We start from the raw sequence: 144,179 nt of genomic DNA on the forward strand, positions 1-144,179 counted from the left end.
CCCATTAGCTGAGAACAGCAAGGATTCACTTTATATGAATATTCTTTCTCTTTCCCACAAAATAATTACCTAAGATTTCAAGCTAGGAAAAAACCCTCCAAAACCAAAAAAAGCACGGTGTCATTTCCAACTGGGAAAAGGCATTGCTCATTAAGGTTGAAAAAGTGACTGGGGTTTGCTGAATCCTATGCAAATCAGTCCTGATGAGCCCTTAACTAATCTGTTTACAAACCAGACCTGCTAGACAGGCCTCAGTGATTTTCTATCAAAGCCAAGCATTTCTCTTTATGGGCACCTGGCTGTCCCTGAATGGGCAGTTTAAACATAGACTCTTTCCTTCAAAGTAAGATCAAAGGCTTTATTACTCCTAAATGAGTGCATTATTTCCACTTACTACCTTCTTGTTTGCAATTTGTGTTTATTAACAGCACTGTCTCAGGTTTACTTTGTGAATTACTAGTTCCTGAAAACAGTATGGCAGTTTTATGGTCCACAGTATACATTTGTGGAGATTATGTAGCATATAATACTAGAATGGCCCATCAGATAGGACATTAGGCAAAGAAAATTCTCTGCAAAGATGACAATACCTGACCATGCAGAATTCATTTATGATTTTTTTCTTTTTAAGAAGAGGAAGCCGTCTGGCTAACACAAGAAAAGATGCCCCAACTCTGAAGAGCCGGAGATTAGGTAATTCTTTGACTGCCTTGAGAAGAATTGTCTTTGAAGTTTTATTTCTTTTTTTTTAAATTTTTTTTAATGTTTTTATTTATTTTTGAGACAGAGAGAGACAGAGCATGAGCAAGGGAGGGGCAGAGAGAGAGGGAGACTCAGAATCAGAAGCAGGCTCCAGGCTCTGAGCTGTCAGCACAGAGCCCGATGTGGGGCTTGAATTCACGGACCGTGAGATCATGACCTGAGCTGAAGTCGGGCGCTTAACCGACTGAGCCACCCAGGCGCCCCTGAAGTTTTATTTCTTCTGAAGAGAATGACTATGTAAAGCTGTACGGTGGACAGCTGTTCCAGGAGAAGCACGATGAGGTGTTTTCAGAAAAGAATAAGCAGGTTGTTTTCAAAAACAAAAGTTCCAGCATGTGACTGGAACCCCTAACTGAATCCCCCTCTCAGAGCCCTGCAGCCTCCGGGGGGGGGGCCCGTGTGAGGGAGGACAGAGGTGCCCGCCCCTCCTGGTCTGAACCAAGATGAGAGCCCCGTCCTTCACTCCCACTCTCCTATTCAGCTGAGAAAATTGCATCTGTTAAGATTTGTGGTGACACAGGTGTATACAAGCTTGAGGGTGTCAACGACCTATAGAAGGAGCCAGACTGAACTGCTTTGAGTGCAGGGCAATGCAGGGTACACCCAACCTCGGAAGGGGCAGCTTTTAATGTCCTTAGTTGGGCCAGCCAGAAATTAAATGGGATGGCCAGGAAGGGCCATAATCAGGATTGAGCCACTGCTCAAAGTCATATCACTTTTTAATAGTTTTTTTTTTTTTTTTTTTTTTTTTTGGACACCGAGGCAAGCATAAATTCACAATGATAAAAACACATTTGTCAGAACCCCATGGTCAGATCCCTACCGACCCAAAATGAGTTGGGCTGAAAGTGGTAAGCTGGACGACAGGGAAACTAAACCTATCGTAAATCTCTTTTTAAAAGTCTCTTCCTGCTTATCACCCTCTGCGTGTCCTTGATGGCCCGGTTTTACCACTGCAACATTGGGGGAAAAAAAAAAAATCAGAGGATATGATGTATCAAACGCGAAGTCAGAAATGCATTTCTGCACAAACAGTCATCAGAAATGACGTTAGAGGGGCTGCAGAAATAAGACATGCAGACCGCAAAGACACAAGCACAAAAATTTGCAACTTGCAGACATCCTGAGTCCTAGAACTCCGGAGGCAAGGAGCGGTAAGCAGTAGCTCATAAAATATGTGCTCAGGGAACAGGTAGACTGTGTCTGTGATATGGCAGTTGAGGCACAGAATATAGAGTCTCTCTTGTTCTCTAAGTGTGCTTTCTCTTTCCCTCAAGGACAGTGTCTCGTCCCCTGATGGCGTTTGTTAACGTTCACCGCTCGAATCTCCTTTGTCTAAAAACACGGACCTGGGACCTCTGGGACAAAGGGTCAGTTCTAGGCAAAAGTAAGAGCCAAATAAATGAGTTAGGAGTTAACTAGAAAGAGCATACTTACATTAGCACAAATAAGCTATCAGGCCTCCCTGGCCATCTTGGCTCATTAAAGGGACAAAACTAAATCAAGCAAGGAGAATGAATCATGTTTGGCACTTACAGAGAGCAGACCTGGGGTCAGGGTTAAGGTCACTGAGAGGAGGAGAGAGACACGGATTAAAGCTACATTTGCTCTTTAGGGTCTCTGAGATTGGAACTCTAAGGTGACATTTCCGGGAAGGGCCTCACATAGTCTAAAATTACCGTAAGATATTTCAACTTTGATCCATAAATGGAATGAAAACGAAGTTCAACAGGCCCAAAACAAATGGAAAAGAAGAGTGAACTTGATATCATCTGAACTCTGCTTAGAGGGGCTGAAAAGCTCCATCTGGAAGTGGATTAACTCTTTCGGGGCACAAGGCTATCTCTTAATGGTGGCAGGAAGAATAATTCACTTCCAAAAGGCCCAGACCATTCATTTTTATCAGCAGTACTGGTAACAATTATGCCCAATTTCATATGATCTGAAAGGAAAATCACGAAGGGTTTTTTGTTGTTTTTTTTTTTTTTTTAATTTTCTGGCTTGACAACATCAGTGAGAAGTTTTCGACTCTGAAGACACTGACGCAATATTTGTTCTAACCTGCAACAATCCCAACTCTGAAGCATTTTAGGCATTTATCATTTTTAATGACTATGGCAAATGCCAAATTTTGTCCTTTGGAAGATAAAATGCTACACTCAAAAAGTCATGGGATTTGCATATACAGCCAGGGTTGGGAAATACACCCCAAACCTGCCCTTTGATTTTATGAGTCTGGCTGTGAGGAAGGTTTCCATCGTCTTTCCCTCTGCCAATGTCATTATTTCACAGAGAGGCCTGCCAAAATGCAGCTCGTAGCTAAGCTTGTGTGTCAGGTTTATTCAAGTGGCTCATTCTAGATGAGCTCTCTTGCTGTCTCTTTACCAGGCATGACGGACTATCATTAATAAAAATGTATTGATCTCTGAATCTATTCCGGCTATAAAAAAAAAAAAAAAACCCTAATAGATGAGATGGCTATATGACCCATAAATAATACCTAAACAGAGAGAATCCAAAAACTGTCAGAAGCACATGCCTCCCATTTTCTTAAACCCTTAACTAAGAGGCATCAGAATTTTAGACCTAAAACAAACTTTGGAGATCTGTGCGCTGCTCTCGTTTTCAAACAAAGGAAGCCACCCACGATATTGCGCAGGTTAGTGTTGACCTAGGGCGGGTCTCCTGTCTCCTAACCAGGACAGATCCGGTAACCAAGACACCCGGAAGCACTCCCTGCCGGCTGGTTGCAAAATGCGTCTGCTTTATCGTATTTTCCTTTTAATGTTCTCAAAGAGGCTGATTCCAGCCTGAACGAAGAAGCCTACATCCCTTTTAGGTGTTCCTGAATTATTACATGGTGACCACGATTAAATAGCAAAAGGTGACATCTTCCATCCCTTGGCCACCGACGAGAGACGATGCCACGCACGCGTTGGGTGCAATGGACACGCTGGTTTATGGGCCTGACACCTTGCAAGGAACATTACAAATCCCTACGATGTCCTTAAGCTTCCTCTTCAACTGAACTGAAGGACAGCTAAGAACCCCACTCGGGCAGACAACTCCCCACCAGCCGGCCGTTTAAGAATGCTCAAGGGTGCGGTTAACTGAGGCTGAGGCTGAGGCCCGCAGGAACGCGGGCTGTTTTCCCGAGCAGCAGCAGGCTTCTGACAGCAGCCTGGGTATAACTAATGTGCATGGATGACGCTGCCCCGCGCCCTGCTCAGGCGTGCCTCTCCCCCTCGCCGCCCGCTCCCCCTCCCCCAAGACGTGGACAGATTGCACGCATCCCTGACTGCCTGCAAGAAAAGTCAAGATCAAAATTCGTGCAATGGCCCACTTGGAGTTCACTTAAAGGTGGACTCAGCCGTGGCTGGGCATACGCTTCGTCGTCATGATATCGGGTCAACAGGATAGCAAAAGATTCTCCCAAATGTCTAACGGTTTGCGGAATCCCTTGAATAAGCCAAACCCGTGTGGTTATGAAATTCACTGCACGCCTCAGGGTCCAGATAGCATGTTATCAAAGATGATGTTTGAAACTGCTGTGCTTCCTGAAGGGGAAGGTGTGCATGCTTTATGTGCAAGCAAGTCGGGGTTTAAAGCACATAGACAAAGATGGGCCCCTGGGTGGCTCAGTCTTGGTGAAGCATCTGACTTCAGCTCAGGTCACGATCTCACGGTTCCTGAGTTCAAGTCCTGCATCGGGTAAGCTCAAGCTCCGCTTCAGGTGAGCCCCACTTCTCTCTCTCTGCCCCTCATGGGATTCTCTCTCTCTTCACCTCCCCCGACCCTCACTTACTTGTGCCCTCTCTCAAAAAAAAAAAGGTATATAAACCAAAAGACAAAATATTGCTACCAAAAGTGCGTATTTTTCCTCAGAAGTTTCTTCAAATGGTGTAAGCTAATCTTTTCTTTTCTTTTTAATATTTATTTGTTTTTGAGAGAGAGAGAGAGAGAGAGAGAGACAGAGCATAAGCAGAGGAGGAACAGAGAGAGAGAGAGAGGGAGACACAGAATCCGAAGCAGGCTCCGGGCTCCGAGCTGTCAGTACAGAGCCCGACGCGGGACTCGAACTCACAAACCGTGAGATCATGACCTGAGCCGAAGTTGGACACTTAACTGACCGAGCCACCCCAAGTGTCCTAGTGTAAGCTAATCTTTGGACTAAGAAAACTTTTTCAAAGTTTCACATTCTGCAAAGACATCTTGGGCAACCATGTGTAACAAACTGCATCACTGATAACACAAAGTAAAACAAACCTGACATGCGGAGGAAGAATCTTATAAAAAAAAAATTTTTTTTTAAGTTTATTTATTTAGAGAGGCGGAGGAGGCACAGAGAGAGAGAGAGGGAGAGAGAATCCCAAGCAGGCTCCATGCTGTCAGCGCAGAGCCTGATTCAGGGCTCCATCTCACAAACTATGAGATCTTGACCTGAGCCGAAATCAAGAATCAGATGCTGGGGCGCCTGGGTGGCTCAGTCGGTTAAGGGTCCGACTTCAGCTCAGGTCACGATCTCGCGGTCCGTGAGTTCGAGCCCCGCGTCGGGCTCTGGGCTGATGGCTCAGAGCCTGGAGCCTGCTTCCGATTCTGTGTCTCCCTCTCTCTCTGCCCCTCCCCCGTTCATGCTCTGTCTCTCTCTGTCTCAAAAATAAATAAACATTAAAAAAAAAAAAAAAAGAATCAGATGCTTAACCAACCGAGCCACCCAGGTGCTCCTGCTGAGGAAGAATCTTTAAGAAAAATGTCTACGCAGTTAGTTCACGAATGCAATGCCATAGCTTCCACGACTCAGTCTTTCACATAGCCACACATTTACTCTGGTTTTACTCGATGCAAGGTGTTGAACTCAACACGGGGACTCAAAGCTGAATATGACACATTCTGTGCCCTCAAAGAGCCCATGGACTGGTATGGAAGACAGACAGGCAAACCGGCAAAGACAGTGTAACAGGGCAAGTCCTATGATACAAGCGATATCATCAAATAGCTATGCAAACAGAGGGGAAGTGACTCAGCCTGAAGTGGATGAGGAAGATATGGAAGATATCTTTCAGAAGATATGACACAATTAGGGGTGGAGAAGGGCATTTCTGGTGAAGGCAGTGGCATGTGCAAAGGTACTGGGGTGTGAGAAACGTGTCATGCTTGAAAAATGGCGAGTGGTTCACAACCTTTGACACCCGGGATGCCATAAAGAAAGCCAAGGGCAATAATGCTGGTGAAGTAAAATGGGAGCCAGAGCATGAAGGGCCACGAACACCACGCTGAAGAGTTCAGACGGCAACCGAGGCTAAAGGATTTCATGCAGGGAGGGGGATGACTGGACTGGATTTCAGTCTTAGAAAGATCTCTCTTGCAGTGTCGTGAAGGACGAATTGAAGAACCAAACTGGTGGCCCAGGAACAGCTGGAATCTATCGAGACAGAAAGATTAGTGGTTGCCTTTGGCTGGAGGGTGCGGGGTGAGAACAGTCAATGACAGTAAATGGGCACAAGAAGAGTGGGCGGGGCGGTGATAGAAATGTTCTACAACTGGATTGTGGCAATGACTGTCCAACTCTGTAAGCTTACTGAAAGTCATCGAACTGTACATTTAAAACGAGCAAGTTCCATTGTATATAAATTATACCTCAGGAAAGCTGTTAAACAAACAAAAAAAGGAACAATTCCAAAGATACTCAAGTATCCTAGACAAGAACCAATGAGGGCCCGACGTAGGCGCCAGAGGTATAGATAGACCTCACCGTGGAGAGCGGGTGGAGGGGACAGGGGAGTCAGGGATGGTTTCTGGGAACCTGGATGGGACAGGGACCCGGAGGAGAAGCAGGTCTGCTGGGTGGGAGAATGGGGGAGCGTAGGTCCCAATACACCAAGTTTGAGGTGTCTGTGGAACACACACCTGAGCAGAGTTTCTCAAACCCTGCATTATGGACATTTGGGGCGTATGTTGTGGGGGCTGTCCCGTGCACTGTGGACTGTTTAGCAGTGTCCCCGACATACGCCCGCCCGCTCAATGCCAGGAGCACCCCGCAGCCCCCACATGACAACCACACATACGCCTAGACATTGCCATACGTCCCCTCAGAGCAACCTTGCCCCAGTCGAGAACCACTAGGGAAGAGAGGCTGTAACTCGTGACTTTTTCTCCTTAGTTTTTCTTTTGCCTAGAGATGCAATTCACACACCATAAACCTCACCATTTAGAAGCATACGATTCAGTGGTTTTTAACACATTCACAAAGTCATGCAACCATGGCTATCTAATTCCAGAACGTTTTCATCACCCTAAGAAAGCAACTCCACGCAGAACAGCAGTCACTCCCTATTTCCCCCTCCCCCGTTAGTCCCTGGAAACCACTCATCTACTTTGGGTCTGGGGATCTGCCTGGTCTGCCATTCCCCGCAGAATCACACAGCCTGTGGCCCCCGGGTCTTGCTTCTTTCACCTGCCACGATGCTTTCGAGGTTCACCCAAGTTGTGGCCTGGGTCAGTACTCCATGCCTTTTGATGGCCACTCTTCCACGGCATGGATGTGCCACTCTGTTCGCGCAGTCATCAGTCAGGGGACATTTGGACCGTTCCTACTTTTTGGCTCTTACGAATAATGCTGCTACGAATATTCGTGTACAAGTTTCCGTGCGGACGCATTAACTTTGTTCCTCTCGAGTGTGTATGTATCTATCCTCAAGTATAGAGTGGAACCGCTGGATCCTGCGGAAACTCTGTGTTTACTTTCTCGAGGAACTGCCACGCTCTTTTCCACCACTGTATGGTCCCGGCAGTCGCGTATGAGGGTTTTAACGTCTCCACGTGCTCGCCAACACTTGGGATTGTCCCTGACTCAGATTTTTTGCTTTCAAGTTTCCGAGTAAGCATTTACTATTCAGCTACGTTGTTTATGCCAATGTGATTTATTTTTACATTTCTTTGCGAAAGAGAGAGGCAGGGAGAGAGAATGAGAATCCCAAACAAACTCTGCGCTGTTGGCATAGAGCCCAACCCGGGGCTCCAACTGATGAACCATGAGATCATGACCTGAGTCAAAATCAAGGGTCGGTTGCTTAACTCAGCCACCCAGGGGCCCCTGTTTATGACAACTTTATAGGTGAGAAAACTTATGGTCAGAGGAGGGGGACTACAACGTGCTGAGAGGTGGGTAAGATCTTTTCCTGCACTAATGTTATTTTATGCTGAAAACTACAAAGGGGCGCCTGGGTGGCTCAGTCGGTTGAGTGTCTGACTTCGGCTCAAGTCATGGTCTCGCGGTTGGGGAGTTCGAGCCCCGCGTCGGGCTCTGTGCTGACAGCCCGGAGCCTGGAGCCTGCTTCGGATTCTGCATCTTCCTCTCTCTCTGCCCCTCCCCCACTCACTCACACTCTCTCTCAAAAATAAACATACATACATAAACGATAGCCCTTGGCAAGCATCCTTTCTTCCATGCACCCCTCCTTCTCCTTTACTGGACCATTCCACTTCCATCAGCATGATCCCATCGTATCTCCAATCTTAACGACACATCAATAAAATTTCCCTTGACCCCACATCCCTGCCAGTATCTATCCCATGTTTTTTCCTCCTAACAGCAAAACGTCTTGAGAGCTGTCTCTAGTCAACGCTTCCCATTCCCTCGTGTCCAATGTCATTTCCAACGTGCCCCAGAACACCCGTCAGAGGCACTTATTTTGCCAAGGCAAATCACTAATTCTCAGCTCTTACATTTGCTACTCAGCTTCTCAGTAGCTTTTGATACAAATAATCATTCTTCCTTCCGACACAATCTGCATTTGGCTCCCACCGTCTTCTCACCTTACTGTTACCCCTCATCTCATTTGCTGGCTCTTTTTCCCAACCACTGAAAGTGAGAGTAACACAGGGTGTGGTCTTGGACCTTTGCCTTTCCTCCCCCTGGGTGGCTTCCAGGCCACCTAGGAGTTTTTTTCTCCTAAACTTCCCACATCTCCCCCAGAGTAAATGGTAACGCCTGCCCTCCACTTTCCCCACCAACCTTGGATTCTTCCCTGACTCCTCCCTTTCTCTTTCACCCAATCCATTAGTTAGTGCATCTGTCTTTATGTTCCAATCTGACCATTTCTTGCCCGAGGAGACAGAAATTCTTCATTAACATCCTGGTCCCAGCCCTCACTGCTTCTCATCTGGATTATTACCATCCCCTCCTAACTGGTCTCCTTGCTTCCAGCCTCGCCCTACATTCTATTCTCCACACAGCAGCCACAGTGATCCCTTTTAAGGCTAGGTCAGACCACATCGACCCTCTTAACAAAATCCCTAATGGGCTGTCCGTGACAGGATATTTGCAAAATGGCCACCGTAATGCCTTGGTGTCCACCCTCTTATGTCATCCCCTCCTACACGGACTCTGGGCTGGGCTATGTGACTTGCTTCGGCCAAGGGGGCAGTACAGCCACGAAGCAAGCAGAACCCAGCCAAGTGTCTGCTCATTGGTCTTGTCCTGCGTTGCCGCTGAGAGCCCTTCCACCGCCACGTGAAGAAGCTCAGATTAGCCTCCTGGACCCTGTGGAGAGAAGCCCCAACCGTGCCAGCTGTCCCAGCTGAGTGAGGCCAAACTAGACCCTCCAGCTCCAGAGGAGCCGGCCCAGGGGAGAAGAATAATATAACTGACCTGGAGAATCTTGGAAAATAATAAACATTTGTTATTTTGAGCCGCTGAATGTTGAGGTGGCAATGTATCATCAGTTAGCTTCCACTCTGGCTAACTGATACACAACCAATCCCACTTAGAATAAGAGCCAATGTCCTAACATGGCCCTACAAGATCTGGCCCCCCTCATCTTGGGACTTTACTTACAGCCTCCTTGTTTTTCCTCATATCTAGCATTTGTACTTTCTGCTCCCTGTTCCTGGAATGTTCTTTTCTCAGGTATCTGCGTGGCGTGTTCCCTCACTTCCTTCTCTCTGCTCAAATGCCAACCTGACCACCATAACAAAATACCCTGGGCACCTTCCATCCATCCCCCTTGTCCTGCTTTTTTTCCTTATTATTATCTGACATATGCAGTAAACATGTATTTTTTTGTCTGTCACATCCCCTCACATACACACACACACACACACACACACACACACACACACACAAGACACCAGAATCTATAGTCTACAAGGGCAAGACTTTGTCTATTCTGTTCGTCACCATAGCCCCAGCACTTCTAACAGTGCCTGGGATGTTTTATCACCAGGAAACTGAGGGAAGTAGTTGTAGTTCTGCCAGATTTGGCACCTAGGTCTATCACCAAGAAGACTTCTAGGGGCTGTGGTGGGGAAAGTCTATACTGCGGCATATTCCATTTTGCGCAGGCTGGATTCCGATGGCACCCACAACCGAAAACTTTCGAATGAATGTCCGTTAAGGATTCAGATGAACAGCAGGAAGCTGGCTTGCCACTGGCCAATTCAGACTCGGTTCCTTTTGACCTCCCCTCCCTTCCTTTTCTTCCCACCCGTTCCCCCATCAGTCTGGAATACCAGTTTGTCAGATCATTTAATTGCTCGCCAAATGGCTGCAGAGACACGAAAACTCCAAGAAAGTATTATCAGCATAGAAATTTATTTGATTTCAAAATAATATGGTTATATTTAGAATAATGTAATAATTATCTAAAGCAAATATCATCATTGGCTCTGAAACAGTTCTAAAGATGTCATTCTTTTAAAGTCAAAAAATATGTAGTAAGAATGTAAAAGGAAGCAAAAATATAAAAAACAAGTTTGCTGAGTATTGGGAGTTGTAACAAGAAGGATACACAGTAAGATAATGTAACAGAGTCCAACTTACAAACATGCAGCAGGGAGTTCAGTTAGCTTTACCGACTCCCTGGAAAATAAATCAGTAACCTCAGCAACGCAAGAATACCACCACTTGGTTAACAGGACAAACTTCCCGAGGGACACAGGTAATAATTCACTATGCTTCCCCTTTTTCTAACTCCTTTCCCCACACCAATTTCTTTAAGATAGGTTTCATCCTGTTGACAATATTTGGTTTTATTTGTAAAGTGGGATAAATACTATCCTGATTGAAGTATGCAACGATTTAGTTGAAGATGCTCAGGAGTCAAACTTTTGAAAAAGGTCAATCAGCTAGTTAGCAGAGACCATCAGTGGCTTACAGGGAAAAAAAAAAAAAATGGAGAGAACACAGGTTTGCTAAATAGATAAAAAAAATAAGCAGTTAAAAATGGGTGAAAAATCCTAAGGTTTACTGGGACCTAGACAGTCAAAAGCAGACAGGTGACCTTTGATTAAGCCCATTCACTTGTGGAGTGAGCTATAAGGAGGCTCCAAGACGGAGGTCGGTTTCCAACAGTGTCCACGGCCAAAGGGCAAACTCAGAAGGTCTCCTCTTCTCGGAGAAACTGGAAGACGGACGAGAAGTCTTTCTTTGAGTAACCCTTTGCGCACATCATCCTGTAGATCTGATGGGCTAGGCTGCCCAGAAGGATCGGGCTCTTTGTGTTGGTGGCGGAGTCTTGTGCCAGCCCCAGATCCTAAATCAAACAGGGGCAGGAAGGAACACATTGAGACTGGTAGCGAGGGCTCACTTTGCAAATGTGGCTCCTAATGCTTTGCTTTCAAAGCAGGAGGAACGAAGTCTGAAAAAAATAAGATACTTACAAACACTGTGGCGGGTTATACATATTTTTGTAAGTACTTTCACATAGGGCAAAACTGCTCTGGACAGAAACCTTAATTTCTGAGTCTCCTCCCCACTCCTCCACCCAGACCTGTTTAGACTGCGGACAAGGGTTACTAGATAAATGAGATCACACAGGGAAATGCTTTCTCAAATCTGCAGAAGCCTGTAAGCCTAAGGCAAGCCCCCCATCATGGAATCACCAAATATCCATGCAATCTCTTTATTCAACAAGTATTTAGCACGTCCCAAGCGCTAGTGACACAGGCATGATGAAACCAAGGCACTGTTCTTGTGACGCTCGGGGAAGACAGACAACAAATACTACAGTTTCAGACAGGGACAAGGGCTATGAAGAAAAATAAAGCAGGGGAAGGGGCTGGGAAGTGGTGGACAGCAAGGGTGGAGTGGAAGGAAGAGAGTTCTGATAGAGGAAATGTTTAGGGAAGGCTTCTCTGAGGTGAAGACACTTGACCTATGATCTGAATGTCAGGGAGCAGTGGGTTCTTTGGAGAGCTGGGGGAACAGAGACGCAGGCAGACGGAACAGCAAGGTGCTGGGACACGGCTTGAATATTCGAGAAACAGCAAGCAGGCCAGTGAGGTTGAATGAGAGTAAGCAAGGGGGCTAGGGAGAGAAATGAGCCGGGCATGGGCACACGTAAAACACAGAAGCTTTAGTATGTTTAGGAAGGAGTTTGGGTTTTATTGTAAGTGCAATGGGACATCCACCCTCGTGACAACCCTTTAACATCTTGGCGAGCTAATGCTTCATCCTGAGAGCTTCAGAAAACTTTTAAATCTCCAGCCTCTTAAATATGTATGATGGTATAACTGCAAACATTATTTTGTGCTTATTTGTATAATTCTCACATGTAGACAATAGATCTGAAAAATCTGCTTAACCTTAAATTCTTCTATAGTTTCCTAAAAATAAAAAGCAAGCTGAATTGTGTCCTGCACAGTTAACAAACATACAGCTACACTATTGTTTATACCCAGACAAACCTCTCTGGTTGACATCATTTTGCAGCAAATCTGCAAGATACATTTATTTTCAAATGACAGAGAGAAAATCTACATAGACTGCATTTAACTTTTAACCTAGTTAACTGGAACACAAACTAGAACAGAAGAACTCAGTTAACATAACATACTAAAGAGAACACAGTACTATCGAGAAGAAAGGTCTAGAGTTTTTCAAAGGGGCAAGTACACACCCAAATAAAATCTGTCCAAACCAAAAATCAGAAGGTGAAATTGCTTTGGTGGCCACTACCTTAAAGGATGGACATTCTAAAAAATGAACGGTGCTTAGTCTCTGAAAACCTGAGAGGCTTCTGTATCTTGAAATGTTAGAAAAAGAAGGCATCCCTTGAAGCTGATAATGTGTAATTTAAAATAAATAGATTTTCCACATCATTCATCAAATAAAATATTTATGAATCCATGAGCTAAGTGGGTAATTCAGGAAAAAATAACACAACAATGGCAATAAGGTTCAACGAGTTAACGGAGGACCAAGCTGTCATGTTTTATGAGGAAATGGGTATACTGAGGGAGTACCAAGAATCATCGTGATTTTCCATATGCTGTTCTGTAGCGGCCATCACAAGTAGACATCTAGGTTGGAGAGTTCAGAAGAATGATCTAGTTTTCATATTGACTATGTTCTGATTATATACACACAACATATTAGAATTTTATGATGTTAAGACCTAGAAATAAATGCACAAGCCTCTACTTCAATGACATCCCCTAGCACAATAAAATTTAATGGCAATTGAACAAAACCTCTCTTAGCAGCTAAGCCTTGATCTGTCCAAGCAGAATCACAATGCTAAGACTGCTTTAATCAACGCAGCATCGATGGGGAGTTCTTTAATCTCCATCAGTTTCTCTACACAAACCTAATTAGCTATGGTGTGTTTTTGTTAACAGCAATCTGAGGTGATGAAAGATTTGTTTAAGTTCCTTTCTAAGTACTCTCATTCCAAGCAAAATTAAGAAGTCTTCCTCTTTGTAAGGGAGATCACAACTGCATTTCACTGAGGGAAGGACACCGGTAACACCCATATGTTTGACTCCTGCACTGTCTCACACTGTTAGTTGAAAACACTGTCATTCATGATCAAGAAAATCATCTGATCTATTTTTGAAGTTCACTTATTTAATTTTGAGAGAGAGTGAGAGAGAGAGAAAAAGCACGAGCGGGGGAGGGGCGGAGAGAGAGGTGAGAGAGAGAATCCCAATCCCACTGTCAGTGTAGAGCCTGACATGGGGCTTGAACTCACCAACCGTGAGATCATGTCCTGAGCTGAAGTTGGATGCTCAACCGACTGAGCCATCCAGGCGTCCCAAGAAAATCATGTCAAAGGAAGGACTCTGACAGTGGGCAGGGCCACTGCAGAAAATGGCTAAAGCACAGGTGTACCACAGAGTGAAGGACAGCTAGGGCGGAGTCCCCAGACAAAGCCAGCACTACAAAAAGACAAATTCATCTGATCCTTTTGATCAGAAGCCTCCTACTTCTTATTACACTCTACTTGTTAGCCACTTCCTCTGTTTGAGCCATTAGCCGTATTAGTGGAACCGAATAAGCTAACCGCTCACAACCCACTTCACACAGACACAGAATGGAAACTGAGCATAAATGCGATTCTTTCATGATTCCGTGTGCCCTAATAAATCACCTGCGGCTTCGATGAAAACAGTACACTTAAGGAGCTACTTCCTGTTTCTAGCAACAGCCACACAGCACAATTACAAAATCCTAAATTATATGCAAACCTAAATACTGGATACGGATTCGCATAAAAATAAATATTTTCTTAAACGAAACAGGAGGAGAAATCAAACTGCAAAATAAGAAATGTAGTTTCAAACACTGCTTTATCCAATAAATATTTAACGTGTGCTGGCAATACGCCAGGTACTGTGCCCGAAGCTGGGATGGAGGGGGGGCAAGGACAAACGATGCAGGCCAGAGGGAATAGCGTGCGTGGAGGTTTGCAAGTAAGAGACAACGAGGGGCGCCTGGGTGGCTCAGTCGGTTGAGCGTCTGACTTCAGCTCAGGTCATGATCTCACGCTCCGTGAGTTCGAGCCCCGCGTCGGGCTCTGTGCTGATAACTCAGAGCCTGGAGCCCTCTTCAGATTCTGTGTCTCTCCCTCTCTCTGCCCCTCCCCTGCTCATGCTCTGTCTCTCTCTGTCTCAAAAATAAATAAATAAAAATTAAAAAAAAAAAAAAAAAGAGACAACAACGGGCAGAAATGAGTTCACTATGGTGGAAGCAAAAGATGAGCTGGGAAGGCTGAAACGAGCTGGTGGGACGAGCAAAGGCCAAATCATGGAGGGCTTCGTGAGACAACTTGCAGAGATAGGCTTTAAACTACAAGTAACAGGAAACGGTGAAAGAGACTTAGTAGGGGAAATGGCACACTCCGGTTTCTACACGTGTCCAGAAGCCCGCTCCCTCCCCCGGGGGTAGAAAATGAACCGGAGAGGATTATGAAAGGATAGGACACCAGTTAAGGACTGATTTGGTATGATCCAAGGGAGGCTCAGCCAATGTACTGGTCGTGGCAGAGAAGGGAAATGCATGAATTCAAGGCACAGTCAAGAAGTAGAATGGACAGGGGCGCCTGGGTGGCTCAGTCGGTTAAGCGTCCGACTTCGGCTCAGGTCACGATCTCGCGGTCCGTGAGTTCGAGCCCCGCGTCGGGCTCTGGGCTGATGGCTCAGAGCCTGGAGCCTGCTTCCGATTCTGTGTCTCCCTCTCTCTCTGCCCCTCCCCCGTTCATGCTCTGTCTCTCTCTGTCTCAAAAATAAATAAACGTTAAAAAAAAAAAAAAATTAAAAAAAAAAAGAAGTAGAATGGACAGAACGCCATGGGGAATGAAGGAAAGTAAACTGAGTATGGTGTCCAGGTGTATGTTTTTATTACTTTTGTAATCAGGAAAAAAGTCAACTATGGGGGCAGAGTGGGATGGGAAATAGCTCAAAGTCTGTTCCTCTTCACAGTATTTTCTAAAGTTGAGATCACAAATAGGAGGAGGCCAACAATTTGCTTTTCAGATGACTTTGCGCGTAAGTACGTACATATTCTTAAAGCGGGAAGGCGTATTTAGAAACCTAGTATCGTGAGAAAGATATTCTCTTCTTCTGTGATAGGTGTACCCAATGTCAATGTATTATCCAGAAAATTCTTACTGCTTCCATTCTAAGGACTTGGTAAAATAACGAAAATTTCTATGAAGAACAAAATCTCGCCCATCTCACAGTACAAACAAACCCAAGCACAAAATAAAACTCCCAGCCTATTCTTCTCATCTGAAAGGGCAGGAATATAAACGAACAAAATAAGGATTTTTATCTAAGCTAAGTTTTAACTCACTTCCAATGAGTAAGTGAATCGCTATTTTAGTAACCTTGCCGTCTAGGGTAGACATATGCTTTGTTAAAGGGGAGTGGGGGATTAGGCCATTAAACATCTGTTCCCCTCTGTCTTGGGGAGGGAGTCTCTGCATTTACCATACCTTGGCCATGAGTGTTGCTCCAAATCCACCCTGATAGTTATTAGCCGACGGCACTCCATCCATCACCCCGGGTACAGGATTGTAAGTGTCACTTGACCAACACCGTCCTGAGCTCATGTTTAGGATTTTAGCCAATAGTTTTGGGTCAAGCCCTAACCTGTCAAAGGTCAAAGAAAAGCAGTGTTAAATGTCAAAATGTACAAGTCATGCGTGACTTATTTACGTATGAGGATGCTCTATCTTCCTTCTCCATTTATTGTATGTCTTCAAAAATCAAAGCAGATTGATGAGGGCAAAGAACCCAGTCTTAAATTATAGGGTATTAAAAGCTCGTGATGAAACACTTCTGAGCCAGGACATTCTGCACTGGGAGAAAATCCCCTGTGCTATATCCTACTTTTAAGAAATAACACGTAATTGTGTAGTTGTTGGTTTATCACACACATGGGTTTTCTAGTCTTTTGGATATCGTTGCATTTATGTGTCACATAAGAACCTTAAACCAATATGATAATCTAAATTCTACATTCTTTACTCACAAATGATATATTTCAGAAAGAAATATTGACAGATAAACCATGCATCATGGAAGTCCGTGTGGATGCATTTATATGTATGTTTATTCTTTTAGCTTTTATGAGAATGAATACAAGAGATGAGCCACGAGCAGTAAAACGAGCTTAAGAGAAGTTATCATTATAAAAGAAGACATTTCTTGCTGCAAACTTTTCCTTATTTATTAAATCTTCATTAGACGATCTTGCTTATGAAGCAAGTCTGCACAGAGCTGTGACATATGCTATCTATTCAGAGACATGCATTATAGTTCTGGGTCAACTGCTGATAAGGTTACTGATCCTGATAAAACAAAGCTTGCCCAAGCGGAAACATCATTTGTTCTATCACTGAGCTGAGGGCATCAACGGCTGTGCAGTGTGGACCCAGAAAAAAAATAGAATCAAAATGCTATATTATTTTGATTCTGAGAATCTGAATGCAGTTTGGGAAGCACAGCTTGGCTAAGCTTCACTGAATCAAGTTTCAAATAAAACTTTCTACCCAGCAACTGACTGGTTTCTTTCATACAAAGAGACATTATAAAATAATTGCCATAAAAGCTTTCTGCTTTTCCTTAGAACCAATCTCTTCCAGAAAAGAAAAAAAAAAAAAAAAAAAAAAAAAAAAAACTGAAAAGAGACACGTATCAGTGTGAAACAAATTGTGCATTTTGCCTTGCTTAAGCTCTTGTTTCCTCTGTGTCTGTTTATTTCCCAATGTGAGTATCATGACCCAGTACACATTTTTCCAGTACTGGAGTAGGGGGCTAAGGCTGACAGCCTGTGTATGTCTGGACATCGCACATAATACAACTGTTACGTAATCAGGTTTTCAAGAAGTAGGTGTGGTGCGAGGAATATATATGGCATGCCACATGTGTGAAATCAAGTGGTGGACCATGTTACAATGGGGAGTTTTCTTAAGGATTATAACAGACAGAGAAGATTCACTCTAATCGGCTGTCATACATTCCGTTCAATGGTAGACTGCCCGAAAGAAATCCAACAGTTTCATTCATTCCTTTACAAAATTCCAAGCTTGTTACAGGTGTAGTTTGTTACTGATGCTTTCTTTCCACTTTTAAATAAAAAGAGGCTATCAGTATGCTGTTAGAGCAGATGACTTGGGAAAGAGAAAGCCAATGTGCATACGATGAAAAGTAAAAATCACACATTAACAATTAATCTGCTATAACTGCAAATATATTCCCTAAGCACAAAGGTTCAAGAACGTCTATGTCTAATGTGCTCCATGGGTAGGGAATATTTTTAGGACCCCAAAATAACGCTCTTCCCTTCCATTTGAAATATAATTCAAGGGCTTCTGAATTTAGATTTTTCTTTTACAATGGTTCATCACATTTAAAGCAGCTGAGTTACTGTTCTCTTTATAACCTACCTGGTTATACTCAAGAGAACCTCACAACAGCCTTTACTGCTACAGCGGTTCATGCTCTATGTACAGTACTCACCAAAATGGCGGGCAAAGCTTATTATCCTTTGTAAAACCCTACATTTCATTTTTCTTGAGTGTTCAAGGAAAAATACTGGCACTGATTTATGGAACCCTGTTTGGTGAACATATTACTATTTAGAAGCATCCTGAGGGGCACGCAAAAAAGCGAGGTGGCAGTTGTTACGTGCTCACTTTTCAAATCTGATGCTTCCCCGCTGTGCTGACTCCCCTTTAGGAGATGGCTACTCCCTCACCACTTTTCCTCTCCCGACTCCCCACCCTACGGCAAAGTGTATCATTAAAAAGAGCAAGTTAGAAGTGTTTTGCATTTCATCTTTCTGAGGATTCTTTCACTGGCACATATATAACTGACAGTTAAAATTAGACATAATATTAAAATCAGTTACTGAAGTCCTCTGTCTTCCACTGTGCCTAAGGCTTGTAATGGTCTGAAACCAGCTAGAATACACAGTAATTGTCATTCAGAGAGTCTATCCTAGAACGTCATGCTTCACTGGAGAAGACTGAGTTTCCATTTGAAATCAACAAATTAATCCAAGACAGGTATCTGAAAGGGCAAGTTTAATAGGAAGCAGCTACTGGGCTCTCAACCATGATAAAATGTTATTGCTGTTTCCCTGTAAATTGGCTGGGAACATATGATACTTTCTGCATAAGAGCCCCATTGCTGTTCAGGAGATATACAGCTCAAGCCATCAAAAGGATGACAGTCTGTCAGTCCCCATAATAACTTGCCACTGGATGTGGTTCGAGAGTGTGCGCGTGCATGCATGTGGCTTTACAATTGCTGGAATGTTCTCTGATATAAACAGAGAATGAATTCATTGCTCTGACCGCATATATAATGCAACTCAAATAAACGTCACTGTGTCAAATCTACTCACCTTTAAAACACAAGAATTTTAAATGAACTTTTGAGAGAAGTAAAAATGATGCATACACCGTGAAAAAAATTAAACAGAATCCAAATGTTTGCCTTCACTGTAACCAAGGCTGTTAAGGGCCAAAAAAGTTTTTTCACTTTATATTCTATAGAAGTATCTATACTGTCTTTTGTACGTAAGAACAAAGCAGATTATGTCACTAAACTGAGATGTTTGTATCACAGGATGTGAAAATGAAATACCTAAGACTACGTCACTTTTTTTTAAGTTTATTTATTTTTGAGAGAGTGCGCACACGAGCAGGGGAGGAGCAGAAAGAGGGAGAAAAAGAATCCCAAGCAGGCCCCACACTGCCAGCGCAGAGCCCAATGCGGGGCTTGAACTCATGAACCTGTTTGTGAGCCGGGATCAAGAGCTGGATGCTTAACTGACTGAGCCACCCAGGTGCCCTAAGACTATGTCAGTTTTAACAGACCGTCCACTTATTCATCAATGTTTAACAGATTTGCCACGCGCAGGTGCTGTGCCTGGAGCCAAGGAGACATAGTAAAAATCTAAGAAAAGGCTGTGCCTGCCATCCAGGAATGAGCCACTTAAGACAGACAGACACACACACACACACACACACACACACACACACACACGTTAACTTTTACCTGAGGCAGGAGAACTGCCTCCCTCCCCCTTCTTGCCCCTTTATCCATTTGACAAGTCTTCACTGAGTGCCTACTATGTGCTAGGTATGTTCTTAAGACACAGCAACGAGCAGACAAAGCAAATCCCCTTCAGGGAGCTTGCATTCTAGTTGGGGAGACAGGCAATAGACAAACACATACATACACACGCCGCTGATGAGAAGTGTTATAAAGAAACCACTTTTAACGTTACAATTCAATTCAAGTACTAACCACCGCCACCATCAATAACTACCACGCTGAGCCTGTACAATGTGCCGGGAACTGTTTTAAAAGATTTACACAGATTAACTCATTTCGTTTTCACAAAAAACTCTGTGGACAGATACTATTATTTTTGTCATGTTATAGACGAGAAAAACTTAAGTCTATGGCAGAGCTACGACACCAAACTCCCACCACGCTGAGTCTCACTGGATCACGTGGGTGGGCAACTTAACAGTCAATAAGCCAATATGACAGTGCTTTACCAATCTAGTAAGAAATTTGGTCAGGGCGCCTGGGTAAGCATCCGGCTCTCGATTTTGGCTCAGGTCACGATCTCGTGGTTTGTGGGTTCGAACCCTGCACTGGGCTCTGGACTGACAGCACGGAGCCTGCGTGGAATTCTCTCTTTCCTCTCTGTCCTTCTCCCTGACACACATGTGTGTGCTTTCTCTCGAAATAAATAAATAAACTTAAAAAAAAAAAAAAAAAGAAATGTGGTCAAATTCTTATAAACCTTCTGCCACTTGTTATCTATTGCATATGTATTAGGGTTTACATCATCTATTCCATATGTATTAAGTTTACATCTATTGCATATGTATTAGGTTTACAGCTAAGGGGACTCAAGTCATCACCTAAATGAAAACGCACCACCGTCTAAGGGCAGTAGCCAAGAAACTAAAATGACACTTGTGGGAAAGTTCTCATCTTGAACAGCCTGCCAGAAAAGTTCAACTGTCCGGAGTTTCTTTTAAGGTGGAAGAAGACAAGATGGTCGTTGCTAGGGGCCTAGGTGCTGACTGGTGATGCAAATGACCTGTTATAACCACCAGTACTGAAGAAAAAGACAAGACAATTCCCAGTGGAGCAAAATTTTATGAAAACTAAACAACAAAGCTTCCACTATCAGCACCATTCCTTTGTGACACACGGGAGCAAAACATCTCTGATGGAAGCAGGACACCTTCGGTGCCAATAAAACTATGTTCTGAGTCCTAATTAGAACCCAATTAGAAGGTACAAAGGTCTAATAAAAAAAGAATTTCAAAAATATGTTGTATACCCATATTCTTTATGTTTTACTTTTTTTTTGTAGCATTTAAAATTTCCCTTATATCCATCTTTACTGTAAAAGAGCATAGGGTCAATAAGAGCTCTAAACTGTATGATTTTTATTCTTCTATTTTTTAAAAAAACGGGAAACACTGTTCTAGAAAAAACACTGACTTATGAGAATGAAATTAATCAGAAATGATCACTTCATAGGAACAGGTGACTCTATTTGTAAATGTTGACATTAATGCTTTAAAAAAAATTCACTTCAGAGTGAACAGAATATAAATGTGGCTGAGCCACTTTGATGCTGTACTACTTTGTGGGAATTTACTACTTGGGAATTTATGCTTGCTGATGCCAATTTTCTCTTTCACCTTGCAAAGCTCAATAAATCGTGGTCGCTCTCTATACTCTATTAGAGAACAATCCTGTCACTTTAAACCATGTCTGTAAACCATGGAGAAAAGACAATAGCAGAGGCAATCATTTTTAGGACTTTCAAGCCACTGAGAATCTTTGTCGAGATAAACTAATAAAATCCTAATGTTATGAAAATAAGCAATTCATTAGTATAATCTGAAGCACCAGAAAGTTATAAATGATTACAAGTTAAGTAAAATTAGGGAGTTCCTACTCTCGGTTCATTTTTCATATATGATATATGCAAATATTATATATGTGATAGCAATATACGTATGTAGAGTTTCAGAAAAATTAAACATTTAAAGTTTCATCTTTCTAAACATTATTTTTATCATAGTGGATCAAGACCAATAATAAGGGAAGTTATTGCTTTTCCTCTTAACATTTCTATTTGGAATTCTATCACTTTTCATCTTCTGTTTGATCACAAACTCTCGGTAGTAGTCAATGTACGTATTTCATTGTATATATTTTATTCCATTCACTTGATTCAAGTGACTTTCATACTATTCTTTATTAGCTGGTGTTTGGAGTTAGACTTCTATCAGCACTAACCACACAAAAAGTTCATTTTAGAATAGCAAATGATCATCTGGTAGGAGGTTTGCTAGGAAAATTAGCTGAGGAAGGCCAGAGGATACATCGCTAGGCCTAAGGAATATCTCAAACCAGTGACGCTCAGAGTAAGAAGCAGGATATAAAACAAACTAGCAAAGATGAAGAGGGAAATTTCAGTAGAACATAGCCTAGATTATCTAGGCTTTTGCTTTTCTGTTTTTATTATTATTCATTTATATCCAGAAGAATGAAGATAAAATTCTAAAGATGCATATGCACACTAATGCTCCCATCCTATTGTCAACACCAATTAATTTTGTATGCCGTTTTGGCTCCAGAAATTTACATCTTCCTCTTCCGTGAAATTCGTCTAGAGGATGGACATGAAAACAAGCCACTAGTAACAAGTTTTTCATTTATGATTAAGTGACCCATAGCCTAAAACTGGCTACAGTACAGACATACCACTCTGAACAGCTCCCTGTATACTACCAGTTTTATTAAGGCTTTGTACAGATATGCCTTAGCATCTTACAGACATTCAATTTTAAAATGTAAATGGCACAGGATATTGATAAACCAATTAGCACTGATGCAAAGCAAATTCCTCTTTTATCTCAATTACAACATGACAACTTAATAGGTCAAGATAGTTTAACATCTGAGACAAGGGCAATTCAATAAACAACAGCATCTTGATATGGTAATTAAGAGGAAATGTGAATCCATTACTGTGTTTTAAAAAATATCTCAAGTACTTTGGCTCTTTTATTGCTTTTATCAAAAGCTGTGAGATGAAACACTACTCTGATTTGTGATATCCCTGGTAAGCAGTTTGGGGAAATGTGAAGAAAACACCTGAATAAAGCATCTTGCTAATTGAGCATTTTCTAAAGTAAGAAATGTATATTTATTATATTCATGAAATACCGAACATTCAAACAATTAATTAGGTGATTAATCATATGTAACATTCCTAACCCAAAAGATTAAAGGCTAAACTTAAGACATTAACCTTAAGCATTCTAAAAGATGATCCTTATCATAGGAGAAACAAAACTCCTGCATCACTTTCAGCAGAGTATGGATGCATTTTATTTTAATGGAAAGACATATCCTTAATGTAAAGTAACAAAACCACAAGCCAGTTAAAATGAAAGAGTTATGTACGTGAGTTGCAGCTTTATGAATGCCATCCAGTTTATCCCAAGACTAAACAACCAAGAGCCCTTGTAGTGAACAGATACATAAAACCAGTCACGTGGTAGCAGAACACTTGAATTCGCCATACATTCAAATGGCGTTTTACAAAAATTTGTCCTACACTGCCAAAGTATGTTTAAATTTTACAGTAAAAGTGCTTCTTGCATTTCAACACAACAGAAGAAATGGAGCTCCCGTATAAAAAGGATAATGTAACTTCGAATATACAGCACAACACATTGTATGGCTATGGCAAAGAATATTCATGCTCTCCAGGGCCCAGTGGTCGTCAAATAAGCAAAGTCTATTAAAGTTCAATAATGAAGTACTTTCAAAATGTTCCCAGATCAACTCGTTCATCTCTCACGGACCCTTTTTTTTTTTTCAACATCAGAAAATCAAATAGAAAAGCTCATAAAAATTGTTAGTACATGAAAATATATATTCGACAAACCTGATTCCAAGATTCATAGCTTCAGCAGTCCCAATCATACTAATGGCTAACAGCATGTTGTTGCAGATCTTTGCAGCCTGAAAATAAATGGAGTACATATTAAATATCTTTATTTTCAAGCTGTAACTCACGGGAAGTTGTTCTTCACCCACCCCACAGGCTTCTTTCTAGAAGAGTGTGTAACTACTGATTCTCTCAAATGGGGAAAGGTACATGGTGCTGCATGCCTCCTCCTGAGTCTGCCAGGCTATCTGGGAGCAGACTGGGGAGTCTCTTCCACTGGGTAAGAAACCTACAGTGGTGCCTGAGCTCCTCCTGTGGGCACAGTCTACAGGGAATACTGACCTGTGTGGCCTGACTGCTTTTTCCCCCCAGTTTCACCGAGGTATATTTGACCTACAGCACTGTATGACTTTGGGCCGTACAGCACAATGATCTGACTTACCCATATCATGCAATAATTATTGTAAGTTTAGTTAAAATCCATCATTCCATATAGATACCAAAATATATACGTTTATTCCTTGTGATGAGAATTCTTAGGATTTGCTCTCTTAACAGCTTTCATATACATCATATGGCAGTGTTAGCTCCGGTCATCATGTTGTACATAACATCTCTAACATGCCTACTCTTCATAGAATGGTGCTTACATTCTAACTGGGGCAATGGAGTAACACACTGAAGATAAACGCAACAAATAAACAAAAACAATTAAGTGGAAAACTGTACGGCCCTAAGACAGAGACAGTGAGAATTCAGAGAAACAAGATCACTGAGGAGAGGAAGTAGAACCTGAAACCACCTCTTGGAAGGCCAGGCAGGAATTTAAATAGGCAAGAGGGAGAAAGGAGAGCATAGGAAAAGGTAAATACGTAAGAGGGATTAAATATATCAGAGCATGGGAGAACAGTAAGAAAACTGACTCATGCGCCTATGTTTTAAGGAATGGTAAGAAATGTGGTAGTTAAGACTGGGGTAGGAGCTATGAAAGCTAGGGTGGAGAGTTCAAATTTGACACGGCCGGAAACAGGCATCTCTTCCAAGTTTCAGAGTTGGGAAGTGTATGATGATGCAAATATCTTGATGGAGTTGGTTTTGGTTACAGTGTTGGCAGAGCGGCAAACCTGGCATCCAGGCTTTCTAGCAGCACGCAAGGTAGGAGACAACGGGAGAAGACTGGATCAGGTAACGTGAGGAATGGACAAGACTGCCAACAAGGAGAGACAGTGAAGCAAAAATCAGTAGAACTGGAGGCTGGATAAGAGAATGGAGACAATAGGTATATCTGAGACAATACTAAAGTCTCGAATAAGATAAAGAGGGTGCCAGCGACCAGGACCAAGCATTAAGAGGAGGGGAGATGGAGGGAGAGTGTGTGTGGTGGTGGTGGTAGGGGGATAACTAGTTTGATTTCTGAGTTCAGGGTTGCCATTCACCTCTATCTGATTAAAGAGTTGATATATTTCTAAATGAAAATATTTGCTTTTCTTTAAAAAAAAAAATTAACATTTATTCAGTTTTGAGAGACAGAGAGAGACAGAGCAGGAGCAGGGGAGGGGCAGAGAGAGAGGGAGACACAGAATCTGAAACAGGCTCCAGGCTCTGAGCTGTCAGCACAGAGCCCGACACAGGGCTGGAACCCACAGACCGTGAGATCATAACCTGAGCCAAAGTCAGACACTTAACCAACTGAGCCACCCAGGTGCCCCGAAAATTATTCGCTTTTCAAGAAAAAGATAAAAGTGCACAGATTACTTCTTCCTGACCATATTACAAACAGAGCTGCAGTACATAATTAGATGGAGGAAAACAGCAACTGAGACACCATGAGCACTTCCTATAGAAGCACTTTTTTTTTTCTTTAATTTTTTTTTTTTTAACGTTTATTTATTTTTGAGACAGAGAGAGACAGAGCATGAACCGGGGAGGGTCAGAGAGAGGGAGACACAGAATCTGAAACAGGCTCCAGGCTCTGAGCTGTCAGCACAGAGCCCGACGCGGGGCTCGAACTCACGGACCGCAAGATCATGACCCGAGCCGAAGTCGGCCGCTTAACCGACTGAGCCACCCAGGCGCCCCTGGAAGCACTTTTAAGGATGATTTGCGTGGTCAGTAGGATGATGAAATTTGAATGTGAATGATGAAATTTTCAGTATCTTTTTTAATAAGTTAATTGGCTGATGTCGGCTTAATTCCAGCAGGAATGATGGAAAACTAATTTATTCCAAATTAATTTAAGAAAATCTGAGCAAACAAAGAATCCACAGATTGAACAGAGTGGGGTTGGAATAATAGTATGGTCAGGAAAGACAAATGTACCTTAGCCAATTTTGTATCATCAAGTCAGGGTCATTAATGTGAAAATGTTACCTGCCCGGTCCCAACAGCTCCACAATACACCACATTGGAGCCCATGCACCCCAGCAACTCCTGGGCAGCAGCAAATTCATCTTCGACTCCTCCCACCATAAATGTGAGGTTCCTAGACCGAGCAGCTCCCACACCTGAATAGTTTGGGGGTAAAGGGACAGAACAAAAGGAGACATTTCTTCAAGTGTTTAGGTAGATAGTAAAATTAGAGAAAAGCCCCAAAACAAATGAAAACACCTTGCCTCCAAACTGTATTTATGTCAGGCGTATATAAGATACCCTAAATCTCTCCTGGAATGTGTGTGTGCGTGTGTGCGTGTGTGTGTGTGTGTGTGTGTGTGTGTGTGTGTGTGTGTGTGTATGTATATATACCATATACATATACATATTTTTTTTTAAGTAAGCTCTACAGCGAATGTGGGGCTTTGACTCATGACCCTGAGGTCACGAGTTGCATGTTCTACTGGCCGAGCTAGCCCCTCTCCTGGAATATTTTAAAAATCAAGTATTGTGGAGTTTAATAATAACCCAAAAGAACACACAGATTCAAACTCTTATTCTCAATTCATCTCAAATATCTGGCATAATCATAGCACGAGACATACGGTAATTTGAAATGTGCATTTTATTATTCACATGCATCTTTTATTCTTTTTTTTACAAGAAAATTATTTTTCTTTTTCTTTTTTTTTTATTATGAAATTTATTGTCAAATTGGTTTCCATACAACACCCAGTGCTCATCCCAACAGGTGCCTTCCTCGATACCCATCCCCCCCCCCCCCCCACCCTCCCACCCCCCATAAACTCTCAGTTTGTTCTCAGTTTTTAGGAGTCTCTTATGTTTTGGCTCCCTCCCTCTCTAACCATTTTTTTTTTCTTCCCCTCACCCATGGTTTTCTGTTAAGTTTCTCAGGATCCACACAGGAGTGAAAACATATGGAATCTGTCCTTCTCATGCATCTTTTATTCTAAGAAACCTATTCAAGCAATAGAAAGTATATGAAAAAGGCCCTTGTGCCCTGACCAGCACGAGAAGAGCCAGAGGGATCTGCTATTCTGGGGATTTGGGTGTCTTTAGTCCATTTGCTTGCTCCCCACATGCTATCTACCGACGAGATCTACAAAGAGGAAGACCTGGCTCTTTCTCCCACAAACAAGTAGGCATTTCAGATGGTAAGAGTCTTTTTTTAAGTTAAAGAAAACAGTTGCTTATTTAGACCGGTAAATCTGATGTGCACTTCCCAGTATTATTTGATTTTTCTTTTCCCTCCTCCTATACACCGTTTGGGCAATTCATTCCTAGTGATATGAGCAGGGAGAAGAAACGAGCTGTGGCTGGGCTACTCCTTCCTAGCTCTTTAGAAAGGTCTGATGCATGGTCATTGATTGAAATGATTGGTTAGCACACAAAACATGCCCTAGACTTGTCCCTAAAAAAAGGAGGGGAAGCTTCATTCATCTAACGTTTTATCAGCTATAAAAGAAAACCAAGAGTATTATTGCTGCTTTTAGTATTAAAAAAATTTTAATTCATAATTTTCAAGTTGGGTTTTGTTGGTCAAAACCAGGAAAGTGTGTGGAAGAAAGCTAGTACAGTTTTTGCCTATACACTTGATTTTACAGTATGGCTAGGAATAAAGAAACCATCATTGTCTATTTATCAAATCTGGCCATTAGAATCGATAACTACAAATAACGGCCTCCTTTTTAGTTTAATTTAGTCAATGAAATACACCGTTTTTATATATAAAAACCCCAAGCGAAGAGACTCCTCTTTCATTGAAATTGTGAATATTTTGCTATTGCCAAATCAAGCAGCCTTTCTATTACAGTTTATGCTATTTTAACTAGTTATCAAAAGCAAAAGAGGTCAGCATTATGTTAGCCAAATAACTGTGGAAGAGGAAGTGCCCACATGTTAGGAAAGCCGAGGATACTCACACATAAGGTTAAATTACATTATTTCACAGTATTTTCAGACACACTTTGGAAATGATTATGTACCAAAACCCAATTATAACAAATGCTTTTAATTAGCCAGCCTGTGTCCTTTGAACATTCTGATAATGTTGAAGTTTAAGTGATTGTCACTTTGTTAGTTTCTAATTTACTTCACCAAGATGGTAGATCATTACTCTTTTACAATTATTTTGCTCAATTTCTATAGCCATTTTTATTCAAACCACATAACCATCTTGATTCCTAATCCTGTTGATCTGACCTAGGAAAATTAAGTAGACGATTTAAGTCAAAGCTTACAAACAAATCCAGCACTATCCATCATAGGTCAATAGCTTTGTATCTAGATTACGGATTGCTAAATAGCTTCAGAGAGTCATTTATTAAAGGAAAATTAATGCTGACAATGGTTCTCAGCTGGTTAATCTTTTGACAGGTGTACTTTCTCACTTGTTCAAACACATATTTCAAAAAGAAGAAATAAGTTACTTAAGCACGAGAAGATCACACAGAAAAAAGAATAATTCATCTTCTAACTCAGATGTCTGTGGTATTTCTACTCTCATCTCATTGTGGTGGCATAATTACTAGGACTTTTGCATAACCTACATGCCAATGTAAGGGTCTAACCTGGGCAATTCTAAAGCTTTGGCATTCCTTGGGACCAAACCCTGTCTTTCCTTACATATTCCGTTAAGCGTGTGACACTATGAAGCCTAGTCCCATCGTGAAGGCAAAAAATTAAGACCTAAGTAATCCTAAAATAAACGTAACCATTTTAAGCTTAGGAAATAATATCTAGGAAGGTGGAACTCTAAAGGATGTAAGACATCCTACAGATTTCAGAAGACACTGTACAGCGTTTGAGGTCTATCAATAATAAACAATAAATTTATTACAGTGCCATGCCATTTTAATTCAAATCCACTTCCCCGAATAGGAAAACATAGAACTCAGGCAGTTTCTAGAATACCGGGAGAGGGATTTATTTTAACCCTACATTTTACTAATTATGTATACAAAATCAAAACATATCCTGTGCTTAATTCTATTATAGCATTTATAACACCTTATTACAATGTTTGATTTTCTTACCTGATGCCTCCATTACACTACAAGCTCCCACAAGATCAGCACTGAGGTCTTGTTTCTGTCAGCATTCCCATTATCTACCACAGTGCATGATACATTCAACAGATGGCTGTTTGATAAATAAATTCATAAGAAATTCATACAAATTCACAGAAAGAGTAATTCGTAAGTTCATAGAAAGAGTAAAAATCTGGAGATGGAATATGTGGTTTAGGGGATGTACCATTCACTGGCTGTGTGATTCTCAGCATATAACGTGGGAAAAGCATTAATAACTTCTTCACAGAGTGGCTGTGAATATATGAACACATATATGCTGTAAAATATGACATGCTACTTAGATGTCAGGCCTCACTACTTTATGCCGTGGGTTTGTGGAGTGGGAGTTTTATCTTTACCTACATGATACCTCAAGTCCTTTCCTATCTGGTCGTCTTAGTCGCTGTCTTCTCTAGGAGAATTTTAGCCTCTCTGGCTAAACACGAGTGGGTTTGGACGACACCTATGAACACTGGAAGGAGGCCGGCCCAGGTTAGGAAGTACTAAAGTGGTCCATGGACAGTGATGTTAAAATTACAGCGCAGACCTCTAGTAAAACCTTTCAGCGGCAGCAGGGTATATGGGAAGGTGACAAGAATGCCGCATTTGTTTCACTCGTTCAACAAAACTGAGAACCTATTAAGAATCAGGTCCTGGGGCGCCTGGGTGGCTCAGTCGGTTAAGTGTCCGACTTCAGCTCAGGTCATGACCTTGTGGTTCACGAGTTGGAGCCCCGCGTCGGGCTCTGTGCTGACAGCTCGGAGCCTGGAGCCTGCTTCCGATTCTGTGTCTCCCTCTCTCTCTGACCCTCCCCCCATTCACGTTCTGTCTCTCTCTGTCTCAAAAATAAATAAACGTTAAAAAAAAAAAAAAGAATCAGGTCCTGTGATAAGTCCTAGAATTACACACGAGTGTATGCATACACATGAGTGTATGTGACCTTGCTCCTAAGAATTTACACCCTTGTGATCCAGCCACTTGTCTCCTCACCCATCACTGCCACCCTAGACTGAGCCATCATCATGTCTCACCTGGGTTACTGCAACAGCCTCCCACTTGCTCTCCCTTCGGCTCTTGCCTCCATAGTCTACCCTCCATAAAGCAGCCAGAGGGAACCATTTTTTTTTAATGTTTATTTATTTTGAGAGAGAGAAACAGTGCGTGCGCATGCAAGTGGAGAAGGGGCAGAGAGACAGAGAGGGAGAGAGAGAATCCCAAGCAGGCCCCGTGCTGTCAGCACACAGTCTGATGCAAGGATCGATCTCACGAACTGTGAGATCATGACCCGAGCCGAAATCCAGAGCTGGATGCTTAACCAACTGAGCCACCCAGGTGCCCCCAAGGGAACCTTTTAAAACATAAGTCTAGTTCACGTTTCTTTCCTACTCTCAAGCCTCCTAATGCTTCCCATCACTCTCGGTATAAAATTCAAAGTCCTACAAAGCCCTACAAGGCCCTCTACGATGCAGCCCTTGGCCACCTCTCCCATCTCATCTCATACCATTGTCTACATCGCTCAGTGCTTTCCCACCATCCTGAACTCCTACTGTTCCTGAAACAAGTCAAATACATTCCCATCTCAAAGACTTGCACTTTGCCTAAAATGCTCTTCCCCTAGATATTCGTCACTTGTTTCCTTCACCGCATCCAGATTTTTTTCTCAAAATTTACCTCTTCAGAGAGGCCTTACCTGACCACTTAATCTGACAATCGAAAAAGGCACCCCACCATTCTCGATCCCCTTTTCTGCTTTAATTTCATTCACACTATTTATTACCACCTATTTATTTTAACTCTTCTATTTATCTGGTTTGGGTCCATATTCCCCACATGAACATTGGCTCCATGAGGGCAGTAACTCTACTGGCTTATTCACCCCATATGCACGGTGTCTGGTCCATCACCAAACACAGCATTTGTTCAAAAAGACAGACAGGAGGAGGCAATGACAGAGGGGAGAGCAAGGAAACAACTGAGCGCAGTACTGGGTGGTAACTGTTCTCCCAGAGACACAGAAGAGGCTAACGACTACAGACCGAGCAGCTGCCATTCTAGCAAGTCATTAAATGCTCCTAAGTTGTTTCATCTAGAAAGGGAGATGATGAGATAAATTATCACTGAATTGCTTTTAAGCTTTTGAAATTCCATCATTTGAACTTGCCAAGTTCACAAAATATCTACCCCCCCACCACATTTATCATGTTAATGCATAAAACCAAGGCACGTGTCATTTTATACGATATATGAATGGTTCCGAATTAGAAAATGAGTTTTCTCGTGTAACCACATTAATTAAATCTAATAAGCCTACATATTTGTGGTTGTCTTTAATGCTTTTATCTGATACTTTCCTGTGATGATGCCTCTTTCCTGTGATGATGCCCCTAGTGCTTTTTTCCCATGACTCCAGAATCAGAAAGACTGAACTCATCTGTACAGATGAAAAGGCAAAGACCCAAACCATTCAAAATAGGTGCCCGGACCACCCTGTTTTTAAAGGCACAGGCGTCTACCACTTCTCTTGGGAACTGCTTTAATTTCGATCAACCTTAGAGCGGAGAAACACTTTAAATCTAATCAAAGTCTCAAAGTCAGCCTCTCTTTTTCTCTCTCTCAAAGGCATCACAGGAAGTCTCCATTATCTAAACTATCTTCTTTCTTTCCTTCCACTCCTACTTATGGTTGACATAAAAAAAATCTGACCGCTGGAGATCCATTTGTCTGTGGGGAACAAGAGGAAACCCTGGGGAATAAGAGGAAACAATCCTTGTCCTCAAGGAGTTTGAAACCTAGTGTTTGTGGTGGTGGAGGTGAGTGTGTACGTGTATATGGAGATGGGAGAAGAGAGAAGGCAAACAGACAATTATAAATAGTAAAAGACAGATGCATACTACAGGAGAGGTCTACACATAGGCACGTGGAGGTGCAAAGAAGAAAAGTATCATCAGCAATTAACTGTTCGGTGCCTTTAACAATTTCCTCCATCCCATGGGCTTAGGAGAATATTTGAAATACAACTATTCCAGAAAGTCCAGAATATAAGGTCACAGTAGGTATGAAACACCGTCTTTGCAACCTCAAGAGGTCTAAACCATAATTCGGGAAAAGAGACATATACTCAGAAATAAATGCCAAAAGGTAGCATCATATACCAAGTGTCATGGACGAGGACAATCGCCACCAAATCCTGATTCCCTCTTTTCTTCCATTTTTTGACCTCCGTCATTGAAAGAATGAGTTCTCAGAAAGAGAAAGGGTGGAAAAAGAAACAAATTGTTCTCAAAGAGTAACGGTCTTGCCATCAACTGTGGGTAGGCTTTGAAAGCTTTGATAAGAATACAGGTATCCTGAATCTGTTTGCAAATCAAACAGAGCAGTTTAAAACATGAGCTGAGCAAATAATTTTGTATGTTTTATACACGGACACTGAGTTCTGCCTACTATCTAATTAAATACACACACATAAAAGCCTATCTCTCTTCACAACCAATGTGAGTTTGCTTATTAGAAGAAAACAATCAGAAAACTGAGGATCAGAATTAAGAACAAATACAAAAATGAAACCATAAGATTTCACAATAAATTTCAAATATGGGTCTGAGTATCTTCGAGGTCTTGGCAAACACTATTTGGGAGAGGAATAAAGGAGCCTCATCGAGTTACGTGTTTTAAAAAATTCACATTGGGAACTTCAATCAGGAGACAGTAAGTGAAACAATAGACGACGTTCGTCACATTTTCACAACAAAAGCAGTAGTAATTTTTTCAAAGTAATTCAATTCTTGTTTTTTATCTCTTTCTAATCTTAGCCCACCTGCAACAGAGCTCATTAACAACAACCACCTCAGTCTAATATTTACGTTTATCTGTGTCCCAATGTCTGGCAGTTTTGTTATGAGAACCAAAACAGGCTTAAGTTTCAAATTATGCATCAACATGAACATAACCAGCAGCTGAAGACATTATTCACTATCACTCAGCATTTCTACATAGCGCCTCACTGTTGTTTTCTGCTAAGTAAAAGTTCTTCTTTCTGAAATATTCGCATGTTCGTGTTCACCAAAAAGAAGAACTACATAACTCACTGTATCTGTCCTAAGTCCTGGGAAGCAATGAACTTTCTCTTTTTTGTCCTTAAATGGTTTCTGATTTTTTGAAGTTTTACTTTTCTTGTCAATGGACTCTAACTGGACTCTTCTCTGGTTTCCTATCTACTCCCTGCAACAAAAACCACCATGCTATGCGTACTGAACTATTTACAGTAGCTGGAATGTGCAATGATTTTTTTTCCTTTTATGCATCCACATCTTTCCTAGGTGACTCCCTTGTATGAGATTCCCTTGCCTCCCTTTGCCTGGCTAACTCCTGTTTATCTTTCAAGACTCAACTCATGTGCACTCTAAGGAGCAATGCATGACCATAATCCCCTTTCTCTATTTTTTTATAACATTTCTAGTGATGTTTGTAATAAAGCATGTATACTACTCTCATCAGTGATTTTTCTGGTACGTCTTGTAAGGATTCTTATGGGCAAGCGCTGTTTGAATCTTAGCACCCAGCATATATCACATGTGTGATAAATGTTCATTGTCTGTTTAGGAGGTAGGCAGAGAAGAAATCAATGGCTACTAAAATAACCAAGAATACTAATTAAGACTAAGTAAGACAATGTTCTCTAGCTTATCAAAAAAGCTCAACTTTGGAGAACTGTTCTCTACATGTGGCAATGGTACGTTCACTTACTGCTGCACAAACGTGCAGAAGCATAATAAGTGCACACGTATACACACATTATTAGGAAGGCACAAAAAAACTGAAGAGCATGTATTCTGAGTTAAGAGACCTGGAGCGAGGTCACAATTGAAGGCTGCCCCACTTGGAGAAGTTAGAACACCTCTCAATCTTGGTTCCTCCATCTGAAATTGCTGATAAAACCACCTGCCACACTTACCTTGAAGCTCAAATGGAAGAATACTTTGGAAAGGTATTTTACATGGTTATCACACAAATGCTATAAAAATTTTAAATATAACAACAAGTAAATCTACTCAGCTTGAATACCGCGAGGTCTTTGGCCTAAACAGCAAAGAAGTGAAATTTGGAATTTAGCCTTACTGAGAAGCTGAACCAAGGATTATGATAGAAAGTCCATTACTCAAGTGCTGATAACTTAGAATAACCATTTACAAGTCACAAATAAGGAGATCATTTTCAATTCTAGAACTACCAGAAAGAGGCCGTCAAATCTAGAGAGGGAAGAAATCTAAAAAAGTACATTCAAATTATATTTGTTTATGATACTGCAAAAATCCTGCCACCAAGGCGCTCTCATTGATATATAGCAAAACGTAGTAAATCACTTAATTTACTCAAAAGAACTTAAATGTTTTAACCAGTCTGCCATCAAAAGAGATCAAGAAGAGGACCAATGGGACTTGGGCTGCAATGTGAGCCGTCTTTAAAATGCAATTGTTCTAATCATTTTCTACAGATGCAGCCTCACAAGGGGCTGCTGTCACAGGGACCATTTACGACTTGTTATGGTGTCTCTATTGTTTACCAGCGACATTCGCTGAAAGAGGCGACAGCTGGGACAGAAAGCTGCTACTCAACGAACAATATAATCCCGTGAAAGTAATCAACAAATTTAAGGGTGTTAATTAACTTTACACTTTATCATGTTCAATTAGTTGTCCTTTCTAGAAAAGATTGCCGTGCACAATCAGTTTAGAGCGTGCCATGTTTGATTTGTAAGTGATCACTGTTTCTGTTTCAGAGTCCATGTCAGATGTTCTCTTGGGTTTTGGTGACACAGATGAATGGCTCTGCACATGTTAGGGGGTGATCTGGTTTAACATAAGCCAGCATAACATAACCCCTTGTTAACACTATTTCTGGCATCATCCATGCTGGAAACAGAAAAAGCAAAAACACTCTCAACACTATTCTAGAGTCAGATAAACAAAGTTTAGTTAGTTTTTCCTGAAATAAACACAGACACAAATACATGGGAGAAATAAGCAATTTTTCATCATTATTTTTCAAAGTAAGACTTGTCTTTCAGGGGCATGTTTGGGATCATTTCCTCCCAGCAAGATCTCGAAGCTCTGCCGCATTATGCACAAAGCGCCACCGTGTCCTCGTGCTTTACATAATGCAGATAGCCTTTTCCATGACAGGTGAACAAATGCTACAGATGTGTCATTAAGTACTGGCCTGGTGTCAAATTCTAGAATGTGACTTTGAAATCCAGAAGCTATATTTTACAAGTGTGGGAAATCTGCAGTAAAGTGTATTAATCTATGAATACAAGGTGCCTTTTCTCTTACTTTTAATGCACCTGTCCCTACTTGCTAACAGGACACGGGAAAGCTCATGATGGAGTGACGATACATTCAATATCGCATGGTAATGAAAGTCACTGAGGTTTCTCCGTACTGATGGAGCTTTGCACCAAAGTATTTCAAAAGTCACTGGTGAGGTGAACAAAACGCAAAACTGAGGTGTGGCAGCAGGTGTCTATCTTTAAGAAAATAAAGCAAGGGACGTGCATCTAGCTCCTAAAGACAAAAAACAAAAACAAAACATCTACACAGGATTTTGAAACATCTTCATAAAGCTATACCTTATTCTTCTAAGACTAGCTGTTTCCTGCATAATATAAATGAAACACGTATAAATAAACCACAGCTGGTTAGCTAGTGACAGCATGCGTAAGGACAAAGCTGAATTTCTTCAAAATAGAAAAGTTGTTAACTCTGAAAGCTAATAATGTCCTAAGTTAAATATTAAAGAAGGAAATTATAGGCTATATCTGAAACAGCTGAAACCACAATACACAGCAGCAGAAAACATTAGTTTTCTGCAGAAGATCTGCAGGGAGAAGGGAAGCGGTCGATAGATCCTTAAATTGGAAGCAATAGCCGTTCTTCTATCCCAAGTTGGCAGCTGCTACATTTGCAGGCCTGGTTCATTATTTACCCATAATGACCATCAAGCTGCAGTCAAAGTCAGATCACAACAACTGTCAGCAGCTCTTTTAATTAGCCTTGTTTGAATTCAGATAAATATCACAATAGACCTGCTTATGCTGAAAGAGCAACAGAACGTTCCGCATGGAGTTGGGCTGGCTTGAGAAGGACCAGTGAGTGCAGTACGGAAGCCATCAGACAGAAACAGTGGGGTTTTTAAAGGGTGGGGTAAACAGAACAAAATGGTTTGCTTTCATTTTGAAAATCGCTGTAAAAACCAGCTCCCCGACATTCACCCCAGATGAAGACGGTGCACGGTGTTGGAGCTCAATGAAACTCTGGGCTTCTGAAAGCTTGATGCCTGGTGTCCAAGGAGAAAGTTAACTTAATGCCTTTGGAGAATGTGATTTAAAAAACTCCATTTTGTAGACAATGTATCTTTCAGCTTTCAAAATCATTTCTAAAAGCCAAGTAAAAAAGTCTGTTCGTTAGATAAGCTCGTAACTTTCACGTCCTTCTATTTTACCTTCTTTAGGAGTTGCGTAATTTGCAACATTTTTCTCTGACAGGAATCTGCTATTTTCTATCCACTCCTTGCATTCAGCATTAACAGTCACAAAGTAAAACAAGGCCAACAACCAAATTCTGCGTAATTCAACCGCTGCCATATCCCACACCACTACTCTGGGGTTGTCTCCCTCCAGCCTGCTTGAGAGGAAAAACAAGCGCCAAGATCAGCTGCCCTCTATTTACAGAGGGCTGACTGTCCGCATAGACTCTATACTGTTGCAACTTTGGGGGTAGGTAAAAAGAAGTGATGGCGGATAGAGAAGGAGGGTAGAGAATAAGAAGGAGTAAGAAAAGGCAAGATGATAACCTCACGGCAAACTGGAGTAAACTGCAGATAGCAAGAAACTAAAGAGAAGCTAAAAAGCTCCACTCAACTAACAAGGAATTATTATCTCTGGGAACCACGCGGGAGTCCCTGTGAGAATCTGGACTCTTGAATTGTGGAGTGGGCATCGTTGAAGAAGTGGCACTTCTAAATGTAAGCTGGACTTAGTCCACTCTCATTTTTTCTAAGCCCTCAGCTATTACATATCTTTGTGCAACCATTTCTGATGCTGCACAACATAACATTAAGGAAAAGTAACTAGATTTGCATAAGGATCAAGGACATGTTGCTGTTTACACAGGGTTTGGACCTATTTCCTTATTGAGTAGGAAAACACTCCTATAGGAAGTAATAAAGACTCATTATATTTGTGGTCGACTTCAAGTACTAAAACCTGCATAATAAAACTCTTACAAAGTGTTGTGAGACCAAATATGTGATAAAGGCAACTACTGAATGTTGACAGTATAAGCAGGGAGAACTCTTCATCTGGTTTCATGAGAACGAATCATAGCAAAAAGGAATATTTCTTGCCCCTTGTTTTTTAAATAAAAAATAAGCCATGTGCATCACCCTATCATAGATGACGGCCTTCCCTCCTTACCCTTTAATACATCCTATCTCCTGTCTACATGAACAGCCAATGGTTGTAACTTGTTCAGTGTGTCAAGTACAAAGACAACAGTCAACCTGCCATTCCAAGTCTAGACTCAGGCTCAATTTATATGAATCAGAATTTATTGTGTAAGAATACCAAAGAAAACTTCATACCCATTACGATGACTACTCTAAAGCAAAACCAATCACAATAACAAGTATTGGCGAGAATGTGAGAAATTAGAATGCTTGAGCACTGCTGCTGGGAATATAAAATGATGCAGCTTCTATGGAAAACAGTATGGTAGCTCCTCAAAAAAATAAAAATAGAATCATCATATGGTCTAGCAATTCCATTTCTGGATATATATATCCCAAAGAACTAAAAGCAGGGTCTTGAAGAGATATTTATATACCAATTTTCATAGCCACAATATTCACAACAGCCAAAAGGTAGACACAATCCAAATGTCCATCAAAGGATGAATGGGTAAACAAAGTGTGGTGTATACATAGAATGGGGTATTATTCAGCCTTAAAAAGGAAAGACATTCTCACACATGCTAAACGTGGATGAACCTTGAGGACATCATGCTAAGTGACACAAGCCAGTCAAAAAAGGACAAATACTGCACGATTCCATTTATATGAGGTACCCAGACGGTCAAATTCACATAAAGACAGAAAGTTGGGGCTCCTGGGTGGCTCAGTCAGTAGAGGATGTGACTCTTGATTTCACCTCAGATCATGATCCCAAGGTCATGAGATCAAGTCTTGCACTGGACTCCATGTGGAACATGAAGCCTGCTTAGAATTCTCTCTCTCTCTCTCTCTCTCTCTCTCTCTCTCTCTCTCTCCCCCTCTTTCTCTAAGATGAAATAGAAAAAAAATTAAAAAATTAAAATTAGAAAGTAAAATAGTGATTGTCAGGGGCTGGGGGGAGAGAGAAATATGGAGTTGCTATCTAATGAGTACATAATTTCAGTTTTGCAAGATAAAAAGAGCTCCGGAGATAGATGGTCGTTAATTGTTGCACAAAAAAATATGAATGTACTTAATACTACTGAACTGTATACTAACAATGGTTAAGATGGTAACTTTTTTTACTGTTTATTTATTTACTTTGAGAGAGAGAGAATGTGCACACATGTGTGCAAGTTGGGGCAGGGGCAGAGAGAAAAGGAGAGAATCCCAAATAAGCTCCGTGCTGTCAGCACAGAGCCCGACGTGGGGCTCGAACTCACAAACCATGAGATCATGACCTGAGCCTAAGGTGGACACTTAGCCAATTGAGCCACCCAGGCACCCCTAATTATAATGATTTTTATGAACCCTTAATGTAGTTATCTAGAGAAAACTGAGGAAAGCCATACTAGTCTTATAACCTCCGTTTAAAAAATAATAGTTCATAGGGGCGCCTGGGTGGCGCAGTCGGTTAAGCGTCCGACTTCAGCCAGGTCATGATCTCGCGGTCCGTGAGTTCGAGCCCCGCGTCAGGCTCTGGGCTGATGGCTCGGAGCCTGGAGCCTGTTTCCGATTCTGTGTCTCCCTCTCTCTCTGCCCCTCCCCCGTTCATGCCTTGTCTCTCCCTGTCCAAAAAATAAAAAAAAAACGTTAAAAAAAAAAAAAAATTAAAAAAAAAAAAAAAAAGAAAAAAAAAATAACAGTTCATAGACAATAAGCAAATATACCCAGTTTAGGCAAACAGGTAAAATTAAGATCCTCCAATTTCCAATAGTATGCTCACTGCACTAGGCCAGGTTGCTTCCCCAAAGACAGGAAGGATGCACAAATTCTGCTGACAGATCATCTAGGAGTTAAGTTGAAAAAAAACATGAGACTAAACAAAGCACAAGACCTACAATCAAGAATTGGTTAAACCAAAAGCTTAGGCTAACAAAAGAAGCAAATGATGATAAACCCATAACAAATGGTATTTAAACTTAAGCCACAAACATGGTAGTAGCAAAAAAACCCCAACATGTTATATGTGCCACATACACACATGCCAACATTCATAAAAATGAGACACCGCCTAGGGTCCTGGCACCGGTTGGGGTGAAAGGTGGGAGTGTAAAATGAGAGGATGTAAATCGAAGTGAAATGGCTCAAAGATATAAGAGAAGGCAATAATCCCAAGATAATACTTGGGAACAAAGTGAGGGCTGCTGGTCTGCCTAATTACGAAGCCAAATTTAGGCCAAGAGGCTACGGTTATTTAATTTCCTCTTTCCCTTACAGGCATGAGAAATGGTGGTGCCTTTGTCTGAACTGTAGAATGTCACAATTCAAGGTAGACCAACCACAAAAAGGCAGCCCCTTGCATATACACAAATCAGAAAAAGGCTCTACCCTAAGCAGGCAAGTAGCCTCGAGGAGGTAAGAAGACCAAGTCTGACATATGGAGGTCAAGCTGAATTTCACCCTCAATTCAGGTCTCTTCAGAGAGGCATGGCCTGCACAGGTGAACACAGTAGACCTCAGTTCAAGCTCCGGTTCTGACACGAACAGTATTATTTTGTGCAAATCAGTGGCTTGGAGCCTCAGTGCCGTCACCTAGAAAATAAATCTCATCTCCAATTCCACTCATTGGTAAATCAATACATTTATCTCAGCTAATTCATATATCCATTCCACCTTCCTGAACTCCTACTACAGCACACAGCACCAGGCCAGGCACTACAAGGCAGCACTGTAATAGTCTCTAGGCTCAAAAATCTCCCAAACCAAGACAAAACAAACAAAATACACCGATCTAATGAGCTCCACATGTTCCAACAACTTCTATCTTCCCATTCTCTCCTCACGCAGACCCCAAACTGGTTCTTCCTCCTGCATTTCCTATCTCAGTTAAGATAGTAATTACTATTATCCACAGACACTACAAATCCCGTGGCGGCATTTCTCAAGGTCAGTTCCCCAGAATATGACTGCCACAAGATGTCTGACTTCGGCTTAGGTCATGATCTCACGGTTCATGGGTTTGAGCCCCCCATTGGGTTCTGTGCAGACAGCTAAGAGCCTGGAGCCTGCTTCAGATTCTGTGTCTCCTTTTCTCTCTGCCCCTCCCCTGCTCTGTCTCTATCAAAAAATGAATAAACATTTAAAAATTTTCCTAAAAAGGTGAATTTGCTTACATTTATTATGATTAGACATATTTCTAGCACATTTTTGGTATTTACTTTCATTTTCCCTTGAATTTATTTTTCCTCCTCCCTTACCTTCTGCTGAACTGATAAAAGTTTTCTAAGTTCCTTTTCATTTTCCTGTGGGCTTTGGAATCTATCGATCACTTTTCTATTCTTCTAAATGATAATCCTTAAAAACTTTAAACATATATCACTAACTATAAATTCCTCCAGTAACATCTAAGGTTTTTCAGGATTCCATTCTCCTCTCAAACATGATGTGAACCTTAACATGCGTTAAGCCACAGGATACCACGCGACTCCCCCCTACGCTGTAAATCTTATTGTCCAGAGTTTTAGTTTTATCTTTTTTTTAAACACACAAAACAGGTTTTTTAAATAGTCAGTACTTAAAGTTTTTAATTTTATTTTAAAAATCATTTTGTGCTCATGATTATTTCTGATATTCTTTGCCTTTCTCCTTAGATTGAATCTTTCTCCTCACTAAAGTATATCATTTAATAATTCCTCAGGTAGGGTTATTTTTTAACTATCTTTTATGTGTGTAGAATTTCAGGATGCAAGCTCATTGTAAATGGAGAAATTTTGTTTACTCCCTACCCCCTACCCTAGCCATCTGTGCTCACTTCTCCCTGTATATGATTTTACAGTTGTCTATTCTGGCTTCCCGGGCCCCAGTTTAGGATCGGTTCTTACAGTGGCTGGGGGTTCGGTGCCCGCTCTTAAGGGATTTTAGGGAAGCCACAGATCCAGACATGGAGCCAACAGATGGCTTGGTTCAGGGCTTGGTCTTAACCACTGTAATGTCTTTCCATGTCCTAGGTTCAAAGCTTACTAAAAACCGTAGCCCTGGGCCATGGTCAACTGGGGATTTGAGCTTCACAGTCTGCCAGCTGTGTGCCTGGGACCAGCCCCCATTACTCACATGGAGTACTTTTTACCCCGGAACAGAACTCCCAGCCACTACTGGACCCACAGCTTAGCTAGCTGATGGCTTTAGTATCACTCAATGTACTATATTTCCACTCTGGTTTTGGTCCATGGAGACAGGTGTCTTACCTTGGAGCACAACTGTGTCCTATTTATTTTCTTATGTATTCGATTGCTATATTCTATGATTTTCATGCACTTAGAACAGAAAAGGTGCATCAAAACATGAATTTACTATCTTAACAGAACATATTTTTCTCCAATTTTTCTTTTCTTTCCATATCCAGCTATTGGCTCTGGTTGTGGCTCTGCTCGTCCTTCACCTAAAAGATTGCAATACCTTGGTTGGTTCTCCTCTCTCTGCACACTCTCCCTTGAACCCAATTCTCACCAAGGCCATGAAAACCATTCATCTTATCTGTCTCCTTGAAATCTTTCAAGATCTCCATCTTACCCCAAGATTAGAAGTTTTTCAGCATGGTATGCAAGGTTCTTCCAAGCTTGATCTCAGCTCGCCTTTCTAGATTAATTTCTCAGCCCCTGACACCCAACACCTGGCACTCTAGCCAAACAAGATGACCCCTTCTTTTCCCCACATGCAAAAGATGAACTTCATCTTTCTTGCTTTCCTACACTCATGCTGTGTCTTTCTGGTATGCTTATCCACATTTACTCCCTACTCTAGCACCCATCTCAGGCTCTGCTTAGCTAGCAAAAATCCACTTATTCTTCAAAAATTCGGCTCAAATGTCATTTCCAACCTCCATCCCACATTCTGTGCATCCTCCATACACATTTTATCTGTATCCCTGTTACTGATCACATCACTATCATAGTTGTTTACCTGTTTGCTTCCCCTAGACCCTGAGTTCATTGCATAATAGCCATATAATAAATTGATAGTAAGAAATTTCCAGCAAAAAGAGAAGTAGAGGAAGTCTAATAGTGTAGAAAACGATGAATAGCATTTTGTTAAAAAAATTTTTTCCTGATTTGTTAATGAAAACAGAGGGTGCAGAAAATCAGAGAAATCTGTACAGTATGACTTACAAAATTCTATATAAAGAACTTCTACAACTCAACACCAAAAAACCAAATACCCCAATTTAAAAATTGGCAGAGGACCTGAAAAGACATTTTCCAAAGACAAAATACAGACAGCCAACAGACACATAAAAAGATGCTCAACATCACTAATCACCAGGCAAAAGCAAACCAGAACCACAATGAGTTATCACCTTACACTTGGTAGAACGGCTAAAATAAAAAAGATAAGAAATAAGTAGGAACCCTCATGCACTGTTGGTAGGAATGTAAATTGGTGTAGCCACTGTGGAAAACGTATGGAGATTCATCAAAAAGTTTAAAAAAAGAAATACCAATATGATCCAACAATTCCACTACTGTGTATTTAACCAAAGAAAATGAACACACACATCTGAAAAGGTATAGACACCTCTACGTTTACTGCAGCATTATTTACAATAGCCAAGACAGGGAAGCAGCTAAGTGTCCACTGATAGACAAATGGATAAAGGAGATATGTGTGTGTGTGTGTGTGTGTGTGTGTATGTAAATACACACACACACACCCACACACAATATGGAATATTATGAAGCCATAAAAAAAGTCCAGATCTTACAACTTGGGACAACAGGGATGGACCAAAAAAGTATTATGCTAAGTGAAATACATCAGACACAGAAAGACTAATACCATATGATTTCATTCATATGTGGGAACTAAAAAACAAATGAATAAACAAAAAGCACAATGAGACCTATAAATACAGAGGACAGACTGACGATTGCCAAGGGAGTGGGTGGTGGTAGGGAGAAATCATACAATATTTTATCCTTTTATGTCTGGCTTATTTCACTTAGCATAACATCCTCAAGGTTCATCCATGTTATAGCATGTATCAGAATTTCACTCCATCTTAAGTCTGAATAACTTTTGATTGCATGTATACAGATTTTGTTTACCCATTCATCCATCAATGAACGTTTGAGTTGTTTCTACTTTCTGGCTGCTATGAAACTTGTTGCTATTAACACTGGTATACAAATATCTTTTCAAATCCCTTCTTTCAATTATTTTGGGTATATACCCAGAAGTAAAACTGCTAGATCATATGGTACTTCTATGTTTTTTTGATGAACCACCACACCATTTTCCACATGGGTGCACCATTTTACTTCCCACGAGCAGTGCACAAGCATTCCAGTTTCTCCACATCCTCACCAATACTTGTTGTTTTCTGTTGTTTGTCTTTTCATAATAGCCTAGATTCTTTTTTTTTTTTTAATGTTTATTTCTTTCTGAAGGAGAGAGAAAGAGTGTGATCGGGGGAGGGGCAGAGAGAGAGGGAAACACAGAATTTGAAGCAGGCTCCAGGCTCTATCAGCCCAGAGCCCGACATGGGGCTCAAACCCAAGAGCCGTAAGATCATGACCTGAGCCTAAGTTGGACACTTAACTGACTGAGCCACCCAGGTGCCCCATAATAGCCTAGATTCTAATGAGAGCAAAGTGGTATCTCATTGTGGTTTTGATATGCATTTCTATATGATGAGTGATGTTGATCATCTTTTCATTGTTTTATTGGCTATTTGTATACTCCTTGGGAGAAGTGTCTACTCAAGTCCTTTGCCCATTATTTTATTTTTTTTATTTATTTTATTTTTTTAATTCACATCCAAGTTAGCATATAATGCAACAATGATTTCAGGAGTAGATTCCTTAATGTCCCTTACCCATTTAGCCCATCCCTCCTCCCACAACCCCTCCAGTAACCCTGTTTGTTCTCCATACTTAAGAGTCTCTTATGTCTTGTCCCCCTCCCTGTTTTTATATTATTTTTGCTCCCCTTCCCTTATGTTCATCTGTTTTGTATCTTAAAGTCCTCATATGAATGAAGCCATATGATATTTGTCTTTCTGACTAATTTCGCTTAGCATAATACCCTCTAGTTCCATCCATGTAGTTGCAAATGGCAAGATCTCATTCTTTTTTATTTCCTTTGCTTATTTAAAAAAAATTTTTTTAACGTTTATTTATTATTGAGAGACAGAGAGAGACAGAGCATGAGCACGGGAGGGAGCAGAGCGAGGAGACACAGAATACAAAGCAGGCTCCAGTCTCTGGGCTGTCAGCACAGAGCCTAATGCAGGGCTCAAACTCACAAACCTCAAGATCATGATCTGAGTTGAAGTCAGACGCTTAACCGACTGAGACACCCAGGCACCCCTTTGCCCATTTTTTAATTGGGTTATTTGAGTTGTGTTGCTGATATTGTTTGATATTATCCTTCAACATGTATTTTATTTTTATTTAGGAAATTTTAATTTTTAGAAGTTTTCTGTCATACTCCACTTGCTTCCTTGTAATATACTTTCAACTTCCATTCAAAACTTGGATTTACTTTTTCCTAAAAGTCCTGTGTGAGGTGTATCCCCATTTAATATATATATTTTATTAAGTTCTAAGTATTTTTTCTTATTTAACTTCTTTGAGTAAACAACATGAATTCTTTAGAAATGTGATTTTTAATTTCAAATATATCGAAGGTTTTATTTATTTTTGCTATTGGTATCTAAATTGTATTGTGGTTAGAGAATGCAGTCTATAAAATATAGATTGGTATTGAAGACTTGCTTTGTGGTATACTGTGTGGTTAATTTTTAATAATTTTTCCAAGACTTTTTTTTTTTTTAGTAATTTCTACACCCAATATGCAGCTTGAACTCATAACCCCAAGATCAAGAGTCACATGCTCTTCTGAGCCAGCCAGGTGCCCCTAATTTTTCCAACTCTTGAGAAATATATTTCTTCTTCGATGGCTGGGTAAGAGGTTCTATATACGTCCTCCTGACCAACTTCTTCGTGTTATTCAAAGCTATCTCCTTATTTTGTTGTTGTTGTTTGATCATCAATTGCTCAAGAGAGATATACCGAACTGTCCCACCATGACAGTGTCCCACATTTGTCAATTTCTCCTTGTGGTTCTACACTTTTTTGCTTTATACGTTTTGAGGTTATTCTATTAGATGCAGTACCTAATGTTTTTAGAGCAGGTCTTCAGGAGATAAATTCTTGTAGTTTTCCTTTAGCTGAGAACATCCCTATTTTACCTTCAATCTTGAAGGATATTTCGCCATATATAGAATTTTGATTTCAACACTATAAAGTGTTGTTCCGCTGCCTTCTGGGCTTCATGGTTTCTCTGAAGTCATTCCAATCATCGTTCCCCTGTAATGCATCACTTTTCTCTGACTGCTTTCAAGAGTTTTTTTTTTCTTTTTCTCTGGTTTTCAGCAGTTTGATTATGATATATCTGGGCACGGGTTTCTTTGAGTTTATCCTTTTTCAGGCTCACTGAGTTTGTTGGATTTCTAAGTTTGTCTTTTGTCAAATTTGGTGAGCTTTCAGTCATTTTTTTCTTCAAATATTTGTTCTGTACCACACTCTCATAACCTTTTAGAACTTCAATGGCACAAATATTAGACTTTTTGATATTATCCCATAGGATCCTGAAGCTCTGCTAATTTTTTTTTTAAGTTTTTCTCCTCTGTATTGTTCAGAATGGATAATTTCTATTCACGTCATTTCTGCCTCCAAATTCACTGACTCTTTCCTTTGTCATATTCACTCTGCTTTTAAACACAACCAGTGGGGGCGCCTGGGTGGCGCAGTCGGTTAAGCGTCCGACTTCAGCCAGGTCACGATTTCGCGGTCCGTGGGTTCGAGCCCCGCGTCAGGCTCTGGGCTGATGGCTCGGAGCCTGGAGCCTGTTTCCGATTCTGTGTCTCCCTCTCTCTGACCCTCCCCCGTTCATGCTCTGTCTCTCTCTGTCCCAAAAATAAATAAAAAAAAAAAAAAAAAAGAAAACGTTGAAAAAAAATAAACACAACCAGTGTTTTTTTTTTTTTTCAAATTTCTAGTTAACTGTATTTCTTCTCAGTTATAAAATTTCTATTTGGTTCTTTTTTATTGCTTCTATTTCTTTGCTTCTTAGAACACATTTATAATAGCTGTTTTAAAGTCACTGCCTGGTAATCTCAGGATTGGCATCTTGATTGTCTTTTCACTTGAGAATTTATCAGACTTTCCTTGTTCTTCCTATGTCAAGTAATTTTTCATCATAGACGTTTGGAATAGTATGTGTTATGAGACTCTGGGTCTTGTTCAAATTCTATGAAGAATATTGTGTTTGGGGTTTTGTCTGTTCGTTTCACCAGGCAATTGACCAGATTAGGGTCAAACAAATTGCAACATGCCTTTTGTGGGCTGTGGTCCCAATGTCAGTTCAGTTTTCAAAGTCTTGGCAGTACTATTTGAATATGTTCTACATGTGCATCAGTCAGGGGCCGGTCTGATACTCAGAAGGCTGTCTAACCCGCAGTTAAGTTCTTACCTCCCTTGGTATGCTGTTTAGAATGAAATCCATGCTGCCCAGCCCTGGGAGATCCCAACAGTTGATACAACATATGGGATCCCTTTCTTGAGTTCCCTCCTATGAACTCCCCCCCTACTAACACTCCAGTACATCCACTTCCAATCCTCCCTTTATGGCCCTCTGACTCTAAAGTCCTACAATTCCTGAAACCACGTATGTACCTGGGGCCAAGGAAAAGAAGAATAAAAAAAGTAAAAAGCAATTGGGATTCCTCCCCACTCTTTGAACCACAGTTCTTTTAGTCAGAGAGAAGGATTCCCCTGCTCAGAATATTAAGCGCATGCCTGCCACACTTGTAAAACCGCAGCTTTGCAAGTAAGGCTTGTCAGTGTGGCAATGCTGGGAGTGAAAACAGTGAATTTCCATAGGGCCCCTCTTACTGCTTCTTACACTGGAAAGATCCTTTCTCTTAGAACTTTGTTTGCTTGTACCCATGCATGGTTCCAGAACTCACAACTGCCTTTGAATCCAGGCTGGGAGACACAAAGGTTAGGGGAAGGGTTTCAGGGAGTTTGCTAGCAGAGCTTTTGTACCTTCTCCAATCCACCTGCTACCACCTACTTTTCGGAGGTCTCAAATAGCTGCTTCATGCATTGTGTCCAAGGTTTTCAAACACTTTCAGTAGGAGAGAAAGGGCAGTGTTTTTAATTTTGTTTGTTTGGTTTTTAACTCCATCTTAACCAGAACTGTAACCTACCCCACATTCTTGAAGAATAGTTTTGCTGGATGCAAATTCTAAGTTGACAAGTTATCTGTCAGTACTTTGACAATACTATTCCAGTCTTCTGGCTTCCCTTGTTGCTCTTAAGAAGTCTGCTATTTAGGGTCACCTGGGTGGCTCAGTCAGTTAAATGTCCAACTGTTGATTTCGGCTCAGGTCATCATCTTGCAGTTTGTGAGTTCAAGCCCCGTGTCAGGCACTGCAAACCAGCTTAGGATTCTGTCTCCCTCTCTCTCTGCTCCTCCCCTGCTCTCTTTCTCTTAAAAAAAAAAAATAAACATTAAAAAAAAAAAAAGGCTGCCATTCACACATAACCCTACATATTGTATGAATCCCTCTTACTTTATATTGTTACATATTCTGGAATAGACAAAAACTTAGTGAAAGAAAGGCTTTAAATGATTTCCTAAAGCTGGGAGGAGTGACTACATAGGGGCATGAGGGAGGGGGCACCAGACTGGCTCAATCAGTGGAATGAGGGAAGGGGCACCAGGTTGGCTCAGTCAGTGGAACAGGCAACTCTTAATCTTAGGGATGTAAGTTCAAGGCCCATACTGGGTGTAGAGGCATGAGGGAACTTTCTGGGATGATAGAAATATTCTATATTTCACTGTGATGATGATTGCATGACTATGTGTAATTGTCTAAGCTTATCAATCTCTAAAACTTAAAATAGGTGAATTTTATTATACACAAATTATACCTCAATAATGCTGGGAGAAAGTCTGGTATCAGACTCTTGTTCTTTTGTAGGTGACCTGTCTTTTCTTTCTAGCTGTTTTAAATCTTTTTGCCTTCATTATTGGTATTTTATACTTTTACAACGATGTAGTTAGTAAGATTTCTTTAAAAAAAAAAAAAAACTCCTATTTGTTATATCTTGTGCTTCCTGTTTCTGTGGATTTATGTCAATTCTGGAAACTTCTCAGACATTACCATGTTGACCATTTCTCCCCATCATTCCATCTGGAAGTCTACTCAGATGCATGTTTGACTTTTTCTTTCTAGCCATGTATACCTGTTTCTTAACTTTCATTCATATTTTCCATCTCCAAATCTTTCTGTATTAAATTTGGGTTATTTCTTTAGAGCTTTCTTCCTATTCACTAATTTTCTCTTTAGTTCCCATGTACCATTAAACTTATCTATTGATATTTAATTTCAATGTTTTTGTTTTCCAAATTTGATTAGTCTTTTCTGATATTCTTTTCTTCTTTGTTCATTTATTTTTGATTCCATCTTTTATTTCTTCAAATGTTTTTTTGTATTGTTTGTAGAATTTCAGTATCTGTGGTTCTCAGGGATTAAATTTGTTCCTGTTGACACTTGTTCTAGTGACTTATCTTCTTCTGTGTCTTGGTTTTTTGTTTTTGTTTTTTTTTTCATTTTTTTCCTTTCTTCCCCCCCCCCCCCCCTTCTTGGTGAGCTCATATTTACTGAGCTTAATATTTGTGAATTCTGAGAGTCCTGGATTGAGGATGATTTTCTCCAGAAAGGGTTTTTATTCTTTCTATGGGTGACAGGGCCTACCAACTCAAAAGCCCTTAAATTTATTGGTTGGGTGTTCTCCCAATTAGATGCACTGTTTAAATCTTAACTCTATACCCACGAGATCCGACCTACTGTTACAAAGATTCAGGGGAGACTGATGTATTTTATTTCCTATAACCTAAAACCAGCATAGACAGATTTACCAATTAGTCCCCTTTACCGGCAGGCAGATTTATCTACAGGCCACCCTTTTCCCTGAGGGAACAGCCTCTGGGGATTTTGGCTTTGTGGAGGGAGAGAATAGGATGCAGGGATCAGCCTACTCACTTCGTCTGAGCACAAGGCCCAGTTTTCCATTAAACCCATGATTCTTCGCCCATGAACATTAATACCCAAGCCCCTGGTTCCTGGAATCGACACTGCCCCCAGAGCAGCCAGAGCTTCTGGGTTTATCACCCTGATTTCAGGTTACTATTCAATTATTTGGTCATTGAGGATTTCCCTTATTTTTTGAGGAATCCAAAATCCACTTAAGAGTATGCTTTTTATACTTTATCCAGCACCTGGGTGTTTTATGATAGGAAGGTATTTTAACATATCTAAACCACCATACTGCCAGAAGCAGTGGATGGTTACGTAAAGAAACAAAATGGGTCTTTAAATGTCAAAAGAAAGATTGATTTCCACCTTATTTTTATGCCAGGATATCTTTAACTCTTTCTGATAATAAAACAGGTTTCATCTTTACCATTAGTACCTGTATTACACTAAAAATTTACAACAGAATGTTGCTTTTATGGCATCTACTTTTACAAGTAAAATCAAGAAATTTCATCCCACTAGATATAGCAGTCAATCAAGTTTATGAATACTTTCTGTGAAAGTAATCTAAAAGGAACATTAGGGACTGGGAATCTCTAGATCACTTTAATTTTGTGCTTTACTTATTCATTTTTGTTTTAAACATCTCATAAAAAATATCTACCATACACAAATCAACATATTTACTGAGTATCTTCTACATAGAAGGGACCCATTCTTGGTTCTTTGGGTGTACAAAAATAATTAAGACAGGATTCCCATTCAAATTAAGTTTTGTGATCCAAACAAGAGTTACGGCACTATAAAATTAACTTTAATACTAAGAAAATTAATTCCATAAAAAGTGTTCAAAACTCAAAGGAGGAAAACATCACAGTCATTTGTGGGTTGAAACTAGTAAAAATGAGTAGGCAAAACTTTACTGAAAAGACCAGATAAATATGGGCCATGAAAGATGATTAAGATCGTGACAAGGTGACAAGGAGTGGCTTGGGGCAGAAAGAGAAATTCCAGGCAAAGTGAATCAAAAAGGCATAAAAGTATGAGACCTGTTTAGAAAATATTAAGCAACTTGGGGCACCTGGATGGCTTAGTTAGTTGAGTGTCCGACTTCAGCTCAGGTCATGATCTCACGGTTTGTGAGTCTGAGACCCTCATCAGGCTCACTGCTGTCAGCATAGAGCGCACTTCGGATCCTCTGTCCCTCTCTTTCTCTGCCCCTCCCCTGCTCATGCTCTCTCTCTCAAAAATAAACAAACATTTGAAAGCAATTTTTTTAATTAAAAAAAAATAGTAAGAGCTGAATTCGGAACAATTAAAACTCCAGATATACTGACTCTAACTTGATCTTCTTCAAATACGCCATGTGCTTTTCTAATTCTAAGCCTTGAAAACTACCTCTTTTTCTTGGAACATCCTCACCCAACTCCACAATGCATGAGGTTCACCTCTCAGTCCTTGAGGTAAGCAACTGGCCTAGAAGTCAGATGCGATAAATGCAAATAACCCAAACTATAGCGTCAGTTTATTGTGGAACTCATCTATGCCTCTCCTATGGCAATTATCAATCTGCATTGTAATGCAGCATCTTTTTCCATGTCCACCTCACTTACCAGAGTATGAGCTCCTGAGATCAAGGACTATGACTTAGTATGTAAGAAATATATAACACAGTATATAAAAAATCCTCACAACAGGAATAGAAGGAGCATAGAAGAAGGGAAGGATGACAAGCCTGTAAATTCGTAAATTTCCATGCCAGCACTGAAAGAACTCTGGCAGACAACGAAGACCCCACAACGCACCCCTGGCTGATAAGAAGTCTATGGAACAGACTCTAAGGCTATATAGTGTCCAGTACGGTAGCTACTAGCCACATGTGACTGTTGAGAACTTGAAATACAGTTAGTTCAAAATAAGATGTGCCTTAGATATACAATACACACCAGATTTCAAAGACTTATTATGGACAAAAAGGATCGAAAACATCTCAATAATTTTTATATTGATTACATAAGGAAATTATAATAAGTTAGATACATTGGGTTAAATGAAATATATTACTAAAGTGATGTTCAGGGTACCTGGCTGGCTCAGAGGGTAGAGCATGTGACTCTCGATCTCGAGGTTGTGAGTTCAGGCCCCACATGAGGTACAGAGACTACTTAAACATAAAATCTTTAAATAAATAAGTAAATAAATAAATAAACAAACAAACAAATAAATAAATAAAATTATGTTCAGCTGTGTTTCTTACTACTTTTTAGTGTTGCTACTGGAAAATTTTAATTTACCCATGTGGCTTACATTACATTTCTCTTGAATAGTGCTGATTTCAGAGTTCAAACCAAAAAGATCAGAACATTTGAAACTGTAGTACGTTATAATAAGAGAATCAAAAAGGAAGAACTAGTTTTATAGAAAAGATGGGATTGGTTAGAGAATGAGTTTAACTTAAGGGGTCCAAGAGATAAAATGCAGGTCTAGGGGGCACCTGGGTGGCTCAGTCGGTTAAGCATCCAACTGTCTTGATTTCAAGCTCAGGTTGTGATCTCGCAGTTCGTGAGATCGAGCCCTGTGTCAGGCTGAGCGTGGACAGCATGGAGCCTGCTTTGGCTTCTCTCTCCCTCTCTCTCTGCCCCTCCCTGGCTCTCTCTCTCTCTCTCTCTTTCTCTCTCTCTCAAAATAAATAAACATTTTTTTTTAATTAAAAAAATGCAGGTCTAGAAAGTAGAACAGTCTATGATGGGACTATAGTATGAGGAAAACTATACAGGGATGAGACGGTTGAAATTTTCAAAGAGTAGGTGAGTCCCCACAGGAAATTTTACAGCATAGAAGGAGAAAAAAGAGGGTATGCAGGTTTTCTCAAAGGGTAGGAAGGGCTAGCAACCTAGCTGGCATCCCAAGTTGGAGCTCTGAAATGATTACCTGCAGCAACATAATGTTAATAGCATCATCATTTCGGGATATTCGGAGTTGAATATATTTGAGGTTGAAAACAGGGACCTAAATATATTAGAAAATGTTGCCAAGGAAAAGTACATTCTGAATTCAAACAGGTAACTCTCTCTGTGTTTGATTTATAAACAAACACAACCATTGCAAGTTAGTTTCTATTATAATAAAGTGCACACACAGGTTTAGGCACGGGGCATTCTTTACTTATTACTCTGCCACGACAGATACTTCTCTAATAATATGGAATTTACATACCACATTATGGACAAATGGAAATTATAATATGTGGAAATAATAATTGAAAAACAGCTGGAAAAAATGGTTCAAGTTCAAAATCCATGTGTTCTATGGAAACACAAGAAATTTGTAGCATTTATAAGCAAAAGGTTACTGTTAATTAAACTCTCAATTTCTTCAAAACAGAATTATGCAATGTAAGGAGCATCATTTCAAAGTATAAAACATATTTTTCTCCCAGGAGATTTAATAAAGAACTATTGTAGTCCCAGTGATATTATAAAGTGGGTAATCAAGAAAGGCAAGTTGATTATTAGTTTACACGAGTTCAGAAAGAACTCACTTTAATGGACAAAGGCCTGTGTTTTGTGAAGAAAAATTTCCAGCGAAGGATATCTCACAACTTACAAACCTTATAAAAGCTAGACACCCTGACAAATGGGTTTTTTGGTTGGGAATTGTAGTATTTTTAATTTAGTTGCCAAGAATCCCTGGAGTTAATGGATATACAATGTAGCTGAAGAGAGAATACAGGTGCACATATTACCATCCGAGTGGGGTGGTAAGTGCCTACACGTAATGGTGATTCATAGGAAGGATCACCTCTGCCTAAAAAGGAAATCACAGGAAGTGCCATCTGTTCGGGCTGAGTTTGGCAGATAAAAAATGAGGAAGAGATTAAAATCCTAATAGAAGAAAAGCATAAACAAGAACCCGAGACTTGAGTGAATGAGAGATGCATTTCAGAAATCGTGAATGGTCTAGTTTCGTAGAAGTTAAGGCATGTGGAGAAAAGCGGTAAAAAATAACAACAGAAAACTAAGTCGGATCCAGACTGTGGAGGGCCTTGGCTGGCAGGCTGAGGAGACTGGGCAGGCCTGGGGAAACAATGCATCAGCTCTGTGTCTGATGCAGAGAGTGACATAAGCACACAGCACAGGCCTAGCAGCAGGCGTGGTAAAGGCAGCAAGAAGCAGAGGAAACCCGAGCAGCAATGTGCTGATGTGCCTGCTTTCTCACCAGAATGCATAATTGTGTCCGCAAGAAAAGGAAACACATGTGCACGTGTTCAGTTTCTCCCTAGGTTTCAGAGGCCTCCTCTTGGGCAACCAGCCTAACCTTTAAGGAAGAAAACAAATTTTTATCACATGAGTAGGGAAATCTGCCTTTTCCTGAATGAATTCCAGGCGGCACAGGCTGAGGAGAGCCATCTGCTCGCAGCGGCGGCGGCGGCAGCAGCAGCAGCAGCAGCAGCAGCAGCGAGAACGAGGGCAGCGCACTTGATTGCAAGCATCCAATCTTCCCTTGCTGGCTCGCTCGGCCCAAGCTGCCTGCCCTGGGATTCCTTTAAGGTGTGCAGTAAGAGTCACATTCTACTACTCACTGAATCAAGGCTGGGAAACTTGAAAAGAAACATTCAGTCTCTGAGAAAACAAGGCAGCTGATTCACATTAAAGTGGAAAAAGAACCCAAAGGAGGGAGGAAAGAAATCGGGTGAAACACAGCAAAGAGCAAGAGAAACCAAGAATCAATATGAAGACTTTAGATGAGGGAAAGAGGGAGGAATGGACCAGAACCGTTATACCTGTGATCGTGAAAACGTAAATTTCATTTATAGTGAGACTTTATTTTTAAAAGAACTTTTGGCCCATGAAAGGGGTGGAGGTGGTAACAAAGTTAATTACGTCTCATAATTAGTCATTAGGACTAGATAACAAAGCCTTAGGCAATGTACTACTCTAATGATGGAGGACCAGCCTCCGAGAAATGTAATAGTATATTAGCATAACCACATATGCAAAATACATAGAACCACTGCCACAGTTAACTTGTCATTGAATGATTAAATATGAATTCATAATTAGAAAAATCCACAGTGTAATTTATTGGCTTTCCCGACTGTTCTGGTTCATTAAAAGTTGATTACTAAACAGTGACCTCTAGTGGCCCATAATTTTCTAATGCTATATTGTTTCTCTTAAAGAATCAGTTCAGCATACATTCCAAGAACCTGTTTACCCTAAATAAGGTTGTTACTTTGAAGATGTTAATATCCCTTTCCTCTATAAAAGGAAATAATGCATTCACTCAATCTTCTCTCTTTAAAATAACATCCTGTGTCACAAAAATGAAGTGCTAAAAAAGCTCTCTTGCTTCCGGAAACACATTCGTTAACAAATCATGACTGAGCCCCTATGTGTAGGACCCCAACCTGGATGTTCGGGGTATTTTATTAATCTTTGGACACTGACTTCATTCATTATATATTATCTAATTAGAAACTAAATCAAAATTACCAGGGCAGTCATGCTACTATCTACTTACTGCCTGTACTCACATGGGACATGCTGAAAACACGTTTTCATCTAAAATTCAAAGATACTGGTAATTCTAGATCACCACATACCATACTACTCAAGTTTATCTTGAAAGGAAATTGCCTAATAATTAAAAAAAAAAAAAACCTAGCTCATTTCTTAAATTTTTCTTAGAGTTTTCAAAAAAAATTTTTTTAATGTTCATTTATTTTTGAGACAGAGCACGAGTGGGGGAGGGGCAGAGAGAGAGGGAGACACAAAATCTGAAGCAGGCTCCAGGCTCTGAGCTGTCAGCACAGAGCCCAATGTGAGGCTCGAACCCATGAACTGTAAGATCACGACCTGAGCCAAAGGCAGACGCTTAACTGACTGAACCACCCAGGTGCCCCTAGAGTTTTTAAAATAATGACGTTTCTCAAGGAATCTACCTCTATAACACAAAGCAAACTTTCCAAGCATCATCTCTCTCTTAGAGTGATTATCTTTTTAAATTATTCAAATGCCTATACTAGCACTTTAAGTTAAACCCAACTTAGAATGCTGTAAACATATCTGATTTTATTACTTGCTACCCAGGTATACTCATTGTTAAGGTTTCAGAAAGGCTTACAATATGAAAAAGAAGACTTTGGGTATGTTATGAAAAGAATCGTATGTATACACCTTCATCCCCCCCCAAATAAGTCATGGTAATGATCCTGGTTCTCTAAAGTAGTGGCAATGCCATAGCTTACTTAGATAATGTGATTAAGCCTCCAATAAGTTTAAGATGTAAACAAAAGAAATATATACTGCTTCATGAACTATTTGTACAGAACACATGGGTGAGGAGTGCCCGTTGTTTCCTGTGATGATTTAAGATAGTAGCTGGATAATGAGTTATACCTTCTGTAAGAACCGAATCACCATTTAATGCTATTATCAACAGTTCATGACCCACCAGTAAGAAATGTCAACCTGATTAATATAAACACTGCTGACCTCAAAAGAAAAAAAAAAAAAGAAAGAAAACTCACTCCTAAATGTTATTAACATCCACTGTTCTTTAGTATGAAAATATAAAAACCAAATCTTTAAGTAAAAACAATATTTTTAGAGATTTCAGTATGCAAAATTTGCTAAGAGAGGTGGTAAGGTCACACATTGGTCATAACTAAGGAAAACATGTTTTCTTTTGGAGATACATGATTTTATAAGTTCATTGCGCCATTTAAAATATTTACTTTATCTTTTTAAACAGACAGCATTCACTAAGGTTAGAGTAAGATATCATTTTGGTTACAAGCTCACTGGTGAACTTACTTCTTAAACACGAGTTTCAGAAAAAACCAGAGATAAGATCAGAAGGATCTAAAAACAAATTTTGGAATGTCCATACTTCCTTCCATGAGCACTAGTATAAGGATGTTAGTATGAAAGATTCCTTTTTCTCGGTGCAACTGTAGTGTATCACTCGTAATTCAGCCTGTTTCTGTTTTACACAATGAGCCATTTCTGACTGTATGTGACCCTGAAAACCTGGAATTTCAGAAGAGACTATTTAATGCTGTCATTCTAAGATTCCTGTAAGGCAAGAGAAGAGAAAAGCACACATTCTATTAATCAGGTTTCAGGAAAACTCATTAGATTGTACAATGGACAGCTGATTTTTACTAAGAACAGGACCAAATTTTCCTCATTACAATAGGCTAGGTTTTCAGCATCTACAAAAAGTAAATCAACTCTTGCTTCTTTGTACCTGGTTGAGAGGTTCGGACTATAAGAAAAGCATCTGACAACAGGCCGAAGAAGTCAAGATTCTCTACAACTGAATGTCAGCCTTTTAACATTTTTATTTAAGTCAGGCTACGGTAACCAAAAGAGTTTAACCTGAGACCAATATTAAGGAAATTACTTGGCAAATCCAGAATAAGGAAGATTCCATAAGATAATTGATAATTGACTCCAAAAGTGTCAGCATCAAAGATTTTTTTAAAAGGGAGCATATGGGAATTGCTCTAGATTAAAGAACATTGAAGAAACATGACCACGAAATGTAATGCATGAACATTTACTAGACACTGGATCAAAGAAACGAAAAAAAGCTCACTTATTTGGAGGATAATTGAGAAAATATGAATATGGACTCTTTATTAGATGACACTGAATCACTGTCAAATTTCTTGGCTATGATAGTAGTCTTGGAGTTACATAAGGAGAATGTCCCTGTTCTCTGGAGACTTATGAACAGTATTTGGGTGTGGGTGAATGTTTCAGCCAAAAAGAAAAAGTTTGAGGAGTTGAGGGGAGAGCCTATAAATTGAAATTAGAAACAGAACAATTAATTAGACAGCAGAGCACTGATCCACATATAAATGGAATCTCTATATATTGGTTATTTAGAAATGTTCCATGAACTCTACTTTCACGGTCTTTTATAAAGGCAGGAGGTAAGGGAGGAAAAATTCTCACCCCAAGACCAATGTAGATAAATACATACAGCTTGACTTACAAAAGATACTTTCTTAAGAAATCTGAGTCAAAGTCCTCTACATTGAATAAGTCTTCGTTAACTTACATTATTGGATTGCTGAGCTATTCTGTATCTCCCTTTTTACAGTCAGGTTTATATATATGCTTTCTGTCCAATAGCTCTGAGTCTTCCCTGGCAAGAGCTGCCCAAGTAAATGAGTAACCACACTAATGGTATTTGTTCTTGGGTTATCTACCAGGGCATTATGTACGGAAATGACCTAGCTGAGTTCCATCTAATAAAAACAACCACCAAAAAAAGAAGCTAGGTATTTTTATCCTACTACTATCTGAGTCACATTAGTAAGAAAAACTGGAAGGCTGACAGACTGTTTCTATGACACACGGCAAGCTACTGAGTTACAGCTCATGTAAACCCATAATGCTCACTTCCATACTAAAACTACACTGCATGTGTACATTTTCAAAATACACAGAAGTCTGTTTGAATAGCCACATTTCTATAAATTAGGGTTTGGTGCCAAGTGATAGAAAACCAAATTAGAATACATGTGGTTGCTTTTCCTGTGACTTTTCCTCAGTAGGTTAAGCATTTGACTTCAGCTCAGGTGATGATCTCACAGTTCGTGAGTTCAAGCTATCAGTGCTTGGGATTCTCTCTCCCTTTCTCTCTGTCCCTCCCCCACTTGCACTCTGCTCTCTCTCTCTCAAAATAAATAAAAATAAAACTTTAATAATAAAAAAAAACTAAACTCTTCCCCTGATTTTATGAAATGCAATCGATTATACTAAGACCACAATAGACATAACTCGATATAAGAATCATCATCCCTTGCCTCCTTAATAGATGAGAAAAAGGGATAGAGCAGGCAGTTGCATCCATTCTGAGCAGCAGTGCTGGGTAAAAGGAACATTGGGATTTCTACAGATCCACTCATTTGTGAAACTGCCACCAATGAAATCCATCTGAAGAACTTGCATCTTCGTTCCCAGTAACCAGAAACTATGCGGATAACTAGAATTATGTGCCTTAAAAATTCTAGGAAAAACTCTCAGAGAGGCATATTTGTAGGAATTCAGTAGAAAACTCTTTAAACCAGATTTTTGGTGAAGAGATTTTAGCTTCCAATTTGGCAAAATACAGGAAAAGTGATTTATTAGGCATGTTTTGTGTTCTTCAGAGTTCATACTGTAATTTGTATCTTTTCTTTTCAGAAAGATTCATTTATCCATTCACTCATCTAGCCATTCGACCCAAGTCTGCCTACTATCTTTTAAGTACTGATCTAGGCACCGGGAATACGGCAGTGAACAAAACAGAACCAATCTCTACTTTTGTAGAGCTTGTAGTCTAGTAGAGTGGTTAACTGATTCAAACTGCATTTGAGACACAACTTTTAGACATTCTGATTTAAGTGGGGAGAAGGCAAGTGGGGTAGAAAACAGAGTGAAAGAGGTTAGCTCTAGATAAACCCTAGATAAATCCTGGTTCGTGCAGGAACGGGAAGGAAGGCAGAGCGAGTACATGCAGGCTAGTATTGTGGTGATAGGATCATGTGGACGTTCGTTGAGGACTATTTTCTCGGTGAAAGTAAGAAGGAAGACCATCAACTGACAGTGGCGAAGGGTACCAGCGGTCTGAAGAGAGAAGAGAAGGCATGAATGAACAAGGACATGAAGAACTGTCCAGAGCCTTCAGGGCCCACTTGAGATCAGTGATCATTAATTTACAAGGGAAACCAGGCCAACACGGTCACCCACTTACTCCACCATGTTCAGTTACTCAAGGGCAGGTACAGGACAAATGAATGGCTGGATTCGGTCAGGGATGGGGTCAAATTCAACAAGGGGAAAGAGGAACACGAGAGCTAAGTATTTATAATCGCATCACGGGACATAAAATGGATAGGAAAGGAAATGGGGAAGACAGGGATAAAGAAGAGGTGTTTTCTTCTTCTCCCTCAGGCACTGATGTTAACTATATTGCTTATCCTTCTAACCTCCGAAATTCCCTCCTTTCAAAATCACTCCATTCTTTTTCTTTTACAAAAGGTGGCGTGGCTGCTTTTGTTCAGGAATGACCGAGGACAGCCTGCAGTCCTATTTTGCCTTTCCTCGTTCAGGACAAGTTAGCATGCGTGGGGCTCTCAGCATGTAAAGACCAAGACACGCAGTATCATTTTTCCACTTTCGCCACAAAGGAAGAAAAGTCTATTCTTAGTAGAAATCTGGAGAAACAGGCCAAGTCAAACAAATTTGGCCTCGTCTGGTTTCTTTGATAAAGGTATAATCCTTTACAAGAAAAAAAAAGGTACCTGATTTTGTCCCCAGCTTTATTTAAAGTGAAGCATATTCATTTGAGAGAAGATGAAAGAACAGGTACTTGTCTCCTCCCTTTGGGTACAATTAGTAATTGAGATTAGGGGCCAGGAAGACTTACCGCTATGATTTAAGATTTAGAGTCTCTCTTGAACAGAACTATCACTTGACTCTCTGTTCCTCGACTGGCAGGTAATCCGTGCCTTACTTTCCTTGAAACGTCACCGTACGCCTTATGAGTCCACAACCCCTTCCCTACAACTGTTATATAAAAACCTCCAGAAGCAAAAGCTTTTTCTATACTCACTTTACAGCAAAACCTCACCTGAACTTTTGTGAAGCTATTTTTTTTTTATTTTTTTAATGTTTTATTTTTTACAGAGAGAGACAGAGCATGAGCAGGGGAGGGGCAGAGAGAGAGGGAGACACAGAATCCGAAGCAGGCTCCAGGGCTCTGAGCTGTCAGCACAGAGCCCGATGCGGGGCTCGAACTCACAGACTGCGAGATCATGACCTGAGCCCAAGTCGGACGCTCAACCAACAGAGCCACCCAGGTGCCCCTGTTGTGAAGCTATTTACAGGCTCCACTTATTCTTAGTTAGAACATTCATTTATTTCACTGTAGAAATCATTAATATGTCTGATTACAGGGGGCTGTCCTGGACCCTACTGTTAGGGATGTTACATGATATATGGTAAATAGAAGGTTAGTATCTTTCCTAAGAAATCAAAAAATTCACGTGGCTCTAAGAGTTTTAAGTAAGGGATCATAGACTGATGGTGATTTTTTTTTTCCTTATTTTAGGAACAAGAACCCAAACTTCTGGCTTTGTCACAGAGTTAATAATAATTCACCTCCATTTACTGAGTGATTTTGATGTACCAGGCACTGTTTTATATAAGTTATTTTACTTTAATTGAACATGGAGGAACGAGTCTTTAAGTCCTAGAGATCTTAGAATTTATGAACCTTAATCCAGGCTTTTCCCCACCTCAGACTCCATCCAGCTGGTCTGCCAGAGTGAGGAGCTGGGCCAGCCATTCCTTGTGCCTGTGTGGTGGTTTTCATTTCTCTTTAATCAGAGGTAGTGTATTATTACATGGGTAAAAAGCACAAACCTTACAGTCAGCCAAGCTTGGGTTTGAATTTGCTCCACCTCCACAAATGCCTAGGGCATGTTCCCCAACCTCTTTGCTTAGTCTTTACGTTAGCAAAATGGGGGGAAAAACAGTACTTACCTCACAGGATTGTGAGAATTAAATGACATGATGTCAGTAAAGCACCCAGCTATTTTATAAAAGTACCTGGCTGAGGACTTATCATGTAACTGCAGCTCATGAAATTAGTTTCCCTTAGCCTATCTTGACCAGAAGGCAGATATAAGATGTTACTCACTTCCTGTCTTACAGCTGTTATTCCATAAACCTTTTTTTCACCAAGATAAAGTGATATTCACGTAATATATGCTTTTCTTGTTTCCAAAGGACCCTTATTATGACTTCAAGAGGAGCTTTACTGAGTGCATCTTTTATTCAAGCATAATTCTGTGACACAGTCCAATGGTCTTTTGGCAAATAGTGGTTCAGTGGGTTACACAGACCTTCCAGACTCCTAATTTGTAATATTAGGAATTCACATTCTTTAACAGCACAACAAATCTCATCATAAGTCTTTACCATTAGGAAGCCATCAGGCTTGAAGCATCAGATGCAAGTTGTCAAAAATTCTGATTTTTGCTTAAAACGTCCAATTTTATCATTGGCAACCAATACTCTCGGCTGCTTTCCTCGAAGTAAGAGGCTCACTTTGTTCTTTTTGTATAAAATGCCTTGTCAGTTATTCTTTTCAAATAAAAACGGAGTTCCACAAAAAAGCGATGCTTCCACTGGCAAGTCGATCACAAAGTACTTTCTCAAGACAACCACAGTACCTACTGCAGCAGAAGTGTTTGGTGCATACTTTACTTTCCATTTCTCATGAGACAAGTAAAAAAACACGTGTATGCCAAAGTCAAAGGCCCAGATTTAATAAAATTAGTACATTTTACGGCTTCATCAAGGACATTCTTAAGTGAAACTACATGTGTGTGACGGCGAAGAGTACGCTGACACTGTCTTGATTCGTGCTAAGGGCCTGTAGTTTTACCCAGCATCCCATTCGTCCTGTGCGTAATGTTAGTATGTTGACCTCACGGCCCCCCTGGAGGTCCACGAGAACACATGAGAACCAGAGAACACATGGAGAACCAGTGTTCTCAACAATGCTAAAAGGACATTCACAGAGCTACCTCTTGATACACATTCTTAACTTGGGGGATGAAGTCTTAGAAGCAGAATTATTAGAGGAGTTATTATTTTTTTTATATAGTATATATGTTTTTAAGTTTTGATGCACACAGCCGAACTGTTCTCTGAATTGGCTGAAGTAATTTATATCCCCAATAGCAGTCTATGCAGCTATATATTTCCCCTACCTTTGCTAAAAACAGACTTCTGCACCTTTGCCAATTTGAAAGTTAAAAACGGTAACTCTTCTGGACTGTTCTTGCTGCCACGAAGTCCAAGTTGCTCCAGTGTGCACTATTGTGTTTCACCAGAATCTGGTTGTACTAAAAGTGAGCTTGGAGCTTGTAACAGCAAGTTTCTCGCTTCATTGGAAAATGCTTCTAAGTAGTGTTTTCCTGCCCTTAAAAACAGGTGTCCAGTTACATGATTTTTTAGAGTAGGAATGTTATCAGATGGCAAAATTCTCATTTTAAGAATACAGATGTAAACTTTTTAATAGCAATCACAAAGCTGGCCTCCCTCTGTGTTTATTCCAATCTGGGAAGACGGGGTGGTTACAGAATTCCTCCACATAAATTCAGTCCACCTGGCCACAGGAGAGAGGGTAACCTGGACACATTGACTTCATACCAGTTCACTTATTTTCTTTGCAGTTTATTCTTTAAACAAGTCGGTTTTCTTCCTGTGAGCAATAAATCTGAGATAAGTTATTAAGTGATGACCCATGTTTCCCAAAAAACAAACATGCCCTTGTTGCAAATATGCAAGGACCCGGGGAAAACATGAAAAGCAATCTTCTGGGGCGCCTGGGTGGCTCAGTCGGTTGAGCGTCCGACTTCGGCTCAGGTCACGATCTCGCGGTCCGTGAGTTCGAGCCCCGCGTCAGGCTCTGGGCTGATGGCTCAGAGCCTGGAGCCTGCTTCCGATTCTGTGTCTCCCTCTCTCTCTGCCCCTCCCCCGTTCACGCTCTGTCTCTCTCTGTCTCAAAAATAAATAAATGTTAAAAAAAAAAAAAATTAAAAAAAAAAAAAAAAAGAAAAGCAATCTTCTTTTCCATCTCAACTGACGGATAACATGGGCTCTCGGGAAGGTGGCCAACTTGGTTTCGAGGTTTAAGAATCCAACATGATCCAGAATGACTGCAGTCTAGAGCAAACGTGTAAAAACAGGCCCACCGGCTCTCAAAAGGAGCGGGATCACTCTGGGAGGTGTTAGCTTTGTGGATGTCACGGTGGGTGACCACCCCTACTTCCCCGGGGCAGGTTTCTCCAGCTTAACAACCCTCGCTGGTGACTCCTGACATTCTCCTGCCGGTCCCCGCAGGTCCAGTACCCTGACAGGCCATTATGAAAAGGCTCTCTAACAGGGCCACTGGCTGTCAGAAGCCACCAGCTGGCCTGCCACAGCCCTGCAGTCGCCAGGGTCCAGCTGCCAGTCTGGGCGGTGCTGTCCATGCTGACGAACGTGCCACCCAGCTGCTGCGTGGTCACGTCCATCTGGAGCTCTCTAGCTAGACAAATCTCTATGCCTGTCAGATCGCTTCAGCAAGCCTTGTTATGCAAATTCAATTACTCAAGTGTGCCCTATTACCGCCGGCTAACTGCTCCTAGAACCAATCTCACACTGACAGTCAGTTCACATTTTTTGCTCACCAAAAAGTACCTCATTTATCCTTGCTTTGCTATTCCCTTGTATCATTAAGCTGAACAGCCAAAGTCCACAGCATTCTAACCTCTCTGCAGTGGGCTACTGTTCTCCACAAAGAGCGCAGAGGAAAATTAATTGCAAAGGAAAACCTTCTAATCAGACATGAGGTGGTGTTAAAGCTGCAGCCTCCCCACGCTTGACAGAGATGGTTTTACTAGCAGAAAGAGGAAATTTAAATCTTAATGACTGAAAGGAAAATCTGGTATTACAAGTTATACTGGACCAAAAAAAAAAAAAAAAAAGAATCATTAGGAGAAAAGTGCTGTAGTAGTACTTTTACTAATACCCACTTTTAAATAAAAAGGAAAGAAGTGACAAGAAATTTCAGGTAAAGTTCATGTTGGTGGCGCACTGCCTTGCCTACGTTCCCCACTCCCTTCCGCCCTCCCCAGCCATGCACTCCCCACATGCACTCCCTCCAGGCATTTTTCCGCCCTTTTTTCCAGGTACCCTCTTCACCTCCACCCTACAATTGGGTTTCTTTCTCTTTCAATAATTCATGTTAACCAACAAATAATTTGGAGATTGTTTGGATAGGAGTATTCAAAGGCATTTAACTATTTCTAAATGCAGCTTAGGAGGAAAAGAGTCTAAGTAAATGTTTGCTTATGAATCATGCAATGATACAAATACCAACACAAATTTAGCTAAAACAGGTATTACAGAGTGGCAGAATGATATTTGGACCCCAGTCCCCAAGGAATGTTTCTAGCACAGGAATGTTTAGAATCTTTACTGTGAAAATAACAATTTATTGTTGACTGCAAAAGTGAAAGAATGAAGACAGCTGGCCAGGCAAAAGCCAAATTTGAACATATTTCAGGTTTAAAGTCTGTAAGACAAGGGAAGGAGAATTACTGGTTTTTTGGTTTCCTTCATTTTCTAACTAAACCTGGAAAGAAATAAGGAAAGGAGGTCCCAGATAAATACAAGGCAAAGAATTTTGTTAAGTCAATATATATACATGATATTTTTAATATCAGTGCATACAGTATCTTTGTATCTATATATAGTATTTTAGATACCTATGGTAAAATATATAGTATATTCAAACATATCACAAAATCATCTTGTTACCTGATAATTTACTAGTTCATATTTCTTTCATTTTGCTTCTAGAAATTACTAACATTTCCTCAATTACATCCAAGGGATCAACACTCTAAAAGCATAAGGTGTTATATGCTCTAATTACTTTTACTTTTTTACCCTGATCTTGATCAAATAAGAAAAAGTGTAGTGCCTATATGCTTACCCTTACACCCCTAAAATCAAATTTTTTTAAAAACTGCTTCTCAAATGCTTCACTTGTAATGATTTTAAAAACCAAGTATCTTTTAATTTTGGGGAGATGAAGGTTTAACTATAATTTACACAAGTTAAAATTGAAATAGAAAGTAAATTATTCCACTCAAGTATGTAAAAGTATAAATATACTATGTATACAAATCAGGAACCATTCATATTTGTAAGAAAAAATAGCTATCTCACAGTAAGACATTTTTTTAACGTGGGAATGACAATATTAGGAAATGAGGTAATATTGAAAACGTGTTTTTAGCTAATGAAATATTTTCATCAGCATGGCATATTTCTATATACTTCTACTTCTAAATTCAAATTAACAAAAAAAGGGTAAGTGAAGTATACTTCTGTTACATTTAGAAATCACTAAGATGCTTATATTTTAATTAGGAGAAACTGAAGATTTATTTTAATTGTTTAATTTTTATGGTGGTGATAGAGCTCAAAACACACTCTCCCAAAATATGGCACCTTGACATATGATGAAATTGGAGAACCCGCAGATGCAGGGAGAACTCTCTGGCCTTCCCCTTCTCCCCTGAGGTAGGTTATAAGACCCTCATGTGGAGGTACCCTCCCTATACCTAGAGAAACGGAACATCCTTATCTCCAAAGACAGAGGGACTCTGAGAGGAATCCCAACGAACAGGCCTTGTGAAGTTTCCCCCAGTTTACTACCCTCACGTGATACCGTTTGTCCTATCATGTTTTTCCACTTCCCACTTTTTGCCAAACGTGGTCTAAAAACAGCTTTAACCATGCAAGGGGAGGGGGGGTTGTCTTCCTTATGAAGTCTCCCTATTATATAAAACTCATATTAAATAAACTTGTACGCTTTTCTCTTGTTAATCTGTCCTTTGTCAGTCTCCTTTACAGGGCCCCAGCCCCAGGAGAGCGGAAGGAAAAAAAAAATTTTTTTTCTCCCCTACAGTGAATAAAAAAACCTTTCTCCCAAATCTTTTTATATAAAGTAGAAAATCAGTAACTAGGACTCATCCTTAAACTACTCTGCTAGATTCTCAAATTCTTGTCAACTGAGAAATTCATTTTTTTCCTCCTTCATAATTCCAACAGTGATCTAAATAATAAGAGTAATTAACACTATTGAAACCATACTATGGATCAGATAGATACCTTTCTCTAAAGGCAATCCTATGAAGTAGGTCTTATTTATAATGTCCATTTTACAGATGAAGAATCTGAGGAACTGAAATGTTAAGTAACTTGCTCAAGGTCATATGGACAGTTTGCAGCAGGGAAACTAACTTGAACTCCTCTGCCTCCATTTTATGACAGAAACTAAGAGAAAACTAGAAATCAACCAGTTGGTGTAAGACCATCACCAGATTATAAATGTAGTCTTGGGAAATAATGCCTCTGAATACAAATTAAACTGAGGACAGTTATGACAGCAGCTTTCTCGATGGCAGGGATCCTATGGTTCATTTCCGGAAATGAGTGAACTTGCCCACTTCTATACATGTAGTCAGCAACGTAAACTTGAGTCCTGACTCCAAATCCCATGATCCTTTCGCATCACACCGAACTGCCTCATGTCAAAGCTCTAAAAGTCCTGTTTTGCGAATCAGAGTGCTGATTTGGGCTTCAACATTCCTAAGTAATGTGTATTTTTCCACTCCGATTATATTCTGATTACCAGAACATTCTGGTAAAGTCAACCCTGAAGGTGGGGTTTTGGTGAGAAATAGAAAAGGAAAGCTAGAAATCCCATTATTTGATTTTCACAAAAAGGAAAGGCCTTAAAAATGGCGTTACAGTAAGGAATGTGCTCACTCGGGAGATTCAATGGTCGTCTTTTTACAGATCAGTAAGAGTTTTCATCTTATAGGTTACTTCATTTAAGCCTCAAAATAATCAACACAGATAGACTCGGTATTAATATTCTAACCATTTTTAGCTACACCTACAAAAGTCAAGGCTCAGAGAAGTTAAATAATTTACCCTAAGCCACACAACAGGTAGTGGGAACAATGAACTCAAATCTGTCTTCAGATTCCTACTATAAAGTGCTCTTCTGACCATACCCAATTTGCTTTCATTCTGTAATTACTTTGCTGCCCCATTAGTTAATCAGAACTTCCTTCCTATGTAAATGTGTCCACTTTACAAAGCACCAAATACCGTTTGCCAGATTCTAAATCATCTGGATGGTTTCCTCTTGATTCTTTCAGAAGCATAAAGCACAAACGCACAGGTTCCCCACGGAACAAAGTCAGCCCAAAACAAGCACAATACTTCACAGATTTGAAAAGGAACATCTGCTATCACTTAGCCACCACCCACCTGATCCCTTTAGAGCTCCACACCCACACCTCAGCTGTTTAGTTCTGAAGGTTATCTGTGAATTCCTTCAGAGTCCTAGGTAAGGATCTCACGTAATTCTGTACACCAGAGCGATCACTTTCTTCAAAGGCTGGTTGTAATATTAGCACCTGGAATTAGAACAGCACTTTCTTACCACAGTTAAAACACACTACCAGGAATGGCCAAGTGAAATTATATTTCCAGCCTTTCGGTGAGGCAGCCTAGTGGTTTCCGTCCTTGAATAATCTCCCTCAAGGAACAGAGAAATGGTTAACGGAAGGAGAAAATAGCTCAGGGAAAATGCTATTACTGCAAGAGAGCCGAATCAGTTTTTCTTTTCAGGGGACTAAAATGATAACACCATCGTATTTTGGTACCAAATGGTCTCACTGAAGTCTTCTATTTTCAATTTTAAGCTTAGCTTTCAGCTTTTCTAATCAGAGACACTATATAAATTCTACTGAGTACAAATCACAATTCTCATTTAAACACTTCTTGAATCTCAGGTCTCTCCATAAGTTTGGGGAGGACCTGGGCCCTGTCAACTCATTTCTATGTCACTGAGCTGCCGGCAAGTTCTGGCTGCCTCCGTGAGCAACGCAGGTGCTTTCATCATTTACTTTTATTACCTGCAAGTATTTGCATAAGACACAATGGAAGGCATTTACAAAGAGGGCATTTTTCTACAAAAGTACAACTAAATCTGCCTTCTTGAAACAGTCTAACAATTTGCTTGTTAGCCTAGGAAGAGAGACATTACCTTTTTAACATGCAGTTAGGGGCTTCCAAATACTAAATATATTACTCCCTTAATTTCTCATACGATCCTTTTCTACCCGCTCCCCCCAATCTATGTAAATGCTTTTGTGAATACAGTGATTCTGGAAGAAACTTCCCGTGTCTCGCCAATCTGGCCCATCTCATTCTTGCCACTTCCCCCTCCCCTTACAACCAGAAATGTCAAAATTCAGAAGAATCAAACTGCCACAGTTAAGCAAAAACATGTTACTGCATGCTTCTGTGTCCTTGCACGTGCTGTATTCCTGCGGCCTGAAAACAGGCCTCCTTTTCTCCCCTTAGCAAATTTCTATTTATCTTTTAAAATGTAATTTAGACCTCATCTATTCCAAAAAGTCAATCATGAGATGTCCCTAACTAGATCAATAACTTCACTTTGAATGTTGTGTATGTTACATTTAATACAATGCGTTGCTTTATGAATATGCATCTGCCTCGTCTAATACATTATGATGACCTTGAGAGCCCATTCATATCTTTCCCAGCACCCAGCAGAGTATAGGACATACACAGGAACTGCTCAATAAATGCTTGCTGGATGAAGGGACATGGAAGAATAAAGAACATAAATATGATGAAAAGGGAGTGGATTTTTAGTCAGGAAACAAAAAGAGAAAAGATGGGAAGAAATGGAGGATAGGAGTAAAAACAATAAAGCAAACTATTGGCACCAACTTGTCTATTTTTTATCCCAAAAGCTGCACCTCTACCTGGCTCCGTCCAAGCTAGGAGTTACTCTTAGTGTAGTGAATTTCATAGGCTGACCTTGTAATGCCTAAATCTAAAGTACTTGGAGGAAAACAACTGAACACACAATCATATTACCACTTTTCCCGAAGCCATGACTCTAGCTCAAGCTACCATCCTCCTGTGCCTGGCCTGTCGTCACAGACTCCCAGTTTGTCTCCCAGCTTTTACTCTCTTTTAGAAAATCCAAATCTGATTATGTTGCCTCCCTGCTTAACATGTTCAAGGTTTCCCAGTGTTGTTAGCGTAAAGAACAAAATGAGTAGCAAGACTCAAGGCCAGCCCAACTCTTGAGCAGCAACGACACCACGCTTCCCTGCAAATGTGCCACCCTCTGTTTGGAATATTCTCCTGTGCCTAATTCATTCCCTCTTGAAGGCCACAAATCAATGGTTACTTTGTCCAACAAGACCTTCCTGACCCCCAAGAGAATCTCCCTATCTATATACTCTTTAGCCCAATGTATCCCCACTGTACCACAGTAACAAAAATACTGTACAGTTTTTCATGATAAAATCAGTATCTGTCTCCCCTCAACTAGATTATAAATTCCACTAGGGCAGGGACCGTGCCTGTGCTGATTGTTCACTTTCTAGTGACAAGGTAGTGTCTACCCATACTAGAAACATAGTAAATATCTGTTGAGGAAATGAATAATGAAAACACACATGAAGTAAAAATCATGGCATACTTCCTTAACATATTTTTTTAAATCTCCCTCAAACCAAATGCTACCATTGTGTTTATGATCAAAGCTATAAAAGCATTCTTATTAATATCGGGAACATGACAAACATTATTATCACTACTATTACTCAACATTGTTCTGGAAGTATCAACCAATGTAATTAGTTATGTGAGAAATAAGAGATCTAAAATTTAGAAAACAAGCAAAATTATCATTTTTAGAACTGGAAAATCCAAGAGAACCAACTGAACAACTACTAAAACGTAAGAGAATTCAAAAAGGAATTTGAGTTCAAATTAATATGTAGAAATCAATACTTCTCATATTTGCAAACAACAGTTGGAAATATTTTTTAAAAAAGGGAAAAGAGAGGGCTCCGTGTATACCAACAACAATAATAAAGATAAAAACACTTTGGAATAAACTGCCCAAGAAATGTTCAGGATACACATGAAGAAAACTTTAAAATCCTAGTAAGAGACATAAAAGATACCAGTAATGAATAAATGTTATTCTTAGACTTGCTTGTGTAGATATATCAATTTTCCATAAGTTAATCCATAAACTCAATGCAATCCCAATCAAGATATTAATAGAATGTTTTGGGAGGACCATGATAAAATGACTCTCATGTCTATTTAGAATACACAAGCAAAAATAGTCGGAGAATTCTGAAAAGGAGAAACGACCAATAAAAGGCTACCCTCCCAGGTAGGGTAAACAGGAAAAGAAAGCGACACAAAGTAAAAAATGTCCTACTTATGAAAGAATCAACAAGGAGATATAAATATGAGTAGAAAGACCTCAGAATAGGCCCAAATATATGTGGGAGTTGAGTATATGAAATTAATGGAGTTTCTAAAATTAATGGTGAAAGATGGGTTTTTCAATACATTGATTTATTTTTTTTTATTTAAAAAAATTTTTTTTAAACGTTTATTTATTTTTGAGACAGAGAGAGACAGAGCATGAACGGGGGAGGGTCAGAGAGAGGGAGACACAGAATCTGAAACAGGCTCCAGGCTCTGAGCTGTCAGCACAGAGCCCGATGCGGGGCTCGAACTCACGGACCGCAAGATCATGACCTGAGCCGAAGCCGGCCGCTTAACCGACTAAGCCACCCAGGCGCCCCTCAATACATTGATTTAAAAAAGAAAAAATAATCTGAGGGTGCTTAGGTGGCTCAGTTGGTTAAGCTGCCAGCTCTTGGCTTCGGCTCAAGTCATGATCTTGCGGTTTGTGGGATCAAGCTCCACATCGGGCTCTGCACTGACAAGTGCTAAGTCTTCTTGGGATCCTCTCTCTCTCTCTCTCTCTCTCTCTCTCTCTCTCTGGCCTTCCCCCACTAGCTCTAACTCTTTCTTCCAAAATAAATAAATATTTTTAAAAAATAGAAAAAAGAAAAAGTAAGCTAGATATTCACCCCATTCCTTCCACCATAATAAATCCCAAATGAATCAAAAATTTAAATTTTTAAAAATAAAAACATAAAGCAAAAGAAAAATGTGTAAATCTTTTTTTAATTTTATAATCTTGGCGAGGAGAAGGCCTTTCGAAACAAGTCATAAAAGTGAGAAGCCCTTACGCTGAAAACTATAGAAAGCTAACGAAAGAAACTGAAGAAGACACAAAAAAAATGGAAAAAGATTCCATGCTCTTGGACAGGAAGAACAAATATTGTTAAAATGTCGATACTACCCAAAGCAATCTACATATTCAATGCAATCCCTATCAAAGTAACACCAGCATTCTTCACAGAGCTAGAACAAATAATCCTAAAATTTGTATGGAACCAGAAAAGACCCCAAATAGCCAAAGCAATCTTGAAAAAGAAAACCAAAGCAGGAGGCATCACAATCCCAGACTTCAAGCTATACTACAAAGCTGTAATCATCAAGACAGTATGGTACTGGCACAAGACCAGACACTCAGATCAATGGAACAGAATAGAGAACCCAGAAATGGACCCACAAACGTATGGCCAACTCATCTTTGACAAAGCAGGAAAGAATATCCAATGGAATAAAGACAGTCTCTTCAGCAAGTGGTGCTGGGAAAACCGGACAGCGACATGCAGAAGAATGAACCTGGACCCCTTTCTTACACCATACACAAAAATAAACTCAAAATGGATGAAAGACCTGAACATAAGACAGGAAGCCACCAAAATCCTCGAGGAGAAAGCAGGCAAAACCTCTTTGATCTTGGCCGCAGCAACTTCTTACTCAACACATCTCCAGAGGCAAGGGAAACAAAAGCAAAAATGAACTACTGGGACCTCATCAAAATAAAAAGCTTCTGGGGCGCCTGGGTGGCTCAGTTGGTTGAGCATCCGACTTTGGCTCAGGTCATGATCTCACAGTTCGTGAGTTCGAGCCCCGCGTCGGGCTCTGTGCTGACAGCTCAGAGCCTGGAGCCTGCTTCCGATTCTGTGCCTCCCTCTCTCTCTGCCCCTCCCCTGCTCATGCTCTGTCTCTCTCTCTGTCTCAAAAATAAATAAAACATTAAAAAAAAATAAAAAGCTTCTGCACAGCAAAGGAAACAATCAGCAAAACTAAAAGGCAACCGACAGAATGGGAGAAGATATTTGCAAATGACATATAAGATAAAGGGTTAGTATCCAAAATCGATAACACCAACTCAACACCCAAAAAACAAATAATCCAGTGAAGAAATGGGCAAAAGACATGAATAGACACTTCTCCAAGGAAGACAACCCATCATGTGCCAACCGACACATGAAAAAATGCTCCACATCACTCATCATCAGGGAAATACAAACCAAAACCACAATGAGATACCACCTTACACCTGTCAGAATGGCTAACATGAACAACTCAGGCAACGACAGATGTTGGCGAGGATGCGGAGAAAGAGGATCTCTTTTGCATTGTTGGTGGGAATGCAAGCTGGTGTAGCCACTCTGGAAAACAGTATGGAGGTTCCTCAAAAAACTAAAAATAGAACTACCCTACAACCCAGCAATTGCACTACTAGGCATTTACCCACAGGACACAGGTGTGCTGTTTCAAAGGGACCCATGCACCCCCATGTTTATAGCAGCACTATCAACAATAGCCAAAGTATGGAAAGAGCCCAAATGTCCATCGATGGATGAATGGATAAAGAAAATATATATACATACATACACACAATGGAGTATTACTCGGCAATCAAAAATGAAATCTTGCCATTTGCAACTACATGGATGGAACTGGAGGGTATTATGCTAAGTGAAATTAGAGAAAGACAAAAATCATATGACTTAATTCATATGAGGACCATAAGAGACAAAACAGATGAACATAAGGGAAGAGAAACAAAAATAATATAAAAACAGGGAGGGGGACAAAACAGAAGAGACTCATAAATATGGAGAACTAAGGGTTATGGGAGGGGTTTTAGGAGGGGGATGGGCTAAATGGGTAAGGGGCATTAAGGAATCTACTCCTGGAATCATTGTTTCACTATATGCTAACTAATTTGGATATAAATTTTAAAAAATTAAAAATAAAATTAAAAACAGCGACATGGTAACTCCATAAACAAGCAAAACAATATAAAAGAAAAGCTCTTAAAAAAAAAAAAGTCAGAAGCCCTAAAAAGACTGACAAATTCAATGACATAAAAATTCAAGACCTCTGGGGCACCTGGGTGGCTCAGTCGGTTAAGCGTCTGACTTCGGCTCAGGTCATGATCTTGTGGTTCACGAGTTCGAGCCCCGCGTCGGGCTCTGTGCTGACAGCTCGGAGCCTGGAGCCTGCTTCCGATTCTGTGTCTCCCTCTCTCTCTGACCCTCCCCCCATTCATGCTCTGTCTCTCTCTGTCTCAAAAATAAATAAACGTTAAAAAAAATAAAAAAAAAAATTCAAGACTTCTGTATTTCAAAAAGTACTATAAACAAAACGAATACAGAAAAAAGAACTGGCTGAATAGATTTGTAACGTATATATTTCCCTACACATATTTTCATTAAAATATAAACTCCCTAAGAGCAGGAATGTGTATGTGAGTGTTGGGGGGTTACTTCTCTTTGGTGTTTTCCCAGGCTTAGACTAATAGTACATGGTAGATAAGTTGACAAATACTTGTTGAATAAATGAATGAGCATTTGACATTCATACACATCAACTGGAAGCAATCAATGCCTAGCACAGTGCCCAGCACACCTAAGTACTCAACAAATATCTGCTGAATGAATAAATCCAATAAAAACATATTCAAAGGATAAGAAGACACAATCGCTGAAAAAAAAAAACAAAAAACAAATGGTCAGGAAACATTCTTAAAAAGCTCAAACTCATAATTTGGAATTTAAAAAAAGGAAAGAAAGAAAATCAAAACCAAGCTGTACCATTTTTTCAGTATCAGACTGGAAGAGAAATGTAAAGACAGTGTTGACAAGAACATTAATAAATAGCTTCCTATGCTGTTAATAGATTAAACTTTGGTGAAAAAATTGGCAACATCAACCAAAACTTAAGATACACAAGCTTTTAACCCAGTAATTCCATTTCTTAGAATTTCTCTTACTGATAAATTCATACATATACTGTACATGAAAAGATGTATGTTCAAGAATATTCAGGGTAGCCTTTTCACAATAGCAGAAGTCTGTCCACTTAATAGAATGTTTCAGAATAATTAAAAAGCATAAAATAAATGTTTTATATATTATGACGCATTAAGCTACATTAAATGAAAAACAAGTTGCAAAAAAGAATCCCATTTTTGTCTTTTAAAAGTGTGCATACGCAGAATCAAATAATGAAATATTTTTAAAATACAAAGATGAGGTATTCAACTAGAATATAGAAAAGTTTTAGGAAGAGATGGGAGATAAGAGTATTCATTTCATGAAAAAATTCTGAAGGGAAAAACAAGCAAACAACATGAAAACAAAAGCAGGAGGAATACAAGTATACAGAGGAAGATTTTTTTAAATAGAGAGAAGTGTGACAAGAAAAGCTGATGGCCCTGGGAACCCATATTAATTAATATTAATCCATATTAATGCATATCCTTTCCTCCAAAAAGGATGCTGAGATAGTTTATGACACAAACACGTGGACTGTAAGCACTAAGCGGATGGAAAGCGGGTCCTTCACACTCACCATGTATCCCAGTGTCTGGCAGACAGTAAGGACTAAATAAATACACGATAAGTGAAAGCTACGAGTGAGAATGGAAACCATACAGTAGGAGGGAAGGCCGGGAAGATGATGATTATTACTGGGTGCCAAAATCTACCTTTGATTTCCTAGCGACCTCAGTAAAAGGAAAAACTTGATACTGCAAACCAATAATCTTCCAACAGGTACACATACTACTAACCCTCCACTGTGGGAAGCGCTGCCAGAATAAACCAGATTCATTTGCATCCTCTACCTCAGGTGTTGTAACCACAAAGACCTGAGTGCGCTTCAGACACCACTGAGACTACCTAGTATTCCAAATATGGTTCACCACTTTTCCTCAACACTAGTGAAAAGAAGGGGCTCAAGACTGTGGACACTCCTACTATCCTTCACTACGTTGCTGCTATAAAAGCAAAGCTAGAACATGAAAGATAAAGGAGTTAGAAAAGGAAGTTTCAGATACAAAAACGAGTCAGCTTTTAATTCCCTAAGTTAACACTTCATTAATGTAAATAACTGAAATCGAGGATGATAATTATCTACACATCACCCCACAGATTCAGTTCAGGTTACAACTTTATACCCAGATTGCATCCAGTTGATCTAGAATGAGAATCCCTCAAGAAAGGAGAGGTGGCTGGGTGGCTCAGTCGGTTAAGCGTCCGACTTCAGCTCAGGTCACGATCTCGCGGTCCGTGAGTTCGAGCCCCGCGTTGGGCTCTGGGCTGACGGCTCAGAGCCTGGAGCCTGTTTCCGATTCTGTGTCTCCCTCTCTCTCTGCCCCTCCCCCGTTCATGCTCTGTCTCTCTCTGTCTCAAAAATAAATCAACGTTAAAAAAAAAAAAATTAAAAAAAAAAAAGAAAGGAAAAAAAAAAAAAAGTCTTCAAAAGCCAGGTAGTTAGGTTAGGATTTCCTATTCTTAGAGACAAGTTTATTTGTCAAAAGGATTGGAGCAAGCATTTGTTTCAATACAATATCTAAGTGGTGGCTAATACCTCTCAACTCCAGTGTGGATAAACCACAGATGTGCATAAAAGCTATTAGAAGTAGATATCATAAAAGTTATACTAGTCAAATTAATCAGAATTAAACTAAAAAAAAGTATGGCCAAAGAGAGACACGCCTCTTAGAATATTAGAAATATGCACAAAGAAGTCTCTTTAGCAATAAAACTAAGGACACCGTATCCCTTGAATAATCTTTCTGGAAACACAAGATAATCGCATAACCTCTTTGCTTCCATTCTTATTTTGCAAACTAGGAACAATTCTTCATCATGTAGACATCTTTCCCTGTATGCTCTGAGGGAAAAGGCTTGATAATTTCTGCCATTTATATTATTGCAGACAAAACTGATCATTTCTCATTTTTACTCCTAAACCTTTTTAAAAGAAGAGGAAAAAATCACAAGCATCAATGAAAAGTACATGTTATTATTGCTGATCTGTTGATGGGCTTGTTGCCCTCCAACAGTCTGAGTACTATGACTCCATTTTCTTCAGGAAACTGAAACAAAACAAAACAAAAAAAAAAAAAAACAGTAATCTTTCCAGATCAAACTTCCACCAAGCAGTTTTAGTACAACATTTATCATACCTAGCAAAACCACCAGAGGACAACTCCATCTGCTACAACAAAACAGAGAAAGATAAAGGTCTCCAAACACTTAATAGCACTTTCCAAAAAAAGGGCCATAAACCTAACACCACTGAAAGAGAAATGCAATCTGCACTTTGCAGACCTAGACAGGAATTGCTTCAATACTATCTTTTTCCCTCTTCCTTGCCATAAAAACTACCCACCCCTAGTTGTGATGTACAGATCTACATCCCAAGACTCTTAGGAGATTAAGAACCCACAGTGCCAACAAAGACAGGAAACGAGGACTTCTTTCCCACACAGGCTTTATCGCCATTTCATTTCAATAATTATGTATTGAGTGAACACTGAAAAGTAAAGCAAAGAGTATGCCCACTCAGAAACACAATCAAGAAAAAGTAAGTACAACTCAAACTAGACATACAACAACACAATCACCCCTGTCAAACCAAGATCAGATACAGAACACCTTAACAGAATATGAGAATGATCCCATTCATTCATTTTAAATCATCACTGGGAAAGATTAAGGAGCCCATCATAAAGCAAACACAATATCAAAGACATGAGTTCACATCTGAGTAGATGACCTTAAGAGTCCATCAAAGCTGTGGTTTGGGGTCCAGGAAAAAAAGTTTACTAAATGCCTTCCTTGAGTCCAATTTAAAGAAGGGTTGAAAGGAAGGAATTTCAGTAGGAAACACAGAAAACAAACAAACAAACAAACAAAACACAGAAGCAATTAGATAAATTTTTCATCCTAAACTTCATTTTGAATCCTTTACATTTACTTTTTTTTAGTTTTTAAAATTACGACTAAAATGCAGCAGGGAAAAGTAAAATAATGCAAATAAAAATTAAGTATCAATGACTCAAAAACTGGGGGGTGGATTCAGAAAGGTTTTTTTCTCCCTTCAAAAAAAATGTTTGCATGAAAAACAAAAGATTTGCCTGAAAAATTGTAAGTAGATATCTGTTGGTCCTCTCTTTGTAATTGTGCATACTGTGGTATCATATAAAAAATTCAAGAACATTTAAAATCAGACATAAGTAAAAGGTAAGTCTATCAACCTTCATTTTTGTTATCGATTGGAAAAAAATTCAACTTAAGTTACTATGGGATGTGAAGGAAAATACCAGAAAAATAACCTCCTATTTCTTATATGCTAACATTTTGTCTGGCAGGGTAGAGGAGAAGTGCCAGGTGAAGATTCACACCCACACAGATGCACGTCTATGATTCTCAATGGAAAATAAGTGGGAAATACTAAATGGTTAGAGCGTGAAACCACAAACAGCTCATTTCCACAGCACCTTCTCCCAAAACTCATTCCCCAGTTGTGAGCCTCATATCCACAGGACACATACTGCAAAGTAAAATAAAAACCAGCAACTCCTTACTTGGGAATTTATTTCGAGTTGATTTTGGGGTTCAACTGTTTTGTAAATAGACTTCATAAGGATGTTCAGCATGGACATCAAAATTAGCATTCTAAAGCGCTTTCTTTCCCCATTTTTTTAAACTTTACATCCACATATAATTGAGAGTACTTATAAATTCTCTAGTTCTCTCCCTTAAACAACAAAAACAAAATGGGTATTTTTCTTTTGGGGTCCTTACTTTTCTTCACCCTCATTACTATAGTTTCCCCATTAACATCGGAAGAACACAAGAGCACTGCTGTATGCTCACATTAGCATACTTCCTGAAATATCACAGTTCACCCTTTTAAAAATCACAACCTCAATCTTCAAAAACCACATCACCATTTAAAACTGATATACAGAGGGGCGCCTGGGTGGCTTGGCCGGTTGGGCGTCCGACTTCGGCTCAGGTCATGATCTCACGGTCCGTGGGTTCGAGCCCCGCGTCGGGCTCTGTGCTGACAGCTCAGAGCCTGGAGCCTGTTTCGGATTCTGTGTCTCCCTCTCTCTCTGCCCCTCCCCTGTTCATGCTCTGTCTCAAAAATAAATAAATGTTAAAAAAAAATTTTTTTAATAAAAAAAATAAATAAAAATAAAACTGATATACAGATAAAGAGCAAGAATTGCTCTTTTTTTTTTTTCTGATGAAGAATCTCATTATCATTGGCCACTTTGGTTAGAAAAATAACATCACTGAGGTTAAGCAAAACTAAATTTGAACTTCATCCTGTCATAATCAGATGACCCACAACCAAAAGCAGGAAAAAAGGAAAACCACACAAAAATACATTTGGCTAAACTCCAGTTTTCATCACTATCCAGTTGGATGATTTGCTGACCAGTAATAATCCTTACTCTCTTGGAACTTTACCCCAGTAAGGGCCAGAGTCAGAATAGCGCTTTTTTTCTTGCCAGAAATTTCTTGCCACTATTCTCTGCTCTGCCTTTTCTACCCTTTCCTCTCACAACAATCTATCTAGTAAGCATTTCTAGAAACAATTTGGATATAACAAGTGGGAAATATTAAGAATAAAGACAGCAAGGGGTGCCTGGGTGGCTCAGTAGGTTGAGCGTCCGGCTTTGGCTCAGGTCATGATCTCACAGTTTGTGGGTTCGAGCCCCGCATGGGGCTCTGTGCTGACCGCGCAGAGCCTGGAGCCTGCTTCGAATTCTGTGTCTCCCTCTCCCTCTGCTCCTCCCCTGCTCATGCTCTGTCTCTCTCTCTCCTTCAAAAATAAATAAAAACATTAAAAACAAATTTAAAAAAAGAAGAAAGAGAGCAAAGTGAAATAAAAGAAGCTTCACACAGGACTACCAAAAAAAAACCCCTGAGAATTGGTATGAGGCTCTTCTTCACTGCTGTAAGCTATAGTAACAAGAGTAGTGGTTTGTTTTTCCCTGTTGAACATGCCACTATGAGGGAAAGGGCTCCTCCTCTTCATTTGTCTTTCCTAACTACCGCCAATCATGTTTGGAGCTAGAAATCTGTAAGGATGAAACCAGACGTATCAGACCATTTAAACACCTAAAATTCTCAGGGTTCCGTTTATTCTCCAAATATGCACTAGCATTTCAAACTTCGGCAAACTTGGTTTCTTTTTAAAATTCAGAGAAAAAGTGGCAAAGCAAAATGTCATAAACCTCAGATCTCCTTACAGCCTTCAGTGAAACCTGTGTCGTATAGTTAGACTATGATGAGTATGGGTTTGTTTGTTCACTGTTTTTAACATAATCTGAACTAGGTGCAGAAAGTATCTTTCAGAGTTACCTTCAGGATAAAACTGTTAAAACACACACAACACACACACACACACACACACACACACACACACACACACACCTGCACTATTGTTAAAGGTTTTTTGTTAAAAGCTGTTGAGAGGGATTTCTTTAGTAATATGACTGAAGAACTGTGCATATTGAGAAAGGTAAAAAATATTGAGAAGATAAAAATCATCAATTCCCAACACATTATAATTCAGTAAAACACCAAATGGTAGGTGTAATGTCAAATAAGACTAAACAGTATACTTCATTATTATTATTATTGCACAATAAGCTTTATACACTATCAGTCTTAAGTCTTAATGTTGAATACTATAAATATACCAAAAAAGGCTACATGCACACTGAAAATGGATATTTTACAAAGGCCAATTTCTGGTATTTAAAAAGTTGTGACTAAATAATTTATTTTGGAAAATAACAAATTTAAAACACAAGTTAAAAGAGAAAGCATATGTGAAACTGTCCTGTATAAGATACCCTTTGGCTCTTTTTAACACCCAACTTCTAAAAGACCTTCCAAGGAAGTTATTTTAGGTTTAAAACTTAATGGCTTTTACTTCCGGTTCCACATTTTCTTGTCTCTTATTCCTGTGGTTGACTAGATTCAAGCATATGAGACCAAAAACAAAACTGCTTTCAATTACTTGCATGGACTTTTTTAGTCGACTACTAATTCCTTCTATATTTTGATTTGAGGCGGAGTATGTCACTCAATGGTGCTATCAATGGAGCATGAAAAAGCATTTCTACTGATTCCATTTTTAAATAAACAAATCAAAGCCTAGCTACCTAAACAAGTGCCACACTTGAAGTTATTAGTCCTATCACAATATTCTAAAATCTTCTACCTAAAATGCCTTCTTTTTGCTACATCAGGCTAATTCTTACAGTAAGTACATGTTGTCATGTGGTCCCTTCCTAAAAAAGCCTCAACTTCCTCACTAAAAAATAAGGGTAATCTGCATTTCATGAGGCTGCTATAAGGATTAAATGGTTTAAAATACATAAACTACCCAGCATCATAGCCTGAAACACCAAAGGTACTTAATAATAAATATCAGTTGCTGTCTCCTAGAAAATTCTATATTATGAAACTTTAAGGTGTTAAATTAAAGTAATGCTATTTTGAATCCATTTATTGATAAGGCCATGTACAATTTTATGCTTTCCACTCTAAAACGGTCATATTTTTTTCTCAAGGAAGCTGGAGGATGGGAGCGGGGCTGGGGGGGCAGGAGACAAACACTGAAAAACAACACAGATGTTTTTGCTGTTACTTTCATTCTCTTATTTTGTTGATAAGCTTGACTTTTTATCACTTTTATTATCTATTTTTCCAAGAAATGTATTTTTCTTGTTTTGTTTTGTTTTAAGAAGTCTAAAACTAAGCAGATACCCTACGCCAAAGCACACCTCGGAGTGGGTATCTTGGTTGCTGAACACTTTGCAGATTAAGGTCTCAGTCTCTTTAAAAGATTATTGACAACTAAGCATTCTCTCACAGTTATGAATTATTTCATACCTCTTGAAGGTTAAACTTGGTTAACTTTATATGCAAACATACTTTTTCATTCTTTGCGCTCAACCCTGTTGTTTTCTATGCCACAGAATCCCCTGATGACTAAACTCACCACCTCTTACTCTCAACTTCTCAACACCCTCTTGTCCACGCCAACACCCACGCCTCTGGAAGAGATGCCCGGCATTGTTTGCGGAGTTGGAAACAATACACTTCCACTGGGGTTAATTTACATCAGATGCTGCCTGGCCTGGGGAGCGGAGTGCTGTCTTTTTTAGCCTCTTTCTTCTCCGGCTCCCGCCTCCCTTTTTTAATTTAAATTACCCTTTTTATTTTAAAAACTTCTGGATGTTTTATTACCTTGGCAGCTTCACTTTTTCTCTGGACTGACTAAAAAGGTAAGTTTAAACAGTTTTCCCCAGGTTAATGTCTTTTCTTTTTTTACACGTGCATTTGACAACCAGAATCTATAGTGTTAAAAGTACAATGATGATGGTGCATTTTTACCACGCTAACTCATGTTGGGCACAATTTCACTGTTCTTTGTAACCTAAATATACAAAAACCAAAAATGTTATTTTATATGCAGTTAAATTGGCCGTTCTCTAACCATCTTGATTAATAGCAACACATGCGCTGCTAAAAGGATAGGACAGGATTTGATGCTTGCTTTTGCTGGTTCCATGCTTTTTTTTTTTTTTTTCCAGAAAACCATACATTATACATGCAAATACAGTAAGTCATTGTTTCCTTGAGTAATATTTAAAAGTATTTAAATGTTGAAATCTAGTATTAAAAATATTCTAAAGCCAGCTTTCCTTTGAAAGCCAAAAGTCTCCAAAAATTGTAGATTTAAGAAATTGTTCAGATATCTGAAAAAGAATAAAGTATGATAATTATCTTTAATAAAGTTACAATTAAAACCATCTCAGAGACCCAAATCCTAACCTTCCAACCAAATTTCACTTTATTAAATATTTTATCTAAAATCACGTAAGTTAAACACGTTTAGTCAACAGTTTAAAAATAAGGTATGCAAAGACTCCCGGCACACGCAAATGACACAAATCATTAAGAATCACATTTCAAATTTACAACACTTCCAACTGTGCGATTCCATAAGTATGAGTACATGATTTTAACTTTTAACATTTACTTTCTGCACCACTTTTTCTTCTCTTCTCAAACTAGCTCCCCCTACACCCCCCAACATACATATAAAATAGATCATTTAGGCCGGTGGTATTTTAGTACATCGCCCCTCCTCCTCCACTTAGACAGTCTTGCCTTTTATATCTATGTGGAGGTTCCCATGGCAACACTCACTTACACCAATACTATTTCCAACTGAAATGAAAGAAGCCAAAATCTAAATGCTCCATTACCAAATTACACACACCCTGAAACGAGTAAGGATTTTTTTCCTATTATTTTTTAATGAAAAAGTAGGTTTCTGGAATTTCTGAAAAAAAAGTCATTTAATATTACAGAAATAACTAGAAAAACAGAGACATTGTAGGCAATTTTATATATGCATATTATTACATGAGATTTGCATGGGCTTTCATTACATAAAACTAATATGCTGATCCAAGAGGTTTATTCAGTTACCATTATGAATAGTAAGTATAATTTTTACTAATCCAGTCTACTGTATCAAATTCTTTTTTTTTTTTTTTTTTTTAATGTTGGCTACATAGCTCACAAAAACCCTGGTGAGAAATTCTAACAAAACAAGCCAAGAAGCAATTCATGGGCAGCAGGAGGCAATTCCAGAACACAGGCACAATCTATAAAGAGAAACCACTACAGCTTTTTGATGTTAAATAAGTAGGAATATCAGCATACAACAAAGCTAAGAAACAGACTGTTGTATCAAGTTTAAAAGTAAAATATTCAGGGTCAAATGTCTTGAGTACCTTTGTCTAGACTATTTTCAAATGTGCCACTTTTAAATTTTTATAATTGTTAAAACACAATTCTCTTTTTGTAATACTGAAATTTGTATATATTTAGTTTTAGTACAACACACATTTCAATCAAGTTATTCAAAATATAGAGAAGGGGGGGTATGGGTGTGTGTGTTTAAAAGCAGGAACATCAAGGTGGGAGGTCAAACATTTACTTTGAAAACATACATTTCTTAAACAGGTTGTGCACACTTCTAAGAAGCCTCGACAGAAGAGGCAGGAATATAAAATGAGTAAAATTTCATAAAGCTTTTTGATAAATGATCAAAGCTAAGCATTAAACATCTCTGCATGGTGAATACACTTTTTAAAAGGGTAAAAATCAACAGAGTGCACACTGAACTTTATTTATTCAACATATCATAGCACCTAGATAGGTTGTATTAAATAATTTGTTTCTGTACAGTTTATTAATATATGCAGGTTCATAAAAAAAGAAAAACGTATATTTTAATTTAAAAATTATACTTTTATAAAATTTATAATGAGGGTTTTTTTTCTTGCTTTTACATTATCACTTTCTTAAAATGAGCTGTTTTCGAAAGACTATAAAGACTTCCTCAAAACCAGTACAGGAAACTGCAAGAATTTACTTTCCCAAAAGCAGCTTTTAACACATGAGCATGGACTGCCTAATGAATCTCATAGTTAGGCTTGTGAGAAGGACCCACTTGCACCTTTCAGAGGTCTTTCCCTCTTTTTAAAAATTCCCATACAGGGAAACCTGCTGACACTTTTTTTTTTTTTTTTTTTTTTTAATAAGGGCTGGGGTGGGTTTGAGTGTGTGTGCGTTGGGGGAAGGGGTGATTTGCCGAATTGGGGAGTCTCTGCAACATTTGTGAGGGTTTTTATAGGCAGGATCCTCTCTCGGGTGTTTAGAAAAGCAAAACAAAAATAACCAACTGTTAAATGTTCGCTTTACCTAAAAAAAAAAAAACTAGCAATCCTCTGCTCATGTATCAACATTTTACTTTCAATATTCACCACCTAAAAGCAAACATTTGCAGCATTCAGAAATCTCTTCAGGTCTTTGGAGACATTTAATCAACCTTGGTATCAGATGTATTTTTAAGCCAACTTCAAAGGCAAAATCTAGCAAAACGATTACGACCTCTCTTGAACAAAAAGGAATTTATTTTGAAAACCTCCCTTTATCACAAGCAGGTTTGGATGCAATGCCACCTGGTGGCACAAAAAAAACTCTTAACTAGTCTTAGGTTTTTAGAAACTGAGCTGTTGAAACTCCAACCATCCCTTAGAGTACTCTACCCTCTCCCAAACAAGTTATTCATCCCACAGTTTAACAACAACGATCGTTTTTATTTAAAAAACCTTAAAATTGTTAAGGAATTAAACGCAGGTGACAATTGCTTCAATGTTTAAATACCATAACAGCAGCAAAATATTGCTTCAAAAGCCTAAATTATACCAAAACTTCAATTTTTAAAAGATGAAATGTTTAAGAACGGGGGTAGGGGGACGGCAAGGATGGAGTAACCGAGCTGCTTTGTAAAATTACACTGTATAATTAATTCCATGGTAAGAATGTTTTTATGGTGTGTTTTGGTGACCTTTTATTACCATCAAGTTCACAATGCTGGTGGGCTGCCTTTTAATCCCTCTGCAGACAAAGGCCCTAAATAAACACAGATCCCTTCCTGGGAAAAAGTCCACTCTGGTTAAATGGTAAGGAAATGAGTAAATCATTAGTAATCTTTAAAGCCAAAGCTATAAACTCAAGTTACCTTAAGTTGAAATGAAAGTGTCCTGCAAGAGTTTCAAAGTTCTGTCACAGATAGAAATCTCCAGCTCTCGACTCCAGACTAGGCGCCAGCTGATAAACAAACAATTTAAGTCAAGAGCTGGAGAATTCCCAGCTTTTTCATTTAATGGCTTTGGCCAAGAGTATTTATTGCCTCCAGTTTTATTCTCACTTAGCTCTAAGAGGAAATTTAAACTCATCATTATCTTAAAGCCCCATATGGGTAGCAGTCAGCTCACCTGATGGAGCTCCTCTTACTCTGTACCAGTTTGAGCCTCTACTAGAAGTGATGTAATAACGTAAACTAATTAACTATAGTTTTAGGTGGACTGTTTAACAGGCTAAATAAATTTTGTTCAATATAGTTTATATTCCCACTCGGGGTAGTAACAATTCCAAAAAGTTTAACTTTACAATTTTACTCCAAACTACCAGCTAAAATGGAAAAGGACAATGTAATTGCGCTCTCGTCCCCACGTGCTCCTGCCTTGCCTGCCTCTCTCTCCTCTCTCTTGCCCTTGTCCACTCGCCCTTGAATGTCATATAAAGTAACTTTTCTGAATCAAATTTAGGCTATTCCTATTAATTTTAAAATATCCAGTGTTGTTCCATCTATTTCTAATAGAGCCGTATGCAAAATTTAACATGTAAATGCCTTATCACGAAAAGCTGTTGATTTTATACAAGTACTAATAAGAATATAAAAATACAGCCCAATTAAAGATCATGAGAAATCATCAAATATTTCTTAATGCTGTTTTTAAAGGTTTGCTACTAAAGATAACACATCTCAAAGTCATTATTACGCTGTTGCTTGGATTCCTTTCTCAAAATTATCATTCGCTTTTAGAAAAAAATCTCATCCCTACTTAGGATGTCATGTCAAAATAACTCTTTTAACTACTGTAATGTTTGCAGATATCTGACAATCACAGTAAATCAACTATTCTTCTTCCTCTAGCTGCTTGTCTAATGAAAAAGTGCTGCAAGAAGATGTTTATGGCCTAAAACTACACTTTATAGGTAAAGGGTTAATAAAAATATGGCATTAATGAAGAGAAAAATTCTTTCCCTCCCATTTCTTAATTTTCAGAAAGTTTTACAAACCTATCTTGGCTGGAAAAGCCAATTAACCATTTCAGTGTCTGCCAAGACTGTTTTTCTACTCGTTTAATATACGTACACAGTACATTAAAAATGTTGGTCACTTGAGAACAAGTATTACCCTAACACGTAAGAATTAAGGGAAATGAAATGTAATTAATGATAAAACTCTTTGTATGCCCAGCCTCATATTATGTTTCGTTTTTAAAGACCTCCCTAAGAACAATGCCGTCCCAGAGACCACGAGGGATAAACATTCTGATGACCATAACTAACAGTCAATAACTCAATAAAAAAGATGTCAGGGACAAATCTTAAAACTCTTAATACTCCTCTAAAAAAGTCCACATCTCTCACAGTGATACAAGTAATCTGACCTATATATGAAACAACAACAAAAACCTTCCACCTTCAGGTCAAGTTTAAATCACTAGGAAGGAAGACGAGAAGGTAAATCTGCTGCCATCCCTTCACTGGCCCTAATGGAAGGGTCCTTACTATGAAATGGGCCTCTAAATTTAAAATTCTCACAACTGAAACACCCAAAGCAATGTAAAACAAAATGGAACCATATAGCAAATATAGAGAGGGAAGGATTTAAATTCAACTTACTATACTTTTCATTTGCTAACATTATCAAGCTATCTTTAAGAAAATCAGACATCTAAAAAAGAAAAGAAAATCAGACGTCTAGAAAACCACAAATAAGTCTGATAATGGTCTGATGGCAATGACAAGGCCCTTGTCAAATTCGTAATTCCGTTTCCTCCTCCCGCTTTACCGCCAGTGCTATCCAGGGATCACAAGTCAAACAAAATAAAGACATAATACACAATGTATACTGGAACTGATTTCACACTGCTTAGCAATCAACAGATGTTAATAAAAAATAAATTATATAAGGAATAGCTTCAGGGGATTTATTTGCTAAATATACTTTACCTTTATATAAACACCACACGGCAGTTCTGAACTGTGACCAGACCCAGTTGTGTCTGGTCTGACTTACATCCTGAATGGCAATTAAAGGACATTAAAAATACCCTAGGATTACTTCAGACAGGACCCCTGCCTTATCCATGCACTTTCCAACATAACCATGTGAAGAGAACACAGTGTCCCTCCACCACAGGACAGAGCCTGGCAGGATCGACCCTGGTAATGGTTACCTGACTGGAAATGTCAATGCAATTAAATGCGCAGCAATTAAAACCTGGCCTGCAGATTTGGAGATGGGGAACTGCAAACTGCAAGAGCGTAAATTCTGAGAAATAAACTAGGTTGTTATTAGCAATAGTAATTATTACTCACAATAAATGATAACAGTAACACGAGCACTGAGTGAACTGATCACCTGGCCTTCTCTAAGCCATTCTTCTACTATTTTCTTAGGAGACAGATTATTAAAGCTGCCTCAACTATGCTACCTTGGGCAGGGAGTCAGCAGTCTTCTCTAAACGTGTTAAGAACTCATTAACACCTTATATAGGGACTCCTGTCCGTGACATGTTGTAGGGAGTCTTAAGCCTGCCAGAGAATGTAAAAAGAGGTTTTTATGGGCACCTCTTCTTAGGGACTAATTTCAAAGAAATCCTTGGAATTTATTTACCAAACATTTCTGAACTACTTGTGCAAACTGGAGAAAATCCTAGGCAAAAAAAAAAAAAAAAGGTATCCTCCAGAGGCAAAAAGGATACTTAATGAATATAAGGCAATAAGTAAAATTGTGGGTAAATGTAAACGGCTGACATAATTAACCCATTTCTAGTGTGCTGGCATTGATGAATTTTAGGTCACTTTCAAGGAAATGCATCTGTCCATCAAACAAAGTTAAGGAAAATTTTTAATTATTTGAGTTACTAAAGCTTTAAATACCACGAAAACAGGCCAAGGAAAGGCTTATTTTAGCTAATATTTTTCAAGACCGAGTAATTCAAGTCTCTCCTACAAAAGTCAATGCCATAAAACACTTTTTAAACTTTTTTTTAATTTTTATTTATTTTTGAGAGAGACAGAAAAAGAGAGAGGGTGAGAGAGAGTAAGCGGGGGAGGGGCAGAGAAAGGGAGACAGGATCTGAAGAAGGCCCTCTGTACATAGAGCCCAGTGCAGAGCTGGAACCCATGAACTCCAAGCTCATGGCTTGAGCTGAAGTCAGATGCTTAACTGACAGAGCCACCCAGGTGCCACTAAATTCTTTTTTTTTTTTTTAAGTAATTTCTACGCCCGACGTGGGGCCATCAAGAGTCAAATGCTCTATCGACTGGGCCAGCCAGGCACCCCCGCCACAAAATGCTTTCACATTTTATAACAGAAGCCAGTCATGTAAAAAGAACTAAAAATCATAGTAGTACCATTCTTTAAAGGGAAGGACTCATGAAAATGAATTATCTCAACCATGTTAAATCAACCTATTTCCAAACATTAAAAAAATAAAATCTTCCTGAGGTAAGACTAAAATGTAAGAGTAAATGCCGCACACAATACTACTGTTTAATCGAACAGCTTGTGACAACTTGAAAAAAAGACCTCTTGGGATAGCCCTTCCCTCTCCACACATCATATACCCACGCAAATTCAGTTGTATGAAATTTGGTGAAAGCATTTACTTTTGGACAGAAATAGCAATGCTGCAGCCCAAAGGCAAGTAAATCTGCCAAGTTATAAACCTCTCTAAGAAAATGTTTTAATGAAATGCCAACAAATCCTTAACTATGATGGTGTTAGGTGCCAAAATAGAAATAAGTTTTGTTTTTGTGGTCCCTTTACCCTAAATTAGATACAGATCTGGTGGAAAAACAGTAGATGCCCAGTTCACTGTTTTAAAAACAAGAATGGTGTGTGTGTGAGACTTTCATTGAGGAATTGAGCAAGCAAGTCCAGGACTCTAACAGAAATCCCTTAATAGGTTTTGTGCTCACTACTCCGTGTTCTAAGAACACCTCAAACAAATTACTAAAACTTAACCCAGCCAAATAGAGTATAAAATTTGGGTTCCCGGTAGGGAAACACATACACACCAGTTCAATTATTTAATTTTGACATTAATCCCTAACTGGAGCAATCCGGTGTAGCAAATCAATGAGGCTTGCCGGCTCAGACAGCCTTGGGCTAAGCACAAGTGCCACCTCAGAGTCACTTCAACTCAAGGTCTCTGGGCAACTCTACAGACAGATTAGGCAATCAGTGAGTTTCTTCTTCAATTATTCAAGCACAGTTAAGTGCTGTTAATTACGCCCTTGGAACACACTGAACAGTATTTGGTCATTAGTCACAAACAATAGTTTTTAATTTGCTTTATGTCTAGCATTCATTATACACGAGAGCTGATCAAATTGGAACTAACCTTACAGTAGCAGACCCTCTCCAAAAACAAACAAACAGAGCATGTATCCAAAATGGTGTGACGAAACAACATTTGACTATTAAAGGATTACAACTTTCATACAGATGTGATTTACACAAGATAGAGAAATAGATTAAGGCATCATATCTGAGGCCAGTGTCATGGGCTAACTTACGTAACAGCCTAGTTAGCTTTACTTTGATAACCACAGATAAACGAAGGCATGGCGTTAGACATACGGGGAGTCAATTTATAGGTGAGTCAGTTCAATGAACGCTGAATACAATTACCTGCCAAGTCCTGGTGATACAAAGATAAATGTTTCACAAACCTACCAAGCTTGTTCATACCTCAGAGCCCTCCGAGCAGCTTCCTCCGCTGAAATACCCTTCCCCCAGACTTGTGCCTTCACGTCTCTGCCTAACTGCCACTTCCCCAGTGAAGGCATCCTGTCCACTCTATGTAAAAAGACCTTCCCCTTAAGTCTGTGTCATTAACTGTTTACTTTGCCTTTTTTTTTCTTCATAGGACTTATCATTAAAATTATTTTTGTTCGTTTACTCTCTCTAGTCCTACTAACTCATAAGCTCCATGTGACAAAAGACTTTTCATATTTTCAAAGCACTAACTCCAGCACCTAGACCATACCCACCACATAAAAGTACTCAATAAATGTTTGTTGCATGAAATGAAGAGTGAAGCATGTCCCTTGCAATCAAGGTACTGTCAGCACAACAAAAAGAGTGTATAATCAGAAAACAGTATATAATCTTGCAGGAATTGTATAATAATTTTAAGTACATTTCACTGAAAAAAAACACAAGACCTTCAGTTTTTTTAAACCTTCATTTTTAGAGTTCCTTTCTTTCCCTAAAAGTTCTAGGCTACCCCTAATATCAAGTGAACTTTTTTTTTTTAATTTTTATTTATTTTGAGGGAGAGAGAGAGACAGAGTGCGAGCAGGGGAGGGGCAGAGAGAGAGGGAGATCCAGAATCTGAAGAAGGCTCCAGGCTCCAAGCCGACAGCACAGAGCCCGATGTGGGGCTCGAACTTGTGAACCACGAGATCATGACCTGAGCTGAAGTTAGACGCTTAACCAACTGAGCCTAATATCAAGTGAACTTTGGATTTGTTAACAGTATAACAAAAACTGAAACTAAAGGTGATAAGAGAATTGTATGAACTAACAGATTTCCTTTTTTCTTTGCTTAAAGAATAGTCACTAACGAACTGTAAAATCTAATTCCAAATTCCACTAGTTCGTTCCCGTGGATGTAACTGAGAATCAATCACCTATGAGGTTTGCAGTTAACCTTTAACATAAACTTTCCATTTCCAGAACTAAAACTTCTTCTGTTGCCCCAGAATCAACTGTCTAAATCGAATCTGGTATCATTCTTTCTCTATATATCCATACAGGTAAAAGTCAAAGTATTAATAGCCACCCCAGAAAGGACAAAGACAGTATTTCTTTACAATGCCCGACATGTTGCTATGATCAAACTGTTAGTGAAGAGTTCCCTTTCTGGTTGCTAAGTACTGAGAAGACTGCTGTGCTACATTATTTTGCACTGTGTAACTATTTATACATCATTTTTATTAGTATATTTTCCTAAATCCTAAACTTCTAATGCAAGAACTTCCTCTTTAAGTTGTTCTGAATTACTATTCTACTTCTTTTATCCTACCCCCAGCCCTGTGATCATAATCACACTTCCCAATGGCATCTAATATTACAATATAACATTTTGAACACAGTAATTACTTAATATCTTACTGATGTTACAATGCAAGGCAGATACTTGAACTTCAGAGAGAGGTCAATGATCTGGAGATAAATAAGCTGGAGTACAGCCTGGGAGTGAGGAAACAACTGCAGGAAAGCTCAAAATATTTGACATTAATCTTGAAATTAAAAAACTAGAAACCAGAAGATCTTTAATGCAATCCATCATACTTTATTTTATTACATGCTCGCCAGGAGATATACGCTGGAGATAGAAAGTGGAGAAAGACATCTGCCCTCTTCAGAGTCTAGCAGTGGAAGAAACAGGCACAAACAAGAATCACACCATGGTCCTTGGAGCGGCAAAGATACTATACTATGGGGACACAGAAGAAGGGCATGGAAAATAGCTTCACTGCCTTCGGTTATAATCCTGTCAACTCCATCTCCTTAAACCTCTGAACAGATCCTAGCCTAGTCACATTCAAACATGTTAGGGATGTGTCAAAATATTACTCTACTTTCTCTTTTTCTGGACATTTATTTGATTAAACAAAACATTGGATCCACATGAAAGACATGAAAGACCCAAAAAACCCTGGTTCTATCCCAACTCATCAGCAGAACAAAAGACTCCTGAGAAGCCAGTTAATAAACATTTCGGGATGGGGTGAATACAATAGGACTGTTCTGATCTCTGCAGAGGTCCCCAGATTTGAGAATAATGTCCTCTCAACCACTGCTTCTCAAACGACGGGAACAGAATTGTTAGGCCTCTTCCAGGTTAGAAGCCAATCTCTGTGAGTCAGAAAAGAAGGCAATTCTCCCTTCACCTCCCCACCAAAGGTTTTACTACACGGCAGTGCTAGTTAGTTAGCAAGACAGAAGAGAGAGGACCAGCCACTAGGTAAAATTGTTAGAAATGGTGTTAACAGTAGGCCACTGCTTTGAAAAAGAGAAGGCCACCACAGGGTGGGACTAAAGGAAGAAAAGGTCTAACAGTGTGTGGGAAGATCCTCAGATTGAGTTGGGAGAGAAGATTCTAGTCTAGATTGGCTATCAAGCTAGAGAACTCTGGGCAAACCACTTAACCTCATTGCGATCTCAATTTCCCATCTGTAAAATAACAAAGTCAAATTAAGTTATTACTGAAGTCCCTTCTACTAATCAAAATTCTAAGAGCACAAAAGACACTTAAAAGCTATACATACTATTTAATATTGAACTCCAGCAAGTCCATGAAAACACCGTAAGATTTACTGAAGTTTTACCAACTTACTTTTCCAGATCTTATGAAATATAGGTATCTCATATCAGCCCACCAGGGTGGCTACTTCAGTAGCATTTAGGCAAACATTCTCCTTTGTACTCAGGAATACAGAGATACAAGTCGGACCAGTTTGCAGCAAACAAAACTCTTTTCTGGACTGGCTTAATAATAAACTTCATTTTAGCGTCTTAGCTTTAGCATTAAAGTTGGCCTTTATTTTAACTGTGGTACTATCATTCTCCTTCAGAAAGGGTTTATGACACTTAAGACTATGTAAGCACAGGTGGCACACTGATCGATCCATTAGGCAACAAACACTTCTACATAAGAATGGAAATATCAACTATATTGGCTCCATCAGTTATTTACTGCTACATAACACTCCAAACTTAGTGGGTTTATTTGCTCACAATTCTGTAGATGAGCAATTTGGACAACTGTAGCTGGGCAGTTCATTTGCCTGAGCTCAGTAATACAGCTGCAGTCATCTGGGAAGGTGACTCTGGCTGGCTGGTGAGATGGCCTCACTCGTACGCTTGGTGGTTAGTGCCTGTCTCTAGGAGGCTAATCCAGGCTTCTCTATGTGACAGCAGAGAAGTCCCCATGAGCAAGACAGGGCCAAGTGCTTTTCAAGTCTATCCTTGTGTAACATTTGCTAACATACCACTGGCCAAAGCAAGTCAGATAGCTCAACTCAGAGTCAATGAGTGAATGGATACACGGAGTGGATTCAGAGATGTGAGTCATTAAAGGTCATTACTGTAACAACATACCACACTAGCTGTTAGCTATTTTTTAACACTGTAAGGAGATGATGATTTTATAAAGGACAACTTTCCATTTAGCAATCTTTATTTTCCTCCTCAGATTACGTTAGAATTTTACAGAAAATAATAATAAAAAAAAATCTAGTCTTGGTCTTGAGCAAATGACTGGTTTCTTCAGTCCAGCCTTTCTAGAAAGTCTCAAGCTAGAAACAAGTCTTCAACTAATTACATATATACGTGTATATTTATGCACACATATGTATGTGTGTGTGCATGCATGTATGTGTATGGTATCTGATTACACAGTAATTTTGGAAAATTTGGAAATTATGGAAAATCATAATACCTATAATCCTACCATTCCAAAATACCCAGATCCCCACTATTAATATTTGATATAATAATATGCTTTTAGAATCTTACTACTGAGAATCCTTGTCCTCTGAGATGATCATATGATTTTTAAGTATGTTAATGTGGTGAAATATATTTATAGATTTTCTAACATTAAGTCATTTGTGTACATATGAGATAAAACAAACCTGGTTGTAGTGTTTAATCTCTTTTACGCATGGTTGGATTTAGTTTGCTAATATACTTTTTAAAAATGTTTACTTCTGTATTCATGACTGATATAGACCTAAAATTTTTCTCTCTCATTTCTCTCTCTTTCTGGTTGAAGTATCAGAGTTACACGGGTCTCCAGAATGAGTTGAGCAGTGTTTCCTCTTTTTCTATTGTCTGGAAAAGTTCATAGAAAAACAGAGATGATCTGCCCCTTGAAATTCTGGTAACATTCACCTGTAAAAAATCATCTGGGCCTAAAGTTCCCCTTGCAAAATGATTTTTTCTTTTTTACCATTTCCTCAACTTCTTTAACAGTTAAAAGAAGATTCAAGCTAGTTACTTCTTGAATCTGTTCTGAAAAGTTAAATTTTCTAGGAACAGCTCTAGCCCAACCCATAGCAGTTTGGACCAAAAATTCACAACTCTTCAAGGTTGTGACATCCTTTTGTCTGAACTTAGAACAAGCAATGTTTTTTGAGCATACGGAATAACAGAAGTGATTTTGTTTTGTTTTTGTTTTCAGTGAGGAAATGGAGACTCCTATAACAGGTCTAAAAATATGTGGATATGTCTTGGGTACCAGAAAATTGTAATTGCTTCTTCTGACAAACAGAAATAAGTGTGCATAGATTTTAGCTGCCACTTACCACCAGAAACAGGGGCATCCATGAAAACTGCTCCCATTTTCTCAACTTCTTTGGCCAATTCTTTTGAAACTGCAGGATCAATAGTACTGGAGTCTATTAATAGTGAGCCCTTCTTCACTTTTCTAAGTAAATAGATAAAAGTAATAGTTTAATTATAGGTTTATAGTTTTAAAAATATAGCTTGCAATTCTGCATAAACATTTCATGCAACTACCTATAGAATTAGAATCTACTAAAATTTGCCAGATATCAAGGAGGTCTTTGGTTTAATATTAAAAACATTATTAGAACTGGTTAAAAATCTCAAATTCATTTTCAGATCAATTAAAGTTCAAAGTAAACCCAAACTCTTTCAAACAAACCTAAATAATCTAATAAACTACATGTTATAAATTCTGGTTTTAGGTGAAATACACAATACCATAATAATATAGGTAAGCAATTTAAAACACCTGTTAACTTTAAAAGGTCTATTTGGTAAGATTTAAATTTTTGTTTGTAAAATAGCTGGGCTCTTTAAAAAGTATTTTATTTGTCTTTAATAAGCCACGTTGCCAATTTCACATATCCATGTCCTTTCCACTAGGTAGACTAAACACAACATTGAAATTCAGCCATTTGCTCGAGGGTGGCATATTCGTTAATAATTACAGCTTTTTAAAGATAAAATAAAACATCAAAGAGGCAGAAAGGAAAATATAGGAATGAACCTAGAAATCTCACAAATACAGTTTTTTTGCTCTTTATGGTAAATTTATATATATACATTGGCAAAGCGGGGAAACAGTCTTTTCCTCTAACATATTTTACATCAATACTAAATGGCATTCTTATAATAAGACAATTTTGTTTGTACTGTAAGTACATATTATATCTATCTACATGGTTCCCTTATAATCTATGTCTATCTTCACTGGCTAGGAAACTGACCTAAATTGTAAATTTTTTTTAATTGTAATTTATTTAAAGAGCTATGGCTTACCTTTAATTCAAACTTCCCAAAGTCCTTACTACAGATCAACTAAGCCAGATGACACGTAATCATAATTATGATTATAAAATTAGAAATGAATAAATATAAATACTCAAGAAGAAAATAGAAAATCATTGCTAAAAAACTATTAAAAGAAAGAAAAATCTTTTTATAGAAAAAATAGCATACAAAATGTGATGAACAACCATTTTAAACATGAATTGATCTGGTCCAAATGCAATGGTATATTCCATAGAAAAGAAATAGCATGCTCTATTACAGGTCACTATAAGTATGTGGAGCTTCACTTGATATAACCTAAAACATAAGAATTATGTTTACCAATAATTAATTTTAATTACATGATATTAACATTCCTTAGATCTTAAATATATTTTCTTTAATTTGACAGAGAGAGAGAGAGAGAGAGAATGCAAGCAAGGCAGAGGGACAGAGGAAGAGAGAGTGAGAGCCCCAAGTAGGTTTCACACTCAGCACAGAGCCTGATGCAAGGCTTGATTCCAGGACCCTGAGATCATGACTTGAGCTGAAATCAAGAGTCGGATGCTCAACTGACTGAGCCACCCAGGTGCCCCAAGGGTCTTAAATCTTGAAGCAAATGGGAAAGTGTCTCAAAAATTACATATGCACTGAGTGTGGGGAAATGACCCTGACCCAGAGGAAAATAAAGAACCACCCATAAAAAGCAAATTATAGTCCAACGTAAAGCCGCAATATATGAAAGCACTCCCCAGACAAAACTGCTCTGCTAGCTGGCCACCATATTCCTTAGCAAAGAATATTAATAAACGGTCACCACACAAAAGTTTAGTAACTTTTCCTGAAGAGGCAAATAAGCAGGCAATTAAGCAGGGCCATAACTGGAACAGACTAGATAATGAGACCACTAAGTCACCTCAGGACCACACACACCATGGGCCTCAAGGCTCTGTCCAAAATGAGCGTCTTTCAACCTTCCCTGAAATCTAAACATTTATCTTATCAGTTTTCTGTCTAATAGCCAAGTGTCTTTTGCTTGCAAGTTACAATTCAATTTCCAAAAACCTCAAATTTCACATATTACAGTTTCATGAAATTAAACACTTTCTTTTAGCCCTATGTATGTCTACAGGACCTACCAGTTTGTTCTCTCCTTGCTGAAATTCAACATCAAAACAAGTTAGAAACAGGAACCATAGAGACCAGCAAATTAAATAGGAAATTCAACCACTGTCATTCTAACACAACCACAAGGATTTGGCAATAGGCAGAAATTAACCAAAAGGTTCTCAAAGCCAGAGAAGCTAAGCACTGGCTAGAAAACTCTGACCCAAATTATATTTTATTTAAAGAGCTACTGCTAACCTTTAATTCCAACTTCTCAAAGTTCTTACTACAGATGTACTAACCCAGAGGACATACAATAACTTTTTATAATATAATAAAATGTTAAATAATAGTGTTCTTTCCAATGTTTGGTTTTATTTTTCATAGAAACCTTTTCCTGAATTTCTATAAACCATAAGAAAATTATGCTTGTAACATTTGTACAGTTTAAAATGCAAGCTTTAAAAGTCTCTTAAACATGTTAGCAATGAAAGCATATGTTTAATCCAAGAGTTAAGGAAAGAAACAGAAGCAAAAAAAAAATTATTCCCAAAAGTCACATTCTTGCTTTCAGTGAAAAAAGAAACCCTTTACAATGAGAGAGAAACCACACCATTCACTTTTCAGAAACAAGAAAACAGTATAGAAAGTTTTAACGGACATCATTGTAATTTCCTAAAGTGTTAACAAATATGAAATTCATGAACTACGATAACAAGAAAATTTCCACAGTTGAGAGATACATACTTGAGAATTCCATTTGCTCCTGAATAAGCTTCTATTGCATTGATACTGGTGGGCAACATCGTAATAATTCTGTCAGCTTTTTCAGCTACATCTGCTGGGCAAGACACTACCTTTAAAAAAAATTACAAAGGCACATTATTTAACTTAAAACGGAGGCAGTTTCAAGAGCCCAAGTAGGATTCACTTTTTATGCATGCTGACAACAGTGACAGTGAATAAAACTAATTTATTTCCAAATGACAAAAAAAAAAAAAAAAGCTTACTGCCTAAAATAGAGAAGCTATTCGTTACACACATATAGATGCAGTTTCTATGGAATCAAATCTACTGTTTATTTTAAAAAGTGTGAAGTGAGTTGAGGGGGAAAGGGCAAAACCCAACAGTCCTGGGAACAGACGTACTTCTCATGGATTCCTCCAACTTGGATTCTCAAACAGCATACTTTTTGGTAGATGCTTTGACTACGAAAAACATCCTAGTGCAACGGGGATGGTAGCTAAAGTATAGGCTTCACCGGTGATTTCATAGGCAGCAAAATCCCCCAGTAAAATTTCAAGTCCCGTTTACCACCGTTCTCTAGTCTCCATTTTCAAGGGGGGGGGGGGGGGAAATGAAGCCTGTACAGAAAAGAAAAGGTCAGGACAAGGACACGAGCACTTAACTGTACCAGCTGTAAGTACCATCATAAAGGCTGAGCGTCCAAGCTACCAGGACACATGTGGAAACTACAGACACAAGACATACAAACGGGCATCAAGGTCCGCTCTCTCACTCCCGCCCTCATTTCTGCCTTATGATGACTACAAACATACCGTAAAGGAAGGTAACCGTCCATCCTCTGTACGTGTGCATGCACGCACAGATGTACACGCCCTCACCCACGTTCCCCCAAACCCTTGCGCTCTCTCCCATGTGCACCCTGATACGCCTCGCCAGCCAGCTGGCAACCGAAGAGGTCAGAAGAGACTGGGAGTTCACTTCTTGAGTCAAACTCTCCTTTAACAGGAAGAATCCACCACCCCAATTGTGACAAAAGCTCCTCTAAAGGTTTTTCTCTCTTTAAAAAAAGACAAACGGCTACCAGGGGGATAACTGCAGATTTCTCTGTAGAATGGTGTACATATGTATTAAAAATGGACATATTTTCTGCTAGGAAACGTGAAGGAAACGTAAGCATCCTGGAAATGGGAATGCCTCTGTTTTGCGTATGGCAGAATTATACCTAATGCTTTCTTTTCGTCTTTGATGTGCAGTTGATGAGAGGGAAAGAATGGGAAGGCAGTGTGTGATTTCAATATTGTGAGATAGAAGTGACCACAATCCAATTTTCCCTAGAAGACTATTAGCTCCTAAATCAAATTCTAGATGCAGTTTTAACATAATTTCCTAAGTCCTATTTTAAAATTGCAGGCGGTCAAGTATCCTAGCATTCTGTATATTAATATCAAATGATAACATAAAATATCTCACACCCCAAGACAAAAAAACAGATATTCTCTCTCTTCCAGTGTTTCATTCTAAAGGCAATATGGCATTTTAGAGTCTACAGTGCAGCACATTCAACATGTACATTTTGATACCTCATCAGGATTTGCCCTAAAAGTTCTGAAAGAAAAATTTTTTTCCACGCAATTACGAAGAAATACTCCAGTTACGTAAAAACCTTTCCTACGCCCAAATGCTGAGATTCAAAAGAAGGAGACTCTTTGCTGGCAAACGGTTCAAGTGTACTCAAGAAAAACAGCTCAGGAAGATGAGTATAAAAAAAGGAAAAGCTATAGGAGTCCTATTTCTCTACTCCTGGACTGCATCAAAAAGACGGGTTCCACAGACAGCCTCCTCTGTTCATCCCTCCTTAAATGAAGTAATACAAACAGTGCAAGACGATGGCATACCTTTCAGTGGCCTTTCCTTCCATGATCAGCTCCAACTCTCTTGATCTTTCAGGGACTGCGGTAAGCCCTGAGGTCTAAGAGTCAATTTCAGACTCTCCCTTAGGAATTCGGTGAGTCTCTTCCATTGAAGGAAAGTCGATTTCACCTAGACAACTCCTTGAGAGGTGCCCTCAGGGACACCAACAATTAGTTCACAGATCTAAATGTACTTCACACCTCCAAGCTTCTCATACCCATGAACTGGCAGTGCCTATTCATGCAACTGCCAAGTGCATGGGGTGCCCAATCAGCCCCCTGCATCCCTAGCATCTGCTTCTTGGGATGCCTGGGTTGCCAGAGTACTGCTAACCCCTCAATTATATAGGAAAGTGGTGTCAAAGCTCACAGGTCCGGAAAAAACACACAATGATACTGATAGCTGGAATGTCACCACTGCACTGGCCACAACTGCTCCGTATCTAATGACTATCTACATTTGGTACATTATAACAGTCTCTAATTTGCACTACAGAAGGCGTGTTTATCAGACAGATAGACAGACACGTGTGTCCAGCTATTCAAATCATCTTGACTTCCACGTGATGTCTTCAAGCCTCTGAAATAATTGACAAAATTTGGCCATGACTCAAAAGCTGGGGGGCGGGCAGGGGGGACGACAAACCTTGTTGCCAGTCTGACACTAACCACAGAAGTCTTTAGGAGCCAAACTAATTAGAGTCCCTTCAATTACATTTACTAATTGAATGGATAAGCAAAGACAGCATGGATCACTGAAAGGAACACTAATTTGGGAAGCTAGAGACCCAAGTTTAAATTTTTTTTAATGTTTATTATTTATTTGAGAGAGAGAGAGAGAGAGGGCGACAGAGGGGCAGAGAAAAAGGGAGACACAGAATCCAAGGCAGACTCTAGGCCCTGAGCTGTCAGCACAGAGCCTGACAAGGGGCTTGAACCCACCACCCATGAGACCATGACCTGAGCTGATGTTGGATGCTTAACCGACTGAGCCACCCAGGCACCCCAAGAGACCCAGGTTTAGTTGCAGCTCAGCCACTAAGCCAATGTGTGACTTTGTGCAGATAACTTAACCTCTCTGGCTTCAGTTTCTGAATCTACAAGAATAGTGATTTGGGTTCTCTTTAAGGGTTTCTATCCCAGAGTAGAAAGGAAACTTAGGCAAAGAAATTTTCACATTTAGTAACCTTAGGTTCTTGGAAGGTATAGCCTCTGTGGGAGAGGTTGGATAGGCTGCATCTACAGTGGTCAGTACAAAGGTCCAGCATTATTAGCAAGATGTTTCTACACCTCCCTGTCTGACTCTGGACCATGGCTCTGCCCTGCCATAACCATGTAGACAGATCTCTTGCTAATTCCAACTGCCTCACTCTTAAATTATTATGAATTAGGATGTCTCTATTTTTCCATTATCTCAATTTTAAGTATAGGAGAGTTGTTCCCATGTGTATCACAATATCTTTAGTCTTTAAGAATTTTTGTCGCCTGGGAATGCAAGCTGGTGCAGCCACTCTGGAAAACAGTATGGAAATACCCTACAACCCAGCAATTACACTACTAGGTATTTATCCAAGGGATACAGGGGTGCTGTTTCGAAGGGACACATGCACCCCAGTGCTTATAGCAGCACTTTCGACAATAGCCAAAGTATGGAAAGAGCCCAAATATCCACTGATGGATGAATGGATAAAGATAACATGGTATATATATATTCAATGGAGTATTGCTTGGCAATCAAAAAGAATGAAATTTGCCATTTGCAACTACATGGATGGAACCAGAAGGTATTATGCTAAGTGAAATTAGTCAGAGAAAGACAAATGTCATATGACTTCACTCACATGAGGACTTTAAGAGACAAAACAGATGAACATAAGGGAAGGCAAACAAAAATAATATAAAAACACGGAGGGGGACAAAACAGAAGAGACTCTTAAATATGGAGAACAAACAGAGGGTTACTGGAGGGGTTGTGGGAGAGGGGATGGGTTAAATGGGTAAGGGGCATTAAGGAATCTACTCCTGAAATCATTGTTGCACTATATGCTAACTAATTTGGGTGTAAATTTAAAAAATAAATCAATTAATTAAATTTTTAAAAATGTTTTTTAAAAAAGAATTTTTGTCGCCTATTTCTCTGGATTTAGATTCATCTGTATGCCAGGACCCATCAATGGCATGTAATGGTATGTAATGCATAGAAGAAGGGATGAATTAAAGACAAAATCTGCTTTGCTGGGTTGGGGGAAGGAGGGAGGATGAAAGCATGTAGGCCCAGAGTAATCTAAAGGAACAGCACCTCCTTTTCACATAACCATCGGAAGCAGACAACCATTCACTCCGCGTTTTTTAATCTTTCCAAATAGAAAAGCATACTGTTACTTCAAAATTACACTACATTTGAAAAACTGACAAAAACAGTTTGTGCCTACATCTTGAAACATTTGGTCAACCATGATGGAGCCCACTCAGCAAGAGGCTTTTAAAGTTCTCATTTAACAAGAACCGAGTGGATGCCAGCTTACATCCCAAGAGAATTACTTAACCAAACATGCTCGGCCTTACAACCCAGGAATAACAAGATGAAGTGTCCAAGTTTTTAAAGAGAAAACAAAAGAAGAGACCATCTAATTAAGCCTCGTTCATCCAGCAGAAAACGCACACAGAAATGATATAAGTCCCAAGCCTTTTGGCATAGATCAGCAGCATCTCCAAGGAAATTCCTAGACAACAAAAATGAAAATGAAGCACAAGTCGTATGCCCTTGATGCTACTGCTTAAAAAGAGAAATCAGTATCTTTTGCAAAATAAAAGTGGGATGGAAGGAACAGACCAGAATATATCCTTAACCTGGGATGCTGTCAACTCACTTTATCTCCTAGTTCGGTTTGAATTTTTTCCATCATTCTTTCATTTAAAAATATGTCTCTAGCTCTCTTCCAAAGCACTCTGGACTCAGTGATGACACCAAAATGGTAGAGATATAACAACCACCATAACGACAGCAAAGACAGCACTTTCTATGTGTTAGGTTCTCCAGGACTAAAAAGGTAGTGTTATTATCCCCATTTTATAATATGAGGAAATTTAAGCAGAGAGAGGTTAAATAAATAATCTGTCCAAAGTCACACAGCCAGCATATAGAAGAGCCGAGATTTAAGCCCAGGCAAAGCTTAAACCCTCCAGGGTTTATATTTTTATATCACTGAATTCACAATTTATCAATTCATGATTTCTAACATACAAAAGCTTGATAACTACCATGGGTTACATTCTCATAAAAGATTCTAAAAGCTGAAATGATGCATCATTGTAGGTTAAACCTGAGTTTCCAACAGAAATAGGGATATGATAAAAGGATATTGAAAGAGGAATACCCACATTTTTATGGAAATGGCCACAAATAACATATTTAACCAATTATAAATGCCCTTTCAAAATAGGTCAACCTTTTTTTATTTTATAATTTTTTTTTAATGTTTATTCATTTTTGAGAGACAGAGAGAGACAGAGCGTGAGCGGGGAAGGGGCAGAGAGAGAGGGAGACACAGAATCCGAAGCAGGCTCCAGGCTCTGAACTGACAGCACAGAGCCCGACGTGGGGCTCAAACTCATGAACCGTGAGATCATGACCTGAGCCAAAGTCGGACGCTCTACCGACTGAGCCACCCAGGCGCCCCAAACTTTTTTTATTTTAATGAACTCTGTGCCCAACGTGGGGCTTGAACTCATGACCCCAAGATCAAGAGTCTCATGCTCTACCGACTGAGCCAGCCAGGCACCCCTAGAATAGGTTAACATTTAAAGGCACAAATAGGGGCGCCTGGGTGGCGCAGTCGGTTAAGCGTCCGACTTCAGCCAGGTCACGATCTCGCGGTCCGTGAGTTCGAGCCCCGCGTCAGGCTCTGGGCTGATGGCTCAGAGCCTGGAGCCTGTTTCCGATTCTGTGTCTCCCTCTCTCTCTGCCCCTCCCCCGTTCATGCTCTGTCTCTCTCTGTCCCAAAAATAAATAAAAAAACGTTGAAAAAAAAATAAATAAATAAAGGCACAAATACATTGATTAAATACCATCAAACATGTCAAAGATTTTTATCATGTCAAGTCTTTATTTCCTTCATAACCCATCTAGGGTTCCTTCATAACCCTTCTACCACTAGCTAAGGCTTGAAGCAGGATCAGAACATTCTAAAGCATTTCTTCAGCTGATACAGCAGGTGTCCATCTTGCACCTTGAGGAGAGGGGTGAGCCGCTGAGCAAAGCAGAGACAAGAGGCAGACAGAAAGGAATCTGATTACACCTGTGCCCAAATTCGACTGTGCCTCGGACCACTCGCCCAACTCTAGGTTACATCAAATGCCAAATCCCCACTTTTTGCTTTTTAAAAAAGAAAAAGCACTTCTTCGAGGAAATGTCCAAAGATCGTTAGAACCAGCTGGTTGCTTTTTGATCCAGATATCTCTATTTTGGGACTTTCTCTCCCTGCAAATTTCCCACTGAAAGCACAGTCAACATTAGAAACCAATTAGCCAGTCTGTGCAATCTTTGTGGGGGGTGGGACGGAGGGGGGGGGCGTGGGGAGGACTTGTTTTCTTTGGCTGCCATTTTATCAGCTTCACCTGACACAGCAATATTGGGAGAAAGGCAGGGGACACGTGTTCTCAAAACGGAAGCGTCAACACAAATAGGCTCTGAACCGTTGAACCATTAAACCTTCCGTTACACTGTTGTGCACAGCGGCAAGAAGTTTCAAGATTTTCACCTACATTTTTCCATCCCGTTCCAAATCTGGCCTTTGCTTTTTTAGCAGCAGAATGAAACTCATTTTTTCTTTTGCCCAACATTTTACAAATTTAAATATAGCTATGAAATAATAACACTGACACTTCAATATACCAGAACTTATTCGTTGATATTAACATTACCTTTCAAAGTAGTGCTCTTAGGAAATCACACTTGTTCAAAGGACACTGCCACCATTCAAAATGTTGTTTAGGCTGGCGGCACAAATCACTTACCAACAAATGTCTTCATTTTATTATGGCATGGTATTTTCCTCTCAGGCCCAAAGCTTTCTTAGCCTTTATCTTTCTCCTTTCATTCACCGAAGTTTCACATTCTCCTACCGTCCACTGCTCTTACAATCAACACTCAGAGGACCTCACAGAGCCAAGGTCTTAGGGGAACCTGAGATGTGAGGGAGAGAAGATGCGGGAACAGAGCATTCTCTCTTTCGGGCTGTTTCCTCAGTGTGAACCATCCACAGAACTTTTCCCACCGTGTGCCGGGGGCAGGGATGGGAGCTACAGACAAGAGGCTGAGGCAAGTCTTCACTCTTCACTAATCTGGGAGGAGTAGCTGCCCAGAATCCATCTTCTTTCCTTCCTCACACCCACTTATATATCTCAAGGAAGAGGGTGGGGGAAAGGAAAATCCAATGACTAGTCTCTGTCCTAGAATCTTCTCGTTTCTATTTAGGGATCTGAGAGATCCTGTCTCTGTGACTTTCATTTCAGTCTATGCCATTTCTGTTTGGAGGTAAGCAAAGATTATCTACAATATTTTTATAGTTCCTGTGTGAAATGAAAGGACTCTTAACAGTTAATTATTCGTTCCTCATCAAAAACTGCTTCAGTACTTTATTAAAGTCCAAACACAATTTTAAAGAAACTCCCTTGTCATATTATTTAGTCTTGCCACCTGAGACGCACCTAATACCCTGCCACATCCAACTCAACCTGTTTCATTCTCCACAGCACTATGTGCACGGCTAGAGTAGGTATTCGACCTGCATGTGCTGCCCTAAGGTAGAAATCTCTGGAAACCTAAAATTGCTCTGTGCATAAGCATTACATTTCTTAGCATTTCCATCAAGTTTATCATCCAGAAGTGAGCTGTTTAATTTTATTTTTCCTCTCACTGTTTTCTGTATCTCTCAGGAAATTTTTAGTATTCTCCCAATTCTGGGATTACACTCAGCCCTTAGTTACCACTCTACAACTTGTACAAGAATTTCCTTCATATCTCAAAAAACAAAACTCCAAATTCATGTTACTAATACATGATCTCCCGTCACGTGAGTTATTGATAAACTTTAACAAATCCAAATAAGACCTGACCAGTGGATGCTATCATCTAACAGGATATATTCTAGTCCAAATATTCTTGAAACGATAGCCTAAAAACAAAACACTAGAGGTCTGTCCTAACTCAGCTCTGTAATCCATTAGGGCACACAGTGTTTCTAGGTTGTCTCCTGGCTTATGGCCAATAACATATTTATTCATAAAGTCCTGCCATAAAATATTTATGAAGTACATTCACATATATTCTCTCCTTTAAGCCTCATACTCTAATGACATAGGTTGTCCACATTCCCGTTTTACAGATGAGGAAATCAGCGGAGGTGAACTAACTTGCCCCCACTAAGACAGCAGGGAAGTATCTAAGCTGGGATTCAAACTAGGTTTCCTATCCCTAAGCCTATTTTTTCTTTATTGCGAAGTTATTTATTTTGTTTAAGTTTAGTCTCAAGTTACCTAACATACAGTATTATCCTGGCTTCAGGAGTAGATTCCCATGATTCGTCACTTGCATACAACACCAGTGTTCATCCCAAGTGCCCTCCTCAATGCCCATCCCCCATTTCCCCCTCCCCCCAAAACCCCACCCCCATCAACCCTCAGTTTGTTCTCTGTATTTATGAGTGTCTCATGTTTTGCCTCCCCCTCTGTTTTTCTCTCATTTTTCCTTCCCTTCCTGTATGGTCATCTGTTAAGTTTCTCAAATTCCACATATAAGTGAAATCATATGATATCTTTCTCTGACTCATTTAGCTTTGCCTAATACCATCCAGTTCCATCCACGTTGTTGTAAATGACAAGATCTCATTCTTTTAAATCAATGACAAGTATTTCCATTGTGTATGTATATGTATATACACCACATCTTCTTTATCCATTCATCAGTTGATGGACATTTGGGCTTTTTCCATAATGTGGCTATTGATGATAACACCTAAGCCTATTCTTGTCCTAAGACAAATTGTGCCCTCAATAACATAGGAAGCTATTTCCACCAAACTATCTGGTTTCACAGCACAGTCCATAATGCTACTGAAAGAAAACTAACACATAGCCAAAGCAAGCCCCTTTGACCTAACCTGGGAACCACTCCAAGTCACCTGCCCAAGAATAGATCCCCCTCAATCTTTGTTGCACACTTCGATGTTGGATCAAAGTTAACAACAATATACATATACATATACATACATACATATATATATATATATATATATATATATATATAACAACAAATACATAATACATATAAAATCAACAGTGAAATAGGTTTACAATTCCATTGGGTATACTCCTAAGTTGTCACTTATTGAAACATACATTTATTTTTAATTTTTATTTATTTTTTTAATGTTTATTTATTTTTGAGAGAGACAGAGTGCAAGTGGGGGAGGGGCAGAGAGAGCGGGAGACACAGAATCCCAAGCAGGCTCCAGGCTCTGAGCTGTCAGCACAGAGCCTGACGTGGGGCTCAAACCCACGAACCATGAGACCATGACCTGAGCCAAAGGTGGACGCCCAACCAAGCTATCCAGGCACCCCTATTTCTAAACATTAAAATCTAGAATATAAAGAAAAGGCCTTACCTGTTCACCTGCATCTTGAAACTCTTTGCATGCATCAGGGAACACATCATAAATAATGAGTGGATAGCCATGTTTCATGAGATTTTTTGCCATTGGATTCCCCATGTTGCCCAGTCCAATGAATCCAACTGGAGTCTTAGATGCCATTGACCTAGAACACACTGATTTCAATAAATTACTTTCAACAGAGGCAGTGACATTTTTTTATTGTAAACATTCATTCCATATCAGAAAGTCAATTGTTGTTTTTATTTTGTTTTAATGTTTTTTTATTTTTTTAAGGTTTATTTATTTTTGAAAGAGAGAGAGGGGGGCAGAGTGAGAGCTGGAGATGGGCAGAGGGAGAGACATAGAACCAAAGCAGGCTCCAGGCTCTGAGCTGTTAGCACAGAGCCTGACACAGGGCTTGAACTCACGAACTGTGAGATCATGACCTGAGCCGAAGTCAGATGCTTAACCGACTGAGCCAACCGCCCCTATATGTTTTCTATTAAAAAAATTTTTTTTGTTAAATGCTAGTTTTAAACTAATGATCTAATCACATTTAAAGACATCAACCATGGGGGCCGCCTGGGTGGCTCAGTCAGTTAAGTATCTGACTCTTGATCTCCGTTCAGGTCGTGATCTCATGGTTTGAGAGTTTGAGCCCCACAAGGGGCTCTGCACTGATAATGTGGAGCTTGCTTGGGATTCTCTCTCTCTCTCCTTCTCTCTCTGCCCCTCCCCTGCTTCCTCTCTCTCTCAAAATAAATAAATAAACTTTAAAAAATAAAGATATCAACCATGTATGGACACACTTCTTATTTAGTTCTGCAGGAAACAACTACATAGTTTCAAGCACTCTCTCCTGCTTTCTACCTCTATAACATCCCTTTATCATTTTTAACAATAAATTTTAAAAGGTTATCATTTCTAAAATGTTAAGTACTTTAACTATTACATGAAGTATTCTAGATTCCCCATATCTATATTATCTCCTTTAAATGTGTATGAAACACTGAAGATATTCAATAAAACATCTATCTTGGACAAGGTCCAAGAATGGAAAAGTTTTTTACCTTCCTACACCCACATTGATGGAAACCACCCCCTCCAATGGTATTTTAAGAATCTTAGTAAAATGTTAAACCCAGGAGAATGTATTTCAACTAAGTCACCAGTTTATGAATTGGGTTCCAGGAAAGAAGACAGGGATGCTTCCATGGGCCTTAAATGGCAAGGGTAACAGTTTCAGTGGCTGGGGTTAACAACTCCATGCACTTTCAGAGGAGTGGCATTTCCATTTATAGGAAAAAAAAATTGTTTTTAAAGAGCTGCATGCAAGTTTTGTTTCAGTTGATTTTTTTTTCACAAAAGGCCTTTTGAAACCATACTGGGGCACACAATTCAAAGTAATGCCTTTTGAAAGAGAGAGCAAAGGGACTTTGCATTGCCATGAAAATAACCTTAGACACTCTTTCTTCATTTCTAGATTTAGGACTCCACTCAACAAATATTTACTGCATGAAATACTATGATAGAGTTCAAAGATAGACAGAAGCGAGACACATACAGTCCTTGCCCTCGAAAAGCTCCCAGACTACTGAGAGAAAAAATAACTCCACTCGCCCTTTCCCTGGTCATTCCCAGCTTTATTTCTGCTGTCTCCCAAAGACTCCCATGATAAAACTGTGTAGCGTACCAACTAATCACTGTCACCCTTTCAGTTCCAGGTCCTCTCAACTGATGAATCCCTGCTCTTCCTTCAATGTAATCTAAATGCAATTAGCCTGACTGAAAGCAAATTATTTGAAGCCCTAAAGCTTAAGAAATAGAGGTCTTCCAGGGCACCTAGCTGGGTCAGCTGGTGGAGAGTGTGACTCTGGATCTGGATCTTGTGAGTTCAAGCCCCACATTGTAGAGATTACTTAAAAATAAAATCTTTAACAAAAAGAAAAGAAAAAGAAATAGAGGTCTTCTTGGGTTAGAAGCTTATTTAATTCCTACACTTGATGATTGACTCTAACATTTCCATTAAATATGGGCATTATTCTTGTGCAACATCACCTTAGCAGTGCTAAGTTTAACACTGTGGGTATAATAGGAGTCCTGTGTCTGACTTTCTGGTTCACCAGGGGTTCAATGACAGAGAAATGACACCTAATTGAAATTTTATTTTGATATTAAATAGATGAGAAGTATACTTTGTATGAGAACTCTAACACTGATAACTAATAATGCTAATAACTATTGTGCCAGACAATGGTATTAAGCTTAGAAAGGTGTAATTTAACTAAAAACATTAGAAATTAGGAAGACTGTGATTTGTAGACAGTCCATTTAACAGGCACCTCACTCTAGGTCAAACAATAAGTATGGCAGAACCACAATTCATTCACACACTCAACAAATATGAAGCAACTCTCCGATGAACCATGCCAGATGCCACAGGAGACACAATGACATACAGTCCTTGCTTTCAACAAGCTTAAAATCCAAAAGGAAATAAACTACGTACATGAACACTAATACAAGAAAGTCAAGGATGAAGTATAAAAAACAGTGCTGACATAATGGAGAATTCATCTGGTTGGCACTTAAAGACAGCAGTTGACCTGAGTATTTTAGGATTTCAAATGGAAAGGAGAGTAGGAAGGAAGGGAACTCCATATAAAAAAGGAACATGAGTATATGCAAGGAAATAGGAAAGCCAAGAAAAAAATTAGTAACAGTAAACATGAATATTCTTGGCAATTTGATTCCTTTCCAGATACTAAGCACTTTATAAATAGCACTGTCATCATATCTTATCATTATGCCTTTCAGTTGAAAGCCGTGACACTTAGTGAATTTAAATAAAATGCCCAAGACCTTACTAAACTGCAATGCCAAGACTCAAATCCAGTCAAGTCTCACTCTAAGTTCTTCACTTTTAACCACTGTATGACACTGCCCTCCATTCTTCCTAGAGGATGCACAAAGAAACAAAACAACAAAAATTAAGATTGAAACAAACAATGCAACCATCATGTGGAAGGCTGGGAAGCATGCTAAACAATCTGACTATATTTTGTAAGCAAGAAGCAGTGCCACAGGCAGCAATCTCTTTGACACTGTCGGCCTTAGCAACATTTTTCTAGATATGTCTCCTCAAGGGTAACAATAGCAAAAATAAACTATTGGGACTAATACAAAGACTACCATAAATATAATAGTAATACTACTATAGGTCTGTCTTTGTCCGTTTGAGCTGCTATAACAAATATACCATAGACTGAATGGCTTAAACAACTAACATTTACTTCTCACAGTTCTGGAAGCCAGAACATCCAAGATCAATGTGGCAACAGATCCAGTGTCTGGAGAGAGCCCACTTCCTGGCTTGTATATGGCCATCTTCTTATATCCTCAAATGGTACAGAGCATAGAGTGAGAGGATGAGCTCTATTGCCTCTAAGGATACTAATCCCATTCGTTAGGTCTCCACCCTTAGAACCGAATTACTTCCCAAAGGTCCCAAATCCTAATACCATCACATGGGGGATTAGGATTTCAACATATAAGGGGGGGGGGGGGCAAACATTGAGTTCATAAATAAGGTCAGAGTTAATAAAAGATGGTGGCCATAGAAAAGACAGAAATGAGAAATATTTCAAGATGTTTCAAAGAAGTAAAAGGACACAGCAGTAGATTGGATTATGGACTAAAATAAGGAAAAGATCAAAGGTGACAGCAACAAAATAATGCTATCAATAACCTAAGTGGAGAAATCGAAAAAGGACCATCTCCATTTTACTTAAAGTAACTGTGAACTGTCAATGAGCTGAAAGATGTCCCACAGACTTAGAAATATTATAACTAATTATAATCATCTCAGAGATAGAATGAGAAAGAGACATATTTGGTAACAATCTGCTTTAAGGTGAGAACTGAAATCATGGCAGTTGATAAAACTGCCAAATGAGAGTAGAGTTAAAGAGACTGAAGAACAGGGGAGCCTGCATGGCTCAGTTGGTTAAGTGTGTGACTCTTGGTTTCAGCTCAGGTCATGATCTCATGGTCATGAGATCAAGCCCCATGTCAGGGCTCTGAGCTCACAGTGTGGAGCCTGCCTGGGATGTGTATATATATGTGTGTATATGTATGTATGTGTGTGTGTATGTGTGTGTACATACATATATATATATATATATATATATATATATATATATATGAATGTCAACATTTAGAAGTCAAAAAGAAACCAACCCTGAACTGACAAAGATATTAAAATTAGAGGACAAGAATATTAAAAGTTGTAAGAACTGTAGTTCATATATTCTAAAAGTAGAGATAGGAAGATACAAAAAGACCCAAAATTGAATTTTGCAAGATGAAAATGACCATGTGTAAGATGAAAATGATTGGGGCGCCTGGGTGGCTCAGTCAATTAAGCGTCCAACTTCAGCTCAGGTCATGATCTCACGGTTCAGGATTTCAAGCTCCACAACGGGCTCTGTGCTGACAGCTCAGAGCCTGGAGCCTGCTTCAGATTCTGTGTCTCCCTCTCTGTCTGCCCCTCCCCGACTCGCACTCTATTCCTCTCTCTCAAAAATAAATATTTAAAAATTTTTTTTTAATTTTTAAATGTCCAAATTTTATGAAAACTATAAATCTTCACCACAAAATTCAACAGGTTCAATGAACCCCAACAGAAGAAACTTAAACACAACTATACCAAGATACATCATAATCTAAATGTTCAAAAGCAGCCGGAGGAAAAGATATTATATACAGAGGAACAAAGATAAGGCAGATTTCTTGTCAGAAACAAAGCAAGTGAGAACACAGTACAGCATCATCTTTAAAGTACTGAAACAACTGTCAAGGTAGGAATCTATATCCAGTGAAAATACGTAACTACAAGTATTTGCGTATGTAAAGGGACAGGAGGAAATTTGGAAGAGTGTCGACTATGTTCACTATCTTGATTGAGGTGATGATTTCACAGGTAAATACATATGTCAAAACTCATCAAATTGTGTACTTTAAATATGTACAGTTTATTATAAGTCAACTATATTACAATAAAGCTGTTTTTTTAAGTTTGTTTTTATTTATTTTGAGACTGAGAGAGAAAGCATGAGAAGGAGAGGGGCAGAAAGAGAGGGAGGACAGAATCCAAAGCACACTCCATGCTCAGCACAGAGCCTGCCACAGCTTGATCCCACGACCATGAGATCATGACCAGTGCCAATATCAAGAGGCAGACACTTAACTGACTGAGCCACCCAAGTGCCCTGCAATAAAGCTGTTTTTAAAAAATCAACATGTTTACAGAACAAACAAGACAATTCTCAAATAAAAGATATTAAAGTGATACATCAACCAAATGCAATGGGTGAAGTTTGAACGGATCATGATTTGGAAAAAAAAGAAAAGAAAAGCTATAAAAGTATTCTTCTTAAGAAAATTATGGAATTTTAAATACGAACTGGATATAAAAGCATGTCATGGAAATGCTAATTATCTTCAGTGATAGTTTCGTTATGGAGAAGACCGTCCTTATTCTACGGAGATTCACCCTGCATTATTTAGGTTGAAGTATCATGATATCTGCATTTTACTTTTAAATGATACAGGCAGGATATGAATATATTTGGAAAAAAATAAAGCAAATATGGCAAAATGGTAGCAATTGTTGACTCTAACCAAAGAGTACATAGATATACATGGTATTATTCTTTGAATACTTTTGCTTGAAACTTTTCATAATAAAACAAAGGGGAAAAAAACTTAGCATATCTATATGGAAAAAATACCACAAACATGACAAAATAGAAATAACTAGGAAAAACACTTGCAACACAAAATAGAAATAGCATTACTTTAGTTTATATGCAAGCAGCTCTTTAAAATCTAGAAGAAAATATGAATAATCCATTTTTAAAGTAGACAAAAATCACAAAATAACAACAAAATATGTAGATGACAAAATTTTAAAAGTACACTCAATTCTGTCATAACTGGAACAGTATAAAACAAAGCAATGTAATACTGTTTTTCACTTATCAGATGAACAAATTTCTTTCTCTGGTAAGACTACTAGCAAGGAAGGACTGAAGAAAACATGCACACACACTGCAGAATTACATATGAGGTTAGCTTGCTGGATGGCAATTTGAAAAAAAAATGATCTACAACTGAATTTTATTATGAAATTGAAATTTAAAATGCATGTACTCTGTCGGGCTCTGTGCTGACAGCTCAGAGCCTGGAGTCTGCTTCGGATTCTGTGTCTCCCTCTCTCTCTGCCCCTCCCCTGCTCATGCTCTGTCTCTCTCTCTCTCTCTCAAAAATAAATAAACATTAAAAAAAATGTTTTAAAAAGAAAAAAAACAAAATGCACGTACTCTGACGCAGTAATTCCATGTCTAGGAATTTATGCTATACTGAGGGCTCAGCACAGTTTTTCTTAAAGGATCAGGTAAAAATTCAGCTTTCTGGGCCAAGAGGCCTATGTCACAGCTATTCAACTCATCCACTCTAGTTTTAAAGCAGCCAGAGACAAGCTATAAACAAATGATTGTGCTTGTATTCCAATACAATTTTATTCACAAAAACAGGGGCCCGGCTATAGGCCATAATTTGCTGACTCATACTACATATAAACTCTGAACACAAAAATGTATTTTATCATAGTATTATTTGTAACAGCAGAAAAACTGTAAACTAAAAACACATTAACAGGACACTTAATTCATAAAAACCAAATATACACTAAGAGGACGCTTGCTAATCCACAGAAAATCGATACAATGACAGATTATACAGATGTTCAAAAGAATGTGTTATCTAAAAGTATAATGAAAAATTCTCCAGGATAGGTCATTTAGTCAAAAAAAGATAAAGAGCATTATACATAATAACATGCCATGTACAAGGAGAGAAAAGAATACATATGCATTAACTTTTACTAAATTTCTGTAAGAGTATGTAAGAGACAGTAGTTACATCTAGAGAGGTAGAATGATGGGTCAGAGTTAGAGAAAAGACTATTTTTTACAATCTTTTGAGTTTTTACCATGTGCATATAACTTTTGTAGCTACTTTTATAATAAAGTAAAATAGATGAATTGGCATATAATGAGTGTTTAATAATGTTATATTAGTGAATGACTAGAGAGAGGTTTCATCAAATGGGCCTATGGGGATAAAAGTCAGTTCTGAAGTAATTACAACATAAAGATGGTGATAAAGTAGATCCAGCAAAGATAATGTGTTGCAGCAACCATTAAACATTGCAGGTTGACTCTCTAACATCCCTTCCTCCCAGACCCAGGGTCAAGTTCCAAATAACCGAAGCCAATCATGGGATATCTAGGTGGCTCAATCAGGTAAGAATCCCAGCTTCAACTCAGGTCATGATCTTGTGGTGTGTGAGTTCAAGCCCTGCATCAGGCTCGCACTGGCGGTGTGGAGCCTGCTTTGGGTTCTCTCTCTCTCAAAATAAATAAATAAGCTTAAAAAAAAAAAATAACTAAACCAATCATTGTGATGCCATCTCTCTACATCTGACTGGTTCCACAGACTGACAGCCCTGAATAAAATATTTGGAAATGCTGTGAGTAATCTGAATATGGAAGAGAGAATGAACTAGAAATTAGCAAAAGGATTGTATCTAATCAGCAAATTTCTGTGACTATCGGTAACACTACTTAAGTGGCAGCCAAGAAGAACACAGGTCACAGACAACAGAAGTTACCCAGAATGAGAGCAGGAGGTGGAGAAAAAATAATACCCAGAATACTGTTAAAGGCATTGCTGAAATCCCTGATTATAAATAAGTCTGAAGTGTCAGCTGGATAGAGACAAACCTAGAGAGGAACTTAACGAAACAAGGGAGCAGAAAAGTGTCTATGTATTTGGGGGAAGAAAAGGGGGTCACAGGACCAAGTGTAAGGATGATGATATACAGCATGTTGGTTAACAGAATGGGGGGGGGGCGGATATTAACCAGAAGACTAGTTCAACTTTTGAAATATTGACAGTATAGCAATGTCTAGCAATGATATTTTGGATGAGCTGAAGTAGAGTGTTGATGTAAGTTGTTCAAGTCAAGGCCCAGCTATGGCCTCAGTTGTTCTCTTCATTTCACCTTTGCTTGGAGCAAAGACAGAAAAGGAGAGTATAATTATATGATTTAATGTCAAAAGAGAAGAGAGTATTTACTGATCCTATTTAAGAACTCTGAATTTAGAAGACCTAGGTTCCTATCTAGGCAAGGTCACTTCTTAGATGTATGGCCCTTGAACTGACAAGTTACTTAACTTCTCTAACCATTAAGTTTTATCAACAAGAGTAACTAGTTCAGGTTACCTGAAGATACTTAAGGACTGCTTGAGATAATACATGTAAAGCGTCAAATGGTGACTGGCACATGAGAGTCAATAAGTATTTGTTACTTTCACTATCCAGTAGTCAAGCAGGAGCACTGGGGTACAAGTCCTAGGCCAAATTCCCATTTTGCCTAGCAGGTAAGGAGGGCCAGAGTGTTAGAAAAAGGGATAGAGAGTATTTTCGGGGATGCTCTCTATCTAAAGAAAGAAGCTCTTAGTTAAGATGAAGCATCAGGAGTGCTCAGACAATATTTTATATGCTTCCGGCGTGCTTGGATAGCTCAGTTGGTTAAGCACCTGATTCTTAATTTCAACTCAGGACATGATCTCACAGTTCAAGGGATCAAGCCCTATATCGGGCTCTGCGCTGACAGCACAGAGCCTGTTTGGGATTCTCTCTCTCCCTCACTTTCTGATCCATGCCCGCTCACACGTGTGTGTGTGTATGTGTGTGTGCTCTCTCTCTCTCTCTCTCAAAAGAAATAAACTTTTTTGTTAAAAAAAGAATATGCTCCCAAAAAGGTAGAAATTCAAATAAGTATAATAGAATTATTACCCTAAAAGCTTTCAAACTTAAATAATATATCTTCCTTTAAATAAGCCACACACATCAATGTGTAGAAACAGCAGAATTAGACCAAAGCTATAATCGGGCTGGCAGAAAATCAGTCAACACAATACACAGGTGACATTGGCTGAATGATAAAGAAACCAGCTACAAAATTTGGCAACATTAGTTTCTAAATCCACAGATACAAATTTATAGGTTATGTTCTTTTTCTCCAGTGAGACAGGGGCAAAGCTATCCATGTCTTGGTAACATTCAGTACTACCAAAAACCAGGCTACTCTAAATTTGAAAATGCAAAAATTGAAGAAAACTGGAAAATATGAAAAGTATCATGGTAAGGGGAAGAGCTTACCTGACTACACAAAAATAACCACTATTAGCATTTTGCGCAGCCCTTCCAGTCTTTTAAGTGCAATTCCTCATTATATTGTGAGATTATATGGTATACACGACTTTGTATCCTACTTTATCACATGATATTATGTCAGAACTATATTATTTGCTTTAATACCATTACCAAACTAAGGGTGGTGACTTACTCTACAAAGACCTTTATCATTTCAGTCAAGACATTTTAGAAATACATATCCTCCCTACATAATCTCACCAGCCTAAGGTCAACTTTCGGTCCAAGGACAACACGGAGCTTTTCAGAGTGTCGTGTACGACCCTAGAGGTTTAAGGGAAAAATGCCACATATTTCATTTATAGTATGTGTTCCTTTGAAAATAGAGAATATTTTGAAATTGAAAACCGAAAACAGATTTCATACATACAAAAAAGAGCCAGTAATTTTAAAAACTTATTCCCATTTCTGCACATGATGCTGGTTAATTTTCCCATTCCACCTTTGGTTAGGTGGTCATTTTAAGATGACCTGATAGAAATTATTTTTCCATGTACATGCTGATGAGTCACAATAAATACAAAGGGCCTATAATTGGGAGGGGTTTTTTAAATTTTTTTTTTAACGTTTATTTATTATTGAGAGACAGAGAGAGACAGATCGTGAGCAGGGGAGGGGCAGAGAGAGGGAGACACAGAATCCGAAGCAGGCTCCAGGCTCTGAGCCGTCAGCACAGAGCCCAACGTGGGGCTCGAACTAACAAACCGCGAGATCATGACCTGAGCACAAGTCAGACGCTTAACTAAGCCACCCAGGTGCCCCCCAAAACAAAACTTTTTAATAAATGGTGATAAAATAGTAATATATGTACGGCCTAATATTTCTTTTATTTTTCCTTTTTGATGCTTTAAACATTTTAAAATTAAGATATGCTATTAATCGGGAACATTTAGGTCTTTTTTTTTTTTCTTTTTTTTAGTAAATAAATTGTATGGATCTTTCCAATGGTATCATCCATGATATAACCATCCTAAACATAATATGGAAACAAATATCCCACATAATTCAGAACACTAAATAATGTTACTATTTGAACATGTTCTTTTTCTTTATGTCCCTAAACTCTAAATTTGCACGTAAAACTTTAAAAAAAAAATTTAAGACTTCAATTTCAAAAAAAAATTAACATAAAAGTAAATTTAGGAAAGTTAACAGAAACATTTGAAACAATTGCACTGAGTAAAAACAATTGTTGAAGTTTTAAGTCATCACGAAAAAATGAAATATTTAAAATTTATCATAAATCTATACTCATACACCTTTGGGTCAAAGAACCTAAAGAACAAGATTATATGCCTAGCCAGCATTGTGAAGTAGACCCATCTAGTTTAGAGGCAAGTATGACAGTTTTAGGCCTCCGGCGCTTTTGAAAGAACTTTCATAACTCTAAAGGGTACATCAAAGGTTCATTAAAATATCATTAGAACACCTTGTAAAACCACTAAACAGCACATATGTCTTCCCTGGCTAATCAAAACTGAAAGAATAACACATTCATGTGAAAACTGGTGCTACATTTAGTACTGTGGAGAAGTGACTAATACATATACTTTTTAAGTATCTCCAAAGTGGGAGGCATATTTTTTGTAGCTCAGTACATACATGTTAGCTCAAACAGTGGTTCCACTCAAGTTTAGCAGATTCTGTGAGTTTGTATCTTGTTACGGTGATTCTGTATCAGACATCTGTTCTCTTGAATCACATGGAGCCTGCCTGTCTCAAGCCAGATAGGAAATTCACTGTTCTTAGGTTTTACCCAGCGGGAGGAAGGGGAGCTATTAAGAACTAAGTTCCCAGCCTGCTACAGTTTTAAGTGATCAGAAAAAATTAATACCAAGGCTTTAAAAAAAAAAAAAAAATCCTGGGTATGAAACTGCTCAACAATGCATTGTTAAAACTCTCAAACTCTTACCGAAAGCAGGAATTGAAAGAACTATTACTGCCACTATTACAATGGCAGTATCCCCACAAATCAACCAATTTTTCAATTAGTAGAACTGTGTAGTAGAAATGCAGGAATGAGGAAGAATGAAGAAGAATCAAGAACTACTTTCTAAATCCTGCTGCGATGCCCTAATTCATTCCAGCTCTTCACCAGAAAACTGACAAAAGATTAGATCTCTGAGGATCTAAAACCTGCCTCTTCCTAAGCCGATGATTAGCTGTCATAACTTAAAATGGTATGCGGGGGAAGGAACAGAATAGCTTCAGGCCACAATTTTGAGGACGCTGAAAGTGTCTTGGTTAATAATTTGACAGCAGTGCAAAGAAAGGGCGGCAGGGGCGGCCCGCCTTGCTAATCAAAAGTGACTTAAAACTTTACTGGACTTGTCACCTGGTTTGTAAACACAACCACTTGTGTAAGACCATCCTACGCGATTAAGGTGGTTAAACAAAAATCAAGCCCCGATGCCAAAGGTTCGCCTGCCAGGGTGCACCCGGGGGGGGGGGGGGTTGAAAGGTCAACGGGAGCTGTAAGCCCAGGAGTCGCAGGGGTAGATGGCCGGTCGCCCTTGGGGTTGGGCCCTCCAATTGTCCTCGGATTCCTAACTCCAAAAAGCACGCCCCGGAGCCAAATTCTCCTCCCTTACCCCCACCTCTTCCCACCCCTTAAGTCTCGAAAAAAAGACGCTGAACGCCATTCATCTGGATCCCGGGCGGGGGTAGTGGGGACGAAGCACTAGCTGTGCGAGAGGTAGCCGCAGAAGAGGCCAGGCCTTGGGACCTGCCAAAATTGGGGGTTTTAAGCCCGGATCCAACCGCAGCGCCTCCCGTGAAAACACCTCTTCTGCCGTCAGGGAGCGAGAAGCGGGCAGCCAGAGGAGGGACTGGGGGAGAAGGCGCGAGGTCCTTACCCACTGCAAGGTTGGCCACTGCCGGACGCTGCCGGCGGCTCCAAAACCGGAGGCCGGAGGCGGCTCCACGGAGCCGTAAGGAGGCTGCCATGCTGCCCGGCCCCCCCGCCTCCCCGCGGTGACCTCCGCGGCTCCCGGCTCGCCCACTGATTGCGAGTGTGCGCGGCGGAGCAGGCGGGATCCGCCGCGGCGTGGGGCCGCGCGCGCACGCGCTCTGCAGTTCGGGGTCGGCACCCACCCACGAGGGGAGGAGCGCGACGCCGAGAGGCGCGGCCCGGCGAGCCAGGGGTCGTCAATCCGCTTATGAACAGGGGGCCAGACCAATCAGATTCTCAGGTCCCCTCACTTCGCTAACCACCAATAGGAAGGCTTTTCGAGCCCCACCCACATCAAGGGCCTGGCCCCGCCCCCTAGCTCCTCCTTCCTCTACAGACAGCGGGCGCGAGTCTCCTTGTTTATCAAAACGCAGCGGGTGTGTGAGAGGCGGTGGCTGCTGCTCGCTGCAGCCTCCAACGAGCTCTTGACCTCGCAGAACCGCCCCTCGGAGGGTGTAACGGCGTGTGTTGCTTCCACTGAGACGGAGACGAAATTTTAGTTCGCAGCTGCTGCAATTTTTAGGCAAGAGCAGAAATTCCTAGCTTTTCTTAAAGTATAGGGACCCATGTTTAACTTCAGTAATTTGCGGATCTCCTGATGTTAGTATTTGTATTTTGAGCATCTGTTCGTTGAGGAACAACAGAAATCTACCATAAATGTAGTAACTTTTAATTTGATTTTATTTAACACAACAGTTTCTCCACAAATTTGAAAAAGAGTAGGAAAACAAGTTGGGAACCTTGTTCTCTTTGAAGGGTAGAATTACTAGTAACTTGTACTCTCTGATATGTATTTCTCTAGTGTTTGAAAATTCTGCATTTCATAAGCAAAATCTAAGGATAAATGAAAATCCAGAAAGTTGTCTAAATGTGTTTGGGTCAAAGAGAGATGTTTCTTCACTCTTCTGCCCGTGTTTGGTGTACATATTTGAATCTCGGGACCCTTTGGCAATAATTGCAGGGCTTTCCATCTCCACTGACCCCAGCGAAGGGTTGTGAGACATGCAAAGGAAGACTTGCAACCTTTGCTGGAAAGGTAGTACAGGAAGAAAAACAGTGAGGAGTGGCTAGGAGAATAGAAATCCCAGGGTGTCCACCCCCTCCCTAAATTCTTTCTACTTAATCATTTGCCTAGATTGTGCTCACCCAACCTTTTAATCTAAGTAGTAGAATCAACAGATTTGACTTTGACCTTCATTTTTGCTTCACGTCAAAGCAGAGAGTTGGAAGTGCCTACAGAAAGGAAAGGAACTGAATAATTTCCAAGCAGATTCAGTCATGTTTCTGGGCATGCTAGCAATGTTTCCAGAACCTGGCACAGAGTGCAAGGTTCAGATTTGTAACTGGTATGAAAACAATTTCCCTTCTTTGGCTGTCTCTCCACCCCAACCCTCTACCCTACACCAACCAAAAGGAAGAAGGGAGGAAGCAAGGGGGAAAAATCATTCCAGCTACTGGGACAGTCTCCTAGATTTGGGTTCTCACCCAAATCTATTTATTGGTTTCTGGAGCATGTCCTACCAGATCCTCTCTTTGCAGTTTATTTAGGTTTTAGCTGGGATAAACCTCCTGCAACCAATAAACATAGCCCTACGGATTTCTATAATTAACTGCTGAAATGTGTTCTGCCTTTCAACTATGTCAGCCTACATAGCAGAGCTATTTGCAACACAGGACAACCTATCAATTCATCTCCAGCTCCTAAAGTTTATATCCCAGTCCTCTTGAGATTTTATATCCAAGCAGATTGTTTTTGTCATTTTTATTGTGAGCTACTGTTTTTGTTTCTCTAGGTTGTTTATAGGGATCTTTTCTTGAAAATGAGTATTTCTTTACACAAGGTTGCCTCCTATGAACAACATTTTACTAGGACTCAAAAGGGAGAAAGGGGGAAGGGGCTCAGAAAAAAAGAGCAGGCAGAACTAAAGCTGGGCATGAGGTCTTTTTAATGTGTGCTTTCTTTAAAAAAAAGAAAACACTAATGTGATGGCTTTGAAAACGGAATGAGTGCATTAAAAATATTTGACTCTTTTTTCCTTAACCAGAACCAGGAGATAAGTCACAGTTTCTCCATATCCCTACATCATGTAGTGCAATATCTCCTCCCAGAAGCCCGATACTGATTCACAAATTAAGGCTCTAAGATTTTCATAGATGTTTATGATAAGCGTTATGATTTTTAAGTAATTACTATCTGGAGGTGCTTGCAGATATTACTGTGTTTGCAAAGGCTGTTACTGCCTTTGGCTGGCTTTATTTGATTGCCTGCCTGATATCTTCGTTTGAAGGGCATTGCAACTTCTCCCTAGATCTCTGCCAAGTAGTTTTGTTTGAAGTTGTGTTTCAATACATTACAGGCTCTTCGCTTCTGCTTCTGGGAAGATGGAGTAAGTCTACTTTTCTCTATCCCTCCGGAAAAGTACAACTGAAAACTCTGGACATTATATATAAAACAAATTTAAGAAACTCTGAAAAGTAGAGGAAAAACAGCATACCAGCTAGGGACCTCAGGACCCAAAGAGGAACACAGAGGTAAGTTCCTGGGTGTTTGTTTAGCCTTATACTCCCATATTGTGTACTAGAGAAGCCAAAAACTAGAACCCTGGGGCACCTGGGTGGCTCAGTTGGTGAAGCGTCCCAACTCTTGATCTCAGCTCAGGTGCTGGTCTCAGGGTTGTAAGTTCAAGCCCTGTATTAGGCTCTACACTTTGTGTGGAGTCTACTTAAAAAACAAACAAACGAACGAACAAAAACCTAGAAACCCAAAAATGCCAAGAGACGCAGACGGAACTGCCCCAGTAAAAGGCTACCCCCTTTAGGCAGAGGATGAGAAAAGGACAGCCTACCAAGGCATTAGAAAATAACTACTCTGCTGTAGATAAACACCAACAGTCAAATCCTATGACCCCCCCCCCATTCCTACAAAGGCCAAGCAAGGAGCCTAGACTTGCACACTCTATAGGCTATAATGAAACACCCCAACATCCTAATACCCCAGTACCCCTGTACCTCAATCCCACTGGTGTGGTGTCGGAGATGGCCAAGTCGAGAGCCAGGACTTCTATCCCCACTGCTGAATTATAACAAGTACCCCTCCACACACATGTCCCCATCCCGTTGCTCACAGTGCCATTGGAGACTACATGGGGAACCTGGATTTCCACCCCTACCTGACAGTAATGAGACACCCCTCCTCCTCCCTGTTGAGATGCAGTCAGAGGAGAAACCTAACTGAGAGTCAAGAGTCAGGACTTTCGCCACTGTCTCCTGTAAGGAGGCCAAGCATCCCCACTATAACACCAGTGGAGGCCACATAGGGAGCAGTAATGAGGCCCTCTTACCCCTCCCAGCTAAGGAAGTATCAGTGGAAGCCCAGTGGGGAGTTGTAGCTCCTAGTGGGAGCCTAGCCCACCAATAAGGAGGACTCCCACCCCTACTCCCTCAATGTCTACATGGGCAGAAGAGGGAACCTACACTTCTGCCCTTCCCTGGCATTGACAAAGACCATGCACCCTCTATTCCTTTGCCAGGGAAGTGTCAGGGGAAGCCAGCTAAAACAGGTGGTTTAAATAAGATCCAAAGTATAATAATACCAAATATCCATATTTCAGCTGAAATTCATTCATCATACCAAGAACTAGGAATACTTCAAACTGAATTAAAAAAAGAAAGATGTCATTATGCCATATACCAGTTATAACAAAAATCATAATAGAGATTTTTGGCTCTGCTTTGTTTGTTTGGTTTCTGTTTAAAGATATAATTACCAGAGAGGCCCATGACATAATTTTGGTAGCCTTCAATCACTCTGATATTTCCCGTTCAGATGATTTCTACATCTGTAAAGAGTATAAATCAGTGGTTTGCAATCCCAAATGCATGTTAAACTGTCTTCAGAATACCAAAGCTCAGTTCTTGTCCACAAGTATTTTCTGGAGTAAGTCATAGAGCATTTGAATTTGTTTTTAATTTCTTCAAATGATTCTGCTGCACAGTGAATACTGAGAGCCATAGCCATAGTAAAATGAAAGCCATAAAAGATGCTTAGGAACTAATCATGCTGGCAGTGACAGTGGGCATAGAGGAAAAAAAGACAAGTATGAAATATACCTGGGAGGCAAACCGTTATTGCCAATTACTTCCGGAAGTTGAAGCACGCTTGAAAGAAAAATATTCTAGGTAGAGCCCTAGGTTTTTGGCTTGGGTGACTGAATAAATGAAAGTGTCATTGCCCCATGTAGGGAACTGGGTCATGTTGAGTTTGAGATAGATATGTCCAGGGGCAATTGGCCAGTTGAAGAATCCAAGTTAGAAATACATATTTGGAAATTACGGGCTAAAAATGAACAAATCAGGAGACTATAGATGCTGGAGAGGATGTGGAGAAACGGGAACCCTCTTGCACTGTTGGTGGGAATGCAAATTGGTGCAGCCACTCTGGAAAACAGTGTGGAGGTTCCTCAAAAAATTAAAAATAGACCTACCCTATGACCCAGCAATAGCACTGCTAGGAATTTACCCAAGGGATGCATAGGGGCATACGGGCACTTGTACCCCAATGTTTATAGCAGCACTCTCAACAATGGCCAAGTTATGGAAAGAGCCTAAATGTCCATCAGCTGATGAATGGATAAAGAAATTGTGGTTTATATATACAATGGAGTACTACATGGCAATGAGAAAGAATGAAATATGGCCCTTTGTAACAACGTGGATGGAACTGGAGAGTGTGATGCTAAGTGAAATAAGCCATACAGAGAAAGACAGATACCATATGGTTTCACTCTTATGTGGATCCTGAGAAACTTAACAGAAACCCATGGGGGAGGGGAAGGAAAAAAAAAAAAAAAGAGGTTAGAGTGGGAGAGAGCCAAAGCATAAGAAACTCTTAAAAACTGAGAACAAACTGAGGGTTGATGGGGGGTGGGAGGGCAGGGAGGGTGGGTGATGGGTATTGAGGAGGGCACCTTTTGGGATGAGCACTGGGTGTTGTATGGAAACCAATTTGACAATAAATTTCATATATTAAAAAAAAAGGAAATTACGGGCTAATAGATGGTAATGTAGGTCATGAGTATAGATGGCATCATTATGAACATTTTATTTTTTATATTTTCATTATGAGAGTTTTAAAGGAACATGGTTGGGGCGTCTGCCTGGCTCAGTCATTAGAGCAAGCAACTCTTGATCTCTGGGTCATGAATTCGAGCCCCATGTTATGGGTAGAGTTAACTTAAAAAAAATTTTTTTTTAATATTAAAAAAAAAAAACAATAAAGGAACCCGGTTGATGATAAAACTCCAGAGAACACCCTAAGGAAGAATTAGAGTTTGTGAAAACAGAGGGAGGGGCCAGAGGAGGAGAAAAACAGGGAGCAGCATCAGAGAAAAGTCCAAGGCAGGAAAAAAGTTCAAGGGGGGAGTATTTCACAGGGGGCAGTTATTATCAAATAAGTGGTAAGATAAGTGCAAAGATAAGTCTTTGTAGGCTTTTGCAACCAAGAGTTAGTGTTGGCTTTAGTAAGGGAGAGCAGATATAGTGAAACCATGGAGCCAGATCACAGTACGTCAAGAAGAGAATGACACATGGCAAAATGGAGAAATCAAGGCAGTGATTACTGTCCACTTTTTCAAGAAACTTGGCCCGTGAAGGAAGGAAGAAATGAGAGGGAAGTAAATTCAAACAGAGGCTTTTATTTATGTGTTTTCATTTGAAAGGGGAAAGACATCTGAGTATGTTTAAATGCTAAGAGGAAGAAGTAAGGAGACTGAGTTGAAGGAGGGGATGCCGGTAGATAATAGTTTGGGGGTTATCACTGAATAATCCCCAGGATTCTTCCTCTTCAATTAAAAAAAAAAAATTCTTTCTCGTTTAGTTTCTATGTGAGACCTGTAGTCAAAAGAAAGCATGTAGAAAGCCTCAGTTAATAAAGCTGTGGATTTTCTTTCCAGAAAAATCCTACAAACACAGTATAGTGAGTATAATAACTTTTTTTTTTAATGTTTATTTATTTTTGAGAGAGAGAGAGACAGAGCACGAGCGGGGCTCGAACTCACAGACTACAGTATCATGACCTAAGCCAACGTCAGACACTTAACTGACTGAGCCATCCAGGTGCCCTAATAACTTTTAAAAATATAGATCAAGGGGTGCCTGGGTGGCTCAGTCGGTTGAGTGTCCAGCTTCAGCTCGGGTCACGATCTCACGGTTGGTGGGTTCGAGCCCCGCGTCGGGCTCTGTGCTGACAGCTCAGAGCCTGGAGCCTGCTTCCGATTCTGTGTCTCCCTCCCTTTCTGTCCCTCCCCTGCTCACACTCTGTCTGTCTGTCTGTCTGTCTCTCTCTCTCAAAATCAATAAACATTAAATTTAAAAAAATTTTATATAAAAAAAGAATTGATTACAGTTCTAATCAGAGGGACAAACTAGTTGCCAATTCTTGTTCGCTTATGGTTCCTGTTTTCTATTACCCGATGATACGAAAATGACCATGGGTTGAGCAGAAGCCCCAGTCTACTCAATGACTTTCTGCCCTAAGTACTCATCCCTTAGGGAAATGAATCTTGACATAGGTAACATTCTGGGTGCCCATTCAGATCAAAAGTATAACTTTTGGTCAAGCATATATTGAGACTATATTTATCTATTGTTCCAATTTTTTTTAAGAAGCACTTAAAAAAAGCATGCTTTCTGATCCATAGGTTGTAACGCTAGAAATCTACCAGAAAGAAATAATCATAGAAGGATATGTTCATAGAAGTGTTATTTATAAAAGGAGGGACAATAAAAGTATACAAAAAGGAAGGACTAGACTAAACATATTCTGTTACCTATAGACTGTAGAGCCCTCTCCCCTAATATCTGTTCTTCCTTTCCTGAAGGATAATAGAATTTCTAGCTGGAAACGTGGCTAACTAGCATAAAAACTGAATTTCCCAGCGTCTGTTGCAGGTAGGTTTGGCAATATAACTAAGTTCTGGCCATTGGGACATAAGCATAGTAGAAACCAAGAGAATTTAACTTCTGTCTTGTTAACTCATTGTTATTTTGTGGTTTGGGTCACTCACAGACAAATCGATTGCTAACTTATAGATACATACACGTTTATGAAAACATTTACTTATGTATTTATGTATTTATTTCTTTAAATGCTTATTTATTTTTGAGAGAGTGCGAGCAGGGGAGGGGCAGAGAGAGAGGGTGACAGAGAATTCGAAGCAGGCTCCCCACTGTCAGCACAGAGCCTGACATGAGGCTCAAACCCACAAACCGCGAGATCACGACCTGGACATTTAACTGACTGAAACACCGAGGCACCCCTATGAAAACATTTAAAATATTGTTTCCTAAAAATGTTTAGTAGTACAGGAAAATTCCCCTTATATAATGTTAAGTGAAAAAAAAATCAAGATTCAAAACTGTTCATGCAATGTTTTGCAATTTTGTATTATATTAAGTATATACATATATGCATAGGAAAAAAGTAGGATTAAGGATGTTTTTTCTTCTCTCTGATTTTCTTTACCTTCCCAACCTCACCATCCACAAAAATCAATTCCAGATGAATAAAAGAGTTATGTATGGAAAGAAAAACTTTAAAGCTATTTGAAGAAAATATGGAAGAGTATCTTTGGAATAAGGAAAATTTTTTTTCTCTTTTTTCGAATGTTTACTTATTTTTTAAAGAGAGAGAGAGCACGAACAGGGAAGGGGCGGTGGGGTGGGGGGTGGGGGCAGAGGATCCAAAACGGGCTCTGCACTGACACCAGCAAGCCTGACGCAGGGCTCAAGCTCATGAACCACGAGATCATGACCTAGCCAAAGTCCGATGTTCAACCAACTGAACCACCCAAGCACCACAGGAGGAATTTTTTTAACAAGTCACAAAAACACAAACAATAAAAAATGTATTAATACATTCAATAGCATTATAATTAAGAACATCTGCTCATCAAAATATAGCAAAAAATAAAGAAACAAGCCACTGGGAAAAGATGTTTGCAACACATAAAACGATCAAGGGATCAGTATCCAAAATATAAAGATATTTTTAAAAGTTTTTATTTTTTATGTAATCTCCACACCCAATGTGGGGCTCAAACTCACAGACCCAAGATCAAGAGTCACATGCGACACCAACTGAGCCAAGCCAGGTACCCCACCACAATAAATTTTTTAAATCCTACAAATCAACATGAAACACATAAACAACCAATAGAAAAAGAAGTAAAAGATAAAAACAGGCATCTTAATAATCATGAGATGTATATTAAAATCACAATGAAGAGGTGGAGGAACTGGAACTTTCTTACCACGGGTAGAAGGAGTGTAAATTAGGTCAACAACATTGGAAAATTCTTTGGCATTACCCAGTAAAGTTGCCTAAACTCAGTAATTCCTCTCTTAAATATTCAGTTTAGTGAAATGTATCTATATGTTCATCAGGAGTCCTGTGCAGGAAAAATCATAATATTATTGTTCCAGTGGCAAAAAACTGGAAACAATCCAAATATCCAACAGAACAGGGAAATACATAGTGGTATATGCATAAAAAGGAATGTCATTTTAGCAGTGAGAATGAATGCAAATCACTGTTCTAACATGCATGACCCTCAAAAACAATGTTGAGTGAGTCGCAAAAGAAAAAATACCTTTTTTTTTTTTTTTCTAGGTAGGCTTCATGCCCAGTGTGAATCCCAATGCAGGGCTTGAACTCATGACCCTGAGATCAAGACCTGAGCTGAGATCAAGAGTCCAACACTTAACCGACTGAGGCACCCAGGCACCCCAATAGAAAAAATAGAGCTCAGAACAGGCAGAACAAAAAGTATTTCTTTGTATGATTATATACACATGTAGTAAAACAATGTTAAAGTAAGAGACTGATTAATACCAATTTTGGTGTAGAGGTTACCTCTGAACAGGAGGAAGGGGAGGCAGGATGATTGGGAAGAGGCACATGGGAACCTACAAAGCTATTAGCAAAATTCTGTCTCTTTTTTTTAAGTTTATTTATTTATTTTGAGAGAGAGAGAAAGAACAAGTCAGGAGCTGTCCACTGTCAACACATAGCCTGACTTGGACTTGAACGCAGCAACCGCGAGATCATGACCTGAGCCAAAGCTGGACGCTTCGTCGACTGAACCACCCAGGTGCCTCAGTGAAGTTCGGTTTCTTAAGCTTGTGATAGATACGCGCAATCGTTTTATTCTTCTTTAAATAATAATGTCATTGGGGCACCTGGGTGGCTCAGTCAGTTAAGCATCTGACTTCGGCTCAGGTCATGATCTCACAGCTTGTGAATCCAAGCCCCGCATTGGGCTCTGTGCTGACAGCTCAAGAGCCTGAAGCCTGCTTCAGATTCTCTGTCTCCCTCTCTCTCTCTGCCCCTCCCCCACTCACACTCTGTATCTCTCTCTCAAAAAAAATAAATAAACATTAAAAATAATAATAATATTCAAATACAGCCAGGCACAAATGTTATGTGTAAATATTAAATGTTCTAACCATGTCCACTCAAAAAAGATGGTATCTACTGGAATATTCAGAAAAATATTATGATTGGTTTTCTATGGGAATTGGGAGAGAGGAGGACATATGGATAATTTTCAGTTTGTATGATTTTTAAAAGTTAATTTGAATAATAAATGTTAACTATTATTAAAAATAATAATAATAATAATGTCATTATTAAACATGTATATATCATACATTCTTGTGGGTATATTTTATAATTTAAAAGAGTTCTATAAAAGGAACAACTTGGAGCTAATTTTTTTTTTAATTTATTCTTTTATTTTGAGAGAGATAAAGACAGTGAGAGTGGGAAAGGGGCAGAGGGAGAGGGAAAGAATCCCAAGCAGACTCTGCTGCCAGCACAGAGCCCGACACGGGGCTCGAACCCACGAAGCCGTGAGATCATGACCTGAGCCGAAACCAAGAGTCAGATGCTCAACCAACTGAGCCACCCAGGTGCCCCATTGGAGCTAATTTTTAAAAACTAAGCACATATCCCTAGTGTGCCTGAGAATGTACATTTGTTAAGGTTAGGACACACTTCATGGGGATCATTTACAGGTTCAGACAAATTATTCAAAGAAATCAAGGTGTTTTATATATTCTTGGTCACAGAGCATGACGATGAACAGAACTTCCCAGTCTCGTTTGCAACTAAATATGGCTATGTGACTAAATTTGGGCTAACAGGCTATGAGCTGAAGTGCTGTGTGCCACTTCTAAATCTTTCATTAAGTTGGACCTCCTTGCCCTGGACATTTTCTTTCTAATTCCCCCATGTATTGAGTTTGAACCATGTGGTTGAAGATAATACTCAGGGAGTGATGGAAAAAAACCTGCGTCTCTAATGGAAACTGGGCCTCTGTTCTTATGGACCAGGATTACATGGATAGCCCTGAACCTCTTACCTAGACTATACATTTAAGTCCCTATACCCTGAAATCTTTTTTTGCAGCAAGAAGTTGTCCCTTGATTAATAAAGCCATTGTCCTTCTTTATATGTTCCTTGGAAACATCTGTAAATAAGGCATGACTCTGAAAACGGAACAGTGCACGTGTGGTATCATCATGGAAAAGAGCAGCTGCTTCCACGCCTTAGAAATGTCACTTTCTCACTTCCTAGGAGTTCCAGGCCCTGACACCCTGGGACAAGTTGGCTAAAAACCACAAGAGACCAAAGCTGACACCAGAATGCAAATTGATTAATTTACTAGGTAAATTAAAACAGCAACACCCATGCAGGCATAATCAGCACATTCCTTCCCCTTACAACCAAGCTACACGGAAAGCTAATTCATCAGAAGTTGTTTCAGTGACTTGCCAGAAAATTGTAAAGTTCATGTGGTAAACTCGTTCTCCCCCCCCGAGGGAGACCTGACGGGAATCTAGAAGATGGCTTCATGAGCATAAAATCAAAACAAGAGGAAACAGGTGAGGTAAATGTATAGCGATGATCCTTTTACCTTGGAAACTGGAGTGACAGGAGTAAAATAAAACACCCAAATCTCTTATCTTTATCTTCATATCTGAAATGGCGTTGCAGCTGGGAGCAAAAATAGGTCAAAGGCAGAAGGTAAGGCTTCCTTTTCCTGACCCTAACCCTATATCCTCCCACAGATGAACAACTGACACATTCTTTTTTTTTTTTTTTAATTTTTCACGTTTTTTTTTTTTTTCCTTTTCTTTCTTTCTTTCTTTCTTTTTTTTTTTTTTTTAGAGAAAGAGAGACAGTGTGCAAGTGGGGAAGGGGCAGAGAGAGAGGGAGACACAGAATCTGAAGCAGGCTCCAGGCTCCAGGCCCTGAGCTGTCGTCACAGAGCCCGATGCAGGGCTTAAAGTCACAGACCATGAGATCATCGGTAACCGACGGAGCCCCCCAAGCGCCCCATTGACTGACACATTCTTAAGATGTGATAATAACTTCAAACTGGTTACACCGCAGTTTTGTGAGCCTTCAAGCTATCCTTCAGGTTTGTTTGTTTTATAGCTAAACTCCTGGATTTTTTTATTTTATCTCCTTTACTAGTTATCAGGGCATATCATGATAGCCCTGAAGTATGTAGAACATCCCGTGAATTCACTTTCTAAGAAAACAGTAATTATATCTTATAACAGTAATAATAACATCTGTAATTTTTTGAATGTGTACCATATGCCAGGCACTGTAAGTTCTTTACATGGATTAATTCAGGTTTTCCTTTCAACAACCCTAGGAAGTAATTATAATTATTATTTACATTTTAAGATGAGATGATCAGAGCATAAAGAGGTCATTAATTTGTCTAAGGTCACACTGGACTCAAAACCAAGCAATCTGATTTTAAAGTCCATGTTCATTTTCTGTCTCAAAAAAATCAGGTCACCTTCCCATTAACAAATTAAACCCGTCAGTTAAACGTCCAATTCTTGGTTTCGGCTCAAGTCATTATCTTGCAGTTCTGTGACTTTGAGCCCCTCATCAGGCTTTGCGCTGGCAGCTCAGAGCTTGCTTACGATTATCTCTTTCCCTCTCTCTTTGGCCCTCCCCCACTCATGCTGTCTCTATCTCTCTCAAATAAATAAACTTCAAAAAATGGTATTTCTTAAGACATCCATTACAGCAAAAAGATACAAAGCAAAAGCAGTGAAGGTAAAAGGTACATGGGCAAAATCCAGGGGAAACCACATGCAAGCTTCTAAGAATCATCCCCCAACAGAGTCACACGGGATACACTTAATTCCCCAACAATGAGTTCTGATTACATATGTAAAATGTTGTCTACCAGGGAAGCTCATTAGAGATTCAGTCCCCAAAGTTTTTACTGGAGGCTGGTCACATAGGCATCCACTACCTAGGACAAAATTCTAGACTCCAGAAGGAAAGCAGGTGTTCAGCATTAACCACATCATCAGTACAAGCACTTTAGGTTCAGTGAGCCATTCTTATTAGTTAGGATGGTGGGAACCCTTCCCAAATCCAAGATCTCAGGCACTCACCAAGGGCTAACCTTGTAAGGATACTTTTCAAAGGATAGCATTTGGTCTGCGGAATTAACTCTTTTTTGAATACCTAAGGAAGCACAAATAAAGGAGATCTGGTAGAACACGTTTAAGGCAAAGTCCTTGAGGGAGAGCCAAGAATCTGAATCTGCAGCCCCCAGATATATTGTCAAGTCCAAAGGTTCTGCAGCCAGACAGTGAATGAGAAAGAAAACCAAAGATGGGAAAGCAAGCAGGAACCTGATTGAATTAAAGCCCACTGATGGTTTTGATCAGAGGCGATTGGTCCCAAATGCCGCTGTGTGCCCACGGTACCCCTCCTGGTGCACAGCTGAATCAACTGCTTAAAACTACAGAGTCAAGTCTGACAAATGCTCTCCAGATGCCCCACACCATGGCAAAGACACATCAGGGAAGAAAGCCTGAGGCTGGTCACTGAGGTGAGTATTGTCTTAGAAAGCCAGGATCATGCCAGTTTTGGGGACCTCGCCCTTTCCACTGTTCCAACTTCTTTGGTACCAGGCAGAGTCTAAAGTCTCTACAGTGTTTGACACATATCTAAGCAACCGTTCTGAGTATCACAGAGGCTGACTTCCGTGGACAGTATTCCCATAACATATAGCCAACTGTTCCTACATCTGTCCGTGCTTGGCAAAGCTGTGGAAAAACTCTGACAGCAGTGTGATCTGGGAGAAAGGAAGTCCTCCCATACAACTCTAGCCAGTTATATGTCCCAGCAGACAAAGCTTGGATCCAGGCCTTTCTGCTGTGCCAGGATGCAAACTGAGAGGGCCACTGGGACCCTTTCAAGAGAACTAATTTGACTCATTAGGGAATCTAATAGTCCCATATGCAACATAACTTCTTTCATTAGTCAGACAAATAAAGGATACTCTTGACCAAAAGATAAGTCAGTGATTCCCAGGGAGCTCTTATTCCTTTTCCTGTCCCCTAAGCCTGCTAGGGATAGTGTCATACAATTTAATCATAAACCATCTTTTTTTCTGTGGGCCTATCTCAGGCGTGATGGGGCTGCTGATAAAGATAATTTATCCATCACCTGTTCCCGCTCATGCTTGGCACTCAACACTCAACCATGCACCTGCAAGATGCACCTGAACCATGTACCTGCAAAATATGGTGAAATAGCATAGACCACCAAATGGTTTCCTTTCCTACAGAGCCCTTATACTTGTAGCTCATACTTGTAAGGCATTTTAAATCCAGGTCCAAGTCGATTTCCCCCTACCCTACACCGATGACCAAGGATCCATGAACCAAGTGCTAGAATATTTCAGATTTCGGCCATCTTCTTTTTTTTTTTAATAGGCCATCTTCTTGGGGCGCCTGGATGGCTCAGTCGGTTAAGCGTCTGACTTTGGCTCAGGTCACGATCTCTCGTTTCATGACTTTGAGCCCTGCGTCGGGCTCTGTGCTGACAGCTCAAGAGCCTGGAGCCTGCTTCAGATTCTGTGTCTCCCCCTCTCTCTGTCCCTCCCCCCGCTCACACTCTGTCTCTCTCTCTCTCTCTCTCTCTCTCTCAAAAACAAATAAACGTTTAAAAAAATTAATAAAAAGAAAAAAAGAATTTAAAAAAATAGGCCATCTTCTTAATAGAGGTGGCGCCACTCACTTTAAAAGTATTTTGAGGGGCGCCTGGGTGGCGCAGTCGGTTAAGCGTCCGACTTCAGCCAGGTCACGATCTCACGGTCCGTGAGTTCGAGCCCCAAGTCAGGCTCTGGGCTGATGGCTCGGAGCCTGGAGCCTGTTTCCGATTCTGTGTCTCCCTCTCTCTCTGCCCCTCCCCCGTTCATGCTCTGTCTCTCTCTGTCCCAAAAATAAAAAAAATTAAAAAAAAATGTTAAAAAAAAAAGTATTTTGAAGCTTTACAAAAATTTTTACAAGCATATGGTAAAATTCAAGCAGCATGAAAGGACAATCAAAGCGAATGTCCATCTCATTTCAGGTATCGTCCACCTCTCTAGAGTCAACCATGGACTCATTTCACACATGTATATGTATATGTTCTTGTTTCTATTCAAACACAAGCTGAATATACACATTGTTCTAACATCTTGCTTTTTGTACTTTGGGTACATTTCACGGAGATCATTTCAAATCACATGTACAGATTTATCTCATTCTTTAAAAATTTTTTTAAATGTTTATTTATTTTGAGAGAGAGACAGACAGAATGTGAGCAGGGGAGTGGCAGAGAGAGAAATACACACAGAATCTGAAGCAGGCTCCAGGCTCTGAGCCGTCAGCACAGAGCCCAAAGTAGGGCTCCAACCCTCAAGCTGTGAGATCACGACCTGAGCCAAAGTTGGACGCCCAACCGACTGAGCCACCCAGGTGCCCCTATCTCATTCTTTTTAAAGGCTGCATGATATTCTATTGTATGGATGCACCACAATTCATTTAACTAATTCTAATTTTTTGCCACTGTGAATATGGTGAAATGAACATCCTTAAATTGACATATTTGAAAAAGATGTGAGTACACATGTGAGGATAAATTTCTAGAAATATAATAAGTGGGTCAGAAAGTATATACATTTTAGAATTTAATGGTTATTGTCAAATTGGTAGAACCCCTTTACAAGGGCTTTGGCAGTAGCCATTAAAATAAAAGATGCATACACTTGTTTTTTACATGGCAGAATATTTAATGTCTGTAGATGTGCCTCACCCTCCCATTCTTGTTGTGATTCAACAGCCTCCCCAAACTGGCAGTACCAGAGAAAACATGGGCACTTTTTCTCAGCAATATTAAGGCCCTGGTTCTCTTGACTTGGAAATGATTGCAGGTGAGATCATTCCACAGCATGCCTCAGGCCCCTCTGCTCAAGGAAAGTAGCCCCCCAGTTCTACAGGACTCCTGAGGTCTTCTGTTCTTCTGCAGCCTGGCACTGGGAGCGGTGCCACCGGGGATAGTGGTAGGCTTGGGCACTGCAGAAGTAGTCCCCATGTACAGCGAAGAGCATCATGGAGGTAAAGATCTTGTAGCCAATGTCAGCAGGTTGCTTGGCAGTTGATATGTTGTCCCCACCTAGGACTCAGCTCTGGACATGAGAGTGGGCACCATGTGCCCAACACAGCACAGATCCACTCCACTGAGCCAGATACATATATAAATTCGAGTTAGTTAACATATCGTGTAATAATGATTTCAGGAATAGAATTTAGTGATTCATCACTTACATGTAATACCCAGAGCTCTTCCCAACAGTGCCCTCCTTAATGCTCCACGCCCATTTAGCCCGTCTCCCTACCCAACACCCCACCAGCAACCTTCAGTTTGTTCTTTGTATTTAAGAGTCTCTGAGGGTTTGTCTCCCTCTCTGTTTTTATATTATTTCTTGTTTCCCTTCCCCTATATTCATCTGTTTTGTTTCTTAAATTCCACATATGTGTGAAGTCATATGATATTTGTCTTTCTCTGACTGCCTTATTTCACTTAGCATAATTTACTCTGGTTCCATCCACATTGTTGCAAATGGCAAGAGTTCGTTCTTTTTGATCACCGTGTAATATTCCATTGTATATATGTATACCACATCTTCTTTACCCATTCATCAGCCAATGGACATGTGGGCTCTTTCCATACTTCGGCTATCGTCGATAGGATGCATACACTTTTTAAACATCATAGTCAAATGGATTGTTTTTCCTTATCCTCTTCCATTAAAATAAAAAATGCATGCATTTTTTATATCATAGTCAAATAGATTTTTTTTCCTTATACCACTCCAGTTGCTCAAAATTATACTATATTTTAGATTGATTAACAGACTGCGGCTTTATGTGAGTTTTGTTTGTTTTCCTGGAGTTTCTAATTGCCTTGCTTTCTATTATTTTTTTCCTTTGTGAAATGGAACATGCCTTCTTCACCACATCCAAATATCTTCCAACACCTTATTTATTCTATGTGTAGCATAGAATTTATTCCTTTTTAATTACATTTTTTAGTATATATTTTTTTTAGTTTCCACTGAATAGTTGCTCTAATTTGGAAAAACTTATTTCTAGACGTGCAGCATTAGCAGTCATTTGGGATATCTGTTGACTAAAGGCTGGGTAGTTCCATGTTTTCTGTATTGCAGGTCATTTTCTTTCTGATTTCCCTCTTTGTTTTTTCTCAGGTACAATGAGTAACTTCTCATGAAAGGGAGCTCTGAGTCCTTGAATATCTTTATCTTGTTTTATTGCTCACTTGACAGTTTGACTCCAAGTTTCGAACTCCAGAACGTCTCTGAGATTCCACTAGACAGATTTACTCCTCCTGCCACTGATTGTATCTGGGTTGTGGCTTCCCTCCCTCTGTTTAATCCATCACATTGTTCCATCTCTTTTCTGACTTCCATAAATTAACAAAACAAAACAAAACAAAACTGTCATCCGTTGGTGAGTCTCATCCTACTCTCTTCATTCTTGTGGTTTTATTTCCTTTTTTGATTTTTATTCCTTTACTATCATATGAATTGCATCCAGATCAAACAGTGCAGTTTGCCATTCAAATGGGAAGCTGCTCCCTAACCCTTCTGATTTTTTTAGAGCCTCAAAATAATTGCGTTGGTTGTTATCATGGACAAGGATTCACCTGTCTACTTTTTCCACGAGAAAGTAGCCCGTGGTGAAATCTAACCACTTGTGTAGTCATGTAAAATTGAACTATATGGGTGGGAATAAAATGTCCTCTTTTGGAAATATTAAGCACTTAGCATTTCACAATTGTTTTAAAGTATTACCACAGGAGCACCTGGGTGGTTCAGTCGGTTAAGTGTCCAACTGTGGCTCAGGTCACGATCTCGTGGTTTGTGAGTTTGAGCCCCCCGTCGGGGTCTGCACTGACAGTGCAGAGCCTGCTTGGGATTCTCTCTGTCTCCCTTTCTCTCTGCCCTTTCCCTGCTCTCTCACTCTCTGTCTTTCTCTCTCAAAATAAATAAATAAACTTAAAAAAATAAATAAAGTATTACCATAGACGTTATAGGAATCTACTTGCATATTTACTATCAAAACATTCAAGGAAATAACTGAATGAGTATTCCTTTTAAGCATTAGTAACAGCCTGACCTTTTTGTAGCATTGATAGTGTATGATTCGGGATGAAGTCATATTAGTCTGGAACTAAGTGGGCGAGTGGAATGAAATGATGCATTATTTATATTTTGTTATTATTAGCAATCCATTATAAACATATAACCTATGAGCAGTGGTGTGCTAGTAAATATTTAACAGCCAACTCTTCAGGGGTAAAAAAAAATACGTATAAATATGTTTATTATAAATGTGTATAATATAAAGGATGCATGGCATACAATTTATAAATAACAATAAAATCATAAATAACAAAAACTTTTATTGTAACTTCCACATAGCCAATGGGTTCATAGAGAATGCTTTTGTTGAGTTTTGCTTAATTTTTGTATCTGCAGCCAACCTATGGTTACGGTTGGACTATGATTTGGCAAATGGAGTTGCATCTCAATCTGCTCTTTTCCTAATAAATCTATTGTCATTAGATCTGACCCATGTCATCAATTGTTCATTACAGCTTTGCTTAACAACTGGCTTGCAGAATTATTGCAAATGTAACAATCAGCTCTTGCAAATTGGCACAAGTCAACTCCAGTACACCACTCCCTATGACCTCCACTTCTCTGACCTAGGGATCAAAATGAGGACCCATCTACATTTGTTATCCAAATAATACTTCTGGGATATTGTGAAAATATCTTTCTTCTCCGTAATGCCTGCTCTCTAACCATTCTCCATCTCCTACCACAAGAAATCCATACCTCGGGGACTGGATGGTTAGCCCTACCTAGAGACCTCCAGAAGAGAAAACTAGAAATTCAGCTGGTTGATCAAGGTGGCATATTGGGCTCAGGCTAGGCTGTTGCTGGTGTCACAGCCACATGGTGGCACTATTGAAACACAGGTATCACAGCTGCCTCAGTACCCCTCCATACACCCATCCCATCCCCCAGCTTGCTCCCAGCCTTGCAAAACTTGACAGTGAACCAGCCTACATCTCCTCTAAAAACCTAGCATCCCTCTCCCCTTGCAGACATACTTCCCTTCAGCACAGGAAATTCCATCCATGCAAGCAAGAGCAAGCCTGTTGGCATGCTGCCTGCCTAAAAGTGACATAACAGGCCTTTCCTGTTTCATCCATCCCAGCCACTTCTACTTGTTGACCACTGGTTCTTAGACCCTGTCATCTATATGTCACGGGGAGCCTCCCTGTCTCAGATTTACCTGTGATGTAAGTAAATATTTGAATACCAGTCCAGGGCCTGGGAAAGCTCGTGCCCTTTTTATAATTTATATGTCCTTACTTGTGTCTTTCTACCTTTCACTGTCCACTGTATATCCATCCACGTAGGCTGCTAGGTTCTGGTCTATATTAGACCCCAGTGGAAAAACTCCATTCTTTATCATCTTCCAGAAGAAACTGAACAAAACTGAGGACTTTTGTATTTGGGCAACGTCATCGAAGTGATCCCAATTTATATGAATTGGCCGGCCATGGGCATATGCCTACCATGGACCAGTGTATGGTCAGGAGGATGGGATAGTATAACCAACTAGACCTATACCACATGCCAACTTCTGTGATGGAGGAGTGTAAGTGGCCGCCCAAACTGTGAGAAGTGAGGGAAATGGAAATTTCCTCCAGAGGAAATGGGGAAATAGTACCCGAAGAGGAAAGACAGCAGTGCCGAGAAAAACAAAAGCAGCAAACATCTACTACCAGTAGAGACCCGGCCCTTCCTCCGGACTAGTTCTTTCTTTTTGGATGTTTTTACAATTCCTGGAGAATAACAGGGAAAGTTATACTCTGTGGGAAAGAATTGTAAAATGGAAACTTACTTAACATAGAGGAATCCCGAAGGATGTCCTTCGAAGCATTCCTTTGACATATTAGCTTTTCTTTTACGAAGCTTAAATTTTCGTACACTTGGCATTCTCTAAGTCGGGCACAATTTTTGCATGCTTTCAACCCCTCTGACCTGTGGCAGTACTTTAAGTTTTTGCTTAACGTGATAGGATAACTTAGAACCTTCAGTGGAAACATCAAATCAAAAGATGACTCGTGCTGCTTAGGCAGAGGCAAAAAATAATAATTAAATAATCTCATTGCCGTTTCCTCGCTGCCACTATTCTAGCTTTATAATGTTGTGTCTCATAGGCTTTTTCATCTCTAGAAATTCTGTGTCCAAATATGAGACTTAGGCCTTGGAATGCGAACTATTCCGATAATGGGAAGCATTAAAATAGTTCCCTTTGACCTAGTGAGTTTGTGGAATACCTACGGCTGTTTGAGTGTCTCACCACTGGAAGGCTACCTTGTAGGTTGTATCTTTGTAGCACAGACACTTCTCTTCCAAAACAGACTGTGCGCTGGGTACTCATACTCGTGGCATAGATAAAGAGTCTCCTTTTAAAAACACATGGCCGGGGGCGCCTGGGTGGCTCAGTCGGTTAAGCGTCCAACTTCAGCTCAGGTCACGATCTTGCGGTCCGTGAGTTCGAGCCCTGCTTCGGGCTCTGGGCTGATGGCTCAGAGCCTGGAGCCTGCTTCCGATTCTGTGTCTCCCTCTCTCTCTGCCCCTCCCTGTTCATGATCTGTCTCTCTCTGTCTCAAAAATAAATAAACGTTAAAAACACATGGCCGGGCACCTGAGTGGCTCAGTTGTTGAGAGTCAGACTCTTGGGTTTGGCTCAGGTCATGATCTCGCGATTTCATGGGTTCGGGCCCCATGTGGGGCTCTCTGCTGACAGCACAGAGCCTGTTTGGGATCCTCGGTCTCCCTCTCCCTCTACCCTTCCTCCACTTTCCCTGTCTCTGTTTCTTTCAAAAATAAAAAAAAACTTAAAAAAAACACCCATACACACATGGCGTGGGGCACCTGGGTGGCTCAGACAGTTAAGCATCTGGCTCCTGATTTCGGCTCAGGTCATGATCTCATGGTTGTGAGATCCACCAAGAGTCCTGCGTGGAGCTCTGAGCTGGGCACTGGGCATGGAGCCTTGCTTAATTAAGATTTTCTCTCTCCCTCTCCTTTTGCCCCTCCCCGTGCTCTCTCCCTTTCTGTCTCAAAATAAATAAACTTTAAAAAGATGGTGCTTAGATTGTTTTAATGCAATTTCCAGATTCTCACCTTCCACTTGTCTCTTTCCTCAACAGACCTCCTCCAGAGGCCTGCCAGATCTTTCCATGTTCAATTCACCCATTTCCCACCTCACAGAAGACATAGTTCTCTTCCAACTTGAGTCTTATCTTGGCGCATTGCTCTGGGCTCTAAAAACTCTGGGAGGAACCTCCAAGTGGATAACAAAACTTGTACTGCCTCTGAGGGGGCAACCTCCCAGGAAAAAGCCCTAAAGTCTTACTTTATCTAGGCAACAAACTCTTGGCAAGTCTCCACGCCTTCTCTATCTCTCCTCTGTCTCTGTCACGGTGAAATTAAGATTCAAAATGATATTTTCCCAATCATTTAAATATTATAATGATAGACAGTAAGTCTGGTTTAGCTGATTGGTTTGACCACAAAGACAGGCTTCAAAAGCGATACATAGTGGCCCCTGGGGAGCTTAGTTGGTTGAGCGTCCAGCTCTTGGTTCTGCTCAGGTCATGATCTCACGTTTTTGTGAGTTCGAGCTGCCAGCACAGAGCCTGCCTGGGATTCTCTCTCCCTCTCTCTCTGTCCCTCCCCTGCTCACACTGTCTCTCTCTCTCTCTCTCAAAAAGAAATAAACTTAAAAAAAGTGATATGTATCTATGACTTATCCTCAAAAATTATATATATGTAAATAACTATAGGAATATATATATAATAAATATATAAAGAAATAAAATATATACACAAATAAATATAGAAAATGACATTTCATAAACTGAACGAGTGAAACCGACAGTTCCAACAACATGATAAAAAGCAAAAGTGTATATTCAAATTACAACACACCAGGAAGTACATTCTTCACAGTGACTTAAACCTAAGGTAAATATGTTTAGATATCAATGTAAAATGTTGAAGGGACCCTATATTTTTCAAAATTCTTTCAGGCTTACATATGCAAAGAATTTTGAAGATCTGTGGTCTAAAGCACCAGGAAACTACCTCAGCAATTTAAACTCTTCGTTAGGAAAATATAACCATATAACTTATAGCTATAATTAACTATGAAAAATGTCCTGTTTAAAGAAGGATGTAAAAGAATTAACATCTTAGTAAAAATTCATACTTAACTAAGCTAACATTTTTCTTATGTTGACTTAATTTTTTTTACTCTTGAGTCTAATCAAATGTGGGTTTCACCCTGTTAAATATAGAATTTGGCCAGAGGACATACTAAAGCTTTCCGTCCACCATCTTTCAGCCTGTTTGTTTATGCTCGGTGGGAAGTGACTAGTGCTTAAACTCTATTTTCCTGATGTTTAAGCCTATGAAGCCTATATTTGAACCCCCACAAGACCAAAACTTTCCAATTACAGTTCTCCTGGTGGTGGTCCTCCCCACACACTAAATATCAAAAGAGAAAATAGCAATTTTTCCAGTCTCTGGTAGATCCCATGCCTTTTTTGACCCTATGGAAAAGAAAATTCCAAGAGCGCTGCTAACTTTTACCTTCCCTCTCCTATCTCTGTGGCTTAGATATCCTTAGGGTCGTTTAACACAACACGATGCAAAATTAATTACTGAGGTTTGATTCTATTAAATTGCCAGATGGGTTTACTGACCCAGAGCCAAACTGGTTTTTCTACGAACTCGAATTTTCCTCTCTGTTTCTAATAACTGAAAGACGTTGAAACATATAAAGACATTGTAAATCCTTAGCAGCACAGTTTTCTCTACAAATGTACCCTCTTACCCATTAATTAGCTGCCAAGTGAGAGCAAAATTTAGCCAAGGACAGAGAGATCCCTGAGAGCAGGAGAGAGAGAGGAGGCGAGGTGGTTACAAAGGGCAAAGGGAGCTGTTTGGAGACAGAGTGAGTGTTCCAGGGACACGCTTCTTATTGCCCAAGCTTGCCTCTGGCCTGGCCAGTCCTGGAGGACAAGGCCTTCTTTAGTCACCACATTTAGCCTGGTGTAACCTTGGTTTGGGGAGAAATAGTCATTTCTTACTATGCATTTGGAGCTGAAGGTTTCCTTTAATTTTATTTTTCTTTGTTTAATTTTTGTTTTCTAGCTGCATTGTGGGCAGAGCCCTTAAAAAAGTAATAAATGGGCCCAACTGTATCTCTGGGTACAAAGATCCAGCTTTCAGAAAGATACTCTCGTTATAGGATTTGAGGGGTTTTCTCCTGGTTTCACAATACATTCAATGTTATGGCTGTTTCATCTACAATTTTGCAATTGCATCCTGTAAAGATTTTCCTGTCCACTTATTTGGGGAATAAAAACTCCGTCAAGTTTTTTTTGTTTTTTTTTTGTTTTTTTCAAGAAAATAATCCCCAGGGGCTCCTGGGTGGCTCAGTCAATTAAGCATCCGACTCCGGCTCAAGTCATGATCTCACGGCTCGTGAGTTCAAGCCCCGCGTCGGGCTCTGTGCTGACAGCTTGGAGCCTGGAGCCTGCTTCAGATTCTGTGTCTCCCTATCTCTCTGCTCCTCCCCTGTTCACGCTCTGTCTCTCTCTCTCAAAAAATAAATAAACGTTAAAAAAAAAAAAAAAGAAAGAAAAGAAAAGAATCCCCAAAGGGTAATTACGTGTTTCCTGTGGTGACAGGAACATTTTCTAGTCTCATCAGCAGAGACTGAAGAGCACAGTGAATAATTGCCAATGATGACAAAGCCATAAATAAGCAACGTTAAGAAGGTGTGGATTCATTATCAGTAGATGATGCGATGGTGAACTTGTTATGGAGAAGAAACAACTTAATTATTCATGTGATATGTTTTAAAATGATAAGAGAACCACTGGTTTGTCGAGTAACTCTTTGCCAGCTCAGATTAAATGAAGATTTAAGCGCAGTTAAGTGCCTGCACGTTCACTTGAGAGTAGGCAGAATCTTTTAACAATCTCATACGAATAAGAACACGGAGGTCACTGAGAACTTGCTGAGACTTTGTCTACACAAAGCCTCAAACTGGTCCGTTTTGAGACAACGACTTGCAAATCTGTTTTCAGTATCACGAAGGAATAACCTTCATTTTTAAATATCGGCATGGTCTATTTTGTAACTCCTCTGCGGCCCTAAAAAGATTCCCTCAATTCCTCCATAGGCACTGCTGTTGGTACTGCAGTTACTATTAAAAGCTTCTGTTTTCCCTAGACTTTTAAGGTTAAACTAATAAATATTGAATTATATTCTGACTTACTTCTTCAAGGTACCAAACCTAGTTTCCTTTTAAAGAATGAGAGGATAACGCACCAAAAAGCAAATTGCAAACCCACAGAACTGACGAGCCACTTTAGTACGATATAAGAGGAAATGTGGAATAAGAAAGTAGAGGCAAAAGAAAACGAATGTCTGGGGAATAGATCTTGTTTGGAACACAAATTCAAAGCATTTCCTTTGATGAACTTCTGATCAAGATTGGCCGAGTGAGTTTGCTCAGAAGGAACATCTCCTCCGTACAAACCACTTCCTGCCCTCCACAACATGATAGAATGTTGAGCAAATTCTGCTGAAAAGTCACCACCAAGCACCAAAATGAGATGGGTAAAATGGAATACAAAATATAAAATGGTGTGCCTCTATGTAAGTGTAGAGAAATAAGAAAAATGGTAAAGTTAAATTTATATGTTTTGTGTAGAGAGAGGTTCACGGTATGTTAAGTAAAAAACAATTTATGCAGTAATGTGTGTAATAGGATTCAATTTCACAGAAAGCAGGTAAACTTAAAAATCAGTCAATTTCTCTTTTCCTTTTCTGCGTGTGTGTGTGTGTGTGTGTGTGTGTGTGTGTGATGAACAAATTGCATAGGTTTGACTGTAGTATGTAATTTGCGGAAAGATACTTGCCACTCTTCTAACATGTTTACCCTAGACAGATAGCAGGGATGGAACAGCAGGTGAAATCAGTTTTTTCTTTATAAAATGTTGTATTCTTTCAGTTGTTACAACCAGCCTGTATCATTTGTATAATTTGGAAACCTCTAAACAAAGGAAACTGTAGAAAATTACACAGGCTCCGTTTTACATAGTTCCTAGTTCAGGATTCATTTGTAAATTTTCTAATTACAAAAGTAATCGATATTCATTTTAGGAAGTCTGAAAAATATAGAAAATCACACACACAAACAGAGGATAAATCTCATCAATAATCCCAAACCCTAAACATAAACATTATGAATACTTTTACATAATTATTGTTGGTCTTTTTTTTCTATGTGTGTCTATGTGTTTGTGTATTTTTTTTAAAGTTGCATACTGTGCATGACCCACCTTTTAGAAACCTAACAAAAGTACGTTTTCCCAATAATCAAATCCTTTAGCAGTGATTTAGTGGCCACAATATACTACAAGTGTCGCTTAGGACTAGATTCAACTATAACAAAATGACTGATTGATTGATTTTTAATTTTTTTTTAATGTTTTTATTTATTTTTGAGACAGAGAGAGACAGAGCATGAACGGGGGAGGGGCAGAGAGAGAGACACACACAGAATCGGAAGCAGGCTTCAGGCTCTGAGCCATCAGCCCAGAGCCCGACACGGGGCTCGAACTCATGGACCGCGAGATCGTGACCTGAGCTGAAGTCA

At 39.6% G+C, this 144,179-nt stretch overlaps 2 protein-coding genes and 1 non-coding gene across 4 annotated transcripts; all 3 read right to left on the reverse strand.

Annotated features, from left to right (window-relative positions):
* Positions 1-10,311: 10,311 nt before the first annotated feature.
* On the reverse strand, positions 10,312-119,094 carry HIBADH (3-hydroxyisobutyrate dehydrogenase). Of its 2 annotated transcripts, none has more exons than XM_049642940.1 (8): positions 118,870-119,094; positions 106,682-106,842; positions 97,108-97,217; positions 94,281-94,402; positions 25,865-25,998; positions 23,492-23,568; positions 15,978-16,134; positions 10,312-11,294 (listed from the first exon to the last, which is right to left on the reverse strand). In XM_049642940.1, exons 1-8 carry the CDS (start codon positions 118,958-118,960, stop codon positions 11,136-11,138), a joined length of 1,011 nt encoding a protein of 336 aa, XP_049498897.1. In that variant the 5' UTR covers positions 118,961-119,094; the 3' UTR covers positions 10,312-11,135. The 2 variants fall into 2 exon arrangements, with proteins under 2 accessions (XP_049498897.1, XP_049498898.1); XM_049642941.1 differs by lacking the exon at positions 118,870-119,094 and adding an exon at positions 117,617-118,451.
* TRNAK-CUU (transfer RNA lysine (anticodon CUU)) lies at positions 102,725-102,797 on the reverse strand. The gene has a single exon. It is a non-coding gene; the product is annotated as a tRNA-Lys (tRNA).
* Positions 119,095-134,255: 15,161 nt separating the features above from the next.
* Positions 134,256-138,878, reverse strand: LOC125930444 (cytochrome c oxidase assembly protein COX14-like). Its single transcript, XM_049642285.1, has 3 exons — positions 138,812-138,878; positions 138,217-138,276; positions 134,256-134,514 (listed from the first exon to the last, which is right to left on the reverse strand). Exons 1-3 carry the CDS (start codon positions 138,876-138,878, stop codon positions 134,327-134,329), a joined length of 315 nt encoding a protein of 104 aa, XP_049498242.1. The 3' UTR covers positions 134,256-134,326.
* Positions 138,879-144,179: the final 5,301 nt, after the last annotated feature.

The sequence above is a fragment of the Panthera uncia genome, chromosome A2 (assembly GCF_023721935.1).
Source record: "Panthera uncia isolate 11264 chromosome A2, Puncia_PCG_1.0, whole genome shotgun sequence".
NCBI classification, from domain to species: Eukaryota; Metazoa; Chordata; class Mammalia; order Carnivora; family Felidae; genus Panthera; species Panthera uncia.

Excerpts from the sequence above, each read along its gene's own strand:
- LOC125930444 (XM_049642285.1), bottom strand. The coding sequence starts at position 138,878 with ATGAGTACCCAGCGCACAGTCTGTTTTGGAAGAGAAGTGTCTGTGCTA. Across the intron at positions 138,277-138,811 it reads ACAAAGATACAACCTACAAG|GAATTGTAAAAACATCCAAA; the intron begins GTAGCCTTCCAG and ends GTTATTCTCCAG. Across the intron at positions 134,515-138,216 it reads GAAGGGCCGGGTCTCTACTG|TCCTAGGTGGGGACAACATA; the intron begins GTAGTAGATGTT and ends TCCAGAGCTGAG.
- HIBADH (XM_049642940.1), bottom strand. The coding sequence starts at position 118,960 with ATGGCAGCCTCCTTACGGCTCCGTGGAGCCGCCTCCGGCCTCCGGTTT. Across the intron at positions 106,843-118,869 it reads AGTGGCCAACCTTGCAGTGG|TGTGTTCTAGGTCAATGGCA; the intron begins GTAAGGACCTCG and ends TATTGAAATCAG. Across the intron at positions 97,218-106,681 it reads TTCAAGATGCAGGTGAACAG|GTAGTGTCTTGCCCAGCAGA; the intron begins GTAAGGCCTTTT and ends TTTTTTTTAAAG.